The sequence below is a fragment of the Malus sylvestris genome, chromosome 2 (genome assembly GCF_916048215.2).
Source record: "Malus sylvestris chromosome 2, drMalSylv7.2, whole genome shotgun sequence".
NCBI lineage: Eukaryota > Viridiplantae > Streptophyta > Magnoliopsida > Rosales > Rosaceae > Malus > Malus sylvestris.
Window position 1 is genome coordinate 34,243,086 of NC_062261.1, and position 102,104 is coordinate 34,345,189.

The following is a 102,104-nucleotide window of genomic DNA, read 5'->3' on the forward strand; positions in this document are numbered from 1 at the left end:
CTATATAGAAAGTTTATTTAATGATTAGGACAAAGCCCAACATTTAATTAGTTCAATCACCATGGCCCAACTGAAATAACTTAACGTGTGTCCAATTCTACCCCTGACTTTTACTCTGACAGTGTTTAATTTTTCCGTTTGTTATTTTTTTGTTAGTTTATTTGGGAAATAAACAGAGCAAAGTACCCACGCAAGCAATCGGAAACAACCCATATAAACGCACTGTCAAAATAGCATAAAACCCAAACCCCAAAAACAGTCAGTCAACTCCAGTCGCACCGCCGCCCTCAGCTCAGCCCACAAAACCCACAAAGCCACACAACCGAAAGACAATCTTTATTCACATTCAAATTTTTTAGGCTATGGCTCTGACTAAGTGAGGAGCTTTAGATACCCAGATGCAGAAGAAGAGGTGGGTAGCATTGGCTGCACTGAGGAAGGTGCTAACGTGCACCATATCTCAATAGCGCTAGTGGCTCTCTTCTCTTGGGTGTTTTATGCTTATTCTTGTCATTTGGAATTGGAGACTTTGGGAGACTTCTCATATCTTCCTCTTTTCTATATAGCATGTGTATTGATGCATTGATGAACTTGTTTCTTATTTCGTCGGGTGCTTTGAGAGGTTCACTAAACCATTGTGTGTTCTTATTTCGTGTTTGAGAGTAGCTGACCGACTAAATCATAGAGGGTTAATCGTATACCGTTGAAAATTTTGCAGGGAAATAAAATTGATGCAGGCTCTAAAGCTGTGCGTGTACTCTAAAGAGTAAAAAACAAGTTGAGAATGCAGAGGGTAGAGTATAGAGGGTTCTGGACCTCTGGTGGAACCGTGAAGGTTCCACAACCTTTTTCTTTTTGAGTTTTTTACTCTTTCCTTCAATGAGTATTTTACTTTTTTTTTTTTAAAATAGTCAATGTTCAATTCTAGAAATATTATGTGTTCAGTTTAAAAAATAGTGATAGTACCAGTGTTCAATTTACGAAATAGTGATAATACCAGTGTTCAGTTTAAGAAATATTCAGTGCTCACTTTAAGAAATAGTAATAGTATTGTATTTAGTTCTAGAAATAGTATGTGATCAATTTACAAAATAGTGATAGTGCCAGTATTCAGTTTAAGAAATAGTCAATGTTCAATTCTATAAATAGTCTGTGTTCAATTCTAGAAATATTCAGTGCTCATTTTTTATCATGTGGTACTTTCATGCATTTTATTTATCCTCATAAAATAATACATTGTCTCCATGAAAGTTAATTTATCAATTGTGTCAGTAGATTAGAGGTGATACAACCCACTATGATGTAGTTACGAATCCAGCAACATCTAGAGTACTTTCAGTCGGATTGAAATCAGCTCAGTGCGAAACAATGCCTTGGAATGACAGTGAAGGTAGAGCTGAATGGAACGAGGGTCCCTGTAAAGTCATTTCTTGATTATGTTGACCCTACTTACAATATGATCAATTATTATCATATGCTTGTTGATTAAGATCAAGATGCTTAATTATTATTATTATTCTATTATTTTCTTAAACGAACACTAGTACTATCATTATTTCGTAAACTAAACACTGACTATTTCTTAAACGGAACATTAGTACTATCACTGTTTCGTAAACTAAACATTGACTATTTATCAAACGAACATAAGTACTATCACTGTTTCGTAAACTAAACACTAATTATTTCTTAAACGGAACACTAGTACTATCATTGTTTGGTAAACTAAATATTGACTATTTATCAAACGAACACTAGTACTATCACAGTTTCGTAAACTAAACACTGATTATTTCTGAAACGGAACACTAGTACTATCACTGTTTCGTAAACTAAACACTGACTATTTATTAAACGGAACACTAGTACTATCATTGTTTCGTAAACTAAACACTGATATTTCTCAAACGGAACACTAGTACTATCACTATTTCTTAACTGAACATTGACTACTTCTTAAAATGAACACTATTTCTTAAATTAAACACCGACTATATCTTAAACCGAACATTAGTATTATCACTATTTCATAAACTGAACACAAGTACTGTCACTATTTCGAAAACTAAAGACTGACTATTTATCAAACGAACACTAGTACTATCACTGTTTCGTAAACTAAACACTGACTATTTCTTGCAAAACAGTGATAGTACTGACTATTTCTTAAACGGAACCTAGCCCACCCTTTGTAAACAGTGATAGTACTTGTGGGTTTTATGATGCTTCAACTTCTACCAAAACTAACCAAAATCCCCATATGACATGTACAAAAAAAATTTGAATTGATATTTGGAATTTCTTTTTCCCGATTGATATGTTGATGTTGGGCGGAGAAGAGCAAAATTACACATTATTTATGAAACTGAACCAAAATAACTCACACTATTTATGTTAACTATTTTATTTTATTATTTTTTTTAAGAGAAAGAGTGAAAAGTACATTATTTCTAGACTTGAACTATTTTTTGATCTAAAAAAACTAGTGTAAAAGCGTGTTGGGCTTTTAAAGAGAAGTAGTGCAAAAGCGTGTTGGGTTTTAATTCAACCTATGTCTTTTATTCAGCCTGTGTCCTTATGGTTAAATTTTAGGCCCTTTTGGTTAAAGAATAGTTTAAGGTGCTTTTTGGTTAAATTAAAGTTAGTCCAATCCTTTTTTATTAAAGCTCTTTTTGTTTTTACTCGAAGAATCGCGAAATATCAAATTTTTAGTAATTTTGATGCATTTTTGGTTCATTTGTTTCAGGTTGTTGCTAGGACATAACAAGGCTACTTTGTAAAGCTGCAATCCAAGACAATTAATTCGCTATTGTATATCATAATTTAATGGGATATTACTGTTATGCAATTTTAATTTGATGGCAGTTTACATAACTAGTTGTCTATAAAAAGATAAAAATTAATCGAAAAACTATCCTATAGTGGATGGTTGAATAATTTAGTAGAAAAAAACAATTAAGAAAGTGAGTAGGACGACAGTAGCAATAATAACATAAGAAATATAATTTGATGTATGAAATAATGATAAATGCCCAATTGCAGGACAATAAGACAAGTTACATGCAATTGCAAGACAATAAGACAAATTAAGCAAATGATAACCACATTCAAAATTCTAAACGGTTTAGCTAACGGAAGTGGTGTTCCGTCAGGGGTAAGGATTGGAAAAAAAAATTGTTTTGCACGCTGGGGTTGCTTCCAGCTCGTGGGCTCTTTAGTTAGGTTTATGTTTCTTATAGTTTGTGTCCTTTTTCATTAAAATTCATGTCCTTTTTATTAAATAAAGTTATTATGTGGTTTTTGGTTAAATTAAAGTTAGTCCAAGCCCTTTTCATTAAAGCTCCCTTTTTTTTATTCCCTCACTGACATGTGGTTTAATTTTTTTTTTCAAAGAAAAAAAAATTTCATGAACCAACCGCATCATCACCACCCTGTAGGAACTACGAGGTCACCTAAGAATGCCTTTGGCATCCAGGGGTCGTGGACCAACCATAAACTCTGTTCAATAAGTGGACCACATCTAATTTTAGAAAATAAAAATAAAAATAAAAACCTCTCATATATATATATATATAGAGTCCTGCCCTTGTAAGGTTCTCATTTTGAGGACATGCGAAGATCAAATGCATATTAGCTATAAGATAATATTAAATTAAATCCAAAGGCTTAAAACATTTAACAATTTAATAAAGTAATAATCATATTTCTGATTTACCATGAATTCAATTATTGAGATAGATGCAGTAATTGGACTTCGAAAGAAAGGCTCTATCGAGAATCAGACATTTCACCAAATTATCCGTGTACGTTAAAATATACCCTTCCACATTTAGCTCCCCTTTCATCTGCTTGCATGTCTTCCCCTCCCACATCCAACTACCCAAGGCACACCAACCTCCAACCCCAATCCAACCAAGATTGCTGCACCCAAATCTCATCCTCCTAAGATCCACCACCAACTGATACAACCCAAGCTCTGCGTCTTCCCCAATATACAGTAACATAGTATTTCTGATTTCATTAACAAATCAACAACTACTTCCTTCTACAATCTTCCGTAATATAACACTAGGTAACTTAACCTCTAAGCCACCGACTCCTAACTGTCTAACCATTTAACAAATTGTTGACCCAACAATATTATCGTAACAATACTGCCACATCATCAACTCAACATGCTTAGTCATCACTAAGTCTCAGTATCCTATCAATACCCCCTCTCAAAGCAAGGCTTGTATCACAAGACTTTTACAACAAAAACACAAAAATTACACAACCATTTCATAAGCAACATTACAAACACAACAGAAACAAGATTATAGATGAACCACCATTGGAAACTTGGATTTTAAGTCTGCATAATTCTCCCAAGTTGCATATTCTGGAGGATGATTTTGCCATTGAAATAGCACCTCGGTTGTCGCTGAATTACCCTCATTGACTAACTTCCGTTCAAAATCCTTACCGGCATATCTTGGAGTATCCTATCATCAGTGAGTAAGGGTAAGTGAATAGTAAGCTGCACAGTAGGTCCCAAATGTTTCTTAAGGCAAGAAACATGAAATACTGGATGCAATTTAGATGTCTCAGGCAGCTTAAACTTGTATGCCATAGTACCAACCTTGGCTAGCACTTCAAAATGGCCATAGAATTTAGGTTATAGCTTATGAAATGGGTGGCCAGCTAAGGACAAATGTTGATAAGGGACTAGTCTGAGGTAAACCAAATCTCCCACCTGAAAAACTCTTTCAGTTCTGTGTTTACTGGCTTGGACATACATTCTATTATGAGCATCTGCCATATTAGCTTTTAAAAGAAAAAGTATTCTGTTTTTCTCAAGCAAGCTCCTGTCAACCATCTCCAATTTTGTAGTACCAGCTTCATATACTAGAACCTCAAGAGGTGATTGCCCATAAACTGCTTCATAAGGACTCATTTTTGTTGCTGAATGATGGGCAGTGTTGTAACACCATTTTGCCAATGGCAACCAAGTTGCCCATTTCTTAGGTTGTAGACTGCAAAAACACCTAAGATATGTTTCTAAGCAGCGATTAACCACTTTGGTTTGACCATTGGTTTGTGGATGATAGCTCGAACTAAAACATAGAAAACCCCTATGAAGCAAAGAATGCCTTCCAAAACTTACTCATGAAAACCGGGTCCCTATCACACACAATTGAAGCTGGCATTCCATGGAGTTTGAATATGTTTTCTATAAATAATTGTGCCACAGAAGTAAGAGTATATGGATGAGAAAATGGAAAGGAAGTGAACATACTTTGAAAGCCTATCCACCACCACCCAAATAACTGTTTTCCCTTTGCTTGGTGGTAGCCCAATGATGAAGTCCATAGAAATATTAGTCTAGATCCTTGTAGGAATGGGTAATGGTTGCAATAAGCCTGCTGGAGCAAGAGTCACATATTTTTGCTGTTGACAAACTTGACAATTTGTTATTCCATTCTAATGAAAAGTTCGAGATATACTCTTATAGGTTTTTAGAAACTCCACATGACCTGCAATAGGGCTGCAATGATACTCCTCGAAAACCTTCCATTTCTAAGAACTTGCAAGACTTAACACAATTCGATCTTTATATCTTAAGAACCCATTTTCCACCTTATACCTCAAAGTACTAAACACTGTAGAATCGGAGGGATATAAAACTTCTTGAATCTTGTTTTTTATCCAAAGATCTTGTTCTTTATCTTGTCTTAGATCATCTAAGCAACTCAAATAAGGATAAGAAATAGCAGACAAAAACATACTAGAACTCTGAGAGTGTTCATAAATGGGAATTCTGGACAATGCATCAGCCACTTGGTTATCAAAACCCTATTTATATTGAATTTCATAATTAACCCCAACAATTTGGAGACCCATCTTTGCTGAAATGGGGTATTTGCTCTATTTTAGAGGAAGTACTTAAGGCTATGATGATCTGTTTTGATGATAAAGTGCCTACCCACTAAATATGACTGCCATTTCTTGATGGCATGAAGAATCGCCATTATTTCCCTTTCGTATGCTGACAAAGATTAATTCCTCACACTAAGAGCTTTACATGTGAATGCAATTGGTCGACTCGATTGTTGCAAGATAACGCCAATCCCAAAACCTGATGCATCAATTTCAATGATGAATGGTTAGGAAAAATTAGGAAAGGCTAAAACCTGAGGAGTCAACATAACTTGTTTGAGTTCCTGGAATGCAGTGGTAGCAGCCTCAGACCAATGGAATTTGTCTTTCTTTATAAACATTGTCAATGGACCTATTATTCTCCCAAATCATGGAATGAACTTGTGATAGTAACTAGTGAGACCAAGGAAACCTCGAAGTGATTTAATGGAAGTGGGAACTGGCCAATTAGCAATGGCCTTCAATTTAAAGGGGTTAACTACTACACCATCCTGAGACACAATATGTCCCAAATATTCCACGGTAGTTTGATCAAATGCACACTTAGACTTCTTAACAAACAATGTATTAGCTTGCAGTAATTGGAAGACAGTTTTGAGATGATCCAAATGTTATTCCCAAGATTGGCTGTAAACCAATATATCATTAAAAAAAACGAGAATGAATTTCCTGAGATATGGTCGAAAAATTTCATTCATAAGGCACTGGAATGTGGCCGGAGCATTTGTTAAGCCAAAAGGCATAACCAAAAACTCGTAATTCCCATCATGGGTCCGAAATGCAGTTTTCTCTATATCACTAGGATGCATCCTAATTTGATGATATCCGAATCTCAAATCCAACTTAGAGAAAAATTGAGCCCCAAATAGTTCATCAAGCAACTCATCAATCAACAGAATAGGGTATTTGTCATTGATAGTTATCAAATTTAAAGCCCTGTAATCCATACACATCCTCCACGTTTCATCCTTTTTTTTTTTACTAATATAACTAGTGAAGAGTATGGGTTGTTACTTACTTTAATGAAACCAGCATCCAATAGATCTTACACACACTTCTCAATTTCTATTTTGTAGAGAGGACCATATCTGTAAGGTCTCATGCTGGGTTGTTTACTACCCTCCATTAACTAAATCCTATGATCATAAGATCGATGAGGAGGCAAGCAACTATGGGTGCAAAAGACACTGTCATAATCTTGTAATATATTCTGTAACTCTATCGATTGTACAGCAATTAAGACATTCGATTGTTGAACAATTCCCTCCGACTGTCACTAAAAAAGAAAGGCTCCTACCGAAGACTCTTGCTGCAATAACTTCTCGATTTGAAAGATGGAGACATCCTGATAAACTTAGTAGGTGTTTCAGGACTAGAAAAGCAATAAGTTGTATTTCCTTTTCGAAACTGCATATTCAGTTTGTCGAAATCCCAAAGAACGAGGCCGAGTGTTCTCAACCACTGTACCCCCAAAACAATATCACATCCCCCAAGTGGCATAACATATAAATCAGTAACACACTGATAATCTTATATCTTCAAAGATGCAGCTCCTAAGGATCCCACATTATTCACTTTTCCACCATCATCAATTTTCACACTAAATGAATGAGAAGTATCCAATTGACCCCTAATCTTCTTAACGAGAGATAAATCAATGAAATTATGCGAACTACCCGAATCAATGAGAATAACCATAGAGCAACTCTTAATGTTCCTTACCACCTTCATGGTTTTAATATATTTAGGAGCTGAAGTACAAAAAAGTGCACATGATGTGATTTCAGGTTCCAGATTGTCATTCTCATAGTTTTCATCATCACCAGATGGTTGCACATCAATAAGCAAGAGTTGTTTCTTCTCACAAGAATGTCCCCTAACATACTTTTCTTTACAGTGAAAGCATAAGCCATGTTTTCCAATATTCTACTTCCTCTGGCATTAATCTTCTAAGATTTTCAATTCTTGGTTTGTTATCACCTATAGTCACATTAGCAACATTCTGAAAAGGAGTACGAGATGATGAATTACCAGAAGAACGTGAGAAAGGCTTGATCTTTAAATCTAACAACTTTGCATCGAGCTGTTATGCATAAGCTGTAACCTTAAGAACATTTTATGGCTTCAAAATCTTCACATAGTGCCACAATTCCGATTTGAGACCCCCAATGAAGCAAGATTTCAGAAGGGAAAGATTGATATCCAATGTTCGATTAGCCAATCTTCTGAATTCCAAAATATAATCGCTCAACGAACCCGTTTGTTGTAATTTCACCAAACTTTCAACTAAATCCTCATACTCCGATGGCCCAAATTCTTGACAAAAAGCCCTTGTGAAGTCCTCCCATCTGGGAAAATTCACCAAACAGTTCACCAATTGAACCCACTGAAGGGGTTCACCATCCAAATGGAAAAAGACTATCTTTACTTTCTTGGAGTCTTCAATATTCAAAAAATCAAAGTAGTGCTCTGCTTTAAAGATCCAATCCAATGGTTCATCGCCGTTGCCGAATAGAGGAAAATCCATCTTAAGAAACAAAGGTCTTGGATTCGAAGAGTTGGGCACTGAGTCAGAGCAAAAAAAAAAAAGTAGGACCCAAATTAGGATTCATCATTTCTTGAAGAATCAGATCGGAATGGGTGTCGTCTGACATTTCATCGAGAGATCCACTACCCTTTATGGATAAAAACTGCAACTGTTGAAGAATCAACTCATGGGTTACGCGATATTCTTCTCTGGATTCTTTGAATTCATTTATGGATTCCTTGAATTAGTTCTGGAAATCAGCGAACAAGGATTTGAGCTTCGATACACGAGTATCCATGGTTTTTCTGGAAGCAAGGCGAGTCATACACGAGGAATGATCAAGTGGGATTGAAAGCATTGGCTGATACTAATGATACAACCCAAGCTCTGCGTCTTCCTCAATATGCAGTAACAGAGTATTTCTTATTTCATTAACAAATCAACAACAACAACTTCCTTCTACAATCTTCCCTAATATAGCACTAGGTAGCTTAACCTCTAAGCCACTGACTCCTAATTGTCTAACCACTTAACAGTTGCTGACTCAACAATATTATCTTAACAATACTGCCACATCATCAACTCAACATGTTGAGTCATCACTAAGTCTCAGTATCCTATCACCAACCTACCCCAAAATCCCATCTTCACAACCCCCGATAGCCCCACCTCTAAACCCTCCCAACAACACCATCCAAAAGATCAAAACCCAAACTTGCACCTCCAGGAATGAAACCCTGACGACCCAAACCATTCACATAACTATTCATGCCATGCTAACAACTTCCACTTCAAGATTCAAAGCCCATTGCTAAGTTTGAAAGGAATAGGGACATTATAGTAATCACATTGGTTTCATTTCGATTCATGTCTTTTAATAACTTATATGGATCAATACATTTCTTACTTCAATTCCAAAACTTTAGTAAATGGTTTCAACTTGAATCTGATTCTGACTCTAACTCATTCTGACTCCTCCTCAATTCAATTACACTTGTTCTAATTACAGATTAGTAAACGAACATTAGAGCATGTCTACTGGTGAAGGGCAAGGAAATTGAATTACCCAAAATCCAATAAAACTACTCCATTGGTCCAGAATGAGGAGGGCAAATGGTGGGCCACATAAAGCTCGACCTAAAGCCCGGTCAAAATTTGTCAACCTCTTGGTCTGCTGTTGGCTTGGCTAACGTCAGCCACGCACTCAATTTTTTTTGTGTTTGCCACGTGTAACACATATGCGATGGATGAGACTAAGCCAACAAAGTTTGATGTCGTCAGGCCCTTGTGCTGTTAAAAAAGGAAAAAGATCATCGTTGGATCCTTTTCCTGTGGATCTTAGGGATTCCGTGATCAGGACCATCCATCGTACATCATGCGGTCATGATGTATGATGAAAGGTTGCAACCACAGGATCCCTAGGATCCCCAGGAAAAGGATCCGGCGAGGATCATTTTCTGTAAAAAAATTCCAATCCCTCAATGACTATACATGTGGCGTCTTAGAAGCCATTGAATTTCAAACGCTAAAATGATCCAATGGCTCATATTAAACTGGACATGAATTTTGTTTTTTCAAATTCAATTTTTAAAAAAAAAAATTAGGACAATCAATAAAAGTTCCTAAAAAAAATTCGAAAACATATTTGTAAAAATACGAAAAATAAATGCTTTGCTATTTCACGTTTCACATTTTGGTGTGAATGGTGGTGTATAATGTATGCAAAGATTACTTTTTTTTTTAACAAATTATTGAAGGAGAGATTTTTCAGTGTGCCGGGAACACGAACCAGTACACCAAGTGTCATAGTACAAGTGGTTGTAGATTGTTTTTTTCTAGTTTCCAACCACTTGGTGTACCGAGTCGTGTTCCCGGCACATTAAATTTTGTTTCCTATTGAAGGGGTGGCTTAGCCTCATAATGAACTAGTAATAATGTGGTTCAAAATTTGTCTTTGGCGAGAATTGAACCTAAGGCCTATCACTTACAAGTGAAGATGAATATCATTAGACCGTAGTACTAAGTAGTTAAACAACTTTTATAATCGCATTTCGTTTAATTATCCATTGTAGATATATTTGTAAATAGAATCGCAATGGCAATGGCAAAACGGATGTTACTACACAAAGACAATTACTTTTTAGAGTGAATAGTAAGTGTAATTAGGCTTCCCTTACCATGACAATGACAAAACAGGTAGACGTGCTCTTAACAACATCAATTTTATATATGTCATTAATACATGTAGTAGTTCTTACAACTTCATTTTTTACCCAAGACTAATATTGCAGCATATGACGTTTTACCGTAATGATAGAAAACAATTATGTTTATGCATTATAGTACGGGTTCGGTTCCCACCAATTCTTCTCTTCTAACGACTAACTATTTAAATCCACCCACTTATTGCTCTACTAAGAAAAACAATGTTGAAAATATATAACATTGTTGACTTAATGGTAATACCAAAAGGAAATGATCACAAAGGTATGATTTGTTCGCCCATTGACATTATGAAATTTCTTTATCTTATTGTCTCTCTTCTTCTCTTTCTTTTTTTTTATCTTTTTGAAAAAAATAGCAGCCCTTGGTTAAGTGGGTCAACATCTTGAAAGGATTAGGTGTGGACTAAAGTGGGGCCGAGAAAGTTTCGGACTATTTGGAGCCTCTTTTCGTTTTTCTACGTTTGTTGAACACAGTTTCTCAAGTGGTTTTTGCCAACCAACAAATGAGCCCGTGAGCGAGGCCTAGGGAAAAGAACACGGTGGTTCGAAATAAAAATAAGAACATAAATATAAATGAAGGAAAATATTACCAAATTGTAGTATTAAGTAATTATTTTAATTATAACATAAAAATCTCTAACTTTTATGAAACAAAACTTTGCCTTGAACCAAATTCAAGAACGAGAGCAACTCACAGATTTTGCAAAGTATTTAAAAGTTCAAATTCGGCTTTTTCATTTATCTATTTTTATTTGAAAAACAATATTTTGTTTAAACACCCACACATATGTAACATAAATGTCTTATGTTTTGCATGTCTATATACAGGGTCAAAAGATGCAAAACACTCCTGTATTCAAAATCTGAGCTAAATATTCAATTAATCAATCAAATCTCACACAAAGATAAAAATTAATTAACAGTAAATTTTATGGAAAACTAATAAAAAGAGTTTGAAAACTTTGAGTCTTAACGATAAAGACAAAATAAAAGGTAAAGTAAATAGTATCAGAATTGACTTTTTAGTATAAAAATGTGGTTTTTCGTTAAAATGAACAGTACCGAAAATTTTTCAATAAAGTACCCTAAATTTTATTGATTTAAAAACCTTGGAGATGAACAGGGTTCTTGCTGCAAGCCTTTTGCAAAAAAAAAAAAAAAAAAAAAACCCCGTGAACAACCGGAGAACAAGACACAAAGCTACAGATTGAGATTCGGATTGGATCCCCTTCTCGTGATATTTGTCGGTACAAACCTACAAAAACACACCATATTTTGGACCTTTCCCATCAATATCCCACTTTTGTGTCTTTACTGTCAACATACATAGGCCAAAACACCCCAAAAATAAAAAATTAAAAAACCAAATTAAAAACAGTACTAGTTTTACACTAATTGAGCACAGACAGTAGTGGGAGTTGGGGAAAGGCAACGAAAATTTGACTAAGTGCAGGCCTCACGGGCCACGCCAAGCCTTGAGTTGGGCACATCAATGAGCACTCTGTGGTTCTGTTGCTGCATATTGGCAATGACATTTAGCACTGAGTTCACGTTGTCTGGTGCCGCTGCCATGGCTAGACATGTGATGCTACCAGCTGTGCTGTGGATTACAATGTTGTCTTCTGGCAGTGTCATGTTCAGGCCCGAGAACATGAACGTTATCCTTGGCACCACGAAGGGGACCGAGTAGCATGTGTCGAACCCGCCTAGGGTTGTCACTGGTATTTTCGGGCCAACTCGCCTTCGGAACTCGTTTCGGACAGCGAGGTAGACTGGTTGCACAAGACGAGTGAACACGGTTCCTGATTAATGCAAAACACGAAAATGTTATTTGTAATGATTTTGAGACATTATGCTTATGAGCATCACCATAAGGTCATAAATAATTGTGAAAATTTTACTATGCAACGTTGTATTCTGTACATCGAGGTTTTTGGGCATTAAATCTTATCATTAGATTCTAAACCAAGAATAAAAGCCTGATGTTTAGAATACCCCGAAGATAAATCCCAAACCAACTTTAAGTTCAGGAGGGGTCCTCTAGTCGAATCATGACATGAGGGCCAGTCACATGATCACAAAAAATATACATTTAACATATGTTCTGTGACCTGACCTTAAGTCAGCAAGGATCCTAAATACCATTGATCAAGCCCAAAATTCTTTTAATTAAGATAATAATTATTTATTTAATTAAAAGAAATAATGTTTGAAAATGTTACCTGAATCAAAGATGGTCCCCGATCCAGTGATGGGATTGAATGCCAAAGCAGCTGGAGGGATATCAACAGTTCTCCTGCCAACCCTAATTGCATTTAAGTTCACGTAATAGAGTGATGATCTTCTAGGGTTCTTGAGCAGTGGGGTGTACTTGATCCTCTTGGGCTGCACAGCAGGGCCAAGTCTCAATGACCCAGAAAAGTTTGGGGACTTGAAACTGGGGAGGCAGTATGAGAATGTGGATTGGTAGAGGTTTTGGGTCTGGGATAGAAGTGACAATGGTCCCCGGCCAAGCCCCAGAAGACCCTGTGGCGGCACGGAGCTGCCGCTGGTCTTCTGGATGCAACCGAAGGTGTAGCCGGGAATGGAGTCGGTGGCTAAGGTGAAGGTTTCTTGTGAGAGGTTAGCTGCTATGCTGGAGCCACCATAAGTCATGTTGAAACTGCAGGAGCTGCCTAAGCAAGTGGGGTTGGGGACCTGTAGATTTATCGCATGCATAATGTTAGTGTATCATTTTGTCCCATTTTAGTAAAGCACACATTATTAGCCCATTAAAATAAAAAGTGCGTAAAAGTAAGAGATCAATTTCATTATTAAACCATGTTAGGGAGTTTTCTAGCATAATTAAAATGGATACTAGATATGCTTAGCTAGACAATGACACTTATACGACATGTTATATTGTCAAATGGTCACTTAGTTGCTTTTTAAACAAATTTTCACCTAATCAATGATCCAGATTTACAATTTGTTAGACAACATAACATGCAAAATTGGTTTAAATACAGAGAAAAGATGTACAAAGGTTAACAATTTCATGTTTTTTTCTTTCTGAAAGTTATTGCATGAAATTAATTATGACTACCTGCTTGCACTGCGCAGCTTGGCAACCAAGGTTCTTGTAGGTTGTGGATTTGACAGAGTTAAACACATTGGAGGAGCAGCCAACGCAGCCATTGCATGGAATCCAAGCAGCATCGCTGCTAGTGTCAACAGCCATGAGCAAAGTCTGAGGTGGTGTGCCGATCTTAGCCTTCACAATGTAAGTGGGGCTCTGAATGATCTGCCGGCCGGAAGCGATCGGAACAACCGGTTTTGTGGCGACGAGGCTGGACAGGAACTGGAGCCTGGCCTGGTCCTTGGCCTGCATTTGGAGGACACTCTCCTCCCATGACATTGGTTTAGAGGGTCTGAAGGGAGAGCATGGGCTGTAGACATGGAAGATTTGGAGGGTTGAGCCTTGCTCTTTGGTCTCACTGCATTGAGGGTTGTTGTTGTTGAGGCCATGGGCTAAGGAGAAAAGGAGGAGGGATAGTGACAAGACATGAGAGAGGGTGGCCATGGCTCTGAGAGTATAAATGTATGATGATTAAGTGTGAAGGGGAGTGTGTATATATATAGCTTGGCAGTCAAATTTATGTGGTCTTTTGCTTTTCTATTTTTTTTCTATTTTAAAATTTTATTTTATTTTATTACTGTTAACTAAATTTTACACCCTACAAACCTGAACCTGAAAGGTGCGAAATATAGTTAAATGTTTACATTATTTATTGGTAAGATATTTTGAGAGAGAGAGAGAGAGAGATGGTAGGATGGGGTAGGGAACCGGATCCCCTCGGGATCCATATATACTAAGTCTGCTGAGCAGGTTATCCGGACCGTTAAAATTTGATTAAACGGCTACAATTATTATAACTTTTAGAGGATCCCCCTGTTTGTAGCCGTTTAATCAAATTTCAACCGTCCGGATCACCTACTCAGTAGGCTCAGTTTTATTGGATCCAGAGGGATCCTGTTCCATGGGATAAATGGGAGATCCGTCATGGTATGCCTAGTGGATGGCATGCAATATATGTAGTTTTGGTATGACAGACTGTAATCCATTTTGTTTTGTAGGCTGACCCTCTTATGCCTTTGGCGATATTCAATCTTTTGCTCTGCTGATTTGCACTAATTTTACGACCACTTGCTTAATTATATAGAGATCTAGAGACTGGAGAGACTAAAATTTTATGATTAATGACATGCTTTGTTAAGCTTGAAAAAAAATGTTACCATTCGAGCATAGCTGATAAGTTTGACAATACTTTGAGGTTCTTAAAAGAGGTGGCTCTTATCTCAGTTAATTCATAGATTTGAGGGAAATATCTTACTTGTACACAGAAAAAGTCTATGTATGTCTGTTCATCTTCTAGCAGCTGGCTCTATGGATATCCTATGGTTTCTTAAAGGTTATTGGATAAACTGTTTATAGTATGTAGCTCTCTTGTACTTGCGTTTTTCGCATACTTTTAGGGAAGGAAATTATTTGGCGGATGTCTTTGCGAATTATGTGGTAGGATTTGGTACCTGATTTTGCAATGCGTCATATAGAAGAGAATGCATTTGGCTTCCTTTTTTCTCGTTAGCATGAATCTTATACGGATATGGTTTGGAGCTTGTCGCTTGGTTGCACTATCAAAAGCTCTTTTCCATGTCATCAAATTCCCTCCTACGTACTGCTACGGTTCTATTACAAAAAAAAAAAAAAAAACACTTTGAAGAAATTCATAACTATAGAGAGCAAAATGATTTTCACATTATGACTAATAATGATATAATACATGCCAATCAAGTTGCGGATGTAGTTAAGTTGAGGACGAATATCAGTGTAACTAGTAATATGTTGTTGATCCGATTGATAAAATCTTGACAAAAAAAAAAAAAAAAACTATAATGATTGATAATCTTTAGATAGTAATACCCTAGACGTTATTTGGCATAATGGATTACTTTGTTTATTCTCATATCACTTTCTAGTGTGTAAATATGCTGTAACAATTGAAAAAATAAAAATTACACACACACACACACCCGAAGCAATGCCAATTGATAACATATTTGCACATTGTAAAGGTGGGGGGAAGACGAAACTCGTGGAGCTGAGCCGCATGCATTGCAAGATGATGAACACGCAGTTAACAATAAAAAGGAGAATACACACACTTTGTGTTCACTTTCAAGGAACACCACTATTGATTGTCTTTTGATGCTTTCTTTTTCAATACATTGGACCATACTGCTTCCTTTATATTTTTCTTTTCTGGCATGCCCACAATATATCTTGTTTTGGTTCGTAATGGTCCCACCCACGTTACATTTTGGTGCACGCCACAGAGTCTCTCATGAGGTCTTTAGTGTGGTTTCACTATAACCCCCATGTGGTATGGTGCCCGGACTATATATACCCATTTATAGTAAGCAATATAGGAATATAAAGGAGTCCACAAACCATAAACTCTGAACTAATGTATGAGACAGCCCACACTACCTTTACAGGTGATATTCTCCACTCCATGAGTGCTAAAGCAATGTATCTTGATTTGGTTATAGCAGTCCATCGGAAGTGAGAAGGGAGATATGATATATAGTTTGAGTTATAACTTTCTATGATAGTTTGGGTTACATGTGATATTTTCCACTCTTGAGTACTAAAGCTATACATCGTGATCTGAGTTTGGCACTCTGAAGTGGGAAAGGTGAAACTAAAATTTGAGTTACTATTTGGCCATGTATCATGATTAGGTTTTCGCAGTCTAGAGTAGGAATAGAGATATGATAGTTTGAGCTACCACTTTCTAAGAGGAGAGTATTCATTTAGCCTTTCATGTGTCATGGTTGACCTAAAGTAATTGTTCAACAACCTCAATCAAATTGCCTTTTTCTTGTATTTTGAAAGAGCTAAACCTGCGTTGTAGGAACTTGAGAAATACTTTTAAGGGAGATTGATCAAAGGAGAGAAAGGAAAAGAAAGAGGCACAAGATATAATTAAGTTTTTTTTTTTTGAACAATATATATTTCGTTTGAGCACCTACACCATACTAAAGTTGAATCCATAGAAAGAACAAAAACACAATATTGAGCTTTAAAAGGTTACTTGTATATTACCTAATATTAAATATGATTTTTTTTTATTAGCACCTCATATAATGTTGAATACACCTCACATAGAAATTTAATATTAAATGACTAATATGCAATGACAATTTCGACCTCATAAGACTTTTAAAAAAAAATAAAAAGATTCTAAATACACCCCAAATCATTTTTAACATGTATATCACTATATCTCAAGATTATTTATTTTCTTCAACTCTCAAAGCTACTCTCACCCTCCATTGTAGAACAAAATCTTAACCAATGAACCTACAAACACGTTGATTGAACTGTTTTCATGTGCAGCCTTCATGGGAAGTCGAGTTCGATGCTCTTCTTTCAAGCACTTATGGAGCGGCTGGTCCTTCGGCAGCTACGACTGAACCTGCCGAATCAGTTGTTCTTGTTCGGTTGCAAGAAGTTTTGTCTCTCTCAGCTTCACAAGTCCTCGAGCGTAAAGGTCTTGATTTGTTGGGTGCATGCCTAAATGACCTCAGAAGTGATGGTCAATTGAGCACTGAAGCTATCGTTCAGGCGTCGTCCGCCTTGGAGTGAGTTCGGGAATCCTTCAGTACTTTCGAGAACGCTCTTCGGGCTAACAATGACTTGAAAGTTGCAATAGCCGTTCAAAAAGCTCTTCGTCCGAAGATCGACACTTTAAAGGCGAAAAAGTAAGCCCTGGCCGACCTCGACCGTCAAATGGCCGAACTGGCAAAACGAAGGTCGGCCATTACTTCTAATCTTGCTAGGGACTTTGAGTCGGGCGGTAAATCTTGTTTAACCAAATACGCGGCAAACGCGAAAAGAGTCGAGCAGCTGAAGATGGACAAGAAAAATGGTCAAGCCGAGGTCATAATGGGCGAGGTGAGGTGGTTGGAGCTGAAGGCCCTTCTTGGAACTCTTCTTCCTTTATCACCTTAGAATTATTTGACTGTAAACCGACTTATCAATGAAATGAAACAAGCTTTTATTCTTGCATCTCCTATGTGACTGGGTAGTATTTTTTTAAGAACTTTCCATTGATTGGCAACTTATAAATAATACCGGTTCGATCTTTAAGATGATATGCCCCCTTGCCAAGGACCTTATGGACAATGAACGGTCCTTCCCAATTCGACGACCATTTGCCGAACCTGGGGTCTTTAATTCCCACGGGTAGCATAGTTTGCCAAACTAACTCCCTATTGCCGAACGTTTTTTGTTTAACTCTTTGATTATAAGCTCGCTCCGTAATTTTCTTTTGTGCCACGAGAAGATTGTAAACATCAAGCCGATCTTCTTCCAAATCTTCTAACTCTTGTAACATGGCTTAGTTGTATTCGGCGTTGGACAAACTACTCTGCTTGATCATGCGTAAAGAATTTACACTTAGCTCGACCGGTAACATCGCGTCATGTTCATAGGTTAAATATAGGGTGGTCCCCATTGTCGAGTGGGGTAAAGTCCGGTATGCCCATAAGGCTTCATTCAATTTTAAATGCCACATGCCAGGTCTTTTTTTTATCATTTTTTCGAGAATGCCGATCAAAACCTTATTACTTGTTTCGGCTTGTCCATTCGCTTGTGGATAATATGGTGTGGACTGCTCAAGTTGATTTTTTAAGCTCGCCGTATACTCTTTGAACCTTTCGGCTGTGAAGATTGTGCCATTATCAGTTATGATCATTCTTGGTACGCCGAATCTGGTCACAATATGCTCCTCCACAAAATCGCAAACCTCCTTAAATGTTAATTCGGCATATGATTTTGCTTCGACTCATTTAGTGAAATAATCAGTTGCCACGAGTATCCATACATGTTTCGCTGCTCCAAAAAATGGCGTAATTTTACCGATCACATCCATTGCCCATCCTTTGAACAGCCAAGGTTTGGTGACTGAATGAAGTAATTCGGCCGGGGCTCTTTGGATGGGTCAATGAATTTGACACTGGACGCATCCTCGTGCATACTCAATACAATCTTTCAATATGCTTGGCCAGAAGTAACCGTGCCGGCGAAGTAGCCAACGCATCTTGCGTCCTGATTGATGGGCTCCGTAAATTCCTTCGTGTACCTCTGTGATTGCTTGGGCGACTTCTTGCGGACCGCGACATAACAGTAATAAATCATCCTCGCCTTTTTGATACAACTCATTATGGTACGAGACGTAGTTTATGGCATGGACCCTTATCTTTCGGTCGTGTTTGCCTCTAGGATTATCAAGGTATTGCATAATTGGCCTTCTCCGGTCGTTTGGTAGCGTCTCGACCACGCAAACATCTACAGGATCCACCCGTTCCAATAACGAAGGTAAGGACATTACTCATGTACGGATGACTTAGTCGCGCTGGAGGACTTGTTGATTAACCAAAGTCGGATACGATTGCCATAAAACAGGTATCATTCGGCCAAACTTGCCCCTCAGGAGTTATGCTCCGGAGGCTATTTGAGCGACTTCGTCTGCAACGGTGTTCTGAACACGGGAGATATGATTGAACGTGATACCGTCGAATGACTCGGCCAAGTAACTGGTAACCATGTGATAGGGCGTCAGAGTGCAACTCATGCACCGAAAAGTTCCATTGAGTTAGTTAATCACAAGCTCCGAATCACCGAAAATGAGGACACGAGCAGTGTGCAAATCATGAAGTACGCTAAGGCCGATAACAAGGGCTTCGTATTTGGCCTGATTGTTGGTACAATCGAAATCCAACTTGAGGGAAAAGAACCAATGGTGTTGGTGTGGAGACTAGAGTATGATCCCCACGTTGGCCGATGTCGACGTACTAGAACCATCGAAATACATCATCCAATAATTGTCACGTGCTCCCATCATTTCGATTTCAATGTTGTTGCCCCCGAACCCATATGGAGAGGGGTGGTAGGCTAAGAAATCAGTAAACGCTTGTCCTTTGATGGCTTTTTGTGGGACGTACTGCAAACTAAACTCAGATAGTGCCAGTGTCCATTTCCCGATTCGACCTTTGACTATTGGCCAAGTAAACATATATCGAATGACATATGTCTAGGCGATGACCTAAGTAACGGATGTAAGCATATAATGTCGGAGTTTTAATGCGGCAAAGAACAAAGCCGAGCAAAGCTTCTCGACGGGTGAATAATTGATCTCTGGAGTATTGAGGTTTCGACTGAGATAGAAAATAGCTTGTTCTCGCCTAGCATCAGTATCTTGTGCGAGGAGGCAACCGATGGATTCTTCGGCCGCTGAAATGTAAAGCTTAAGGGGCTTATCACGTCGAGGCGATACGAGGACGGGTGGAGTTGCAAGAGCAACCTTGATTTACGTGAAAGCCGCTTGATGTTCTTCACGCCACTCAAACTTATCTGAGTCCTTAAGCTTCAAAAGTGTAGAGAATGCCGTCATTTTTCCAGCGGAATTAGCTATGAAGCGACCAAAAAAATTATTTTCCTGAGCAAGGACTGAAGTTGTTTTTTGGTCGTCGGGGTGGGGCGTCAATAATCGCATGAGCTTAGTTCGCATCTACCTCGATGTTGCGATGGTGGATAAGAAAACCTAAGAAATTACCGGCCGACACACCAAATGCGCATTTGGCCAGGTTCATCTTAAGGTTATGTCGACGCATGCAAAGGAAAGCTTGCCGAAGATCATCAATATGTGTTCGGCAACTTTTCGATTTGACCACGACGTCATCAATATACACTTCTATGGTTGTGCCGATTAGGTCATGAAAAATGGTGTTCATTACGTGTTGATATGTGGCACCAGCGTTTTTGAGACCGAATGGCATGACGACCCACTCGTAGGTTCCGAGTGCCTTCGGGCAGCGGAAAGCAGTTTTATGAACATCGGCATCGGCAATAAATATCTGGTTATAACCGGTATGCTCATCCATGAATGACAACATGTCATGATTAGCCGCAGCATCGATTAGCAAATCTGAAATTGGCATGGGATAAGCATCCTTGGGTGTTGCCAGATTCAAATTTCAAAAATCAATGCAAATGTGTAGGGCCCCATTTTTCTTTAGCACTGGTACAATATTCGCCAACCATTCGACGTATCGAGTAGTTCGGATAAACCCGGCATTTAACAGTCGAACAATTTCATCTTTTATGCCGAGCTGTACTTCGATCGAGAATCGTCGAGGAGGTGTTGAAAAGGCTTGCAACCAGGTTTTATACGTAATTCATGTTCAACAAGGGTCCGATCGAGACCCGGCATCTTATGATAACTCTAAGCAAAACAATCTTTAAACTCGTGAAGTAATTGATGGAGTTCAACTTTCATGGCATGGGGTAATAATGCACTAATAAATAACGGCCGAGGATTATTGGCTGTTCCAACATTTATTTCCTCTAGAGGATCTTTAACTTGGGGTCCGCTGTCGTTGAGCTCAGCCAGTGCAGCCTGAACTTTATCGAACGATAGTATCGAGCTGTTATCCTCTTCGACCAAAAATTCGATTAAGTTGATGCCCGAATGTGGGTGCTTGGAAATAGCATACCAATGGGCCAGCAGGCGTTCTATTGTGGATGAAACCACAGCCCGACGCCTCTCACTTTTAATGTCAATCATCAGTGATGGAGAGTAAATTGGCCAAATCAAGTCTCGCCGAATCCTAGTGGACAGTCTCGGCGCCTACCTCGATGGCTTTTAAGACTGAGATCTGAGTCGGTCGTCCATCTTCATTAAAACCCTGTAGGGTAATATAGCCGACGTGATTATCATAATAACGGGCCTGAATCATGTTGGTTTCAAACGGCTGAGTATTAACCGGGTGGACCACGACTGATTTACCATCCCAAAAAATGAGAACTTGATATAAAGAAGAAGGAATGCAATTCGTTTGATGAATCCAATCCCTACCAAGCAGAGCATTATATTCGGTCTTGGAGTCGACGATAAAAAATACAGTCATGTGATTGCGACCTGCAATGCTGACCTCTAAAGGGAGTACTCCTTTGGTTTGAGACTTGTCATCGACAAAGCTACTCATGGTTATTCCTGAAGGAATGAGTTTGTCGTTGGATTGTCGTAATGCTTTCATGACGGATACAGACATGATATTGACCGTTGCTCCGCAATCGACGAAAATTTTAGAGATTGGGTAGCCTTCAATATAGGCCGTGACATACAACTATTTTAAATGCTGAAGATTAGTCGAGGAAGAACGGGGAAACGAGATGTCTAAGGCTGTTTTAAGTTTATCGTCGCCGATTGTTGACTCATCTTCAGTAGTAGTGACGAAATCAACTTGTGTTGCTTCCTCGACGACCACATCGCCGTCTAAGGAACCTGGTTAGTGTGTAATCAGCTGAAATTCGGCAGGTAGAACATGGACCATGCTGATTTTATACTTTTAAGGACTAAAGGGCACATTGGATCTTGGTCGTCATCTTCCGGGTTGGTGAGGACTATAGCATCGTGTGTTAGAGCATTCTCGACCTGATTTCTATGTGTCTCAACATATTCGTGCGCTTGTGCCACATAATCCGACTCTGTGTCCTTTTGACTATCGTCGTTGGGCTTGCATGCATCTGGTATCGGACTTTGCTCCTGCCGCATTTTACGAGCTCGTTCCTCATAAGCGATCTGAGCATTCCTTGTATCCAGGTAGGTGTCCAGACGTGCCACCCGAACTTTCCCATCGGTCGTTAAACCGAACAAGGATACGGCTGAAAAAACTTGGAAGTAATATCGAAGGTGTTGAAGGTCTTCAAGAGAAAAAGGGAGTTCAGCTGTGTCAATGTACGTGTATGGGTCGACCTCAAAGCCGAGAACCCTAGCCTCTCGAATGTGTTGGAATCTGGCTTTCATTGCTGGATCAATGGTTTTTTGGATGATTTGCTCAGCATTGGGGCAAGTTAATGCCAGGTTAAGAGCTTCTTGGCATGCCTTGGGCAAACCATACAAATCGTTGGCATAATATTTCTTGTGAAATTCTTTCATATATTCCAATGATTCATCGAATAATAGAGGGTGCAGATTCCGTCGAACTCTGATTAGCAGTTCTTTCAAAGGTAACAGCGGCAGTTAGCTTTCGGCCACTTTCTTAAATTGCTCGAAACAAGCTTTCATCTCCCTGGGCTGAAGAAGGAGTTTGATGCGCTTCTCGGACTCTTCAATGGTAGTTTCGAAGTGGCGATTGGTTTCCTTCTGCCCTTGTAATTCAGCCATAATTGTTGGGGTTAGCCAATCATCTCCGCTTCCTGCTGTCTCTTTCGACTGCCATTTAGTGGCTGAAACAAGCTGGGCCGCTTGCTATTGAGCCAAGCAATCTATACGCTGACGTCGATGTTTCTGAGATTTGGAAAGTGCGGTATACATGCTGATGGGAGAATTGTAGCTGTACCAACGTTGGTCACGTGGTTCAGGTGGTCGGAAGGTTTTTTGATTTGCTGATGAGCTCGAGCTACTGGAATTACGTGAATAATAATCCTCGTTATAAAAACGTGTGTCGAAATAAAGGCGTCGTCTGACTGATATATGACCTTCTGTCTGTTTCCTTGGGCCGAGCTTGTTGAATACTTTCTGGCGCTGGCCTTCACCAGGTTCCTTTGAAGGTTCCGCCGTAATTGCCGATTGGTGTCGTGACATCGGCATCTGCATTTGAGGCAGTTTCTTCTTGGGCTCGGTTAATACAATGCGTGCCTTACAATTGCTACACAAAACTATCGGCCTGCCATTTTCTTCTTTGCTGGAGTCTAACATGGACTCGACTATGGCCGGTCCTGAGAGCTCGGTAGGTGGCGCGTTGGAAAATAGGTCGATCTTGAGTCAAGGCTAGGAGTTTTGCTTTAGGATGTGTTGTACTGGGGCAAACTCGACCTTCTCTTTCCCTTTGCTCTTGGGCAAACGAGCGTCTACCATGCCAACTGTTACCGAAGGGAATGGATCCGTATTAACCGTTATGAGTTTGTTAGGAAACTTTAACTTGCCTTTGTCAATCCAGCTCCGGATATCATCATGAAATATGACACAATTGTTTGTGGCATGCTTGGTCGAGTTATGATATTTGCAATATGTCTTTCCTTTAAGCTCTTTGGCCTTGGGAATGTTATGCCCTGGCGGAAGTTTGATGATCTTTGCTGATAGCAATTGATCAAAAATTACTTCGGCCTTTATGATATCAAAGGTATAAACTCTTGATATCTTCGCTGTTTCTTCAGTGGTTGAGCGGGTTTTGACCTCCTTGGAATTAATTTCAGTCAATGCCTTGCAAATGTATGGTTTATCTATTACTATCTCAGCCGCGCCCACGCTGACGTATTGAGACTCCTCGCCTTCGGTCGATGCATAACTGACCGTGGGATTTTTGTAAATTGTCCATTGGGATGGGGATTTCGATATCTTCTCTTCTCGGAGCAAATAATCATATTGCTCGACATGCTAGGCTAATTCATACATATCCCGAAAGTTTGCCCCCAAGAATTTCTTCTTGTATTCTACATCGAGTCCGTTCAAAGCAAGTCTAACAAACTCGACTTCATCGAGAGGTACTCGGCACCAATTCCTAGCCGATTTAAATCTGGTAAGATAATCCATTAGTGACTCATCATATGCTTAAGCCATCCTCGCCAATAACGAAACTGACATTTCCATCCCTAGGCGATAAAATTGCTTGTGAAATTTCTCGACCAACTCCTCCCAGCTTTGGATGGAATTATGTGGGAGGTTGATATACCAGGCAAATGCTGAGCCTGTCAATGAAAAATTGAACAGCCACAACTTTTGAAAATCACTATTAACATCTCCACATTGAGAGGTGAAATGAGCCACATGTTCTAACGAGAATAAAGACGATTCTCCAGCGAAAAGGCTAAAATATGGAATTTTGAAACCTTTAGGATTCGAACCTTTCCATATAAGCTAGATATGGATGGATGAATTTAAGGAACTTCGGCCCATTTTTCATGGCTGAATCAATCATCTGCTAGACCTCGGTCATATCGACGGATGTTGCTTCCATTCTCTGGTCGGATCCATCTGACCTGCTATTCGATCCTTCTCTTTTTTCTAAGTCAATTGGCTTAAACCGAGCAGGGATTGGCTCAACCTGTACTATTGGTAACAGATTATTTCTTGGTGGCAATTGCCGGGAAAAATTGAAGGACCTGTTGTCGCAGACCTTACTAACCAGTATTTCAAGCAATTTGGTTTATGTCTCACTGGTACTGCGTATCACGTCGTGCAATTTATCGATTCCTCGACTAAATGTCTGTTCAATCGTCCAAGATTGTTCGTCAAGTCGTCTTCGAAGAAACGATCTTGTTGGTGGATCAGAGCCTTTACCACCATCCTCATCATAGTCTTCCATTATCCATTCATTGAGAACGTAGGTGTTTTGTTAAGGATTTTTAGACTGCGAAGTTGACCGCCGAGACCAACTTCCTTTTCTCGGCGAGTCGCACTTGTGGACTCAGGTGTCACGGCGCTAAGGGGATTCTGTGCCTGTGATACATTTTGTCCTATGTTCTGAATTGGCAAATCGGTTGTTGATTTTCCCATAGTTGTTTTCTTTTTAACCGATCGTGTCTCAATTGGCATGAACTTTGTAGTTTTAGCACTGGGTCCCACTGGGCGTGCCAAAATGTTGACCCTAAAAACTACCAAGCCTACGTGGTGCGCAGGCCGAGTAATCTATGAGCTAACTACGTTTTTCGGTTGAATGTGGGGTGTGCCAACTCGTCGGCCGAGTTCGACCGAGAAGTAAAATGTGTTGATGTTGCGTTGGGTGCGCGGCTCACTTATATGTCTTACGATTGCGATCGAAGAAAGAACATGTCTTGGCCTCTTAGGTTCTCGAACCTGAAGACAAGGCTACTATTCTTACGAAGTTCACAAATCGTCGTCGTTGGATTCGGTCACAGTGATGGTATTCGTCAGAGTAAACTCACGTTGAATAGACACCAAAGTGTAAGGGCATAAATACTCAAAGCGGATATAAGTCTTAACAGTAAACGTGGTTCGGCTGTCGAAGTGTTGAACTCTAAATCCTATTTGAGAGTATCCAATCATAAAATAACTCGGCGTGCAATGTGTCGAGCCCAATAAACTATAACACATCACTTCGCCGAGAAGGCTGATGAAATGACCTCGACCAATAAGGATTCGAAAATCTTTCTAGACCGAGACTTGGATAGATGACCAATCGCCCTCGACACAGTGCTGTCTATGCCGTCTGAAGATGCTACGAGACCGGCTGATTCTACGGTGACAGTGCTATTTATGCCAACTGAAGATATCACCGGTTGCCTTCACTGTGCTGTTTATCCAAACTGAAGGTGTGTCGATGAAAAGAAAAAAGAAAAAATCTCAAGGTTGTTGAAAGAATTTACGCAGGGCAGGGCAGTTATGTGTTGAATTGGAGGGGCATGTTTCGATGTATTCCCTCCCTATTTATAGCAGCCAACCTGTATTGAATCTTATTCACTCCCGGATTAGAACTTTTTCTCATGATCCAACTTTATCTCGACTAATCCTATTCCTACTAGGACTTTGAACACAACTCATTATCAAACCGTATTCAATCTCAGCATCTTGATCCTGTCGAGACTCCCTCTCATAACAAGATTCGTCCACATTCCACTTTCCAATAGGATATAGCCCACTTCAACCGCGTGGCCCATGGGCTGAATATCTTCTAATGACACCTGTTTACCACTTCTGGGCCGAAGATGAATATAAACTTAGCCTATCCCACACTGGGCCGAAAAAGATCTAACTCAGCCTAAAACAATATTTTTTTGGCCCAAACAGTAACTCAAGTGAAAATAAATTCATGGAAAATAACATATTAGCCGAAACCCCTACAAAGGTCTGTACGGCTGAATTCATAGCTCATTAGTCAATCTAGCTGGAGTCACCGCAGTGACCTATACGGCACCACACTGCACATGAGTCAGAGCCACTGCAAAGGTCTGTATGACCAAGACTAGGTGTAATATAGTTATGCTCAATGCTACACTCTCATGATAGTTGTGCAATAAATCGCTAGTCACCTACGAGTCGGAACCACCTATGATGGTCTGTACGACAAGACTGTGCACCTAAATTGGATCCAATGTGAGCATATGGTGCGAGATGTGACATCATAAACAGGCATGTACCATATCTCTGGCTAAATCACTAACACCGGGGTGCAGGTTTATGAGCTCAATGTTTCTCAATTAATCACAACTGTTATTCACATTCACAATTCTTAAACTCACCTAGAACTTACCTGAGCGTCCACAACACCACATTTATATATATATATATATATATATATATATATATGCAAACATCATATGCATATTCTAAATGTAAAACATTTGGCATGACAATTTAAGTCATAACTCATTTAAATGCATTTTCTGGGAAAGATACCAAGCATATACATATATACTTAAAACCAAGGAAGAAAATATCGGTGATATCGGAAATATCGGTAGTCCGAAAACACGGAAATATCGATGGAAATATCGGTAAAATATCGATATCGATAAAAATTACATGGAAACCACGGAAATTGTAAGAAAAACTTGGAAATTTTTATTGAAACTTTGTAGGATGTTTATTTAGTCAATTATCTATTAGTTTATCACAAAAAAATGGAAGGAAATGCATTGCATGATGGATTTAACATTATCAAGTTGATTATATAGCGATCTGACAAACATTATGAGTGTAGAAAATATGTAGTAATTAATGAAAGAAGTCTAAACACACCATAATCATTTATTTATAATGAATTAGTACAATATTTTACACTTTAGTACCACATAGATAAAAAAAATAATCCACCAATTTAATGAATAATCCACCAATTTGATAAAAAAAATAATCCTAAAATAAAACATGGTGATGAATAATAATCCAATTTGATAATAATCCAATTTAATGAATAATCCACCAATTTGATAAAAAAATAATCCTAATATAAAACATGGTGATGAATAATAATCCAATTTAATGAATAATCCACCAATTTGATAAAAAAATAATCCTAATATAAAACATGGTGATGAATAATAATCCAATTTGATAATAATAATCCAATTTAATGAATAATCCACCAATTTGATAAAAAAAATTCCTAATATAAAAGAATAATAATCCAATTTGATAATAAAAAAACCTAATATTAATGAATAATAATCCAATTTGATAATAAAAAAATCTAATATTAAAGAATAATAATCCAATTTGATAATAAAAAAACCTAATATTAATGAATAATAATCCAATTTGATAATGAAGATGGTAAGGGAAATAAAATAATAAATAATATTAAACATATTAAAATTATCCTAGGGAATAATTATACAACATTACTTAATTACTTAAAACAATTAACATTAACATTACTTAATTACTTACAAAAATTAACATGCAAGTATTAATTACTTAAAAAGATTAACATATGAGTCCACACAAATTTATTTGTTGTTGTATAAATTACAATAATATAAATTTAAGTTTGTAAACTTACCTTAAATATGGAAGTCTTTGTGTTCAAGCTTTGGAATGGATCTGGAATGACTTTGAAAATGGTAAGGAAAATAAAATAATAAATAACATTAAACATATTAAAATTATCCTAGGGAATAATTATACAACATTACTTAATTACTTAAAAAATTAACATGTAATTGTTAACATTACTTAATTACTTACAAAAATTAACATGCAAGTATTTATTACTTAAAAAAATTAACATACGAGTCCACACAAATTTATTTGTTGTTGTATAAATTACAATAATATAAATTTAAGTTTGTAAACTTACCTTAAATATGGAAGCCTTTGTGTTGCTTGGCTTTGGAAAGGATCTGGAATGGTTTTGAAAATGGTATGGGAAGAAGAAGAAACGAAAATTTTGTGAATGCCTCTGATACTCCATTGGATGAAAGAATGTAAGTATATAACAGACATTGACACTGTTTTGCATGTGAAAGACTCTTACTGACTGTCACACGATTTCATTATGAAAGCAGTATTATTTGTTGTCCATGTTCTGAAATTGCAAAAAGTTCTTTGGATCATTGGATCAGAGAGCTAGACATAGGTTTGGAATGATTTGGTTTTGAATAATTTGGAGCATTGGATGCTTTTTTTTTCTTACACGCCACCACTCAGACAGTAAAAAAGACTGAAGAACTCACACTCCACCACACACACACTTCGAGACCCCCCACACCACACCACACACGCACACCACACACGTACACCACACACGGAGCTCAGTCTCTCTGTCGATCATTCATTTCCCACTACCACATTCTCGAATCCTCTCAATCTCTCTCTTCTCTCTTCTCTCTCTCTGAGGTCTGAGCCTTCGTTCTCACTGAGAACTTCTCAGTCTTCTCCCTCCCTTCCCCCTTCTCCAGTTCTTCCACACACATACAGAGACATCATCTCTCGAATCTCGATCCTCCTCGTCCGTGTCTCCGTGTCTCCCTGTCTCCCTCTGCTCCTCCCATCTCACCCGCCCTAAACCCAGCCGTTGACACCACTCGATAACCGCCTTCTAAACCACCTTGATCCATGGAGATCGACCGGAAATCATCGTAGTCCCAGCCATCGACACCACTGAGGAGCGCGACGTTGTCCCAGCCGTCTTGGATTCGTGAGGAAGACGATGTTCCCAGGCTCCTACTTATCTTCTTCTCGGCTTTTACTTTAAATTTTTGTACAGATTTCAATTTTTCTGCATGTTGCACCTTTGTTGTACTGAAATTGATTTTAGGGATTTAGGAATTAGGGTTTCTATTTTTGTACAGATTGCGATTTTTCTGCATGTTGCTTGATTTTTGTACTGAAATCGATTTTAGGGATTTAGGAATTAGGGATTCAGTTCATTTGCTTTGAATTCGAATTTGGGGATTTATGGATTCGGTTCATTTGCTTTGATTTTTGTACTGAAATCGTTCTTCTCGGCTTGTAAATTACAATTTTTGTACAGATTTTCTGCATGTTGATTTTTGTACTGAAATCGATTTTAGGGAATCCTGTATTGTAGATTCAGTTCATTTGCTTTGAATTAGAATTTGGGGATTTAGGGGTTCGGATTATTTGCTCCGGCTGTGTTCTCCGATGAGTCCATACCAAATATCGCGATAGTTTCGAAAATATCGCGATATTATCGATATTATCGATAATATCGCGATATTCTGCCGAAAACAAGTTGGATAGTTAATAAAATATCGGGGTCCCAAAAAAACGATAATATCGGCGATATTTCGCCGATATTATCGATATTTTCTTCACTGCTTAAAACCAAAAGCCCACTCACTGGTATGTTGAAGGGTTGTAGCCCCCGAGTCGTCCTTGACTGCGCTCGTCCTCAGGATAGGTCTCACCTATGTGTAAAATAACTGAATAAACGTTATTTAAAGCACATAACCAATACTAACTAATAACTTCTCATACATTGCTCAAATGGGGTGTTTAAATATACCAACGTGATCTACACAACCTCGCAAACATCCCCATATTTTTAGAAAAAATTTCCGATGCCCCACATGCCGCCACGCGCCGGCCAAGGCACAGCCATACACGCCCCCATGCGCGGGTAACCCTGACGAAATCCTAACTGCAGTGGGAAATATTCCGTTAAAACCTTAATAAACGTTAACGGCGTTACCTTTTTCCATTAGAATATTTCATCAAATTTGACGGAATATGCTTCTTCGTTTTCCTCAGCTTGCCGAAGTCCGACGTCGGTGACCTCTACGTTGCAGGTTTCTGGAAAATAATAAAACCTTCATTTCTCACTCAATTTTCCACCAAATTTCATGAAACTTAAACCAAATTGAAGCTTAGGACGAATAGAACATAACCATGCCTTTCAAAAGCCCTAAAACCGACGGAACTCGCCGGAAAATCCCTCGATAATCCGGCTAAACCTACAACTTGTCGAAACTCAACTTACTGACGTCCAAATCACTTCATTTTTCTTCTCCGAGCTTTGTGTAGACAATCTAAAGCTTCCTATAACCTTAGAATCTTCCAAAAACTCCCCATTTACATGTTCATGAATAGTACCTCGAATTGGAGGTTATGGTTTCTCTGGTTTTCGAGGATTTCTCGACCAACCACAGGTATAGAACAACTCCGGAGCATGCAAGGAGTTTGAAAATAGAAATCACAACCTCGATCTGTGAAGATTGAAAGGGTTTGAGGGTTGTCCATACAAGTTGTACAGAAATGGAAGAAGATCCGAGAGAGGGAGGAGAGAGAAAGGTCAACGGGAGGTTTGTGTGTGTGTGTGTGTGGTCCAATTTTGGGTCACTAATCACAACCAAAATTACTAACTTTAAGTTCCAAAAACTTAGGAACTAACCAATTTAGTTTAAACCCAAACTTAAGCCACAACACCACATAACATACTCAATGTCCAAGGGCAATTTAGACATTTCACACTATCGATAATAATAATTCGGGACGGGCTGTGACAATTTACCTAGATTTTTTATGTGAATCAAATATCTAGACTGTATATGTAAATAATTTACATATAGTTGGTTCTTTTCTTTTTCTTTGTCCTAAAATTAATTTACCTGCAATTTTTATCTCCTTTAATTTATATATTTTTACTTTGACAACAATTTTTTTTATATATTTTAAAGTACAATAATTTACCTCTATATAATATGGACACGTTGTGATGGTAAATTGGAATTCGAGAGCCAAACTAACCAACAAATCCCTACATTTATATGAAAAATATTATTTTTGTAAAATCATTAATTCTCCCTTACAATTTGCATAGAATTAATTGTGTACATTAAACATTCAATAATGGTGTTTTAGGCATCCAAAAATTTTTAAATGGGTAAAGTCAAACATAATTAATGAATTTGCTTATGTGGAGTCTAGTCAATGGATTTTATTTGAGCAAAAAATTTAGGTTGGGTTTTATGTGGAGAAAATTGAGTTTCAGGGGCTAAAGTCATATTTTTAGTAAAGTTAATACTAGTGACAAAGGTCAATTAAGATAACCAAATTTATTCGCACGACCATATGATCATTTCAAACCTAGTTTTTTAACATGGGATGCCATTTTTCTTTTGGACTGCAATTGATCCAGAAAGCATCTCTATGCAGTCTCTCAAACAACAGATAAGCAATACACCAAAATTGTTTAATTGTCTAAAGAAATCCAAGTGCGGAACTCGAAAGAGTGGGCTAACTAATTTTTGTAGGGTGATATGATGCCACTAACAAGAATCTCGACGACAAATCAAAGAAAAATGAGGAGAACATGCAGGGTTTGGGGTTAAGAGTTAAAAACACTAGTGTTTACTACGGGATTGTGTATCTTAATTGAGTAAAAAATTAATCTGGGATGAATATTGGCTACAAATTTTAGTGAAGAATGAATTACTATTTTTGGGTGAATATATAGGATTGTGCTATTGCCACATCCATTTTTACTTTCGACACACTTTTGTTAATTTTTTGTCGTTGATCATCTTCAATTCGTTCAAGCTGATGGCCGAAAATTGAGAAAGTATATAAAAAGTTAAAATGTATATGTGAATATTACTACCCAATATATTTGGAAGTTATTTATTTTTCAATAAGGTTACCTGGGTTATAGCCCATGGTAGCGTTAGTGTAGTTCCGCCAATGGGTATATGAGTATACTTACGCATAGGGTGATCTGAAGAGGATCTTATTCCCGATATTACAAGGAATTCATTTTGGTTTTGCCCTAATTAAGGCCACCAAATAGTCACGGCCGTCATAAATTTATACGTAATGATCAAAATCTCTACCATTTACTCTTTCATTGACTAAGCAATGATTAATCACATTACAAACATACATAAGATGTGTTACGTAAAGAAGAAGGCAGTACTTAATCTAGTAATATTCTATTCATAGTCCTATCAAAAGATGTCTTAAATTCAAATTCTTGCGGTCACCTGAAAATTATGTTTGGTGGTACTAGATAGTTTATTGTCAATATTAAAATTGATCTGATAGACTGATACTCAAAATTTTAAAATAGAGAAAAGTTGCAGATATAAAGGAAATGTTGAAAGCTGCAGATCGCTCTCTGGCATGTTTGTCTGTGACGGGAGTTTTCGTCGTTTCCCCGTTCACGTTGAATTATCTGACTTGACAGTGCCAGGTATATAATTAATAAAAACAACAAAAATAATTTAAATAGCTCCAAATTAAGCTCAGCTGGAATAAAATAACAGTCAACCAAGAAATGATGGATTTTTGTCCATTGTCATCGGCATAATACATAACACTCTCATGTAATCTGCATGCATGTGACATTGCAACTTTTTTCCAACCCTATCCAAACCCTACTTGGCTTTGTTTGATCCTTCTGTTTTCCTGTTTTTTCTCTCCAAATGTTTTCCACCTTTCAGTCATGGGTGATGACTCATTTTATTAACGTGTGGTCGAGTTTACGTATTTGACTAGACTTACAGATAACATTTTCATTTAGGTGCTGAGTTTACACGCGTGACTAAAGAAGAATGAATCAATATAATTACTCAAAATGTGTTGAATGAAAAAGCTTGTTTATTTATAAGAAAAGAAAAATTGTTGATTAATGGAAGAGAAATCACAAACAAAACATGATGGACCAAAAAAACTCCAAAACCACCTATAAACGGAAATTTATTTTCTTAGTTAGATGTGTGAAGGCTTAAGGGATGGTTTGGGAGTGAGATGCTTAAAAAAAAAGCACCCATGAAAAAAAGCTGTGAGGGTTTTAGGTGTTTGGTAAACTGAAAAAAATGGCTTATTTTGGAAGCTGCTGTGAGAATAAGCTGAAATCAAAGGAAAAAACTGAAGCTGCTATTTGCAGCTTTGGAAAACTGGCTTTTTTTCAAAGCACACGGAGCTACAGTGTTTCTTTAATGAAAAGACCCACTATCAGACTGCTTTTTTTTCCAAAAGCACTTTTACAAAAAAGTTTACCAAACACTCTGCTGATTTATTTCACAACCGCTTATTCTCAAAGCACAGCCACTTATTCTCACAGCAGTTTTTTTTCAAAACACAGCAATACCAAACCAGCCCTTAATTTGCTGTTGCCAAATATGAGTGCTTTCGAATCCCACTTTACTCCCTAAAATTTATTTTAACTCAACTTACCCCTTAAATTATATTTTCGTGTTCCATTTTGTCACATGTTGTTAAGTCCGTAAAGTTTTCCATCCAAAGTGTTAATGTGGCACATATGGGCCTCATTAGTTTGATTATTTGCTTGGCAAGTAGGCACCACTTGTCCTAACAAGTGATATTTTAAAACTATTTTAAATAAGAATAATGCTTGTGTCCCCCTTAAAAAAGAACTTACATGTCCTCTCACTTAAGATTAATGTATCTTCAACGTATGAACATTATAAGGCATATAACCATCGGTCTATGTACTATAATCGGAAAGCAGGAGAAAATGAATGTGCATTATTCTTTCCCATAAGAATTGGGAAAATAGGTTTTCTATGTAATCCCAATTAGTTTAGGTTAAGAGATAAGTTAGTTTTCCCTATTTTAAAAGGATTCAAAAATCCCATCGGTCTATATATTAAACTTTTAGGGGGTTGTTTATTCACACGAAGAGTAGAGAGAAAGCAAGATTTTGAGGTTTAGCATAAAGATTTTCATTAAGTTCTTATAATCGAACTATTACTCTTTATTGTGCAGGTGATTTCTCAAGGGAGATCACACAAGAGTAGGCAAAGTTCACTGAACGTCGCTAAGTTCTTTGTGTTTGTGTGGCATAGTTACTTTATTATTCATAAATTCGCACAGTATCACCTTATGAGTCTGTATAACACCAGAGGCTATGTTAAACACGATCAACTAAGAAAGGATTAAAATCTACCGACACTAATATCATGTATTAGTTGTAAGAAAGAATCTAACGTGAAAAACAGTTTTTGTCGGGGTTAAAATGCGGTGCAAATGTAAAAACAAAATGAAAAGGAGGTTACCAACGGCTTGTGCAGAAATTGAAGGCCTGCCTTCCTTTTTCTTCTTTCGTATATATTGCATATGTCACATTGTCACGGGCAGCTTACACCAAAGAATATCATTTTGAATATGTTCAGTTAACTCATTCATTACCAATGCAAAATGATAAGGACTTAAGGATGAGCCTTGATGTAACCCAACAGTTATGGAGAAGCTTTCGGTTTGTCCTTCATGAGTTCTTACGGCAATCTTTGCTCTATCATATATATCATTTATAACTTGGATATATGATACTCGTACTCTTTTCTTCTCTAAAATCCTCAAAAGAATGTTTCTTGAGACCCTATCATACGTTTTTTCCAAATCTATAAAGACCATAGTTTAGTTGAATATCAGAGTGCGCAACGAATAAGACTAACAAATAATAAGAATATTATTAAACAAACTGAGAATGCCGAAACGACTACAAAACCCTAAGAGACTACATTGTGGCTAACTTGTTCTCTAATGAATAATAAAGCACCCTATTTATAATAAACTAACCCTAATCTCTAACAAAACCTAATTTTAACGGGTTAAGCCCATAAAACCAAACATTCAAATAAATCAAAATACTAATATTTTCCAATACCCCTCGTCAAACTCATGGTGGTACACGATATGAGTTTGCCAACAAGCAGATGTGGATGCAAGCCTTCAAATTCTGCTGCCGATGCCGATGCCAATTGCGAACTTCCGAACAAACTGATACGCAGCGGACAAACGGATGAACAAATTGATACCCATCCAGAACAGATTAAATTCCGAAGAATCGAACTTGCTCTGATACCAAGTTGAATATCAGAGTGCGCAACGAACAAAACTAACAAATAATAAGAATATTATTAAACAAACTGAGAATGCCGAAACGGCTACAAAACCCTAATAGACTACATTGTGGCTAACTTGTTCTCTAATGAATAACAAAGCACCCTATTTATAATAAACTAACCCTAATCTCTAACAAAACCTAATTCTAACGGGCTAAGCCCATAAAACTAAACATTCAAATAAACCAAAATACTAATATTTTCCAATAAGTTCATGCAATTTCGTACGCCCTCATTAGCTTAATACCCCTATAGCTTAATCTACCCTCGTACATGAGTTTAAATTCCTATCTTACAAGTTGCTGTCAATTTAATCCTATTCATAGGTCCAATCCCATCCAGCCTACCAAACAAGCCCCTGGCGATTGCCTAATAGAACCCTAGAAAGTTGTTTGTGTGACAAGGGTAACACAAAACCCAATTCTATCAAGTCCTTATATCTCAATTCATGCACTATATGAAGCCTATGCCAACTACTCTTAAATAAGCCCTAATCCGATGCAAAAACATCTAAATCCCAATATCTCCATGAAAAAAGTCCTTCCAAAATTTCACACTTAGTCCAAGATCTCGTTGCCATCGATACGACGCCGTAAACATCCAAATTGGATGCTCAAACACAGATTTTGGTTGACTGCAAAAGTACATATGTATTGACCACAAATGAAAATGTCTCTTCTACCTCCTTTCACAACCCATAAATTTAAGCGGGACTTCCCTTAAAAAATATACTCCACAGGGCAGTATCTATAAACGATACAGGATTGCCTACTGGCATTTACAAATCATTCCGCTATTTAACTACATTCAGTTTCACAAATTTACTATAACATACAGAAAATGATGTCCGCAACCCTGTGAAGCGGCCCTTTGTTCAGTCTTTCGATCCAATAGATGTTCGCGAGAGAATGCCTATGCCGTCCATGTGTCAGCACTAAAAAACCTGGATTCGCAAAGTGCAAACATACCATTAACAGTTTAGAAATATAAGACAAGAAGTTATAGGTTTTCAATTTTCTCAACCCAAAACCAACAAGACGAAGCCACCACAACCCAGTGAAAATCCGGTCAGACTGCTCGCAAATTTTCATTTGAATATATCTATTTATGAACAAGAATAGTTTGTCCAGGAAAATTCACAGGATTTCTTTTGAAGATTATATATGGAAAATAACACATGGAAGAAAACGTACCTAGGTAACCGCCAACTTGACATTAGCAGCCTCATAAGAAAGGGACGGCTCACACAGCACAAAAATCTACAAAGAAAAGAAACAGGCGGTAGAAAGATATTAAATTCTTGTTTCGCCCAGGCTCATACATAGCAGAGTCCGTTATAGTCAAGCACATAGTATTGCTGCACAGAAAATGATAGAATGTTTCTGCATAGCACTGTAAAGCAAATAAATAAATTTGTCCGTCTAACAAGAAATGATAAATTGAATTATCAGCTGTTAAATCATCTCTACAGGAACTATCTACACTCAAAATCTTCCCCAAAGCAGCCTCCCCTACAAAAAATCACTTTGAAAGGGGTTTATAAAGCCAAACCTTCCCTAAAGTATCCACTCACTTCATTTCTTCTAATTATAATAGGACGAACGACGTGAAAGCTACAACCAACTCCACTATAAAGATAGGTTCTTTCAGCAAACAAAACAAGTACCAGTTCATGGTTCTATATTTGTGTGGTATGCAGTTCATTGAGGGTACGGTATGATGGATAAAGAAGCGGAAGAAAAAATGGTCAGTAAACTGTAAACTGGAAGAAAAAAAAAATCATCTTGAACAAATTTTAAAAAATAAATAAAGTAATGTTGGACCAATAACTCTGAAAAAGGTGGAAATACTAATTAAAGAATGTTGATACAACCTTAAACTTCCAAATGAACGGCAGAGTCAAGCTTCAAACGATTTAGTCGAGCAGTCCCCAAAATGTACTCAGGTAACTCTGCGTGCTCCCTTGCCTCTATTAAAATTGCAAGGTCAACCACTATGCTCGTGACATATCCAAGGACAAGTCCAATGATACTCCTTGCCACAGATGATGATCCAATATCTACATCAATCTCTAGGAAATTGTCTTGTCTGAGATATTTGCAGGATACAGCTTTCCCCAGTAGGCAAGCTTTAGTTCCAACAGCACGCTTAACCATCCAATATCCTTCAGCAATACTTGGAATTAACTTTAATCTTGCATTGCGAAACATGTCACTCCCATCCACAAACTTAGCAAACAAAGAATTTGGATTCGGAGGTCTGTCAGCAGCATAGTAAAGTACCAAACTATAATTTGGTTTAGATGGAACCTGGAGATTAAAGACTAGTACAAATGGAAGCTTCTTTCCGGCTTCTGACTGGACAAGGCATCTGGGATGCAGTGCGAACCTATCTATGCTTTTATCAACTTTGAACCAATCTACCGCTATGAGCTTGAGAAGGGGATCTCCTCCCATTACCTTAGAATTGTCCTCCAGGTAGTTCTTTCCTCTGATCATAAATCCCTCGCCACTTGGAGATGTCCAACAGTTTGTGACGGTCTCATCCTTCCCTTTGGACAAGGAACCATGGAACTGGCTTGGATCAATAATGATTGCAGGCACTCTGGAATCCAATTCTTTATTAGCATCTGCAGCTTGAGCTCGCTTCAAAGCTAAGCTAGCGATGGCCCATGCAACATTCTTCAGTCTAACTTTTGCTTCCTTATTCTCAAGTGCATCACTGTCGCTATCTTCATCAGAAGATGAAGAGCCTGCTGAAATTGCATCATAAAACTGATCATGCACTGCCTCCGCCTCATATTCAGCATTGGAAATGGAAGCTTCAGCTGCCTTCGATTGGATAACTGAAGCGGAAGATTTGAATATTAGTGCAGGATTTGATGCAATATAATCCTTCAGACCTGCCACTTGGCACAACAATGCATAAGGTACACCCTTTTCGAACTTCGAGTATTGATTTTTCTTCCATTTCCACCAGCCCACAGAATGTATCTCCACCGTTTGCGTCACAAGACATCGTGGAGTATTTGAACCCATGGATGTTTTCAGATCTCTAATCTCCCAACTAGATGGATTTATTTTTGTACGATGATACCCGGACCTCTGAGGCTTTTTCTTATGGACAGCTGGAAATTGCAAGATGGTGTATGTTCCATCTTGTCCGCGGAACCATTGCCTAGAGAAGAGAAAATCTTTCTTGGAACGCCATCGAGAAAGATACATAGGATCAAAAGTCCCGTAGACAACATCAAAGTATCCATCATAAGAATCTATCAGCTCTAAGTTAGCTGTCAGCATATCCCACTCATATCTCTGGTGTCGGTCGAGGTTTAAAATCACTTCAAAAGCAGTATCTGCACTTGCTTCAATAACGCCAACAGACTTGACGATAACGCCTTTTCCACTCTCAGTGTTAGCAACATCTTGAAATATTCGAACACCATTAACTGTTCGCACACATTTCCATACATATGCCTCAACTGCATCTCCAAAATCTGTTCGAAAGTACCCCTCTGTGTTAACATCTCCACCCAAGCTTGAGGATTGACGCAAGAGCATCTCCGGGCCTTGCCCAATTTTTATAAGCCTTTTCAATCCATGTGCATAGTGCCTTACTCTAGGTCGATGACCTTCAAGATCGATCTCCTCTTCCATGTTCAGCTTGTTTCTGGCACTAGCCCCTCTTGAAAGCTCATACTCAGCCTGTTGCTTGGCTTGATCAAATGCCTCCATCCATTTCTGTGCTTCTCCGGCAGTAGCACAAGCAATTTCTCCCTTTTTGGTTTCATCCAAACGATTGTAAAACCGTAGAACATAGATATCCCCACCCTTACCTCCATGATTAACCTTTCTGCGCCCCAGCTCCTCCACCATCAGCGTAGGCCCAACAGCACCCCTCCGAATGGGTCTAATACCGGGGTTCTCATGAGGATCACGCTTATACATCTCGACATACTTTCCCCTAATGAAGAGAAACCTAAGGTGACAATACTCATGCCCTAACGTATTCACACCCAGATGATACACCCACCCAAAATACTCAAACATCCCTCCTCCTCCAGCTCCACTTCTGGAGCTGGAACTGTGCTCCGATCCATCCGACCGCTCACTCCCCACCTTATTAAACGGCAATGAGTCCATCTGCAGAAGTTAAAATGTTCTCATTTGCAGCTAAATAATCATAAACCGAAAAATTAAGTAGCAAAATTGGATAAAATAAGCAGGATTATTATGATTATCCGGAGCTAAACAATCATCTGCAAACGATAACTCCAATCAAATAAACATAATCCAATCCGACTCTACCATAACCGAACCCACATTTCAACATTCGCAGTTCAATAACAATGAAAACGATCAAAGAACACAAGTTTCAAGAGATAATTAGACGCGGCAATCATGAACAAAGTTCAATTCATATTTCCTTTTTCCCACCGAGAAAACAAAATCCAAATTTTCTGAGCAACCAAACAGAAAGTAGTATCCCTACCTGATCTCCGTGGCTTCGTCTGCCTACAGCTCAAAGGTGTTGACGATACAGAAACTGGGACAACTGGAACCACACATGCCGACTTGCCACTTTTTATACAACCGTTTTGTCTTCGTGTAATTCCCCTAAATACTAGGGGTAATTCCGTCAAAACATTCAAATATATTCTAGGGGCATTTAGATCTGAAAGGAAGAAAAACAAGGGTTTATGTGGGGCTTTGAATTTCAAGTTCCACCGAAATGGCGGTTTCGAGGAATTGAAGTTCCGATCGCTGCAACGATCAAATGCTGAAGCTTTTGTCGTCTTCCTCGTCATGCCTTCAGGGACGACTCCACAGTCTCCGCTCCTGGCCGCCCGCTGAGCTGGGGTCGCCGGTTCTCCGAGTTCTCGGCTCGCTCGCCGGATTGACTCGCCCTAGCTCGGCTTGCCGAGCGTTTTATAGTTCGGACTCCGGCGACGGGTCTGACCAAGTGGTAGAAGTTGAGTTCATGGTGGCGGGGACCGAGGCCGAGGCGGAGTCTTCCTCCGCCATTGTATCCACGAATCCCCGGCCCGAAGATTATCTTACGGTTTGTGGGCTCTGGAACTTTCGTTTTGCTTACTGGTCTGTTTGGATTCCGAGAAAATGTTGCAATATATGAGAAAATGTTTGAACTTTTTGTAAACCTTTTAATTTTTTTTCTCCTCAATTTTCCGTGAGGCAGGTTATAGCTTTGCCATTGCCGCATAGACCGCTGTTTCCGGGGTTTTACATGCCAATTTATGTGAAGGTACATGAGATTATTGATTGCTATGATCGAATTTCTTTTTGGTTCGCACTTTTGCTAAATAATGTATTGGCTTTTAATGTAGGACCCTAAACTGTTAGCAGCATTGCAAGAAAGCCGAAAGCGGCAAGCTCCATATGCCGGCACTTTCCTTCTCAAGGATAAGCCGGGGACCGATCCCAGTTTGGTATCAGGTTCCGAGACAGATAAAAACATACATGAATTGAAAGGGAAGGAGTTGTTTAATCGACTACATGAAGTTGGCACACTTGCGCAGGTATTTAACTATGCGTTTGAGTTTCGTGTGTCCTTAATTTTGTCGAATAACTTGATATGCTTCGGCTAGAGCTTCCTTTTGGTTTTTGATGTTGTAGTTGGTTGGATTTTCGTATATCAGATTTCAAGCATCCAAGGAGACCAAGTGGTCCTTATTGGTCATAGGCGACTTCGAATTACAGAGATGGTGAATGGATTCCTAATACAAAGTAGTATCGTATTTTATTTTTGAGGTAAAGATTGTTAAACTGAGGAAAGTTATGATTTCTCTACAGGTTGATGAAGAACCCCTGACTGTAAAAGTTGACCATCTGAAGGCATGTTTATTTTGTTTTGTCACATATATCAAATATTAATTGTTGGAGGTTCCACATTTATGATAGATTTTGTTTCGTTTTTCTTTCTCTCTTTTCCTGACTAGGTTATACTTGTTGTGCTAGGATAGCACCAAACCTTTGCCAAACCAACTCAAGCTAACCCACCGGAAATATATCAAATGGAATGCAAGAACAAAATCCAAAAGACACCAAGATTTTAGCAAGGTTCCTCAACAGTCAGTGTAATTGGAGTACGTCCTGGGAGCAATAGGAGCTCACCCAAAAACCCAATACACCCAATAGCTCTCACACACCAAAGAAACAAATAGAGAAGGAAATATAATGAATAATTTCCTCTCTATACATAGCTCAAAACTATTACAACAACAACTACTTTGGTGGATGATTACTAACCAAAGAGAGGAGCACTTTCTTCTCTTCAAAGAGGGGCTGCGGCACCCCTATTTTTTCTTCTCTGTTTTTCTGGTGCACACCTTTCTGCTCTCTGCCCTCTCTCCAAAAGTACAAGCACTTGTCAAGTTGCAAAAAAAGAAGCCGAATAAACCCAATTCCAGCTGCCTTTGAAAAAAGCCAAAAGAAAAAAGGAATCCTAGCCTTCCTTTTTTTCTTCCCCGAGCAAACATCATCATTGCTAACAAACATCATCATTGCTGCCTTTTACTATTAGCCGAAAGTAGATGGAATTTGGCCACATATTCAACAATACTTTATATTGCAGGATAAACCATATAACAAGGATGATGATGTCATAAAAGCAACATCGTTTGAGGTTATATCAACCTTAAGAGATGTTCTCAAGATTAGTTCCCTTTGGAGAGATCATGTTCAGACATACACTCAGGTTTATTCTGTTTCTTTTTATGATGTTTGGATATCTTGTGATCTTTGTTTTTGTCTGATTATTTCTTCATCACCGATTTATTTTCTTGTAACTGCTTCGAACTTGTTGTACCTTCTTCTTGGTTTTGCCGTTATTCATAAACGAGTTGATGAAGTAACTAATTCGTGATTCATTTTTTATGGAAATGATAGAGTGAATGGTTTACATAAGTATTTTTATGTGTTGATGTATTACAATCATTCGAATTTACAATTTGTTAACGCTAAATTTTTTATTGGAATTTTGCAGCATATAGGTGACTTTAATTTTCCAAGGTTAGCAGATTTTGGAGCCGCAATATCTGGTGCAAACAAATTGCAAAGTCAAGAAGTGCTTGAAGAGCTAGATGTGAGTGTCACTAATTTTACATATGATACGGCGGATGGTAATTAGAGAGCTCAATCTTTATGTTACATTAAAAAAAAAAACTAATTCGTTTCAAGAATGAAGTACTATGGAAAATGTAAATCTTCAAATCCAGCCTTTTCATGCAAGTTGCTCATATTCCAAAAGGCTTTATAACACTTCCGTTATTGCTCAGGTGTATAAACGTTTAAAGCTCACTTTAGAACTAGTAAAGAAAGAGATAGAAATCAGCAAGATTCAGGTATGAAATGCTGATTTTCCATTGTTTTTTTTTTTTTTTTTTTTTAACTTGAAATCTATTCTCCATAATAGTTTGATTGGCTTTTGAACTTTCCTTTACGGGGTAATTCTTAGGAGTCTATTGCAAAAGCAATTGAAGAGAAGATAAGTGGTGAACAGCGCCGCTACTTGTTGAATGAGCAGCTTAAAGCCATCAAAAAGGTATTTTTCTCCACCCTTATGAGATATTTTTCTATTTCATGCACTTTCAGTACTGTTTCTCTCAGTTTTTTTATTTCAACCCTGGGTCTTTATGGAATTTATTTTGCTTGACATAACGCAGGAACTGGGTTTAGAGACAGATGACAAAACAGCGCTTAACGGTTCGTTTCTTATCTTTTATTTTCAATCTGTACACATCATGGTAGTGCACTCTCTGTTTTTCCTGTTCATTAGTTCTACTCTGAGTATGACTCAAGAATTTATGTGCAAACTTTAGGTAATCCGTATTCTAAATAATCATTTTTTTTTCCGTGTGTGCAAAGGTAATTGTTCCATCACTTTTCTGATATTTTGGTGCAGATAAGTTTAGGGAGAGGCTTGAACCAAACAGGGGAAAATGCCCACCTCATGTTTTGCAAGTTATAGAGGAAGAGCTTACAAAACTGCAGTTGTTGGAGGCCAGTTCAAGTGAATTTAATGTGACACGTAATTATCTAGATTGGTTGACTTCAATTCCCTGGGGAAACTACAGGTTTTTGCACTACTTACAACCTTATTGGGGCAATATTTGGGATTCTAATATATTGAACACCTATCTGTGACTGGCTGTTAAATTATTTGTTGAGAATAGAATAGATACCATTTATTAAGCACTGTTGCCACACTTGATTTTTATTTTTATCTGTTTTAATGTTTAGGATTTCATCTTCCCTATGTGCTCTCCTTTTTCTTTTTTTTTTTTTTTTGGAGAAGAGGTGGGGGGGGCAGGATTGTAGGGGTAGGAAGAAACTGATCTGGTGGGGCAAAGGGTTTTTGAGAATCGCAGTACTAGCATAACCATGAAGCCCATTGTCAAATAAGACTATCTGTAATGACTAATTCATATATGAGTTATTGTATTGTTACTCAAATATTTTATTGGAGAATGTGCCTCCTTTCTGAAATTTTACCTCTATATGCAATTTTCAAAGTAATGATTTCTCTATATCAATTCCTAATGCAGTGATGAGAACTTTGATGTTATTCGGGCGCAAAAAATTCTCGATGAAGATCATTATGGATTAACTGATGTAAAGGAAAGGATATTAGAATTTATTGCCGTTGGAAAACTCAGAGGAACCTCTCAAGGTTGGTATAGTTTTCAAATTTTGTGTTTGTCTATCTTGATTTGTTGGCATTGCCACACATCACTGAATTCCCCTGTTCCTCAGACTCTGATCTTGGCTCTTATTGCACATATATTATTCTATGGTTTTAATAAATGCTGCAAACTGTATTATTTATCATTAGTCATTACATGAGGATTACTGATGTTTTGCTTATATATCACAGGAAAAATCATCTGTTTCTCTGGCCCACCTGGAGTGGGCAAAACCAGCATTGGTCGTTCAATTGCACGTGCCCTGAACCGTAACTTCTTCCGGTTTTCTGTGGGAGGGTTATCTGATGTTGCTGAAATTAAGGTATTTGGGAATCTCCTCAATGTGAAATATTGATAAACAGCTGTGCATTATGCAACTAATCTTATGAAATTAAACTTTGAAATGTACATCCAGGGGCATCGGCGAACCTACATTGGTGCTATGCCAGGAAAGATGGTACAATGCCTTAAAAATGTGGGAACAGCTAACCCTTTAGTTCTGATTGATGAGATCGACAAGGTAATCAATGATTGTTTGGCTTGTTTCATATATTGTATTTGAGACAAATCCTATTTGTAGGTCTCTTTCCTTTTGTGGAGTGAGTAGTTATTTAAAGTTCATTTTTACAAAGATTATATTTAATTCTGAGTTTCATACTACTTTTATGGTTTAATCTTCGAATTTGCGCTGTTTTGTTTCAGTTGGGAACGGGCCATGCCGGTGATCCGGCAAGTGCTTTGTTGGAGCTTCTTGATCCCGAGCAAAATGCTAATTTTCTAGACCATTATCTTGATGTTCCAATTGACCTATCAAAGGTTAGCAAAAAGATAATAATACCTTACTTGGAGCAACATGCCAATTTCCATTAACACAATGGTCAATTTCAAGCATGTGGTGTCTGTGTTTGGATTGTTAAATTGGTATTATCTTAACTTCACTTGTAAAGGAGAGAGGATGCTTTAGGTTTCCAAACCTTTTACTCTCTCTACCTAGTGTGAGATGTGTTATCCATCATATCTCTAGTATTTAAAGCATTGTAACATGAAATTGATCTCAAAGAAGAGGCAATCGGTTGTCAATTTGGGACATTAGTTTCTTATTGTGATATATTTGTGTTTGTGGTCGGCACTATAGGAGGATATGTTCTTTCCTCACATAATTCGTCTTATACATGATACATCTGAAAACTGTTCATGTAAGCTGTGGGATGGAAGAAATGTAAAATCAAGGATATGTCCTCCTTTCTTCTTTAGAATCTTTAATACTAACTTGGGCAATCATATATTGAAATTTTTACTGTAGGTTCTGTTTGTATGTACAGCCAATGTTGTAGAGATGATACCACATCCCCTCTTGGATAGAATGGAGGTCATTTCCATTGCTGGATATATCACTGATGAGAAAATGCACATTGCTAGAGACTATTTGGAGAAGACCACACGTGACTCATGTGGCATTCAACCTGAACAGGTACTGGTATCGGTCTCTTTATGTGTTCATGTGTGTTTGTAAATTGTCTCTGTATCATCTTTTATGTATGTTAAAATTATTATGTTTTCAGGTTGAAGTGACAGATGCAGCTCTTCTTGCCCTCATTGAAAATTATTGCCGAGAAGCAGGTGTTAGGAACCTTCAAAAGCACATAGAAAAGATCTACCGCAAGGTTTGTATAAGTATCTATATCTAGATCATCGTTGCAAACTTGCATCTTATCATACGATGAACCTTGAAAACATTTATCCACGGGTTTGAAAAGTTTCCCCATGGTTCTCTTAGGTTCAAGGAGCTTATTCGGAAAAGCGGAACAAATTTATGACCTTGTTGAGCAATCATGTAGTTCCTTGACCAATGGTATACTTTAACCTATCTTTTATGATGTGGCAGATAGCTCTCCAAATTGTTAGACAAGGAGCATCAGATGAACAAGTAGTTCCTGATCAAATACAATCTCCCCCAGATGGGCCTGCAGTTGTTGAAGTTCAGCTTGTGGACACTGATGAAACCCAAGCAGAAGCTATTGATAAGTTAGATCCAAGCGTGGTTGCTAGTAAGAACCAGACTGCAGCTGAGTTAGTTGAGGGTAACAGTCATAAGCATAGTCCTGAAACCTCTGGAGAAGGAGTCACGATTCAGACGGATCTCCCAGACGAATCTACAGTTGCGGAAGTTCGGGTTGCAGATGCTGATGAACCTGTGGATTCAAAGGTATGTAACAAAATATAAATTCTGGTTAATGACTTGCTCTGCGCCAGAAATGTTTTGAATGCAGTTGAATATAATTCCTGTTTGTTTCTCTGATATAAATTTTTTGGGCAGTTAGCTATTTATTTAGAGCTGGTAAACAATCTGTATGATGAAGCAGAGAGAGTTTGGAAAGATTCTCTTAGTTTATTTTACACATGTAAAATGTGAAGGAAAAGAATTTTATAATTATTGGAAAGAAAATAAAAACGATTTAATATTAATGATAGCATGTAGAGAGTATCGATGATGTGCAAACTCCACATAAAATTAAATCTTTTTAAACTGCCTTTTGGTGCTCATCTTTTTCCTCCCGAGATACTTATGAGTTCACCCACTAAGGATCGTTTATAGCTGTACTTACAGGATGCAAAAGAAACAGAGAAAACAGTTGAAAAAGTTTTGGTTGACACATCAAACTTGGATCATTTTGTTGGCAAACCTGTCTTCCATGCTGAACGAATCTATGATCAGACCCCGGTTGGAGTTGTTATGGGTCTTGCTTGGACTGCCATGGGTGGTTCTACATTGTATATAGAGACCACTCAGATTGAGGAAAAAGAGGGTAAAGGATCCCTTCATGTCACTGGCCAACTTGGTGATGTTATGAAAGAAAGTACCCAAATTGCACATACTGTTGCCAGAGCTATATTGCTCGATAAAGAGCCTGATAGCACTTTCTTTGCAAATTCCAAGCTTCATCTCCATGTTCCTGCTGGGGCCACACCAAAGGATGGTCCTAGTGCTGGTTGCACCATGATCACTTCCATGCTGTCCGTTGCCATGAAGAAGCCTATCAGGAGGGATTTAGCAATGACAGGAGAAGTAACACTAACTGGGAGGATCCTTCCAATAGGCGGGGTATGTTAATCAACTCTCTCTCTCTCATACATACATAGAAGTAACAAACTGTAAAAAATCTCGACAAACAAGCATTAAATCCGATTTTGGTCGATGCTCTCTCTCTCTCTCTCACACACACACACCCACTCACATTCACACACCTATATAGTTCTTATGATTTAAGTTACAGGATTTCTTTTTATTTTCTGTATGCTTCAGGGAGGTGTACTCTTGGTTACCTCATGGTGAATTTTCAAGCAACATGCTTGCGTTTTTTCAGTGTTTTGTGTTACTAAATTTCATTTTTGTAAACCATTTAGGTTAAGGAGAAAACGATAGCAGCAAGGAGGAGCGAAGTGAAGACCATCATATTCCCTGCAGCAAACAGGAGGGATTTCGACGAGCTTGCCCCTAATGTAAAAGAAGGTCTTGATGTTCATTTTGTAGATGACTACAGTCAGATATTCAATTTGGCTTTCGGTGATGACCAGAATTAGGAAAAATATAATCCGTTCTTCCTCACTAAGTCTTAGTGTAGAACTTCAATATACTGCACATTACGGGTGAGAAATACCAGTTCAATTTCGCAACGATTACATTGAAATCCTTCACTTCAATTGTTTGACACAAATTCAAAACTAATACATACGTCTCCAATCTCCTAAAAACCTTTATTTGATTTTCAGACGACAAAGGTTTCCAATTTTTCAATCCAATATTTTGAAATCGATTTTTCTTTCCATTTCCGGGACATTCGGAGTTCTATGCTACTATTGTGTCCATGCCTCCTTGATTTTAAGTCTTTTTCTTTGTCACCAGTCACGACCAGCATGGGATTGAGATGGATGCCATACCAAAAGCATCGAAATAGTGCTAAGATGCAACCAATTAAGGTAATTAATTTGCATATTTTGAGGAAGAGATTTATTGTGGTGGAAATGGAATCGATATCCTTGGCATTGGTGGGTGTGTAGTAGTTCCATCCGTGTAGACATCCAACCTAAGAGCGTGGGAGTGAGGGCAACTTGAGAGGAACAAGTCATTGGATGCCGTCGTAATCACAAACAAAATGGAAGTCAATTTTGATGTATAGTTAAGATAAAAAAAATAAAAAAAAACACTAGATCGGTATTGAAGGAGAGTTTGAACTCAGAATACAATGTGTTGTACGTATATATTTTATTACAAGCGATATTTATATTCAAAAGTACTCTAAAGGGTGGGGGTAGAGTTTGAACATCAGATCAGATGCAATGGATTGAATAGTAATGTTTTAACTAGCTGGCCAATCCACATTTGTAATATAAAATTCTTGTTCAAATGTAATGATTGTAAAGGTGAGGCTGGTCAATTGACGTTGTACAAAATGATTATTTAAATCTCAGAAAAAAAAAATAGAATTTTTTAGTTTTAAAATATGAGAGTGCGTTTCGAATCAAAACATGAATTTCTAAGAATTTTTTTGTACAATTGACTGTCAACACTAGTTACGCAATGATTCCACTAAAAAGTGTCTTGATACTATACCTGGAAAATGGTCATTTTTTACATTTTCAATCTAATCAATTTCTTATCAAATTCAGGGCTGGTTTGATATTGCTGTGCTTTGAAAAAAAAAAACTGCTGTGAGAATAAGTGGCTGTGCTATGAGAATAAACGGCTGTGCTGCGAGAATAAGCGGCTGTGCTGTGAGAATAAGCGGCTGTGAAATAAATCAGCAGAGTGTTTGGTAAACTTTTTTTGTAAAAGTGCTTTTGGAAAGAAAAAAAACAGTCTGATAGTGGGTCTTTTCATTAAAGGAGCATTGTAACTCCGTGTGCTTTGAAAAAAAAAAACCAGTTTTCCAAAGCTGCAAATAGCTGCTTCAGCTTTTTCCTTTGATTTCAGCTTATTCTCACAGCAGCTTCCAAAATAAGCCATTTTTTTTAGTTTTTACCAAACACCTAAAACCCTCACAGCTTTTTTCATGGGTGCTTTTTTTTAAGCACCTCACTCCCAAACCACCTCTCAATGTACCTAAATCCTAAACCCTCAATGATTCCACTAAAAAAATGTATTGGTACTATACCGGGAAAACGGTCATTTTTAACATTTCCAATCTAATCAATTTCTTATCAAATTCAATGTACCTAAACCCTAAACCCTAAACCCTCAATGGCGTGGATTTTCTAGTTCGGCTAAGTTTTTTTTTTTTTTTTTTCCGTTTGAGTTTTGTCATTTTTGGGATCATTGTTTTTGTTGCCTTATTAGACTCGGTGCCTTATTGCCTTAGTTGTATTGTAGGAACTTTGGGAGTTTTCTAGCGAAATTTGATATTTTGATAAATAAAAATCAAATGATAAAGAAAAATATTCATGTTCTATAATATATTTATTAAACATGATTCCATCAGATGACATCAATTGAATCTTGAACACCCCAATTTCATTCTCAATCAAATTGTTATTTTTAATGCTTTAAACATATATATTTTCTTATTACAAGCGATTTACTATTCTAAGCTATAATAAAGAAAAAATGAATGTTTAAACTCGAGATGTAGTGGTAACTTAGTATTACAATTTTGTGATATTTTTGTGCACTTATATTTAAAGATATTAAGCTCGATTCTCATTGATGATGTGTTTTAACCAAATTATTACGACAAACCAATTATATAGCTTAGCGCAATTCTCTCACTTTCTTAGTTTAAAAATATATAGTTATATTCAAAAAACCAAAACACTCGATTATACAAAAATGTTTTACTCACCAGAGCAATCAACCACTTGTTTTGGCTTTTTTGTGTGGGCTCTTGAGGTCTAATGTTTTGTTTTGTATTTATGTTGTTGGTGGACCTCTTTGTAATTTTGCTTGGCCTTTGGTCCTGGAATAATATGTCTAGTTTTCCAAAAAAAAAGAAAAGAAAATGTATATAAGACAAAAAGAAAAAGGAAAACAGTGAAAAGGTCGGTGGGTTTTCTTTTTTTGTTTGTTGGAGTGAAAAGGCACGTAAGCAGTGACGGATCCAGGATTTTAAGTTTGGGGGGTCCCATTAATAAAGGTAAAAAAATTTATAGACAAAATTAACATTGAAAAGTTAAATATAATACATTTCATTCAAAAATCATACGCAAAACAACATTACAAGCTATAAAATCCTAATTTGAGCGTCCACGACGGGGTTTCATAGTCTGAAAATATTCTATGATAGCTTCATTACCAATACATGAAAAAACATCATTAAGCCATCTTTCTCAATGACCAAATAGATGGTGCTATCAGCTTTGACTTGAAAAATCTCTCAACATTTTTTTATTTCTAAACTACACATTTAACAAAAAAAAAAAAAATAGAAAAAATATACCAATTGTTAAAAAGGGTCCTATTTTCTTTTTTCTCCGTGCGCGGTCTAAGTGGATTTAAGTAAATTTATTATATACCTAGTATTTTGGTGAATTTAAGGTATAAGATAAAAGTTCAAATAATTACAAGTTCATAGTAATTTACATAATATTTTTAAAGATCATATTGATTTATATTGAATTTTAAGACAAATAAGTGTGTTAAATATGTGGGTGTAGAAAGTAAAATGAGGCACTAGACGCGTAAGGAGGGGAGCCACACCAATTAACAAAAATATACACCTAGGGACTGACAACCCATTTTCATTTTTTGGAAAGATCAAGTTGATGCTAGCTATCGGAATGTGATTGGACCAATTAAAAAAATCAATAAAATGGGAAAGTTTGAGGGTGGTCACGTGGGAATGAAAGGATGAGAGAGAAACTCATTTAATCATCTTCTTCCTCTCGCAAGAACAGACCTACCAACCCAGAAATTACAAAACACATTGCACATACCTTGTGTTCGAGTACGAGGGGTCCCCAAAAATTTTCTAGCAGCGATTTAGGGTCGTCGAAGGGTCCTGGGACCTTCCAGGTCCCTCTGTAGATCCGCCACTGCACGTAAGTAGTGGAATTCATCAATTACATTGGATAGCCGACCAAAAACCAATAAAAGGACCATAAATAATTAGATATCATTTACAATTTATTTGTGTGAGAATAAAAAAAAATAATTATTACTTACACTTCAAAAATTTTATTTTACATTTCAAAAAATTTTATAAATAAAAATAAAATATATTTTTAAAGAGTATAAAATAAGATTTTTAAAAAGGAAAACTAATGAAAATGACTTGAAAATTTTGAGTTTTAACGATAAGGACAAAATAAAGGGTAAAATGAATAGTATCAGGATTGACTTTTTAGTGTAAAAATATGATTTTTCGTTAAATTGAACAGTATCTTGAGTTTTTCGTTAAAATTTCCTTTTTAAAATCCTAATAATAATTTTCTAAAAATTTTAAGTAAAGAAACCAAATATAAAAGGCCACTTACAGTTGTACAGAAAAAGACAGAAAAGAAGGAGCCAGAACCTCAATACCCAGTTTGTCAAATCGACAAAATCCCCATACTTTTCTCTCTCCTCTGATCCAAAACTCCAATCTCTCTCCTCCTCCTTCTCCACCTCCGCCCACGCCAAGGTCTCTCCCTCCTCTCTCTAAATATATATATATATCTGTTTTGTAGGAGTTTTATACTTCAACTACTGGAAACGACTGTTACATTTGTTTACTTGTTCAATCTTTCATTTGTGTTTTTTTTTTTTGTTCTGTTGGGGTTGTGGGTTTCCTGTTTTGTTGTCAAAGGAATGAACTTTGTAGTTGGTTTTATCAATCCTATCCTATGTATGTACATTGAATGTCTGAATTCCTTTGTTCTGGTTTTTACTCATTACAATGTGATTAAGGTTTTTTTAAACATGAAATTTTTTTTGTAAAGTTTGGAGCTTGAGTGTGCTGATCTGTGAAATTTTTGGGGGAATTCTATTTAAACACAACCAACCCCACCCCCCCCCTCCCCCACCCAAAGGCTGAGTGGGGGTGTAGAGAGCATTTGGGTGGGTTTCAATAGAAACTCACCTTGCAGTATGAATTATGATGGGGTTGTAAATTATGAGTTGTTGCAGTTCATAGTATTGTCTGGGTCATTATTATTGAAAAGTTCTGGGTAATTCCATTATATTTTACTAATTTAAGTGGAATTGCTTATCGTAGGTATCTCGAAAAACTTTTGTGGAAGTTGGATAAAATCACAGAAGGGTTTAATGCTGTTATTACATTGTGTTCTGCACAGCTGAATTTGAAACTTTTCAATTTAAGCTGTGATGGAATAGGAGAATTTCTGCGTTTGGGAAGTTTGAGATTGTTTTTCGCTTGTAATAAATAATGATTGGGAGGAAGAACATGGGACGAGCTTCACCATTACTTCTCGTTCTTTTGACTCTTGGGTTTTCCTTTGCTACTTATAATTTGTTAACTATGATAATTCATCATAGATCGGTTGGGAAGAGGGTAGGTGATAATACGAATAGTGGGTTACTGTCTGACCCGATTGTTGAGATGCCGGAGAATGTGAAGAAGTTCAAGAATACCAAGGCACCATTCCATGTTGCCTTAACAGCCACCGATGCCCCTTATAGCAAATGGCAGTGTCGCATTATGTACTATTGGTATAAGAAGAAGAAGGACTTGCCTGGATCAGATATGGGAGGATTTACTCGAATTTTGCATTCAGGAAATCCTGACAATTTGATGGATGAGATTCCAACTTTGGTAGTTGATCCTCTTCCTGCAGGCCTTGATCGGGTTAGGCTTCTAGCACTGTCATTTAGTTGTTATTATATTTGTATTGTCTTTGTGTATTTCATTCATCCTTTCTTTACTAACTTTTAGTTGGGACGTCTTATTTTCACGTCAAGTAGTACCTTCGATATACCAATTGGATGTGATTGTTTCTATTTGCATCATTTTATGTTTTAATCTAAAGTCAAAATAAGGGGTTTTGGCAATATTAGTAATGTGTTGGGAGTTATACGAAAGTTTACTGAAAATAAAAGAGAATAAAGGAAAAGAGTCATAAACAAAAAGAAAGTAAAGAAAAAGCAAAGGAAGATGCCATTTTTTTGTGCTGAAGCTAAGAATGGTTTTGAGTGGATGAGAAGCAATGCATCTTGGTGAAGAATAAAGTTTGTTGAATTTCAGGGTCCATGCTGATCCACTGTATCACCATTCTCAATGATTTTCTGCTCATTGGATGACACCTGATAGTTGTAAATCCAAGTTTTGAATCTAATGATTAGATCCTTTGTGTAGAGTTACTGATATTTTTTTTGCTCTTATGCAATATTTTAAGAAAAGTCATTTTTTAACTTTTTGGATCTTTTCTTACTTTTTGAGTTTAACTTTTAAGTTGATTCATGTGTAAAGCTTAGACCTTGCACGGCAGTAGCTGAAGATTATTTTTCAATAACCTTTATATGAACAATAAAGAAGTTTGAGTAATTAATGTCGTTCTGATAATTTAAAGTATATGTTTTTTATCTATCTTTGTTTCCTTAGCGTGATTGCAAATTTTGTACACAGGGATATATTGTCTTAAATAGACCATGGGCTTTTGTGCAATGGCTGGAAAAGGCTACAATTGAGGAAGAGTGAGCTTCTGCATATTTGATGACCTTGAGTTTTCTTATTTTTTGTGTTTTTTACTTGAGGTCAAATGCTTTGAATTCTGTTGTTGCAGATATATTTTGATGGCGGAGCCCGATCACATTTTTATAAATCCTCTTCCTAATTTGGCACATGGAGGATATCCAGCTGCCTACCCATTTTTCTACATTAAACCTTCTCAGAATGAGAAGATCATAAGAAAGTTTTATCCTGAGGAGAATGGTCCGGTCACAAATATTGATCCAATTGGAAATTCTCCTGTAATTATTAAGAAGGTAATAGCTTATGGTAAATATTTCCTTCGCTTTGTCTAGCATTTGTGATGGTCCTTCTTATGTCCAGAAAAGTCATCGTGCATTCCTCCCAAGTGTGTTTTCTCTTGTGTTTATATGGTTGGAGTGCAAAATGACTTTTTCTGAGTGCTAATAGCAGCACCCTATTTAAAATGTTGATGTTTCCTTGTATAATTTCCCATTATCATATATGACTCCTGGAACTTTAACGAGTAAATGTAATTATTCAGGATTTGCTGGAAAAGATTGCTCCTACATGGATGAATGTTTCTTTAAGGATGAAAGAAGACACAGAGACGGATAAAGCTTTTGGATGGGTGCTAGAAATGTAAGTTTGACTGTGACTTCAGTTTTCGACTAAGTTGAGTTCTAGCAACAAGAGATGCCGGCTTTGAAGTATCTTTGTGTCTTATTTTCTTTGATGAACTAAGGTATGCTTATGCTGTGGCATCTGCTTTGCATGGTGTGCAGCATGTTCTTCGGAAGGACTTCATGCTGCAGGTTTGGAATCTTACTAGAAGCTAGGCATATCAAAATTGATTTCCATTTTGAGTTCTTTGTTAGGTTCAGTAAACAACACTGAATGTGTATATGTTGTGATTTACAAGTTTCTATTGTCTTTAAATTTTCAGCCCCCATGGGATTTGGAACTTCGTAAAAAGTTTATTATTCATTATACTTACGGATGTGACTACAACTTAAAGGTATGTATGGCCGTTCCCCTCTATGCGTATTCCTGTTATGTCCCTTCCCTCTATTGCCCATTATAGATCTGAGGTTTCTAACTGTTTAGGGTGAGCTAACATATGGCAAAATCGGGGAATGGAGATTTGACAAGAGATCGTATCTACGTGGACCTCCACCAAGAAACCTTCCCTTGCCTCCTCCTGGGGTTCCTGAGAGTGTGGTATGTCTTAGAATTGTTGTTATTATTGCAATTGGATGTTCTGTTTTTTATGGTATTTGGTGTGCCTTAATTTTTTTTATTTGTCTGTACTAGTTCTCTTCATTATAGTTTGTCTAGTTGTTGGAGTCTAATTACTGGAACCGGCTGAAATATTTCTACATTTAAATATTTCTCCATTTACTTTTGCCTTTAATTGTCTGTACTTGATTGTTTTAAATATTTGTCATCTCGGTAAGTAATCAAGGATGTAGTCTGAAAAGGTGGAAATTCCCGATCAGACATTCATAGACTTAACTCAGAATGAAGAGTACTCTGCCCTGCTGAGTTGTGAATAGTGAGCGGAAAGCCAACAATGAAGTTGATAGGTAGAAGGAAATCAGGCCATGGCTTGTGTTGATGATGGTCAGCCTGACCGACTAACTGCATATAGTCGTGGTGACCTCTAACAAACTATGTTTACTATTTCACTTCCAAATTCGGATTGTTTAGAATTGAAGTTTCCATTTATTTTGTCATATTTAGTGAATAAATTTATTTTTAATATCTTCTCTCCTGCCACCCCCAACCCCCCCTTCTCTCTCTCGCTCTCTGACTTACATGCTCATTGTGTGCAGGTCACCCTTGTAAAGATGGTGAATGAAGCTACGGCTAGCATTCCTAATTGGGACACACAATAGGTCAGCTGCGTTCAAGATACTAAAACGTTATGATACAACTGATGTTTAGAGAATGAACAATCTGGTCCAAGGGTAGGCTCGTAGAAATAGTAATATACACAAATCTCAAATCGTAAATGGAAATAAGAAGGTTCCAACTTCTCGTATGTATATCTGGGTTGCGAATGGATTATATCGAGTTGATTATATGGAATCAGTTTTGGAGTAACACAGGTCTTCTTTCAATCTTGTTGAGATTCTATTTTATTTTTCGGAATTGAAACGAATTTTGTCTTTGTTAATTACTTTTTAATGCAACAACTAGATGGGTTGATTAATTTGATGGAAATTTAACAACTGAAACAAAACTGAACATTTTCAACCAAAAATGAAGTGCGACTGATGTAGTTTTTTGCAGACTGTTAAAACCAAATTACAGTTCCTGGACTCTTTTTTTTTGCCTCAGGCCTCCACTTGCTCTCGGCCGGCCTTGCGTTTATGCTTGTTTTTTTAGCAAATTGGGGCCGTGAAACTCTTGATCAGCGTGCCCGGAAGTCAAATCCGGCCGGATTTAGTTCTGCCACCTACAATTTATGAAATTCTCGAGGCCTGCTACTACTCATTTTACAAACTAAGGCTAAAACAATGGTTTTTTGTTTTGTTTTTAAAGGATGCCGCCGCCTCCTATTCTAAAACTGTTCTCAACACCCCTCATTTACTCCTCGACATCTTGTTCTTCCAAATAAAAGGGGCCCTGTTGCACTACAAGAATGGATGTGCACGCCAAAAAGCTCGAAGATAATGGTGCATCTCCGAAAATTCCCAGTTCATCCGAGTCGCTGAAATACAATAACTTCAACGAAGGTGACATATCGCCATGTCTTCTCCAACTATGTACATATCATATTCACTTTCCATGGAGTTTATTAGCTTGAGAGTTTCTACCCAGCCTGTCAACATCTTCTCTTCCAATTTAATGGAGGGATCATTTTCCTCCATCCCAGTGCTTGACATTGCCTTTAAAATTCCATCGTCATAGCTGTCCTTGTTGTCATCCATGGATGTTTGCACTTCCTTCTTGCGAAAGTTGATCCGTATGACAGTTAATCTAACGTTAGGATGCCCAGCCATCCTCCATGCATACGTTAATGCCCCGCGGTCATCTGTCCCTCCAATGAAGACCATGGCAAAGTGGTAGTGGTTCCTGCCCAAAGAATTATCATCACCACTGTCATTGTCACTGTCTGAATTGGACTCGGTGATAATGTTGGATTTACCGAACCCATGATCCACAAAGACACCCACAGAGCATTGAGCATTTGCGATCAAGTTGTTGTTGAGAGAACTTAAGTGAGAGATGGACTTTGTGGCTCCATCAGTGAGAGACTTATCGTAGTGGAACGGGATAATTATGAGGGTGGCTTGATTCTCCTCCGCCAAGTTGCATATGTCCTCGTGCATCGTGGCATAGGCAGACACTGCGGTGAGTTTTTGCACCGTGATGTTTTCTCTTTTTCGTGCATAGTTTCCAAAGGCGCCATTTGAGGTACTAGATGAATCAGGCAACTGTCTATACTTGGTGGTGGGGGTCTTGCAAGTGTCATGCACAATAAGCATCGCCGAAGCATGCCCGGTTAGTTCTACAAGGAGGACGACGAGGACATGGATAGGGGATTGTTTGGTTGGATTAGAAGCCTCAAGGAGGTTGATGATGCCTGATACTTTGTCTGAATTGTGGAAGCATGCAAGGATCCGAAGCTCGGTTTCAGGTCCTACGCTTTCTATGTTCCTCTCTTTGTATTGCATGGGAGGCCTCTCGTACTTGACTTGTAAACATTGTAAGATTAAACTTATCAAAAATACAAGTTAAGAGATTAAGCTCATGAACCACAAATTTATACAAGTATTAAATTCACAATTCGATAAATATAATGACAAACTAACCCATAAAAGCAGTAGAAGAAGAAACCAAATCAAACTTCAAACAGTCCACCTTCTCCTCTCTTGCAAAACCAAAAGTACTCAAACTAACAATAGGTCTTAGTTTAATATTGAACGTATGTTTTGTGAGAGCAGTGGCTTATATTTTTATACTAAACATAGATTGCCTTGTTAAATCCTACAAGGAATACAAGATTGCATTCCTTATATCAGCATGAGTCCTATAAATGAGCAAACACAAGAGTCCTCAATATACCAATATGATTGGGTTAACTCTTGTCAACATGATTTAGGGGTGGTTTGGGAGTGAGGTGCTTAAAAAAAAAGCACCCATGAAAAAAAGCTGTGAGGGTTTTAGGTGTTTGGTAAACTGAAAAAAAAAGGCTTATTTTGGAAGCTGCTGTAAGAATAAGCTGAAGCTGCTATTTGTAGCTTTGGAAAACTGGTTTTTTTTTCAAAACACACGAAGCTACAGTGCTCCTTTAATGAAAAGACCCACTATCAGACTGTTTTTTTTTTTTCAAAAGCACTTTTACAAAAAAATTTACCAAACACTCTGCTGATTTTTTTCACAGCCGCTTATTCTCACAGCACAATCGCTTATTCTCACAGCAGCTTTTTTTTCAAAGCACAGCAATACCAAACCAGCCCTTAGACTTCTTTATAATATCAATTATCCCAAGACTTCTACCTTTAGGTCCCGAGCAGAACTCAGCACAATGAGTGTCAATAAGCCTTTGGTGTTCATGAGTACTCCAAGAGCCAGACTATCTCGAGGTGACATTTTGTTGATTAAGCTGGCAGCGAAAGTAGACACAATCTTAGCTCCAAAAGCTACGATGACAACCGCCACTAAACGATAGATGGTCGTCCCACTTCTGGCCTCATATTCTGCTTCTGGATGATTGAGCATATCTTGCAATCTCACTCTTAACCCTATGATTACGTAGAAGAGGGGCATCGAATTCCTGGCACAAAATTTCCTACCTTACGTGTCAGTAGGCGTGAGAGCTCACCCTTCGGCATGATAGCTCCCAACACAAAAGGTCCAACAATGGAGTGAGAACCTAATGCATCGGTTATGAACCCACAAAGCATCACCCCAGCGAGAACAAAGCACATATGATGACTGTAGTCGGTATCTTCTTTCTCTCTCTCGCTGGTTAATATCCGCGGGAGAGCCGGACGTATTAGGAATGTGCACACTGCTATAAAGGCCAAAGTGGACCCAACCGCTACCATATTGGTCATATTGACTGCTGCCATTCCGAGCAGAAAAAGAAACCAGGAACACAAGTCGGAGATGACGGCAGATGACAAAGCGAGTCTTCCAACCTCGGAACGGAGGAGTTTGAGGTCCGCGAGGGAAGTTGGTGGTGGCAAGGGCAATGCCCCAAAAGATTGGGCCATTCCTGTTTTGCTTGTATATTTTGGTTGGCTCGGTGAAGTCTTTGAGGAGTAAATACCGATGTAAAACCCAACCGGAACGTATTACTGGTTTGAAATCGAGCTCTAAACCTACCAAGAACATGTGGTAAACGATGGCCAAGTTTCCCAGAATCTCTTAAGTCGGCATGCTACGAAAAGGCAATACATTGAAGAAGAAAAAAGGATGTTCCGCCAAGGTGCATTTTTGCTCACCCACACTAACTCTAGGGTATGCTCACCGCCCCTCTCAATGCTTGCTATGTGTAATCCATACTAACTCTAGTTAAGCCTTATTTTTATTTTATTTTTACTTTAATTAATAGGTGAGAGAATCCAACTTTTACTTATTTACTTCCATATATATCCTTTCTTTTTAAATATTTTATTTAAACTTTAAACTTCCTTTTTGAATACAAACCGACTCATCTTCTCTCCTTTTTTAATACATACCAATTCAACTTTGCATGTGTATCTGGATTTTCCATTTGCTATGCTTTTCCATCTGCTACGTATCTGGATTTTCCAAAATCGTAAAAATGCAATTGTTTTAGATGAAACTCATCAATATCCAACAAAATACAATTGTCTGAGATGAAACTTATCCAAATAAATTTTTACAAAACTAGTAGGTTGAATATTCTCCACTTCAAAGGTTGTCGTTCCAAAAAAATTTCTCTAAATTCTATTACAACTTGATCTAAGATGTTGATGGATTTGAAAATTTCAGTTCAAGAGTGGTTCCCAGAGATATCGGTTGAATGTTTGATGTTGATGGATTTGAAAATTTTAGTTAAGAAGTGCTTCCCAGAGGTATTGGTTGAATATTTTCCTGCAAATTAATAGAAAGGAAAAAATTACTTATGAAACTAGAGAACAAAAATATAGTACACTATATATAGTACACTCAGTGAAGATACAAACCCGAGGATTCATAAATGAGTAATTGGACATCATGGGACTTATAGCTTGAAATCCAAGTTGGTGATTTTGAATCCCTTGAACACAAGGAACAATTGGAAATCCATAAGGAAAATTTGTGACTTGACTTACGGGTGCCATATTGAATTGGTTTTGACTTGGCATTCCAATATCACCCTAGATACCAATTCCAATTGATCCATCAGAAATATATTAAAACAATGGTAATGGACAAAAATATAAATAAATAAATAAAAAATTCATGACAAAAAATTGCTAAACTTTAAACCTGAGTTTGTGCATATCTTGTTGATGGTCCGTTCATCTCGTATGCATTTGAATTGGATTCTTTAAAAGCTATTAAACAATTAAAATAATAATTACATTGACAATTGCAAATTGTGAATCAAATAGTAAATAAAAACAAGCCAAATATGTGCTAACCTTTTCTCTTGTATGGACCTTTCTTTTTAGGTTGATTAGATTCCAAAGTACTCTTCATTCTACCTTTGCCCCGACCTTTGGACTTATGAACTTTTGGATCTTGGATCTTAAGATTTTTCTCAGCTTCAATCACATGCTTAACATAATTTACATCATCTTGTTCTCCAAAATTGGCATGCTTTTCCATTTTTTTCTCCAACTTTAACAACTCAGATTTCAAAAAACTACAATTTTGACTATTTTTTGCACCTTTTGCTATGATTCTTTGTGCTATATTAGATAGCTCACTGTACTGAACCAAGGAAGATGAGTCCAAATTACTCACAGCCGGTTCGCCATAAGAATCAAATCCAATACCACATTTAGCATCCTTGCTCCATCTTTTCAAATAATAATTGGATGGTATACTTGATAAGTCTAAATCATAGTATAACTTTAGAGCATATGCACAAAGAATCCCCTCAAACTCAAACTTTTTGCAATTGCACAAAACTATTTGATTTGCAAGGTCATATATAAGTGTTCTATTAATTCCTCGTTTTCCTAAGTTCATTACTGTGTATGTACGTGTTAGCCCATCATCACTTTCTAATTTCAGTGGCCTCAAATTTAAAACTTTCTTAACCTCCTCTTGGAAATAATAAAAAATCTTACTTGTGTACTGCTTTGATGCTTCAATCTCCACATTCCAATCAGAATACAAACTACGCCATTTCTGTTTAGTTGCATTTTCTGCTTGCCTTTCCTTTTCTTTTCGATCCACTATTGCTTTATCATATGGGATGACGAACTCTTGCAGAAGGAGGTTTCGAGCAAAATACTTTTTCAAAAACTTGTTCATGCTTTCAATTCTTTGTGTTGTTGTCATACCTAAGAAAAAAATGGAAATTGATCACTGTATAGTGAAAAAAGAAACTTGTGAATAATATATATAAATAATATAATAGGAATTGATCAAGAGTAATACCTGCACAAAAATGGTCTCGACCATAAACTTGTGCCCATTTCTCACGTAATAGATATATCCCTTCTAGCCAATCATTTCCTCTCAATTCATAATCATCAAGTAATTTATCCCAATTTGATTCAAATTCTTCAATAGTCTCCGGATCATATATGCATCTTTTGAAATCATGTGTAAATGATTTAAACTCACTGAAAACACGATTCAAGTTCCTTGCAGCATTCTGATATATGTGCCACAAACAAAGTCGGTGGTAGCAATTAGGAAATATTTCACTAATCGCAGCAGCGATTGATTGGGCTTGATCTGTAACTATGGTTCCTGGTGTTTTTCCATCCATGGCTTGTAAAAAGGCCTTGAAAAGCCACTCACTTGCATCTGTTATCTCTCCATCTACCAAACCACATCCGAAAAGTATGGTTTGACCATGATTATTGATACCAACTATTGGGGCACACACCATATTATATCTATTCGTTTTAAATGTCGTATCAAAACACACAACATCACCAAATATAGTATAATCGTGCCTCGAATTTCCATCACAGAAAAAACAACCACTTATTTCATTCTCCTCGTTTGTTCGAAGAGAATAGAAAAATGACTTGTCTTCAGATTGCTTTTTCTTAAAATATTCAAGCAAACATTCTGAGTCGCCCTTTTAAAGAATCCCGATGCGCTTTCTCATTACCAAATTGTTACAATCAGACTGAATAAAATTTAGTTTTTGAGACCCTCCTGCTTCTGTGGTAAAGTATGAAAAGATTTGAGATGGCTGTAGTCCTGCAAAATGCATTTGATCTATCAATTTTGCTTGAGAAGACTCTATTAATCGTTGTGACCTTAATAAATGGGAACTTGATGCCGGAACAACAACATGACTATGTTCAGCAACAAAATTTGTCACAACAAACTTCCTTTCTAAATTAAGTTTGATTTCAAGCATCGCCTTGCAGCCACATCTTGTTTCTTCTCTTTTCTTCTTTGGAGTTCTTTTTTTTTTTATATAAAAACCTTCACAAGAACAACAAAATTGTTTTTTCTTTAGCACACCTGACCTGTCCTTATTTTCTCTATTCTTTCTCATGCTAAATCCAACCCTTCTAGCATATGCATTGTAGTAATTATATGCATCGTCCTCATTATCAAAAGTCATCCCAAGAGAAATATCACCAACTTTGCTTATAAATTCTCCTTTTTCTTCATTTTGATCCAAGACTTCAAAGGTTTCGGAATCTGAATCTGAATCTAAGTGTATACAATCAACTGCTTCTTTGGCATCACTAGAAGATGGAGTATGAAACTCATCATCTTGATGTTCCATCTGTATAAGTACCAAATTACTTAATATGCAATTAAATTAACATCCTATAATAATCTTAAAAAGCATATATATTAACACCCTATAATAATCATAAAAAGCATATATTTTGACACTCTATAATAATCCTAAGAAAAGCATATATATTTATATATTGACATCCTATAATCCATGATGGAACATAATTTAAAGTATGTATGATGAAGATGAAGATGTAGACTCTGGGTAGTACTATCCCGTTCGGTTACACCACCACTGCCTCATCCTCAACACGAAATGGGTGTTCAATGCCCATCCTTACCTATAATAGTCCTAAAAAGCCAATAAATGGGAATTGCATACCTTTTTCTAGTCGGAAAAAAAATTGCAGATGGAAAACCCAGAAGATAGGTAGCAGATGGAAAATCCAGATATGCATGCAAGGTTGAATTGGTATGTATTCAAAAAGGAGAGAAGATTCAGTTGGTTTGTATTCAAAAAGGAAGTTTAAAGTTTTAATAAAATATTTAAAAAGAAAGGATATATATGGAAGTAAATAAGTACAAGTTGGATTCTCTCACCTATTAATTAAAGTAAAAATAAAATTAAAATAAGGCTTAACTAGAGTTAGTATGGATTACACATGGCAAACATTGAGAGGGGTGGTGAGCATACCCTAGAGTTAGTGTGGATGAGCAAAAATGCACCCTTCGGGGCCAAGGGAGTTGGACCCAATAGCACGCCATCCTGAAAGATTCCCAATTAATATTAATGTATGTGCTACTAACAATAATTTCATTGCCAAATTGGTAAATGCGATCACAAATCAAATTTTAATTGCTAAACAGATAAAAACCAAATATCAATTAAATGTTAGGCTAAGAAAGATATCAATTAAATGTTGGATAAAAACCAAATATCAATGAAATATCAATTAAAACCAAATATGCATTTAAGATGTTGACGTGACTTAACTATAATCGTTCAAATAGGAGGAGAGGAAATATGAGAAATATTAGTATGAGAGAGAGATTAGAAGGGAAGAGAATCTTCATCTATAAAAAAAAATTAGGCTAAGAAAGATGACAGAAAAGGCTTTCAATAATATAGGAAGAAAAAAATGCTTTAAAAGTATGTAAACTGAAAACGCATATGGATTCAATTGGTGATAAAAGTGGTCTTGTGTTCAATTCAAGGTTCTCCTACTTCTACAACTGTGACAAAATTTGTTAAGGCTTCCAAATCATTAGCTTATCGTAAGGGGTGTGCTATCCGCACATCATTTTTTTACTTTTTACGCATCTCTTTTTAATTTATGTCTGTTGATCTTCTTCAATTCAGCCGATCCAATGACCAAAAACCAAAAAAGTGTGAAAGAAATAAAAAGAGGTGTGTGGATATCACATCCTTATAGAAATTCTCTAGAGTCTAAAAAGTTTGTTTACATGTGTCATTTTTGTGAAAGGACGGGACATATTTGTCCTATGTGTTTTCAAACGAAGAAAAATATTTTTTACGTGTTTTGTAGGAAAAGAAACTGGGAGTCTGCATTCTAAACTCTTACGTTTGACATGTCATGTGCATGCTCATGTAAAGTAGGCGTGTGATAAGTTTTTGTTTTTATTTTAGTTGTTAAAATTTTTTATTTTTTTTCCTTCTATAATTACTGTTTCTGTTCACAATAGGATTGCATATTGATCTCAATCTCAGACTCGAGTATTTTGAATGTTCTCGAACTGACTGAGTGAGTTGGTTCATTCATTTGCTAGTTTTTGACGTGTTCGATTATTCTTGAAAAAGTAAATGAACACAGCCATCTTGATATGAAACTAAAGCATGATTCAAATATTAATATGTGAATTTAGTGTTTTTATGTAATTATTGTGAGTTTTGAGCTGATTATATGATTGATGATTGAACCACTATGCATCAATCACACTTGTTCTTATGTTATAATTCCATATTTGCTTGTATCTTTAGAACTGACTTTAAACCTCTCGAACACACATTAATTAAATTGATATCTTGAAGATGACAAAAACACTTGGGACATACCACCTTCGCCATATTGACCATCATCCTACCTAATCTCTGAAATCGGTAAAGCATATGTTTTTCTTTTCTACAAAGCATGCCCATCTTGCCACAAATAACCGAGAACCACTCCCCATAGTGATCAACTGGTTTGTCCAAACCATCCCCCAAAGAATCAAACTCCTGATCTTCTTTTGTAGTACAAAAACTCATAATCCCTTCCATCTACTGTTTTATAAAGTTAAAACACAGCTATACCTCAGTATTAAACCATTGCATAAATCTTAAATGTAGGTTCAAAATACGTTTGGTTCTTGAAGACACAAGTGATGAAACTAATGCGACGATAATAGGAAAACAAGCAGCGCAATTGAGTATCCTGCTACGAATTAGTGGTTGAAAAATGTTTAACTAGCTAACAAGAACTTCCAGATGCAATCCTTCAAATGTGAGGCCAGTGTAAAATTTTCCAAATTCGGTTTCTCACCATGAAAAGTGATCTAACAGAAATGAACTCCTTATATCCAGTCGATCTTTGATGACAAAGTCCCTCTTCTTGAATCAAGCTCTAACAGATGTGATCAAACAGTGCTGAACATAAAAAGAATGATTCAGCTGCCCAAATGTTCGTACACTCCATCACCCTTCTCAAAAGAAGCTTCAGCCACACAATCCACCATATCAAGCAGGTCTCCTCCATAAGATCCCGCTTCCAATTCAAGAAGAGAGCCAGACTCGCATTGAGAATAGCTCTTTCAGATTATCTTAAGCAACTAAATAATAATTATTATTATAATAACAATAAGAGGCTATGGTGCGTATAACAAAATTATTTCCGATGCTACAACTTCTTCTAGAGAGAATTCTAAGAAGACTCTTCAAAAAGTGGGACTCTCTATATTTTGTACAATGTTTTATAACATTGGTACGAGAATTAACGTTAAATTATGAGGTAGTAGAGAATTCATAAAAAATCTCATTGAAAAAAAAATCTTGTTAGCATTTCTCTTCTTTCAAAGTCAACGAGTACAGACGGTTCCCAAGATATTGGGATTACAATTAGCAGCCTTTCGACGAGAAATTTTTCAATGTGATCGGTACACGGGATGATACACCACATGTCATTATACAAATTGTGGGATATGTGTGCTAAAAAATTAATAACTTAAAAAATAAAAATTTTCACCACTTCTATTAAAACACGTGATATATCATTTATGTTTCTGAACCAAAATGAAAAATTTATCACCCTTCGACAATTAAAAAGTCTTTCCGTAATTGTTTTGACCTGCTATCGCAATGGACAGATACGACCCACGTCACTGCATACGTAAACTAAAACACTGTACACACACGTTCCACACATCCAACGGTCAAAAACCCATATCTCCGCCTCAAAATCGTTGATCGCCCCAAGACCAAGCTCTACCGTCCGATCCAGACCCCACAATTTCTTGCAGCATCGTACTTAAACGACGCTCACTTCCAAACCCTATAAATATGCTTATTCTGTTTCTGTTGCTGCGTAGACAAGAGCTATAAAACTTCCAAACCCTGCAAAAATGGAGGCGGCGGCAGTTGCAGCGACCAAACCGTTGATCAAAGTCGTGGCTATATGTGGGTCCGTCCGTGAAGGTTCCTACAACCGCGGACTCATTCGTTCTGGTTAGTTGCCATCTGGCGCCCTCCTATTGGTTTTCATTTTTTTTATTTAAACTTTTTTTTGGGGACTGAAAATTAATGAGCTTGGATCGTGTGTTGCCGATTGCAGCGATTGAGATAAGCAAGTCGTCAATGAGCGGCGTGGAAATAGAGAACGTGGACATATCGAAGCTGCCACTGCTGAACACAGATCTGGAGGGAAAGGGAACTTTTCCACCTGTCGTCGAAGCATTTCGTCAGAAGATCCGAGAAGCTGATAGCATTCTCTTTGCCTCACCTGAATACAATTACTCCGTCTCGGGTATATATTTATTTCTTAAGTTTTTTCTATTTGTGGAGGAAAAATATAAATTATACTTGAATTTTTAGGTTAATATTGTTGTGTTAGATGATATTTTCTGGTTCTGGAAGGTGATTAACTATTTGGACAATGATGTGACACTGTCTAATTGATTTAAATTTAATTTCAACTCAAATTTTAATGTCACGAATAAGTAAGGATTGGCATGTATATTAACACCTAGTTGATACAAGGATTTGTATGGTAAAGTTTTGATAAACAAATTTGCCATATTACTATATCTCTAGAGTCAATAATTTTATACGAGGAACTTCTGAAATCAATCACTTGCTGTCATCACTCTTCAATTTTCTGTTGAGGTCTATCATGTAGAGGTACTCAAATTGGATCAGTGATCGATTTCTAAGTTCCTGCGGTTCTAGTATTATTGTTTCGGTTGGCATAGTACAGTACAGTAACCATATATCAAGAAACATATGTACTTTGTCATGTTTAAAAAGAGAATTTATGATTAACTAGATGTACTTGCAGCTTAAAGGATCATAAGTTGCATATTGCTAGATGTTTTCAACTATTTGCGGAAACATATCAATTGGTAGAACCGTCGATAAAATAAAGAGATGTTGTATATGAAATCCACAGTTTGTATTGAGTGTTGTTGTACTTGTATCTATTCACTTGTCTTATTTTCTCACTTATTTTATAACTAAAATATAAATGATGGGAAATAGGAAAGGTTGACAAATTAATAGAAGGTAGATGGAAAAATAGAACACGTTGTGAACGTAGTAACGCTATTTTAAATGTATTTATATCTTATTTTTTTTAGTTTATTGACCAATTTACCCTCACATATATGCACAATGCAGCACCGCTAAAGAATGCACTTGACTGGGCATCAAGACCCCCAAATGTTTGGGCTGACAAGGCTGCTGCAATTATAAGCGCTTCAGGAGGCTCTGGCGGTTCACGATCCCAATACCATCTTCGCCAAATTGGAGTCTTCCTTGACCTTCATTTCATCAACAAGCCAGAGTTCTTCCTGAATGCGTTTCAGCCCCCTGCAAAGTTCGACGAGAACAGCAACTTAATTGATGCACAGACCAAGGAGAATTTAAAGAAAGTTCTTCTTTCCTTGCAGGCTTTTACTTTGAGACTCCAAGGAAGATAGTTTATCAGCTCATCTGTGAGATTCATTTCTCATACTATTTAAGTTGTTAGTAAATGGAGATGAAAAATAATGTGAGATGCCTTCAACTATTTGAAGAGAAATTTAAATGACATTCATTCCGTTTTTCCTTTTGTTTTGGATATCTTCGCTTGGGAACTGATCACGTTACATGCATGTAAATGTTTGATTGGTTGTTCCGTCTACACATTCCAAAACACAAAGGGACCCATTCAGTATCTAGAAATTATGTATAATGAAAAATTAATGTTAGGAAGACTAAATTTGTAGATTAAATTTGCAAATCAAATGATTTCACTAATACAAAAATGAACATATTTATCAACGCTTACGTAATAATTCAATTATTAATTTTCATATCATTTACTTTACAAATTTTTTTTTACGAATTCAGTCCCCACTCGCATTACCCATAATGAAAGGATATCTATACGAGTGGGATACCTGCGGAAGTATCCTCGAGACGCTCGAACTCCGACGAGCTCGAATCGCGATGATATCATCCAAAACTCAATGCAATTTCTTCTGGAAATTCATCAAAGTCGTCAAACTTGACGAAGATAACTTCTGATTGGACGACTAATTAATCGTCTGAGGTCTGCAATCACGACATACGACGATGAAATAAATCTCAAAACTTCCAATCGTGGGTTCACGACTGCGGGTCGGTGTTCGAAGTTTAAAACCTTTCGAGATTCATCTGGAATCTCTTGTTTCTATCACGGAAACCTCCCCTGGAAGACGAAGGACGATTTCGGTTCATCGAAGAAGATCACAGGAATCCGGAGGTCGGTAAGGCTGTGAGAATCTAAGGTTAGGGACGACGCAGAACGACGTCATTTCGATCGAATGGTGTCAGGGGTTTGGTGGCTCAGCTCATGGAGCACATTGACATTGGGGTAGTGCAGGGCGGCTCGACTTGGCGCAACTTCAAGTCGCAGCTTACACGATTCGAGGGTTAATATATTTTATTGAAGGATAGAGAAGGTGCGATATGGAGGGATGAAGAAGGGCTTGAAGAATTGTGTGTGTGATATTCTTCATGCTTAGTGCATTTATGAATTGTAAACTGGATAAGATTTCTTATCTTACAAATAATATAATCATAAAAGAATAAGATATTCTAGTATTTTTGTTTATACCATATTTAGGGCATCCGTATTTAGATCTCGTATAAATACTCGGGGGACTCAAATGTAATTATGTAATTAATGAAGGGGGAAAATATGTAATAAGTGAGGAGCCCTTATTCTATAAAAGGGCATCCTCACCCTCACAAACAAAAAGCCTCTCATCCCCTAAAGAGCTATCTCACCCTCAGAAGCTCTCTCCCTCACAATCCTCTCACAAACAGAGAAATACAATATCAGTGTGGACGTAGTCACGTAGCCCAAACATTGGGGTGAACCACAATACATCTTGTGTTCTTTACTTTCTTGCAGATTCACGGTCGGATTTACGTTGTTCCAAGACCCCTCCGATTTTGTGCATCAACATTTGGTGCCGTCTATGGGAATCGATACGAAAAGTTGTGTCGGTTCTCTTTTATTTTTTCACCTCCGCCGTGAAACTGCAAAATCACAAAAACCCAAGAAACCAGTCTCATCTCTCCCTTTCTCTCTCACTCCCTCCACTACCAAACAACCAAACAACCAAACATACAAAGAAGAAAGAAACTTTCTTGCTTTCCCATTTCATTCCCTTTCTCTTTCACTGCTAGATTCACTCCTTTGTGTGTTTCTGGTGAGAAATTGGTTGTGGGGTCCATGAAGATTTCTGGGTCGTCGTGGGTTTCCGCTCCAATGGCGTTTCTGCGACGATCAGATTGTTTCTTTGTGATATATGTTGGTTTTTGCAACTGGGTATTTGCTCTAAAGTTTGAAGCTTTAATGGGTTCTGTGATACGATGCAATCAAATGGGTCGGAAACATTGACCCCGACAACCCAACGGCTGCAGTCTTTGTCAGCCGCCGATACCAGAAGGAAGCACATGATACATGCCGAGCTGAAGTGGCTCGAGCCCAGAAGGCAGAAACCGAAGAACCATCACACACCTTCAAACCCCACGCCCACAGTTCTTCTGTTTCTACGAGTAGTGATCGGAGGCTGAGCGCTCTGGTACGACACCTCGCTGCCGAAGAAGATCAATCGTCATCCGCCATGGATGCTCACAACAACTCCATCTCTGCCTCGCCAGCTTCCGCCCACGCCAATTCCATCTTCGCTCATGTCTTTCGCGCTCCCGATGATCCAATCTTTGGGCTTTCTGGAAAGTGGTTTGAAATTCAGGGTCTTGAACGTCAGCTCAATCTACGCACAAGGATAGCAGCGATGGAATTTCACCTTCACTCATGCTTCAAAATAACTAATTTGAATCAGGAAGCTTCCAGAAGCTGAGCGCGGGAAGAAGAAGGCTGAGGTTGGTCGGACGTCCCAGATCTCAAAAACCCAGAAAACCACACCAACTCAACACTCCATCCCACGACTTCCCAGATCTCAGGACTCTCAGGGACTCTCTGGAGGAAGATAAGGACCCTCGGACCCACTGTTCGCCGAAGCCGGTTGAGCTACCGTTTCTATTGTCTCTCATCGAATTCAATCGAACAGAGAGAGTTTGAGCGGTTGGGGGTAGATCCACTATCCAAGCCCAGATCTTTCTTTGCGACGGCGCCGGTTCAAGGGGAGGAGAATGGTGGGTCGCCGGGTAGGGTTCAATCGTTAGATGATCTGGCGGGTACAGTCAATGAGGTTGGGTCAGACGGGAGAGTCCCCTTGGTGGCTTCGTGGTCCCCCACACACGTTGGGGATACTGGGAATAGTGCGGAGGATTGTTTGTGCTCATTCGTCAGCATTTACAAGTGGATTTATAGTCACTGCTCACCCATGCTGTAAACCTGCCAAGCAAAAAGCAAAAGTGGAATAAAAGAAAGAAGAAAGAGCTGGAGAGTAACGTGCAATCCGCTGTCAAGTGGGCTTGCTGGATAAAGGAGCAGAATAGAAGAAGAAAAAGATCATGATGTTGTTGAGAAAATGTTTCAGAAAAAGAAAAAGAGGAAGAGTGGGAAACAAAAGCAGAAAAGCAAAAAGAAAAGCGGAAAGCAAAAGCAGAAAGCAAAATAAGATAAAAAGAAGCAGACATAATTACGATGGTGATGGCATGCAAAAAAGGGAATTATGGGCGTGACCCATTGAGCAGAAAGTTGGATTTATTTTTGAATGATGTAATTTATTTTTCTTATCTTTCGGAAAGATCTGTATAACCCCATCAGAGGGTAATCATAAAAAATAAAAAAATATGTCCAGTACTCCAAATTTATTCGGCACCCTGCCGCTATTATCACCAACCAGGTGATCAAAAGTACGCCCAGTACTCCAAATTTATTCGGCACCCTGCCGCTATTATCACCAACCAGGTGATCAAAAGTACGCCCAGTACTCCAAAATTATTCGGCAGCCTGCCGCTATTATCACCAACCAGGCGATCAAAAGTACGTCCAGTACTCCAAAACTATACATGAGCATCACTCATGTCAATCATACATAAACATTCATGAGCATCACTCATGTCAATCATACATAAACATTCATGACCATCATTCATGTCAACATTCATGACCATTACTCATGTCAACATTCATGAGCATCACTCATGTCAAACAACATAAACATTCATGAGCATCACTCATGTCAATCAGCTTCGAAAGCTTCATTTACAGAGCTCCGGCTTCAAGAGCTCCAGCTTCAAAAGCTTATTTACAAAAGCTCCAGCTTCAAAGCTTCACTTGCAAAGCTTTACCTACAAAGCTTCAGTGCAGGGTATACAAATACCGCCTCCAAACAACAGCCACTTCGGCCCATACATGGATTGAATTTCAAGTCTCCAGCCAACAACCTCTATTAACTGAAGACTTGGGGGACTGCACTATGTACCAATATATTGGGCTTCCGTAACTGGGCCTCATGAAAAATACTTGGGGGACTTAGCCCATTATTTATGTATTGAGGAGCGAGCCCTTATTCTATGAAAGGGACTCCCTCATTTTCATTAGAGAGCACCCATTATTCATGTACTAAGGAGCGAGCCCTTATTTTATAAAAGGGACTCCCTCACCACATTAGAGAGCATCGCCGCCTGCTGAGCAACCACCTCGCCGCGAGTATCACTCCTAACCCATCACTTATGTATTAAGGAGCGAGCCCTTATTCTATAAAAGGGACTCCCTCACCATCATTAGAGAGCATCGCCGCCAGCTGAGCAACCACATCGCCACGAGTATCACTCCTAACCCATCACTTATGTATTGAGGAGCGATCCCTTATTTTATAAAAGGGACTCCCTCACCATCATTAGAGAGCATCGCCGCCTACTGAGCAACCGCCTCGCCGCGAGCATCAACTCTAGCCCATCATTTATGTATTCAGGAGCGAGCCCTTATTCTATAAAAGGGACTCCCTCACCTCCAACGCCACAAGCCGAGCCAACCAAGGCAACATAAGCCACAAGCAGAGCAGCCTCGCAACATGTGCTACTTCTAGTTGAGCATCATTTCAGATTGGGCACCGCCTCATATCGAATATCAGTTCTAGACGACATCTAGTTACTTCGGCCCACACATGGACTGAATTTCAAGTCTCCAGCCAAAAGACTCTCTTGACTGAAGACTTGGGGGACTACTGTTTGTACCATACTTAGGGCCTCCGTATTTAGATCTCTTATAAATACTCGGGGGACTCAAATGTAATTATGTAATAAATGAAGGGGCAAATATGTAATAAGTGAGGAGCCCTTATTCTATAAAAGGGCCTCCTCACCCTCACAAACAAAAAGCCTCTAATCCCCTAAAGAGCTCTCTCACCCTCAGAAACTCTCTCTCCCTCACAACCCTATCACAAACAGAGAAATACAATATCAGTGTGGACGTAGCCCAAACATTGGGGTGAACCACGATACATCTTGTGTTCTTTACTTTCTTGCAGATTCACGGTCGGATTTACGTTGTTCCAAGACCCCTCCGGTTTTGTGCATCAACAATTTTAAATACAATCTACTAGTAATTTACACAACCACACATATACTATAATATCATAATATTACAACAATTAAATGTTTTTCATCAAAATTTTTGTTTTCTTAAGCCTCATTAAAACAAAAAATTTTAATTAAATAATAAATAATAAAAACTCCCATGCGCGGCAAGAGGCTAGTTTGAATAATAATAATAATCATGCTTCTGCCTTATTTTCCCTAATTCATCAGGTTATGTGGACGTCACCTGTTACTTTCTTTAGCGGTTTTTATTACCTAATTCTCCAACACAAATTATTCCAAGATACATCCCATTTTCTCTCTCAATCAAGAATAATAATCCAAAAGGCGACCTTGTTGCACAACTAGAACGGATGTACTTGCTGTAAGGTTTGAAGATACCAATGCATCTCCAAGAAATCCAAGGTCATTGGAGTCGATGCCATCGAGTAACGTCGTGGTGACCTCTGATATATTTCCATGCCTTCTTCCTACTATGTACATATCATACTCACCTTCCATTGAGCTTATTAGTGAGAGAATTTGTTCCCACCTAGTCACCGATTTCTCTAAAAGTTTTATGGAGGCATCATTCATTGACATCAGCCTAAACTCATCCAAGTACAACTCATCCAGTTTTTTTTCCCTCCCAGTGCTTGCCATTGCCTTCAGAATTCCACCAGTACCATCTTCATCGTCGTCGTCTTCGTCATCATCATCACCATGATCATCCTCAGAGCACAAGTTTGGTGCATTTTTACTCATGATGTTAAACGATATGACTGTTAGGCTAGTCCTAGGATGTCCAGCCATGCGACCCGCATACGCTAATGCCTCACGGTCATCTACCCCTCCAAAGAAGAGCATGGAATAGCAGCATCGACGGTAAGAGTCGTTGGATGCACCGAGGCCTCGATCCACAAAAACACCCACAGAGCACCGAGCATTTGCGATCAAGTTGTTGTTGAGGCTCTTTAGATGTGAGTTGTTTGCATCTGGTGCCACTCCTCCAACCAATGTGGTGGATTTATTGTGGAACGGGATGATTATTATGGCGACGCGATTCTCCTCAGCCAGGTTGCATATATCCTGGTGCATCGTGGAGTATTGAGACACCGCCGTGAGTGTTTGCATCGTGACACATTCTCTTTGTTGGGCATATGCTTCAAAAGCATTTGAGGGGGACGAGTTGTCGGGAGAATATACATCATTGGTCTTACAAGCATCGTGCACTACCAACATCGCCGAAGTATGCCCCGTTAGTTCCACAAGGTGGACAGCAAGAACATGAAGAGGGGATTTATTGGTTGGATTAGAAGCCTCGAGGAGGTTGATAATGCCTGGCACATTGCGTGAGTTGTGAGCACATGCAAGGATTCGAAGCTCGTTGTTAGATCCTACGCTTACTACATTTCTCTCTTTGTATTGCACGAAAGGCCTAGCACTAGACTTGTAAAAAATTGCTAGAAGCGGACCAACTACAAATGTCATTACCCAAATTGCCAGCACCATTACTCCGAAGGTTTGTTTGTTCAACGCCTAGACATATACATGTATATACGACATATTATTTGTCATTCTTTCATGAATTATTCAAAGGCATTACGCATGCATAAAGTCATATGTTACGTACCTTTACTTCCCGACCGGTGTTGAGTATAATAAGTGTCAATAAGCCTTTGGTGTTCATGAGCACTCCAAGAGCCAAACTATCCCGAAATGACATTTTGTTTACTAAGCCGGCAACCAAAGTGCTCAGTGTCTTAGCTGCAAAAGCTAAGATGATAACCCCCCCTACACGATATATGTCCGTCCCAGTTTTTTTCTCCGATGGATAAACGGAACTGAGAATATCCACATAGTTGATTCTACTCCCATTGATACAGAAGTAGAGAGGCAACAGAATCCCAGGCACAAAACTTCCCACCTTCTTTTTAAGATTGTTTGAAAACTCTCCTCTAGGCATGATAGCTCCAAGCATAAAAGACCCTACGATAGAATGAGACCCACATGCATCGGTAATGTACCCACAAAGCACCACCCCGGCTAGAACAAAGCATTCAAGTTGACCGTAGTCGCCATCGTCTTGTACTTTGTCACGAATTCGGTCAACAATCCGTGACAGAAGAGGACGTACGATAAAAATGCATAGCCCTATAAAAAGCAAGGTGAGTCCCACCGAAATTGTCTGGAAGTTGTTGACTATGGCCATTACGAGCAAAAGAAGAAACCAGGAGCATAAGTCGGAGATAACAGAGGCAGATAACGCAAGTCCTCCGACAGCAGAGTAGAGAAGTTTGAGGTCTGTGAGGATTCGGGCAAGGTCTGGGAAGTTGGTGGTGGCAAGAGCAACGCCCCAGAACCACGGGCCGTTCACAGTGGGAAGTTTTTGTCCATCCTTGCCTTTTGTTTCTTCGACAAAATCTTTGAGGAGCACATATCGACATAAGGCCCAACCAACAAGGACGGAAAAGACAATGCCGGCGAGCGCAATGCTAAGAGCTTTCTTTCCAGCTCGTAACACTGGTTTTAAATCAAGCTCTAAACCCACCAGGAACATGTGGTAAACGAGGGCCAAGTTTCCGATGGTCTCGATAATCTTCACGGTACTGTAAGGAAATACGGCTGGTACAACTCTACCCCAAGTACTCGTACTCGACGACATTCCACCCTGAAAGTTTGTAACGTGTAAAATGGTGTATTTACTACTTACATATTTTCCTTAATAATAACAAAGGTGCTTTAGATTTTGGCCCTTACAACTCATTATTTATAGATAAAAACTCATCTATCTTTAAAGATCCAGTTTAAGCCTAAATTTAAAATTTGCAAATATATGGGAACACTATTGACCTATTAATACAATTTATTTACACTCATGCCACTCATACTTTATGGTACCTTTTCTAAATTCCTAAATTTACGCCAAATTAAAAGTAGTAGAAAAAGTGAAATAAAATGTAAAAAATATTTGCATTAACCGTATCCATGCCAAACTAGAAAAGTAGGTTTTTTTTTTTTCGTGATATATTTTGTAGCAATTTTACCCATATTAATTGGTAGGTAAATTAGTTTGTTCCATTTTTTTTTTAAATACTACACCTGTATTATATATTTTGAATCAAATAACATTCCTCTAACTTGTAGGTAAATTATTTTCTATGTATTGTTATATATGTTAGACACGTTTTGTTGTTGTATAAACATGAGTGGAACATAATATTGTTGATTTTATACATCAATCTGCATTTCCTTTGTTGTAGGTATATTATTTTCCATGTACAAGTACTTATGTTAGGCACGTTTTGTTGTTGGTACATACAATATTTTGTATCATTGTAAAGAAAAATATTACATTACACCCATAGTATAATTGTTGTAGGTAAATTATTGGAAATTAATTTGTAGTTAGGTAATGAACATTTTGCATCATTAGAAATGAACATTTCAAATAGTAGGTAGGTAAATTAATTTGTTCTAATTATATAAAAAAATTACACTACACCTAGTTATATTTAATTTTTCCAATTATTAAAAAAAATTATACTACACCCAACCAAATAACATTTATCTAACTTGTAGGTAAATTATTTTCCATGTATTGTTATATATGTTAAGCACGTTTTACTGTTGTATAAACATGGGTGTAACATAGTATTTATAATACTATGCATCGAACTACATTTCTTCTTAATATAGGTAAATTATTTTCCATGTAGTAGTACGTTTTGTTGTTAGTATAAACATTATTTTGCATCATTGTAAAAAAGAGATATTATATTACACCCATGGTATAATTGTTGTAGGTAAATTAATGTGCATGTAGATAATGAAATACAATGTTCTAATATATTAATAAAAAAAGGATAAATTCAAAAGTATTCAAGAGTAGGGTGAAAAAAAACTGAATCGAATAGTTTTATGAAAATTCAAAGCCTTTCTAAAAAATTAATATGCAATAAATTTTTAACATTAATGTCTTTTTTTTCTTGTTGCAAAATCATTTACTCTCTCTTCACAATTAATTGTCTACATCAAATATGTAATAGGGGTATTTTAGGCATGTGAAAAATGTAAAATGTGTGAAGTAATATGAAAGATTAATGAATTTGCTTATGTGAATCCTAGTCATTGGGTTTTCTTTGAGTAAAAAAGTTATGTAGGGTTTTATATGACGAAAATTGAGTTAGAAGGGCTAAAATCATATTTTCAGTAATAAGACAGATGTAAGAAAAATATAACAAGAGAGGAATAAGGAAGGATGGTACTGCTTACAAGAATCTCAGCAACAATGCGTGGTTGATGCAAGGGTTTTAAGGCGATCATAAAAATACGAGTGCTGAAGACGGCGATGCTCAGTCTTATAACAAGAACTGAAAGAGCTGACATAAAGGGGTTGTGTGCTCGCCATAGTCCTGTTGGGGATATCGTTTTATTGAAGCATACCACAATTAAATCTTTTGTGTTACTGGTTATCACAAAATCTTCCCCACCAACACTCCCAGTCAACTTAAAATAAGACATTATGTATAATATACTTCCCTAATCCTTCTGGTCTTTACCTAAGGAGAAACCCCATCTCAGAGAGAAACGGTGATATATCTATATATGTATGTGTGTGTCTGTGTGTGTGTGTGTACACAATACAAACTTTCTTGCAAGTCGCAATGGCAGGGATGGAGGAAAGGTAAGGCTCCCAAAGAAAACAAAACTTTTGGTGTAATATACGGCGTAAAATTGTTCGGTTATTTTGTAGTTTGTAGTCGTTTCTAGTATAGTTAATTTTTATTGGATCGTTTCTAGTATAGTTAAACATCATTGGTCATCCTGGCTCCTCTCTTCCATAGTTTTCTTTCTTTTTTTTTTTTTTTTCATTTAACTATAATTAGTAATGAGGTGTTCGTTGGTCTTATTCAGTACAACGGCTTCATATACCCAAGTAACCGAACTAACCATAAACGGTTCGATATATTTTTCTATGTTTTAATTAACTAAAAAAACAAAGAATAAATTGTAGATATGATCCCTTAATTTTAACTCAATTGGAGCAATGGTCCCTTAACTAAAAATCCATTACCATTGGTCCCTCAACTCATCAAAACGTACAGCTATGGTCCCTCAACTAAAAATCCATTACCTTTGGTCCCTCAACTTTAATTCAACTAGAGAAATAGTCCCTTAAGTTTAACCCAATTGTAGCAATGGTCCTTCCAACATAACTCGTTTTGACAAAAATTTTGACGTAGTTGACGAAAATGACCATAATTACACACTTTGATGAGTTGAGGGACCCTAATTGTATAAATAGTCATTCCAACATAACTTATTTTGACAAAATTTTGATGAAATTGATGAAAAGGACTATAGCTACACATTTTGATAAGTTAAGGGACCAATGACAATGGATTTTTAGTTGAGGGACCATTGCTCCAATTTGATTAAAGTTGAGGGACCATTGCTCCAATTTACTCAAAAACAAAATAAAAAAGTGTTGATGCACAAAATCAGCGAGGACTTTGGTACAACAGAAAGTGTTAAGTTTGTGACCTTCGCTAGATTGCTCCGGTCACTAGTGTGGATAAGTATGTAAATGGATAGAGACAGGGAAGCAAACATAAGATGTACGTGGTTCACCCATATTGGCTACGTCCACGGAGTAGAGGAGTTCTCATTAATTGTGAAGGGTTACATAGGTTCAAGCTCTCCTTTAGTGAGTACTAGTGAATGATTTAGTACAAATGACATTAGGAAATATTGTGGGAGAATGATCTCCTTTTATAGAAGAGTTTCTAGCTTTGTTCTGACATTGACACGTGTCATATTGTGATTGGCTTATGATGTTGACACGTGTTGCGCTGTGATTGACTTCTGATGTCGACACGTGTCGCACTATGATTGGCCTCCTGGTTTGAGGGAAACTCTTCTGGGTCATTGACAGTATAACGTTGACTGGTGCTTAGTAGTTTCGGGATTGGTCAAGTATGGTACAAACAGTGCTCTCCTAAGTTCCCGAGTGAGGGAAGTTCCTCGGTTGGGGACTTGCAAGATCCAAGCCACTGAGTAATCACGAAACTTCTAAGTATCGAAGTGTGGTATCGTCTTCACTTGCCTTATCTGTCTCATAGGTAGATGTGGTATCTTCTCTGGAAGTACTCTTCCTCCATCCAGGGGTGGTATCTTTAACCGGTGGAGATGCACAAGGTAACGTATCAATTTCACTTGAAGCTTACTTATAGTTTCAGGCTTGGTCAAGCGCGATACAAACCATGTAGTAGGAGTCCCCCAAGTCGCCAAGCTAGGAGATCTATCGAAAGAGGTGACAGACAAGGTAAGCAATCAGAGCTCCAAGTAATCAATCCCAGATCAGAAGTTTGATTTCGAGTTCCTGCTGATTGTTCTCATTCTCCCTATCTTGCAGGCAGCATGAAGGATAAAGAGAAGAAAAAGGAGAAGAGATGATATGAGATACTTTTGCTTTTGAAGAAGTAACTTTCCACAGGCTTATTCTTGAACTGGGCTGAAGGGTTTTCTAGTTTCCTCCAGAGTATAAGGCCGACTCAAGAATTTGAGGGTCAAAACAAGTTCATCAAATCAAGAGTTCGTTCGACCTTGATGATATGGGATACTTTTGCTGTTGACAAAGTAGTGGATGTGGTATGGCGAGGCTTTGCTCTTTGGCGACGTTGCTAGCGAAAGGTTGTTGAAGTTTCTTGAGCTCTTCGGATAGGGCAGCGATGCCGAGCTTAGATTTGACTTAGACTCCTCTGTCTAGATTATGCGATTCTGCAGGGAGGGCGTCGTGTTATAGTGATCTGTTCTAGCTCATCGTTGAACCTTCTGCTTCAATCTTTTGCATCGCATAAGTGGTTCACAACCTTTGTATTTGAATGGTCCTTCAGAGCACTACTTCTCAGTGACTCATCCATGCTTGGCAGCTTCAGTGTAAATAGCCAATATCGTATCAATTGTTCTGAAGTATTTGCCGAAAGGATTTGTGACCTTGACAACAGTTGAGGATGAGTACTTGAGAGCAATGCTAGGTGAGCAACCAGGCAAAGGTTCTGGGCAATTAGTTCCAGATCGAAAGTTTGATTTCAGGTTTCGACTGATTGCTTTCTTTCTCCTTGTCTTACAGGTAAGAACAAGGCCAAAGGAAAAGACAGGGAAAAAGCATGATATGGGATACTTTTGCTTTTAACCCTGATGATATGAGATACTCTTGGTCTAGTGTGGCTTGTTTGCAGAGGTATTATCGGGGGGAAAAGAAGCTGAGTATTTCGAGAGACTTTGCTGAGAGTGCCTTCTCGGATGTGAAGAAAAGTTGAGTATTTTTTTTATTTGCAGGTCTGCCTGGCTGTAGAGGATGAAGGTCGACATATATAGGAATAGTCCCAACAGCGAATGGTAACGCTGTTCCTTTACCCTTCTCGGTCATAGCAATGTAGTGGGAGCTGCAAAATTCACGTGTTTTAACTTTGTCAGAGCACTTTGAAAAAGTGGTCTGTGGTATCTGGAAAGTTGATGTTGCGTGTGAAGATTGAGACAAGCTTTATCCAAGGAAATATGGCTCTCGAAGTTCGGAGAGCGGTGCCTCTTCAGTTTTCGAACAAGCAATCCTGTCAGGGATCTGGCTCTCTAGATTCGGAGAACGGTGCCTTTTCGATTTTTGAGAAAGCAATCCTGTTAGGAGTCTGGCTCTTGAGATTCGGAGAGTGGTGCCTCTTCAATTTTTGAGAAAGTAATCCTGTTGGGAGTCTGGCTCTCGAGATTCGGAGAGCGGTGCCTCTTCGATTTTTGAGCAAGCAATCTTGTTAGGAGTGTTTTCTCGAATGTGAGTAAAGGTTGGGCATTTTTTCCAGTCTGCCTTGCCACGGAGCACGGAGGTTGACACACATAGGGACTTTCCAGTTATCAAGCAGTGGTGTTGTTCCTTTACCCTTGTGGGTAATAGTAGGGTAGCAGGACCTTCAAATTTTATGTGTCTAAACTTTGTCAAAGATCTTTGGCAAAGTTATCTGTGGTACCTGAGGAGCTGATGTTGCATTTGGGGATTGTCGACATATTTTACTCAGGAAAATCTGCTTCTCGAAATCCGGAGAGTGGTACCTCTTCGATTTTTGAACAAACGGCCCTGCTGCCCTTTCTTTTATAAGGGCACCAATTATGTGCAAGAAGTACGTTCAGAGAGTTATTGCTTGTAGGAATTTTCCCTTTATTTTCGTACTTCAAAGATTTATTGGACCTCATTTCTCCTTCATCATTTCTGAAAATGTCTGGCCCATCCGACCATCGTTTTGACTTGAACTTTGGTGAAGAGGCAGTCATGCCTCCTCAAGACAACATATGGCGCCCATCTTTCTTATCCCTTGCTGGTCCTCTTACCGTTGGGGACTCTGTGATGAAGAATGATATGACCGCTGCGGTGGTGGCCAGGAACCTTCTCACTCCCAAAGATAACAGACTACTTTCCAAACGGTCTGATGAGTTGGTTGTTAAGGATTTTTCTTTTCTTATATCATTAAGGAAACGCAATTTTTTATTCAAATTCAAGAATCATTCATTAATTAATAGTTAACGGTTCCAGTTTGTTTTGCTTTTGTGACTGAAAAATCAAAATTTTGTTTTTTAATAGAATCAATTGAAAAAGGGTAAGGTAAATTTTTAGATATTGTGTGTTTTAAGAAACTATACAATCAATCGAAGGGGTGGATCCAACCCAAACAAAAAAGAAAGATTTCTTTTAAACAAGGAATTAATGATTCTCTGGCTCTCAGTGTTCAGTGTGCAGGTTCTGTGTCTAATGGCCCAACGCCTATTTGCTCGAACCCGCCAAGTTGAATCATTGGCGGCTGAAGTGATAAGTCTCAAATAAGAGATTAGAGGGCTCAAGCATGAAAATAAACAGTTGCACAGGCTCGCACATGACTATGCTACAAACGTGAAGATGAAGCTTGACCAGATGCAGGAATCTGATGGTCAGATTTTACTTGATCATCAGAGGTTTGTGGGTTTGTTCCAAAGGCATTTATTGCCTTCGTCTTCTGGGGCCGTACCGCGTAATGAAGCTTCAAATGATCAACCTCCGATGCCTCATCCTTCTGGGGTTCTGTCCAATACTGAGGCTCCGAATGATCACCCTCCGGTGGCTTCTCTTTCTGGGGCTCTGCGGACTGCTGAGACTTCTCCTGAGCAACCTTTGTGAAGGCTCCATCTTGTTTGTTTATTTTGATTCATGTATATGTACATATTTGTAACTTATCGGAGATATCAATAAATAAGCTTTGCTTCATTTCAACGTATTGTGTTAAATACACCAAAGCCTTCTTCACTAAGTTCTTTGAATTTTTTTTCTTTTGTTGAAGCTTGTATGTTGAAGCTTTGTGAGTGAAGCATGTATGTTGAGGTAGTGATCCCTTAATTTCTCGAGTGAGGAAAACTTCTCGGTTGGAGACTTGAAAAATCCAAGTCACTGAGTGGTCGTGAGACTTCTGAGTATTAAGGTGCAGTAGCATATGGTAGGAGTCCCCCAAGTCTCCGGTTGAGGGAGTTGACAAATGAGGCATTTCCTTTCTAAGTGGTAGCCCAAAACTCCTCCTTCATATGTATTTGTTATGAAAGTTGTTAGGCCCAAAGAAGATGAGGCCTAGGCAATTTTTTTTTTTTTTTTTGAATTTTTGAGTTTCCGAATTTTTGAATTTTCAAATTTTTCGAATTTTCGAATTTCCGGAAAAAAAAAATTATATATATTTTTTAAGCTTTGTAGGTGAAGCTTTGGTGTTGAAGCTTTGTAGGTGAAGCTTTGAGGTTGAAGCTTTGTTGGGTACCATGAATTGATTTTACTTCACACTATCTTGATCAAGAGTGTGTGAAGCTTTTGTAGGTAAAGCTTTTGTGTTGAAGCTTTGTAGGTAAAGCTTTTCTAGGTGAAGCTTTTGTGGGTGAAGCTTTTGTAGTGGGTGAAGCTTTTGTAGGTGAAGCTTTTGTGGGTGAAGCTATTGTGGGTGAAGCTTTTATGGGTGAAGCTTTTGTGTTGAAGCTTTGTAGGTGAAGCTTTAGAGTTGAAGCTTTGTAGGTGAAGCTTTTGTGTTGAAGCTTTAGTATGTGAAGCTTTGGAGTTGAAGCTTTGTAGGTGAAGCTTTGGAGTTGAAGCTTTTGTTGGGTACCATGAATTGATTTTGCTTCACACTATCTTGATCAAGATAGTGTGAAGCTTTTGAGAATTTGTAGTTGTCCTCCATTGATAAAGCTTTTGTTGGTGAAGCTTTTGTGGTGAAGCTTTTGTAGGTGAAGCTATTGTGTGTGAAGCTTTTATGGGTGAAGCTTTTGTGTTGAAGCTTTGTAGGTGAAGCTTTGGAGTTGAAGCTTTTGTGTTGAAGCTTTTATAGGTAAAGCTTTGGAGTTGAAGCTTTGTAGGTGAAGCTTTGGAGTTGAAGCTTTTGTTGGGTACCATGAATTGATTTTGCTTCACACTATCTTGATCAAGATAGTGTGAAGCTTTTGAGAATTTGTAGTTGTCCTCCATTAATGCAGCTTTTGTTGGTGAAGCTTTTGTGGTGAAGCTTTGTTAGGTACCATGAATTGATTTTGCTTCACACTATCTTGATCAAGATAGTGTGAAGCTTTTGAGAAAGAGATTGTGATGCAAGCCACACCTTCTAGTAGTCGAAGGTTTGGATGAAAGCCACACCTTGTAGTAGTCGAAGGTTTGGATGAACCATATAAATTGAATTTGCTTCGAACAGTCTTGATCAAGAGTGTGTGAAGCTTTCTACGGGTTGTAGTTGCCCTTCATTGATGAAGCTTTTGTTGGCACCATAAATTGGTTTTGCTTCACACTGTCTTAATCAAGAGTGTGAAGCTTTTGAGAATTGTGGTTGAACTCTTTTGATGAAGCTCTTGTTGGCACCATAAATGGGTTTTGCTTCACACTGTCTTGATCAAGAGTGTGAAGCTTTTGAGAATTGTGGTTGCCCTCCATTGATAAAGCTCTTGTTGGCACCATAAATTGGTTTTGCTTCACATTGTCTTGATCAAGAGTGTGTGAAGCTTTTGAGAATTGTGGTTGCCTTCCATTGATGAAGCTCTTGTTGGCACCATACATTGGTTTTGCTTCACACTGTCTTGATCAAGAGTGTGTGAAGCTTTTGAGAATTGTGGTTGAACTCTTTTGATGAAGCTCTTGTTGGCACCATAAATTTTTTGCTTCACATTGTCTTGATCAAGAGTGTGTGAAGCTTTTGAGAATTGTGGTTACCCTCCATTGATGAAGCTCTTGTTGGCACCATAAATTGGTTTTGCTTCATACTGTCTTGATCAAGAGTGCGTGAAGCTTTCTACGAGTTGTAGTGTTTGCATTGTTACAGAAGAGAAATGTCTGAAGCAGATGCAAGAGGGCTGAATAGCTTGATCTTTGTATGCCATGCACTGAAGTTGTTGTTGGCTTGCAATAAGACTTTGTTGGTGACTATAACTCTTGTTGGGCATAAGTGCTCCCCTAGTTGAGTTGTCAAGCTTGAGGGTTTTTTATTATTTATGAATGCTAGGAGTTCACATGTACAAGTTGTACCACTCGTGTTCTGGTAGGTGGAATGAATGGTGAGTTACTTTCATCACTTGGTTGGTGGTACGAAGGTGAGTTCCTTCATCACCTTTCATCACATTTCATCAACTCGTTGGTGGCACGAGGATGAGTACCTTCTTCACCTGGTTGGTGGCATGAATGGCAATTTACCAAATGATATTAGAGTACGGGTTGTACATTTCATCACCTGGTTGGTGGCATGAAGATGAGTTCCTTCTTCACCTGGTTGGTGGCATGAGTGGCAAGTTGCCAAATGATATTAGAGTACGGGTTGTACATTTCATCACCTGGTTGGTGGCATGAAGGAGAGTACGGGTTGTACGTTTCATCACCTGGTTGGTTGCATGATGGAGAGTACGGGTTGTACATTTCATCACCTGGTTGGTGGCATGAAGATGAGTTCCTTCTTCACATTTCATCACCTGGTTGGTGAGAATAAGGGCAAGGTGTCGAGGCACATTGTAGCAAGTGTTAAATGACACAAAGTATGTTGAACCCTTTCGAAGCACAATTGGCTTATGTATGAATGTGTTGGAATGTATGATTGAACGAATATACTGTGAAATTGTTCGTTTATTTGCATAGTCTTGTTGACATATACTTAGACTTTGTTTCATGTTGGAAGCATTCATGTTGAAGCTTTGAACCTGAGTGTTTCATTGCTAGGAATGTAAGTGGATTAGGACCGAGTTATCTAAATCACCTCTTTATTAAATTGATGCCAAATAGTCTTCGTTACATATGATGCCGAACGACTGAAGCTTAACACTTGTACGATGTGAGTTTACTTGTAATAGTACTTCAAGTGATCATCGTTCCATGGATGGCCAAGGGTCTTGCCATTGAAGCTTCTAAGCTTGTAGGAGCCAAGGCGACTGATGCCAACAACTTCAAACGGTCCATCCCAATTTGGACTAAGTGTTCATTCACTCGGGACACTGTCGCAGAGTAATCTTTTCTTCAATACCCAGTCTCCCACTTTGAAAGAACGAGGTTTGACCCTTGAGTCATAGTAGTTGGAGATGCGCTGCTTGTATGCGACATTCCTCAAGTGAGCCTGGTTTATGTGTTCATCAACTAGATCTAAGTTGAGGGTAAGTTGTTTGTCATTTTCGCTTTGCACGTAGTTCTGGACTCGGAACGTTGCTTGCTCAAGCTCAACTGGGACAACTGCCTCTGTACCAAAGGCAAGTGAGAATGGGGTTTCTCCTGTTGATGTCTGATACGAAGTGCGGTATGACCAAAGAACTTGGGGTACAAATTCTGGCCAACAACCTTTAGCCTTATCCAAGCTGGTTTTCAAAGTTCGCTTGATCATTTTGTTGATAGCTTCAACTTGTCCATTAGACTGGGGATGAGCTGAGGAGGCAAAACATAAGTTGATGTTAAACTTAGAGCAGAAGATCCTGAACTTATTGTTGTCGAACTATCGCCCGTTGTCAGTGACTATCGCATTGGGAATGCCGAATCTGCAAAGGATGTTCTTCCATACGAAGTCTTCTATTTTTGCCTCAGTAATGGTTGCCAAAGGTTCTACTTCGGCCCACTTTGTGAAATAGTCAACTGTAACGATTGCATAGCAGACCTTGCCTTTCCCTGCAGGCATTGAGCCGATCAAATCAAGTCCCCATTGGGCGAAGGGCCAAGGGCTGATCATAGGAGTGAGCGGCTCGGGGAAATGAGTGAGGAATAGTTGCGTAGCGTTGACACTTATCACATGAGCGGGATATTCGGATGGCATCTTGGTGGAGTGTTGGCCAGTAATATCCTTGGTGAAAGGCCTTGTGTGCTAGGGATCGAGATCCAGCATGATCTCCGTAAACTCCTTCATGTATTTCCCGAAGGACAGTTTCCGCCTCCGCGGGCGTAAGGCATCTTAGGTATGGTAGGTTAAAACCCCGCTTGTAGAGTTGGTCATTAATGATCAAGTAACGGGTAGCCTTGTAACGAATCTGCTTAGCTTGGACTTTGTCATTTGGAAGGGTGCCATGAGCAAGGAATTTATAAATCGGGGTAATTCAACTATCCCCATGTTGTAAGTTGCAGACTTCCGCAGCCATGGTGCTTGGTGCTGCCAACAATTCGACCTGAATTTTTCTCCCAATCTTGTCTTCCACCGCTGAGGCGAGGCGAGCCAAAGCATCTGCATGACTGTTTGCCGCTCGAGGAATTTGGGTGATCTGGTAGTGGAAGTGCTTGAGCAACAATTGTGTTTGTGCCAGATATGCTGCCATGGAGCTATCCTTAGCGTCAAAGTTGTTGGTGACCTGGTTAACCACCAATTGGGAGTCACTGAAGATATCAATTCGTTTAACCCCAAGGTGTTTGGCCAAACGTAAGCCTGCTAGGAGGGCTTCATATTCGGCCTCATTGTTTGACGCCTTGAATTTGAAACGAAGAGCATACTTCATCGCCACTTTTTTAAGGGTCGTAAGGACTAGTCCTGCTCCACAACCCTGTTGGTTGGACGAGCCATCAACATATAGACTCCATGTTGGGGCTGTTGGTTTTCTGAGCTTCCGAGGGTAATGAAACCACTTCTTTAGGCGTAGAAACAATGTCAATAGGATATATAAAGTCGGCGATGAAGTCTACCACTGCTTGGCCCTTCTCAGCTGGCTTTGGTTGGTAGGAGATGTCAAACTCACCCAATGCTATCGCCCATTTGATCATTCGTCCAGAAGTGTCAAGACTTTGGAGTATCTGTCGAAGAGGATGATTGGTAAGCACGATGATGGAGTGTGCTTGAAAGTAAGGGTGAAGTTTTCGAGCAGACATGACCAATGCTAGAGACAATTTCTCAATGTTGGAGTATCGTGTCTCCGCATCTTGTAAGGCCTTGCTAGCTTAGTAGACAGGCCGTTCGACATTACCATCTGTTGATGCACAAAATCCGGTGGATCTCGGACCAACGTAAATCCAGCCGTGAATTACACAAACGCTTAAGAACACAAAGATGTATCGTGGTTCACCCCAATGTTTGGGCTACGTCCACACTGATGTTAATTGTATTTCTCTGTATGAATGTATGTATTACAAGTGTGTGGGGGAGTCCCCCAGAGAAAGAGAGAGTTTGAGAGAGATTCTCTGTTTGTGAGCTTTGTCACTCATGTATGTGAGGATGAGACCTGAGGATTGTGAGGGTAAGAAGGCTCTTTTATAAACTAAGAGCTCATCCCCTTTTACATAAATCATAGGCTCAATGTCAAGAAGCCCAAATAACGAGGCCCAATATAATATGGTACCAACAGTAGTCCCCCAAGTCTTCAATCAAAAGAGTCTTTTGGCTGGAGACTTCAAATCCAATCCATGTACGGGCCGAAGTGGCTAGATGTCTTGAACCAGTACTCAACACAAGGCAATGCTCAACATAAAGCAATACTCAGCTAGAGGCTATGCTCGCTGCGAGGCGGCTCGGCTCGTGGTATTCCTCATTGCAATATCTACTTTATGTCGACATGCACTCATTATGAGTTGATTCTCGACATGATTTGGGTCTGCTTGTCGGGTTCGCATATTGGGTTCTTTTAATCAGCAACAATGTTGATCAGTGGATCTAGTTGCTCAATAATTCTTGACAATAAATGGCAGCATAAGTGTGACTGTATAAATCAAATTGACAAAGTTTGTCAAAGTAAAATATTGTACTATGTGCCTTCTGTGAATAAATGATTTATTATGTTGTGTGATAAATGACATGTTGCATAAATCAACAATATATTAGGTATTGCCTAAATGTGTGTGTGTATATATATAGTCATGAATAAATGATTTATTCAATTGTTTGATAAATGACATGCTGCATAAATCAATAATATATTAGGTATTGCCTAAATATGTAGGTTATTAGAATATATATATACATATATATTAGCCACAATGGGGATATAAAATGGCAGGTAGTTTCATTAGGTGCCATAATCATCACATATTGTATTCGTCTGTTACTGTGCATGTCATGTGACACCACACACCATCACTCTCTGCATGTACTTATATATATATATATATATATATATATATATATATATATATATTAGCACGGCAGACAAGGTGTGGCAGAAATATTTGAAGTGGAAGCTAATAATAAAAGTGTTGGGAAAAATGTTCTTATCTGTGAGTTTTTTTCTTTTTCCTTTGTGAGAGTGGTTGACACCAAAAGCAAAAGCAAAGGCATCTTATCTTTTTTTGAATTTGGTGGTCTGTAGCTTTTGATAAAGCTTCATGCACGTTCTAGCCTTGAGAAGGTGGGGAACAAACAGAAGATAACTCAGAGGCAGACGATGAGCCTGTAACTAGCTAGTCCGAGCCTTGGTTCTTTTAGGAGAGACCTTGCCCTTTCCTGCTCTTCTTCGCCTGCTGCTGTTCAAAATTATATCCAGGTGAATGCAATTGGACTGCCTACTGTGCGTTTCCCATTGGACCATACCAACCGAGCAAAGCTGCTTGTACCGGATGGCGAAGAACCAGCAACAAAAGTCACTGTATATGTTTTCTTCTCGTATGCTTGACTGAAAGTCAGTGATTGTAGCTCAACCGAGATCTTCACTGATGTTCCCATAAAATGATAGATAGGTTTTCCGTTTATGGAGAAACGGCTCTTGCGATCACTCATCATGACTCTAAATCTAGTGGCAGCATGTACTTTTCCACAGAGATTTGTCTTCCTTGATTCACATAACTTGCATTCTCTGCATTCTGCCTGGTAACAAGGGATTACATGGTCTCCTGGATGAACTTCAGTAACACCTTCACCAAAGCTCTCAACAATCCCTCCAGCCTCGTGACCAAGAATACAAGGGAAGAGACCTTCAGGATCATTGCCGCCCCAGGTATAAGCGTCGGTGTGGCAGAGAGAGGTGTACAGAATCTTGACCCGGACCTCTTCAGCCTGCGGCGGAGCCACCTACACGTCTTCGATCACCAACGGCTTATTGGGTTCCCAGGCCACCGCCGCTTTGCAGGTGATGACTTGACCTTGGGTAGCCATGGATTTGACTGAAACCACAAAGCAAAACAGGGAGAGAGAGAGAGAGAGAAAGAGAGAGATAGTGGGGGTTTATGATTTCTTGGGTTTTGCAGATCCACGGTGGACAGTGGTGAGGTTGTGAAGGTTTCACGGTGGTGAGATGAAAAAAATGAAAGAGAAACGACATAGCTTTTCGTGTCAATTTCCCACAGATGGCGCCAAATGTTGATACATAAAATCTGGAGGATCTTGGACCAACGTAAATTCGACCGTGAATCACACAAACGCTCAAGAACACAAAGATGTATTAAGTAAGGCAAGGGGAGGCACCGCTACCGTTTGGAAGGTTGAGGTCTTCTCATTTATGTGGGTCTGGCTTCTACTCCCTACTTGCTGATAGGGGATGGTTGTTGGGGGTTTCCCTTGGTATGTCTTTGCCTCGGCGGAGGCATAGTTATAAGCATGCGTCATCACCTCAGAGTAAGTCTTCCAAGTGTTGGCATTGATCATGTACTTAAAGAAACAATCACGTAGGCCTGCCGTGAAGGCTTTGAGGACAGTCTTGTCGTCTGCCTCGGCACAACGAGAATACTCATGGCTGAAGCGGCCAGCATACATACGTAATGACTCGTCTAGCTTCTGGCGAATAGTGTACAAGTCATCCGCAAAATGCAAGCGATCGATCTGGAAAATGTGTTGAGAAATAAACAGTTTTCTCAATTCCTCAAATGAGTCTACCGTCTCAGGTGGAAGACGGCAATACCAGTTTAGAGCTCCGCTAGAGAGGGTGGAGGGGAAGAGAAGACATCGCTCTTCGTCGGTATGCATCTGGTATGCCATGGTGGACTCAAAGAGGTTAAGGTGTTCAATTGGGTCCTCATTTCCAGTATAGCAGTATAGAGTTGCAAGCCAAGCTTTTGCTTTGTCTTTGCTTGGAGGGGGGTGTCGAGGATCCTCCTTGTAATAGGGCCAGGCCTAGGTTGGTTCCAATCAGGTATCTCAACTTGTCGTTCGGCCTTCAACTTGTTTACTTCCTTAAGGAGCTGTAAGACAAGAGGGTCCTGAGTGGAGTCATGTACCACTGGAGCTTTCTTTCGTAAATCTTCATCTCCTCTTGAAAGTAGGAAGGTTTGATCAAGAGCATGTGATTTTTCCCTGGACTTGCCGTACTGACTTTCAAGGTATGTCTGTCAGAACATCTCTGAGTCCCCTATACCTTCGTGTTTCTCTAGGACTTGTTGCCCCTTCCCCAAATTGGTAGCTGGCCTGGGACATAGGAGGGGACCGAGTCTTTCAGAGACCCTTGGGTCATTGATCTTCGAGCTTACATGGATGGGATTGTCTCCACGTTGCTTTAGGAAGTCTCGACAGTCACGAAAGACGGCTTTCGATTCTTCCACTCCTTCTGTAGGGAGGTGCCTTCCTCCACTTCTCCTGCTTCGGGTCGAAGCAGCTGGGTTGAGAGAAGTCTCATGTTGGTCACCATTTCGATGAGTAGCTCGCTCCTCAATAGGAATACCCATGTTGAGGGCAAATGACCTTCTGTGTTGGGGGGCACCCAGTTAATGGTTGACTTCCACTTGGGTGATAAGCTCATGTGTTTTAGTATATCTAGCCTAGTGGAGCATCTCGAAGACCTTCACATATTGCTCTTGGAGGATCTCATTCTTTATCGCTATCTTGTTGTTCTGAGCCTCCAGCTCATCGACTTTAGCCTGAAGAGCAAACTTCTTTTGTTCCTTCTTTCGTTGCTTCGCACCAGGTGCAAGAGGGGTGTCATTCTGTGTGATGTGGCTTCCTTCGCTCCCCATGTTGGAAAGGGATGCCTGGTCAAAAGAGAGTGCACAAATGGAGGAAACCAGTTTAACAAAGCTGAAGATAGTGGGAATAAGTGTCGTTCCCACATACGGCGCCAAATGTTGATGCACAAAATCAGCGAGGACTTTGGTACAACAGAAAGTGTTAAGTTTGTAACCTTCGCTAGATTGCTCCGGTCACTAGTGTGGATAAGTATGTAAATGGATAGAGACAGGGAAGCAAACACAAGATGTACGTGGTTCACCCAGATTGGCTACGTCCACGGAGTAGAGGAGTTATCATTAATTGTGAAGGGTTTACACAAGTACATAGGTTCAAGCTCTCCTTTAGTGAGTACTAGTGAATGATTTAGTACAAATGACATTAGGAAATATTGTGGGAGAATGATCTCCTTTTATAGAAGAGTTTCTAGCTTTGTTCTGACATTGACACGTGTCGTGTTGTGATTGGCTTCTGATGTTGACACGTGTCGCGCTGTGATTGGCTTCTGATGTCGACACGTGTTGCACTGTGATTGGCCTCCTGGTTGGAGGGAAACTCTTATGGGTCCTTGACGGTATAACGTTGACTGGTGCTTAGTAGTTTCGGGATAGGTCAAGTATGGTACAAACAAAAAGCATCCAACCGAAAAAAGGTAAGTACAATAATAAACAATAAAAAAAATCTTATCCTATTAAATTAGGTTGTATGAATCCTAAAATATCATTGTGCTCGATTTTGCCATAATTGTTCTGTTAGCTCTAACAATTTCATGTCTTTTCTTAAAGTCTATTTTCAAGTTTTCCTATATCTTTCTCTACCCTTTTTGCCTTGAGCCTCTATTTCATAATCGCCTTTTCTAACCGAAGCATCTATAAGTCTTCGTTTCACAAGTTTGAACCACTTTAACCAATTTTTTCGCATCTTATCTTGGATTACGGTCACTCTTGCTTTACCTTCGATATCTTCGTTCTTAATCATGTCTTTTCTTGTGTGCCCGCACATCCAATGAAGTATTTCCATCTTTGCATTACGTACAGTAAAATATTGCTGACCTTATTGCCATCTTATAAATTTTTTCGTTGAGATTTAGTGACATAGGATGGTCACACTACACACCCGATGCACTTTTGTATTTCATCCATTCAGCTTGTATTCTATGTTAATATCCATCTAATTTTTTGTTCTTTTGCAAGATAGATCCAAGATTTTTTTGCAAGATAGATCTAAGATAACAAAAGCGTTCACTTTTTGGTACTTCATGATCTCTGATTCTCACCATTAAACTGAAAAATGGTAAATAGATTTGTTTTTTATATATAATTGATTGATTTTCATTCTATATTAATTGTGAACCACCAAAAGACCATTACAAACCTAACGTCTAACCCGGACGTACTAATTGCCTTGCACTATAAACCTAGGGAGGAAGATAGGGAAGCAAGGTAAGGCATGGCATAGACAGTGAGGCCTAGCATTCAATGTGAACTGTCATAGTTAATATAAGAAGCGCGTGGTGTAGGTGTCAAAACTCTGACAGAGCCTAGATTTGGTTAAATTCGCATTCTGTCACAGGATGGGCTCGAGAGAAAGAGAGAATAAGTATGCCAACTGTTGGAGGCCGCCAACATACAATGCTTGTATTTGATTGTGTATGTGTGTGTGTGTGTGTGTGTGTGTGTGTGAAAGTTGCGCTACAATCTGATTTCTTAACCAAATGATTGTTTAACAAGTGAGACGTTGGTTCGATTAAGTTCTTTTATGTCACTAGAAGAAAAAAGCTCATCTACCACGGTGGATGTCCGTGATAAATTGCAATCTACCACGGACATTGTGCTTGTTAGTATTCTGGATGTGATAGAAAGTCTTTGTTTCTACCACGCACTATGCACGTTGTCAAATGCAATGTAACCACGGATTGTGCCCGTGGTAGATTAGGATCTAACACCACGTGCTACGGCCATTGTGGATTACAAATTGATCACGGCTAATGCTCGTTATAAAAAAAATTCCAAAAGTAAAAAAAAAAATTAAAAATTATTTAATAAATAATATATATATATGTAAATATACAAAATTGCAAATTTAACTTTATTAAAATTCATATATTCAAATATTACACTAAAATTAACAACAAAATGAGTAGTTATATTAAGAAATATACCAAATCACCAAAATATGTAGAGACTTTGCTTCACACTCTAAAACAAAACTCAAGTCCTAGTTCCAATCTTGGTCCTCCAATGATATTCGTCTTCTCTGCAATCGTTTCTTCAAGACGACACACATCTTCTGCAAGCCAATCACACTTTAAATTTGCAGGTGGCTGTAAATGTAGTTGATATTTGAGTTATAAACCCTCATGAATTAGAACCACCAACCACCTATGAGACAAACAAGGAAAAATATAAAGCTTAGAAATCAGAACTCATCACACAAGGCCCATAGATCGACCTGTAAAAAAAATTGATCGCTATAATTCAAGGCTTTCCTTTTTTATTTCAAACCACCAGGTCATAGATTGAGTTTCTTACTAGAAGAGTATTGTGACATGAAAAATACTAGTCAAAATCTAGAAGGAGAGACACAAAGAGACCTCATGTATTTGTCAAGCATATAAAGATCAATGTGGATGTCTTCCTCTGTGTGTGTGTGTGAGAGAGAGAGAGAGCGAGCGAGGAGAGAGGAGAGTTTTCCATGGGGCTTCCATTACAGTAATTAAGAACAATCAAAACATGCCACTCTAAAATTTTAGGAGAAATGAGAGTTTGCCACAATAACCATCGAGGTTTGGAGCTCTTGAGGTGAGATCTTCCTAAGAATAAAAATGCCACTCTAAAATTTTAGGAAATTGTGAACCATGCACGGCATTGTGAATAAGAAGAGTGTTTTGCTTTTCAAAACATTATGATTGCCGCTTAAACTATATTGTACCATCCCTTGCATGCTTTCTTTCGATTAAGGACAATCAAGGGCTGCAATTCGTAACTTCAAGTGCCCTGATAACAAGTGTGGACCCACATAAAGAAATTCCTTTTATACTATAAAATGGGAAAGGCTTAAACAATAACATAGCATGGCTAACCACTTGTTGCCAGCTCTCTTGCATCCCGATCGTTATGGCCTCTGGCTCCGAATGCACCTAAAAGAATTCAAAGGACACACCAAACAAAATGACCATCCAAATTTTACCAACAACAACAACAACAACAACAAAGCCTTTTCCCACTAAGTGGGGTCGGCTATATGAATCCTAGAACGCCATTGCGCTCGGTTTTGTGTCATGTCCTCCGTTAGATCCAAGTACTCTAAGCCTTTTCTTAGAGTCTCTTCCAAAGTTTTCCTAGGTCTTCCTCTACCCCTTCGGCCCTGAACCTCTGTCCCGTAGTCACATCTTCGAACCGGAGCGTCAGTCGGCCTTCTTTGCACATGTCCAAATCACCGGAACCGATTTTCTCTCATCTTTCCTTCAATTTCGGCTACTCCTACTTTACCTCGGATATCCTCATTCTCAATCTTATCCTTTCTCGTGTGCCCACACATCCCACGAAGCATCCTCATCTCCGCTACACCCATTTTGTGTACGTGTTGATGTTTCACCGCCCAAACATTCTGTGCCATACAACATCGCTGGCCTTATTGCCGTCCTATAAAATTTTCCCTTGAGCTTCAGTGGCCTACGACGGTCACACAACACGCTGGATGCACTCTTACACTTCATCCATCCAGCTCGTATTCTATGGTTGAGATCTCCATCTAATTCTCCGTTCTCTTGCAAGATAGATCCTAGGTAGCGAAAACGGTCGCTTTTTGTGATCTTCGCTAGATTGCTCCGGTCATTAGTGTGGATAAGTATATAAATGGATAGAGATAGGAAAGCAAACACAGGATGTACGTGGTTCACCCAGATTGGCTACGTCCACGGAATAGAAGAGTTCTCATTAATTGTGAAGGGTTTACACAAGTACATAGGTTCAAGCTCTCCTTTAGTGAGTACAAGTGAATGATTTAGTACAAATGACATTAGAGTACAAATGACATTAGGAAATATTGTGGGAGAATGATCTCGTAATCACGAAACTTCTAAGTATCGGAGTGTGGTATCATCTTGACTTGCCTTATCTGTCTCATAGGTAGATGTGGCAGCTTCTCTGGAAGTACTCTTCCTCCATCCAGGGGTGGTATCTTTAACTGGTGGAGATGCACAAGGTAATGTATCAATTTCACTTGAAGCTTACTTGTAGTTTCAGGCTTGGTCAAGCGCGATACAAACCATGTAGTAGGAGTCCCCCAAGTCGCCGAGCTAGGGGATCTGCTGAAAGAGGTGACAGACAAGGTAAGCAATCAGAGCTCCGGCTGATTGTTCACCTTCTCCCCATCTTGCAGCAGCATGAAGGATAAAGAGAAGAAAAATGAGAAAATATGATATGGGATACTTTTGCTTTTGAAGAAGTAACTTTCCACAGGCTTATTCTTGAACTGAGCTGGAGGGTTTTCTGGTTTCCTCCAGAGTATAAAGCCGACTGAAGAATTTGAGGGTCAAAACAAGTCCATCAAATCTAGAGTACGTTCGACCCTGCTGATATGGGATACTTTTGCTTTTGACAGAGTAATGGATGTATCGGCACGTGTGCTGTTACGCTTGTCTCCACATGCTTCCTTGTATCCTTCGCACTTGCCCTATCTGTTCCTCAAGCAGATGTGGTATCTTCCCTGGAAACATAAGATGTTGAAGATGAGTACTCGAGAGCAATGCCAGGTAAGTAATCAGGTAAGGGGTTCCAGGCAGTCAGCTCCTGGCTGGGAGCTTGATTTCAAGTGCTGACTGATTGCTCTCTTTCTCCTTGTCTTGCAGGTAAAAACAAGGCCAAAGGAAAAGACAGGGAAAAAGCATGATATGGGATACTCTTGCTTTTAACCCTGATGATATGAGATATTCTTGCTCTAGTATAGCTTGTTTGCAGAGGTATTATCGGGGGGAAAGAAAGCTGAATATTTCGAAAGGCTTCGTTGGGAGTGCCCTCTCAGATATGAGGAAGGGTTGAGCATTTTTGCAGGTCTGCCTGTCCGTTGGGGATGGAGGTCGACATATATAGGAGTCTCCCTAACAACAAGTAGTAATGCTATTCCTTTACCCTGCTTGGTCATAGCACGGTAGTGGGAGCTGCCAGCTTCACATGTTTTAACTCTGTCAGAGCACTTTGAAAAAGTGGTATGTGGTATCTGGCTCTCGAGATTCGGAGAACGATGCTTCTTCGATTTTTGAGAAAGCAATCATGCTGGGGGTCTGGCTCAGTGTCTCTTCGATTTTTGAGAAAGTAATCATGTTGGGAGTCTGGCTCTCGAGATTCGGAGGGCGGATCCTCTTCGATTTTGGAATAAGCAATCTTGTTGGGAGTGTTTTCTCGGATGTGAGTAAAGGTTGGGCATGTTTGCTAGTCTACCTTGCCACTAAGCACGGAGGTTGACACACAGGGACTTTCCAATTATCCAGCAGTGGTACTGTTCCTTTGCCCTTGTGGGTAATAATATGGTAGCTAGACCTTCAAAATTTATGTGTCTAAACTTTGTTAGTGCTGTTTCTTTGCTATTCTTTTACCTTTCTTGGTCAGAGCGATGTAGTGGGAGCTGCAAGCTTCACGTGCTCAACTTTGGCAAACTTTGGCAAAGTTATCTGTGGTACCCATGAGCTATAGTTGCGTGTGGGAAGTGGGTGATTGAACAGTAAGATTCATGTGCTTTCTACTTCACCAGAAGTCTTCGACAGAATGCCCATAATTTCCGCAAAGCTGAGTGTGCGTGTGACAGGTGCTGACAAGGCTAGAAAAGTAGGTGCCTCTTCGATTTCTGAGATCGGCCCTCGTGGTCTCTGAGGAGCCCAGCTTTTGAGAAAGCGAGCGCCTCTTCGATTGATTCGGAGAACGATGCCTCTTCGATTTTTGAGAAAGCAATCATGCTGGGGGTCTGGCTCTCGAGATTCGGGGAGCAGTGTCTCTTCGATTTTTGAGAAAGTAATCATGTTGGGAGTCTGGCTCTCGAGATTCGGAGGGCGGTGCCTCTTCGATTTTGGAGCAAGCAATCTTGTTGGGAGTGTTTTCTCGCATGTGAGTAAAGGTTGGGCATGTTTGCTAGTCTACCTTGCCACGAAGCACAGAGGTTGACACACAGGGACTTTCCAAATATCCAGCAATGGTACTGTTCCTTTACCCTCTCTTCGATTTTTGAGAAAGTAGTCATGTTGGGAGTCTGGCTCTCGAGATTCGGAGGACGGTGCCTCTTCGATTTTGGAGCAAGCAATCTTATTGGGAGTGTTTTCTCGAATGTGAGTAAAGGTTGGGCATGTTTGCTAGTCTACCTTGCCACGAGGCACAGAGGTTGACACACAGGGACTTTTCAATTATCCAGCAGTGGTACTGTTCCTTTACCCTTGTGGGTAATAATATGGTAGCTAGACCTTCAAAATTTATAGGTCTAAACTTTGTTAGTGCTGTTTCTTTACTATTCTTTTACCCTTCTTGGTCAGAGGGCAGAGAACTTTGGCAAAGTTATCTGTGGTACCCATGAGCTATTGTTGCGTGTGGGAAGTGGGTGATTGGACAGTAAGATTCATGTGTTTTCTACTTCCCCAGAAGTCTTCGACAGAATACCCATAATTTCCGCAAAGCTGAGTGTGCGTGTGACAGGTGCTGACAAGGCTGGAAAAGTAGGTGCCTCTTCAATTTCTGAGATCGGCCCTCGTGGTCTCTGAGGAGCCCAGCTTTTGAGAAAGCGAGCGCCTCTTCGATTTCTGAGATCGGCTTTCGTGATCTTTGAGCAGCCCAACTTTTGAGAAAGCAAACACCTCTTCGATTTATGAGATCGACCCTCGTGGTCTCTAAGCAGCCCAGCTTTTGAGAAAGCAAACGCCTCTTCGATTTTTGAGCAGGCGCCTCTTCGATGTCTGAGGCTCCGTCGAGTGCAGCTTTTTATAGGGGCTGGCATTAAGTTCCAAAGCACACTTGAATCTCCACCAGTAGAAGCTCCATTCTTGCACTTCTAAGATCTTGATTTGTCCGACCTCTTCTCTCTTCAACACCTTTGAAAATGTCTGGCCCCTCCGACCGTCGTTTTGACTTGAACCTTGTTGAAGAGGCAGCCCCGCCTTCTCCAGACAACATATGGCGCCCATCCTTCGTCTCCCCTACTGGTCCTCTTACCGTTGGGGATTCCGTGATGAAGAATGATATGACCGCTGCGGTGGTGGCCAGGAACCTTCTCACTCCCAAAGATAACAGACTACTTTCCAAACGGTCTGATGAGTTAGCTGTTAAGGATTCGCTGGCTCTCAGTGTTCAGTGTGCAGGTTCTGTGTCTAATATGGCCCAACGCCTATTTGCTCGAACCCGCCAAGTTGAATCATTGGCGGCCGAAGTGATGAGTCTCAAACAAGAGATTAGAGGGCTCAAGCATGAGAATAAACAGTTGCACCGGCTCGCACATGACTATGCTACAAACATGAAGATGAAGCTTGACCAGATGAAGGAAACTGATGGTCAGGTTTTACTTGATCATCAGAGATTTGTGGGTTTGTTCCAAAGGCATTTATTGCCTTCGTCTTCTGGGGCTGTACCGCGTAATGAAGCTCCAAATTATCAACCTCTGATGCCTCCTCCTTCTAGGGTTCTGTCCAGTACTGAGGCTCCGAATGATCCCCCTCCGATGCCTTCTCTTTCTGGGGCTCTACCGACTGCTGAGACTTCTCCTAAGCAACCTTTGTGAAGGCTCCATCTTGTTTGTTTATTTTGACTCATGTATATGTACATATTTGTAGCTTATCGGGGATATCAATAAATAAGCTTTCCTTCATTTCAACGTATTGTGTTAAATACACCAAAGCCTTCTTCGCTAAGTTCTTTGAATTTTCTTTTGTTGAAGCTTGTATGTTGAAGCTTTCTGAGTGGAGCATGTAGGTTGGGGTAGTGTTCCCTTAATTTTCCGAGTGAGGAAAACTTCTCGGTTTGAGACTTGGAAAATCCAAGTCACTGAGTGGGATCAGCTATATGAATCTTAGAACGCCATTGTGCTCGGTCCTGTGTCATGTCCTTCGTTAGATCCAAGTACTCTAAGTCTTTTCTTAGAGTCTCTTCCAAAGTTTTCCTAGGTCTTCCTCTACCCCTTCGGCCCTGAACCTCTGTTCCATAGTCGCATCTTCTAATCGGAGCGTCAGTAGGCCTTCTTTGCACATGTCCAAACCACCGTAACCGATTTTCTCTCATCTTTCCTTCAATTTCGGCTACTCCTACTTTACCCCGGATATCCTCATTCCTAATCTTATCCTTTCTCGTGTGCCCACACATCCAACGAAGCATCCTCATCTCCGCTATACCCATTTTGTGTACGTGTTGATGCTTCACCGCCCAACATTCTGTGCCATACAGCATCGCCGGCCTTATTGCCGTCCTATAAAATTTTCCCTTGAGCTTCAGGGGCATACGGCGGTCACACAACACGCCAGATGCACTCTTCCACTTCATCCATCCAGCTTGTATTCTATGGTTGAGATCTCCATCTAATTATCCGTTCTTTTGCAAGATAGATCCTAGGTAACGAAAACGGTCGCTCTTTGGTATTTCTTGATCTCCGATCCTCACCCCTAACTCGTTTTGGCCTCCATTTGCACTGAACTTGCACTCCATATATTCTGTCTTTGATCGGCTTAGGTGAAGACCTTTAGATTCCAACACTTCTCTCCAAAGGTTAAGCTTTGCATTTACCCCTTCCTCAGTTTCATCTATCAACACTATATCGTCTGCGAAAAGCATACACCAAGGAAGATCATCTTGAATATGTCATGTTAACTCATCCATTACCAACGCAAAAAGGTAAGGACTTAAGGATGAGCCTTGATGTAATCCTACAGTTATGGGAAAGCTTTCGGTTTGTCCTTCATGAGTTCTTACGGCAGTCTTTGCTCCTTCATACATATCCTTTATAGCTTGAATATATGCTACTCGTACTCCTTTCTTCTCTAAAATCCTCCACAGAATGTCTCTTGGGACCCTATCATACGCTTTTTCCAAATCTATAAAGACCATGTGTAAATCCTTTTTCCCATCTCTATATCTTTCCATCAATCTTCGTAAGAGATAGATTGCCTCCATGGTTGAGCGCCCTGGCATGAACCCGAATTGGTTGTCTGAAACCCGTGTCTCTTGCCTCAATCTATGCTCAATAACTCTCTCTCAGAGCTTCATTGTATGACTCATTAACTTAATACCCCTATAGTTCACGCAATTTTGTACGTCACCCTTATTCTTGTAGATAGGCACCAAAGTGCTCGTTCGCCACTCATTTGGCATCTTCTTCGTTTTCAAAATCCTATTGAAAAGGTCAGTGAGCCATGTTATACCTGTCTCTCCCAAAACTTTCCACACTTCGATTGGTATATCGTCTGGGCCTATTGCTTTTCTATGCTTCATCTTCTTCAAAACTACAACCACTTCTTCCTTCCGGATTCGACGATAAAAAGAGTAGTTTCTACACTCTTCTGAGTTACTCAACTCCCCTAAAGAAGCACTCCTTTCATGTCCTTCATTGAAAAGATTATGAAAATAACCTCTCCATCTGTCTTTAACCGCGTTCTCTGTAGCAAGAACCTTTCCATCCTCATCCTTGATGCACCTCACTTGGTTTAGGTCCCTTGTCTTCTTTTCCCTTGCTCTAGCTAGTTTATAGATATCCAACTCTCCTTCTTTGGTATCTAGTCATTTATACATATCGTCGTAAGCCGCTAACTTAGCTTCTCTGACAGCTTTCTTCGCCTCTTGCTTCGCTTTTCTATACCTTTCACCATTTTCATCGGTCCTCTCCTTGTATAAGGCTTTACAACATTCCTTCTTAGCCTTCACCTTTGTTTGTACCTCCTCATTCCACCACCAAGATTCCTTCTAGGTGTGGGGCAAAGCCCTTAGACTCTCCTAATACCTCTTTTGCTACTTTTCGGATACAACTAGCCATGGAATCCCACATTTGGTTAGCTTCCCCCTCTCTATCCCACACACACTGGGTGATTATTTTCTCTTTGAAAATGGTTTGTTTTTCTTCTTTTAGATTCCACAAATACAAGAGAATTTATGATTAACTAGATGTACTTGCAGCTTAAAGGATCATAAGTTGCATATTGCTAGATGTTTTCAACTATTTGCGGAAACATATCAATTGGTAGAACCGATAAAATAAAGAAATGATGTATATGAAATCCACAGTTTGTATTGAGTGTTGTTGTACTTGTATCTATTCACTTGTCTTATTTTCTCACTTATTTTATCACTAAAATATAAATGATGGGAAATAAGAAAGGTTGACAAATTAATAGAAGGTAGATGGAAAAATAGAACACGTTGTGAACATAGTAACAGTATTTTAAATTTATTTATATCTTTTTTTTTGTAGTTTATTGACCAATTTACCCTCACATATATGCACAATGCAGCACCGCTAAAGAATGCACTTGACTGGGCATCAAGACCCCCAAATGTTTGGGCTGACAAGGCTGCTGCAATTATAAGCGCTTCTGGAGGCTCCGGCGGTTCACGATCCCAATACCATCTTCGCCAAATTGGAGTCTTCCTTGACCTTCATTTCATCAACAAGCCATAGTTCTTCCTGAATGCGTTTCAGTCTCCTGCAAAGTTTGACGAGAACAGCAACTTAATTGATGCACAGAGCAAGGAGAAAATTTCTTCTTTCCTTGCATGCTTTTACTTTGAGACTCCAAGGAAGATAGTTTCTTAGCTCATCTTTGAGA

The 102,104-nt window shown here is 38.7% G+C and overlaps 8 protein-coding genes and 1 pseudogene across 11 annotated transcripts; 3 read left to right on the forward strand and 6 right to left on the reverse strand.

The window, feature by feature from the left end:
* Positions 1-11,872: 11,872 nt before the first annotated feature.
* On the reverse strand, positions 11,873-14,263 carry LOC126583881 (aspartyl protease AED3-like). The gene is made up of 3 exons (XM_050248420.1): positions 13,757-14,263; positions 12,894-13,368; positions 11,873-12,473 (listed from the first exon to the last, which is right to left on the reverse strand). Exons 1-3 carry the CDS (start codon positions 14,231-14,233, stop codon positions 12,115-12,117), a joined length of 1,311 nt encoding a protein of 436 aa, XP_050104377.1. The 5' UTR covers positions 14,234-14,263; the 3' UTR covers positions 11,873-12,114.
* Positions 14,264-36,193: 21,930 nt separating this feature from the next.
* Positions 36,194-40,166, reverse strand: LOC126583871 (protein ENHANCED DISEASE RESISTANCE 2-like). The gene is made up of 4 exons (XM_050248410.1): positions 40,061-40,166; positions 37,443-39,711; positions 36,763-36,828; positions 36,194-36,512 (listed from the first exon to the last, which is right to left on the reverse strand). Exon 2 carries the CDS (start codon positions 39,709-39,711, stop codon positions 37,444-37,446), a length of 2,268 nt encoding a protein of 755 aa, XP_050104367.1. The 5' UTR covers positions 40,061-40,166; the 3' UTR covers positions 36,194-36,512; positions 36,763-36,828; position 37,443.
* Positions 40,167-40,250: 84 nt separating this feature from the next.
* On the forward strand, positions 40,251-47,959 carry LOC126583838 (lon protease homolog, mitochondrial-like). 3 transcript variants are annotated; one of them, XM_050248377.1, is made up of 20 exons: positions 40,251-40,630; positions 40,766-40,831; positions 40,914-41,105; positions 41,226-41,291; positions 41,380-41,421; positions 42,161-42,283; positions 42,572-42,670; positions 42,864-42,929; positions 43,043-43,129; positions 43,251-43,290; positions 43,490-43,661; positions 44,133-44,257; positions 44,462-44,592; positions 44,686-44,790; positions 44,973-45,086; positions 45,574-45,741; positions 45,833-45,934; positions 46,156-46,476; positions 46,867-47,373; positions 47,676-47,959. In XM_050248377.1, exons 1-20 carry the CDS (start codon positions 40,346-40,348, stop codon positions 47,850-47,852), a joined length of 2,988 nt encoding a protein of 995 aa, XP_050104334.1. In that variant the 5' UTR covers positions 40,251-40,345; the 3' UTR covers positions 47,853-47,959. The 3 variants fall into 3 exon arrangements, with proteins under 3 accessions (XP_050104334.1, XP_050104341.1, XP_050104343.1); XM_050248384.1 differs by having other exon boundaries at positions 46,879-47,373; XM_050248386.1 differs by having other exon boundaries at positions 40,517-40,665.
* Positions 47,960-51,755: 3,796 nt separating this feature from the next.
* LOC126613828 (hydroxyproline O-arabinosyltransferase RDN2-like) lies at positions 51,756-55,993 on the forward strand. 2 transcript variants are annotated; one of them, XR_007620199.1, is made up of 9 exons: positions 51,756-51,883; positions 52,457-53,047; positions 53,825-53,892; positions 53,982-54,183; positions 54,432-54,529; positions 54,673-54,702; positions 54,834-54,905; positions 54,995-55,108; positions 55,723-55,757. XR_007620199.1 is itself a non-coding variant. In XM_050281437.1 (9 exons), the coding sequence occupies exons 2-9, from the start codon at positions 52,628-52,630 to the stop codon at positions 55,783-55,785; spliced, it is 1,107 nt and encodes a 368-aa protein (XP_050137394.1). In that variant the 5' UTR covers positions 51,756-51,883; positions 52,457-52,627; the 3' UTR covers positions 55,786-55,993. The 2 variants fall into 2 exon arrangements, 1 of the variants encoding a protein (XP_050137394.1); XM_050281437.1 differs by having other exon boundaries at positions 54,633-54,702; positions 55,723-55,993.
* A 626-nt stretch (positions 55,994-56,619) lies between these two features.
* LOC126603309 (cation/H(+) antiporter 15-like) lies at positions 56,620-59,115 on the reverse strand. The gene is made up of 2 exons (XM_050270118.1): positions 58,722-59,115; positions 56,620-57,590 (listed from the first exon to the last, which is right to left on the reverse strand). Exons 1-2 carry the CDS (start codon positions 59,113-59,115, stop codon positions 56,620-56,622), a joined length of 1,365 nt encoding a protein of 454 aa, XP_050126075.1.
* Positions 59,116-60,156: 1,041 nt separating this feature from the next.
* On the reverse strand, positions 60,157-65,018 carry LOC126603317 (protein FAR1-RELATED SEQUENCE 5-like). The gene is made up of 6 exons (XM_050270128.1): positions 64,815-65,018; positions 63,435-63,506; positions 62,518-62,783; positions 61,463-61,929; positions 60,496-61,365; positions 60,157-60,408 (listed from the first exon to the last, which is right to left on the reverse strand). Exons 1-6 carry the CDS (start codon positions 65,016-65,018, stop codon positions 60,335-60,337), a joined length of 1,953 nt encoding a protein of 650 aa, XP_050126085.1. The 3' UTR covers positions 60,157-60,334.
* Positions 65,019-66,298: 1,280 nt separating this feature from the next.
* On the forward strand, positions 66,299-68,058 carry LOC126605301 (NADPH:quinone oxidoreductase-like). Its single transcript, XM_050272675.1, has 3 exons — positions 66,299-66,458; positions 66,565-66,756; positions 67,626-68,058. Exons 1-3 carry the CDS (start codon positions 66,356-66,358, stop codon positions 67,925-67,927), a joined length of 597 nt encoding a protein of 198 aa, XP_050128632.1. The 5' UTR covers positions 66,299-66,355; the 3' UTR covers positions 67,928-68,058.
* Positions 68,059-73,298: 5,240 nt separating this feature from the next.
* On the reverse strand, positions 73,299-75,636 carry LOC126603324 (cation/H(+) antiporter 15-like). Its single transcript, XM_050270138.1, has 2 exons — positions 74,605-75,636; positions 73,299-74,510 (listed from the first exon to the last, which is right to left on the reverse strand). Exons 1-2 carry the CDS (start codon positions 75,634-75,636, stop codon positions 73,299-73,301), a joined length of 2,244 nt encoding a protein of 747 aa, XP_050126095.1.
* Positions 75,637-88,924: 13,288 nt separating this feature from the next.
* LOC126603334 (alcohol dehydrogenase class-3-like) lies at positions 88,925-89,605 on the reverse strand (annotated as a pseudogene).
* Positions 89,606-102,104: the final 12,499 nt, after the last annotated feature.

Bases quoted from the DNA above. Each gene is read 5' to 3' on its own strand.
- LOC126583838 (XM_050248377.1), top strand. From the start codon at position 40,346: ATGCTGAAGCTTTTGTCGTCTTCCTCGTCATGCCTTCAGGGACGACTC. The intron at 40,832-40,913 runs GTACATGAGATT...CTTTTAATGTAG, and splicing joins ACATGCCAATTTATGTGAAG to GACCCTAAACTGTTAGCAGC. The intron at 42,671-42,863 runs GTGAGTGTCACT...GTTATTGCTCAG, and splicing joins AAGTGCTTGAAGAGCTAGAT to GTGTATAAACGTTTAAAGCT.
- LOC126583871 (XM_050248410.1), bottom strand. From the start codon at position 39,711: ATGGACTCATTGCCGTTTAATAAGGTGGGGAGTGAGCGGTCGGATGGA.
- LOC126603324 (XM_050270138.1), bottom strand. From the start codon at position 75,636: ATGTCGTCGAGTACGAGTACTTGGGGTAGAGTTGTACCAGCCGTATTT. The intron at 74,511-74,604 runs GTACGTAACATA...GTATATGTCTAG, and splicing joins ACACCGGTCGGGAAGTAAAG to GCGTTGAACAAACAAACCTT.
- LOC126583881 (XM_050248420.1), bottom strand. From the start codon at position 14,233: ATGGCCACCCTCTCTCATGTCTTGTCACTATCCCTCCTCCTTTTCTCC. The intron at 13,369-13,756 runs GTAGTCATAATT...ATAAATCTACAG, and splicing joins AAGCTGCGCAGTGCAAGCAG to GTCCCCAACCCCACTTGCTT. The intron at 12,474-12,893 runs GTAACATTTTCA...TGCATTAATCAG, and splicing joins GGGGACCATCTTTGATTCAG to GAACCGTGTTCACTCGTCTT.
- LOC126603317 (XM_050270128.1), bottom strand. From the start codon at position 65,018: ATGGAAGGGATTATGAGTTTTTGTACTACAAAAGAAGATCAGGAGTTT. The intron at 63,507-64,814 runs GTATGTCCCAAG...GGAATCTTTCAG, and splicing joins TGGTCAATATGGCGAAGGTG to GATGGCGTGCTATTGGGTCC. The intron at 61,366-61,462 runs GTATTACTCTTG...TTTTTTTCTTAG, and splicing joins TCGAGACCATTTTTGTGCAG to GTATGACAACAACACAAAGA.
- LOC126605301 (XM_050272675.1), top strand. From the start codon at position 66,356: ATGGAGGCGGCGGCAGTTGCAGCGACCAAACCGTTGATCAAAGTCGTG. The intron at 66,459-66,564 runs GTTAGTTGCCAT...TGCCGATTGCAG, and splicing joins CCGCGGACTCATTCGTTCTG to CGATTGAGATAAGCAAGTCG. The intron at 66,757-67,625 runs GTATATATTTAT...TGCACAATGCAG, and splicing joins ATACAATTACTCCGTCTCGG to CACCGCTAAAGAATGCACTT.
- LOC126603309 (XM_050270118.1), bottom strand. From the start codon at position 59,115: ATGGCCCAATCTTTTGGGGCATTGCCCTTGCCACCACCAACTTCCCTC. The intron at 57,591-58,721 runs GTGAGCTCTCAC...AATGTTTACAAG, and splicing joins GGGAGCTATCATGCCGAAGG to TCAAGTACGAGAGGCCTCCC.
- LOC126613828 (XM_050281437.1), top strand. From the start codon at position 52,628: ATGATTGGGAGGAAGAACATGGGACGAGCTTCACCATTACTTCTCGTT. The intron at 54,530-54,632 runs GTAAGTTTGACT...TGATGAACTAAG, and splicing joins TTTGGATGGGTGCTAGAAAT to GTATGCTTATGCTGTGGCAT. The intron at 54,703-54,833 runs GTTTGGAATCTT...TTAAATTTTCAG, and splicing joins GGAAGGACTTCATGCTGCAG to CCCCCATGGGATTTGGAACT.